Source organism: Choloepus didactylus, chromosome 1 (genome assembly GCF_015220235.1).
Source record: "Choloepus didactylus isolate mChoDid1 chromosome 1, mChoDid1.pri, whole genome shotgun sequence".
Lineage (NCBI taxonomy): Eukaryota > Metazoa > Chordata > Mammalia > Pilosa > Megalonychidae > Choloepus > Choloepus didactylus.
The window spans coordinates 83352415-83496593 of NC_051307.1; positions in this window are offsets into that span (position 1 = coordinate 83352415).

The window sequence follows — 144179 nt, forward strand, 5'->3', positions numbered from 1 at the left end:
CCGAGTCATATGGTAATTCTAAACTTAATTTTCTGAGGAACTGCCAACAAGCTTTCCACAGTGGCTGCACCATTTTACATTCCTACCATAAAAGAACTAATTTTCCTATTTCTGCACATCCTTCCCAACACTTGTTATTTTCTGATTTTTTTAAAAGTAGCCATTCTACTGAGTATGAAACAGTATCTTGTGGTTTCGATTTGCATTTGCTAATGGCTAATGATTTGGAGCCCATTTTCATGTGCTTTTTGGCTATTTTTATACCTTCTTTGGAGAAACATCTGTTCAAGTCTTTTCCCATTTTTAAAAATTGGGTTGTCTTTTTGTTGCTAAGTTGAAGCATTTGTTTACATATTCTAGATATTAAAACCTTATCACATATGTGAGTCCCAAATATTATCTCCCATTTGTAGGCTATATTTTTACTTTCATGATGCAGTCCTTTGATGCACAGTTTTTTTTTTTTTTATTATTTTGATGAGGTCCCATTTATTTATTTATTTGTTGCTCATATTTTTTAACTCAGTTTTGTTGAGATATATTCACATAGCATAAAATTATCTGTGGTAAAATCAACTGTTCACAGCACCATCATCTAGTTATGCATTCATCACTCCAATCTATTTTTAAACATTTTCCTGATACCAGAAAGAGTCAGAATAAGAATAAAAAATAAAAATAAAAAAGAGCAGCCAAATCATCCCCCCATCCCACTCTATTTTTCATTTAGTTTTTGTTCCCATTTATCTACTCATCCATCCATACACTAGATAAAGGGGGTGTGTTCCACAAGGTCTTCACAATCACACTGTCACCCCTTGTAATCTATATTGTTATACAATCGTCTTCAAGAGTCAAGGCTACTGGGTTGGAGTTTGGTAGTTTTGGGTATTTACTTCTAGCTATTCCAATACATTAAAACCTAAAAAGTGTTATCTATATAATGTGTAAGAATGTCCACCAGAGTGACCTCTCGACTCCATTTGAAATCTCTCAGCCACTGAAGCTTTATTTCAATTTCATTTCCCATCTCCCTTTTAGTCAAGAAGATATTCTCAATCCCAGGATGCTGGGTCCAGATTCATCCCCAGGAGTCATATCCTGCATTGCCAGGGAGATTTACACCCCTGGGAGTCAGGCACCATGCAGTGGGGAGGGCAGTGAGATCACCCGCCAAGGTGGCTTAGTTAGAGGGAGAGAGACACATCTGAGCAACAAAGAGGCACTCAGGGGGAGACTCTTAGGCACAATTATAAGGAGGTTTAGCCTCTCCTTTGCAGTAACAAGCTTCATAGGGGCAAGCCCCAAGACAGAGGGCGCAGCATGTCAATCTGTCAGTCCCCTGTGTTTGTGAGAACATCATCAACAATCCAGGTAAAGAAGTCCAACACCTCTGCATCTTCCCCCAGCTCCTTAGGGGGTCCCCAAATATATATTTTCATTCTCTGCCCAAATTACATTGGGATGTGCTGCTATTTCACTCTAACCTATATAGACCTACTGTATCTCACTTCCTATTCAAAGTTCCATGTAATTGTGGTGTTTGAACAAACTGACTGTAGAAGTTATATTGTTTAGAAAATATAGATCCTACACCAAATAAACATTTCTTCCCTTGGTCTCACATGGAAGTTGAAGTTTTAACACACAGTCAGTTTCAACCTTTACCCTTTGGCCCGATTTGCCCTTGTCTTAACCAGATTTGCTTCATTCATATCTCTAATTGAAGTCTGGGCTGTTTTCCAGCTTTTTTTTTTTTACCAGTTGCTGTATGCGTTAATACTGACATTCATATCTGCCAAGCTCTAGTTGTGAGTTTCCAGTTGTCACACAGATACCCAATGTTCCAGAGATCAGTCAGGTTATACACCAAGGGATCAACATCTCAGAGTTTGGAGACAGCCATTACAATTCAGGAATAGACGTGACTGCTGTAAGAGCTTACAGTCTAGGGACCATTACAACAATCATTTTCCTGTTAGGCTGTGCTCTAAGATTCAATTCTGGGTTTATAGATTGTAGTTAGTCCATATCGGTGGGGCATTAGACTCTTTGCCTTTTTTTCTGGCATACTTCACTCAGAATGCTGTCTACAGCATCCATTCACTTCCTTGCATGTTGTTGCTCATATTTTTGATGTGAAGTTGAAGAATCCATTGCCTAACACAAAGTCCTGAAGATACTTCCCTTTTTCCTTCTGGGAGTTTTATAGTTTTGGTTTTTATATTTAGGTCTTTGATATATTTTGAGTTTGTTTGTATATGCTATGTTAGAGGACCGCCTTCATTCTTTGGCATATGGATATCAAGTTTTCCCAGCGACATTTGCTGAAGAGACTATTCTTGCTCCTTTGAATGTACTTGGCATCCTTGTCAAAATTCAGTTGTTCATAGCTGTGAGAGTTCAATTCTGAATTCTCAGCTTGATTCAATTGCCCTATATGTCTGTCTTTGTGCCAGTATCATGCTCTTCTGATTACTGTAGCTTTTTAATAAGTTTTAAAATCCTCCAACTTTGTTCTTTTTAAATGGTTTTGGCTATTTGGGGCCCCTTAACCATCCATGTATATGTGACGATTGGCTTTTCCATTTCTACAAAAGGCTGTTGGAATTTTGATTGGAATTGCATTCAATCTGTAAATTGCTTTGGATAGAATTGACATCTTAATAGTTCATATTCCAATCCATGAACATGGCATGCTCTTCAATTTATTCAGGTCTTCTCTGATTTCTTTTAGATTTTACAGTTTTTCATGTATAAATCCTCTATATCCTTGGTCATATTTATTCCTAGATATTTCATTCTTTTGTTGCTATTGTAAATGGATTTTTTTTCTTGATTTCCTCTTTAGATTGTTTACTACTAGTGTATAGAAACACCACTGTTTTTTGTTTGTACATCCTGTACCTCATTACAGTGCTGAATCTGTTTATTTGTTCTAGTTGCTATATGTGGATAATTCAGGATTTCTTAGATAAGGGATCATGCAAATAGGGAAAGTTTTACCTCTTCCAGTTTGGATGACTTTCATTTCTTTCTCTTGCCCATTATTTTTGCCAGAAAGTCCAACAATGATGGAAAGACAATGGACATTCTAGTGGTCAACAGTGGTGACAGTGGACATTCTAGTCTTGTTTCTGATATTAGAGAGACAGCTTCCAGTCTTCCATCATTGAGTATAATGTTTGCTGTGGATTTTTCATTTATTCCTTTTTTCATGTGGAGGAATTCTTTCTATTACTAGTTTTCTGTGTCTTTTTATCAAGAAGGGGTCTTGGATTTTGCCAAATGCCTTTTCTGCAAAAATTGAGGTGTCCTTTTTTTTTCCCTTTGTTTTATTAATAATGTGGTGTATTACATTTGTTAACTGTTGAACTACCCTTGCATACCTGGAATAAATCTCATTTAGACAAAGTGTATTATTCTTTTAATATGCTGTTGGATTCAGTTTGCTAATATTTCATTGAGAATTTTTGCATCCATTTTCATAAGGGATATTTGTCTGTAATTTTCTTTTCTTGTGGCACCTTTTTCTGGCTTTGGTATTAGGGTGATGTTGGCCTCATAGAATGAGTTAAGGAGTGTTCCCCCTCTTCAATTTTTTTGGAAGAGTTTGAGCAGGTCTGGTGTTAATTCTTCTTGAAATGTTAGGTAAAATTCACCAGTGAAGCAATCTCAACTTGGGTTATTTATTTATTTATTTATTTTGGTGGGGAGAAAGTTTTTGATGACAGATTCAATGTCTTTGCTTGTTATTTATCTGTAGAGATCTTCTGTATCTTCCTGAGTCAGTGTAGGTTAGTTTGTGAATTTCTAGATATGTGTCCATTTCATCTACATTATCTAATTTATAGGTGTAAGTTGTTCATAGTATCCTATTATAATCCTTTCTATTTCTGTGGGGTCAGTAGTAATACCCACCCTTTTATTCCGATTTTAGTTATTTGTGTTTTCTGTCTTTCGTTCTTTTTCAGTCAGGCTAAAGTTTTGATGATTTTATCGATCTTTTCAAAGAACAACTTTTGATTTTGTTGATTTTCTCTAGTGCTTTTTTTTTTATTCTCTATTTTATTTATTCCCACTCTAATCTTTATTATGTCCTTCCTTCTGCTCATTTGGGGTTTTGTTTGCTCTTTATTTCTAGATCTTCCAGTTGTAAAGTTAGGTCTCTGATTGACATAGTTCTTTTCTTTTTCTTTTTTCTTTTTTTCTTTTGAAATAAATTCAAAGTTATAGGAACAGATGCAAAACAATACTAAACCCATGCAAAGAATTCCATCATACCCTGACCCCCCTCCCCTGATAGCTCAATCCACCAACTTTAACATGCTGCCACATCGCTATTTCTTTCCTTCCTTCCCTCCCTCCCTATCTATCATCCATCATCTATTGTTCCATCTTCTGAACATATGAGAGCTAGCCGCACACATCCTTGAACATACACTATAATTCATGTATACACTTCCCATGAACAAGAACATTCTTTTATGCAATCCCATTAAGTGCCACTACGAAGTACAAGAGATTCAACAATGATACAAAGCTTACATTCTATATTTCCTTTACCTTATGTCTCAACTGTGTCCCTTTGAGCCATCTGTCCTTTATCCTCCAATCCCATCCAAGTTCATCCTTGGCATTCAATCATCTATTTAGACTTTTTTTTCTTTTTCAGTTGTGGAAACATATATACCGCCTTAATCTTCCCATTCCACCCCCTCCCTAGCCTTCCATTAGTGGGATTAATCACATTTAGAATGTTGTAATGCTCTTTCCCACCATCCATTACTAGAAATTTCCCTTCACCTCAAACAGCAACTCCACCCTCATTTCTTAACTCCCCACTGTCCCTTCCCCCATTTCCCTTAACCCAAACTCTACATTTCATCTCTATGGTTATATTCTTTGATAATTTCTTTGTGTTTGCTATGGGGGTTAAAATTAACCTCTTATATCCATATCAATCTTGTTTTTTTTTATACCACCTTCACTTCAATAGTACACATAAACTATGTTCCTATATTCCTCCATTCTCCCACCTTTATATAGTTGTCTAAAATGACATATTTTACAGTGAGTTCAAAACCACTGATTTGTCATTAGAGTTTGTGTAATTTATATCATGTAGGAAGTATATAGTGGAGTTATAGTTCAAAAATTATTGACTTCTATTTGTATTCCATTGTGGTTGGAGAATGTGCTTTGAGTATATTCAATTTTTTTTTTTTTTAATTTCTTGAGGCTTGTTTTATGTGCCAGCTTATGGTCCCTTCTGGAGAAAGATCTGTGATCACTAGAGAAAAATGAGTGTCCTGGTGATTTGGGATGTAAGGTACTATACATGTCTGTTAAAATTCTCTATACCTCTTTCTCCTTTCCTTGTTTCTCTGTTGGTAGGGCTCCCTTTAGAATCTGAAGTAGAGCAGGTCTTTTATTGGCAAAGTCTCTCATCATTTGTTTGTCTGTGAAAAATTTAAGCTCTCCCTCGAATTTGAAGGAGAGTTTTGCTGGATAAAGTATTCTTGGTTGGAAATTTTTCTCTCTCAGAATTTTAAATATGTCATGCCACTGCCTTCTCGCCTCTGTGGTGGCCGCTGAGTAGTCACAACTTAGTCTTATGTTGTTTCCTTTGTATGTGGTGAATTGCTTTTCTCTTGCTGCTTTCAGAACTTGCTCCTTCTCTTCAGTATTTGAGAGTCTGATCAGAATATGTCTTGGAGTGGGTTTATTTGGATTTATTCTATTTGGGGTTCACTGGGCATTTATGCTTTGTGTATTTATATTGTGTAGAAGATTGGGGAAGTTTTCCCCAACAATTTCTTTGAATACTCTTTCTAGACCTTTACCCTTCTCTTCCCCTTCTGGGACACCAACGAGTCTTAAGTTTCAACGTTTTATTTTATCTATCATATCCCTGAGATCCATTTCGATTTTTTCCATTTTTTTCTCCATTCTTTCTTTTGTTCTTTCATTTTCTGTTCTGTGGACTTCTAGGACACTGAGACATTGTTCAACTTCCTCTAATCTTGTATTGTGAATATCCAGAGTCTTTTTAAATTGGCCAACAGTTTCCTTTATTTCCATGAGATCTTCTATTTTTTTATTTACTCTCGCAATGTCTTCTTTATGTTCTTCTAGGGTCTTCTTTACGTCGCTTATATCCTGGGCCATGGTCTTCTTGATGTCCTTTAAATCCTTTGCCATGTTTTCGTCCCACGATTGTAGTTCTTTGATTAATTTTGCTAAGTCTTGTGCTTCTTCCGATATTTTGATTTGGGAGTTTGGAGTTGGATTCTCCATATCGTCTGGTTTTATCATATGCATTAAGATTTTCTGTTGTTTTTGGCCTCTTGGCATTTGCTTTGCTTGATAGGGTTCTTTCAAGTTGTAAAAAAAAAAGATACCAATCTAATTTTTCAGAAACACAGTTTCTTGGCGTACACTTTAACTAACCAGCAGATGGCATCTGCAAGTCACCTATACACCTCCAGTCAGTTCTCCCCAATTCTGTCTCTGTGGTGTGTGGGGAAATGATTCTTGTGGGGTTCAGTTGGAGAACTCAGTTTGGGTGTGTTGCTGGAGCCATCACCCTGAATGTGGGGCGCATGTACAGGTGGCCAGAGAGGAAGGGCAGCTTTAATATTCAAATCCCCCAGGTTCCTGAAGATTCAAGGCCGCCACAAGAGTCTAAGTCTTCATTTCAGTTTTGCCCCAGATTTTCTGTAACTGACCCACATACCACTGGCATTGACATAGTGTCCCTGGGTTTTCCAAGTAGGCCTCCCTTCTCAGCTGTGATCTTCCAGGACCTCTGCTGAGGGAAGGCTGTGCATGTGTCTGCCTGATGCAAAGATTAGCCTATAATTCTTGACTGGTGTAAGTTCTGAATAAAAGGCAGGCAGCAAAGCTGGGCTCCACCCCTTTCCTCTTTAGAGAATATGGATGCCCTAGGGGGAGGCCAGTAGCATTTCAATGGTCTCTCTCTTCCTGTGCCACACCCTTGTCTGGGTCACAGAACTGGGAACTCAAAACGGCCGAGGCTTTCTCCACTGAGTTGAAAAAGGAACAGAGCTAGTTCGAAGAGACCCTCCAGCTTTCCAAGGTTAGTCGTCACCCAAAGCCTCTGTCTCCTTGTTGGGGATTTGCACCTTATAGTGAGCAGTTCACACTCACTAATTAAAACCCCAGTTGGAACTCAGCTGAGCTATATTCACTTGCTGGGAGAAAGCTTCTCTCTGGTACCACAAGGCTTTGTAGCTCGGGCCATGGGGGAGGGGTCTCCTGATTTGGATCCGCAGTTCTTACTTACAGATTTTGTGCTGTGATCTCAGGCATTCCTCCCAAATCAGGTTGGTGTATGATGATTGGACGTTCACGCCTGTCCTCCTGCAGTTATTGTGGATTGTATACTAGCTGTTTCTGTTTTTTTTTTTTTTAAGTTGTTCCAAGGGGACTACTCAGCTTCCACTCCTCTCTATGCCACCATCTTAGATCCACCTGTTGTTCTTTTTTAATGCAAGCATTTATATCTATAAATTTCCCTATCAGGATTACCTTTGCTGCATTTCATAAATTGTGGTATGGTGTGTTTTCATTTTCATTTGCCTCAAGATATTTTCTAATTTCCCTTGTGATTTTTCCTTCAATCCACTGGTTAAGTGTCACATATTAGTGAATTTCTCAATTCTCCCTCAGTTATTGATTTCTGGATTTGTTACATTGTGGTCAGAGAATTTTTGTTGCATGTTTTCAATATTTTTGAATTTACTGAGACTTGTTTTCTGATCTAACATATAGTGTATCCTGGAGAATGGTCCATGTGCATTAGAAGAATGTGTATTCTTCTGCTTTTGGGTGAAGTGTCTATATATTTAGGTCTAGTTGATTTATAAGATTGTTCAAGTCTCCTATTTCCTTATGGATTTGCATAGATGTTCTTTACATTATTAAAAATAGTTTATTGAAGTCTCCTACTATTAATGTAGAACCAACCATTTCTCCCTTCAAATCTGTCAATATTTGCTTCATAAATTTTGGGGCTCTAACATTAGGTGCTCACATATTTATAACTGATAGGTTTTCTTGTTTAATTGACCTCTTTATCAGTATATAGTGACCTTTTTTGTCCCTAATAACAGTTTTGTTCTTAAAGTCTATTTTATGTGATATTACTATAGCTCCCCTAGCTCTCTTTTGCTTACTATTTGCATGGTATATTTCTTTACATCCTTTCCCTTTCTACCTAATCATGTCTTTGAATTTAAGGTGAATCTCTTGTAAATAGCATATAACTGGACCATGCTTTTTTTTAATCCATTTGTGCTATTTGGTCTTTGTAAATCTTATACTTTTTGTCCTTCAATTTTTCTTCTACTGCCAATTGTTATATTTATTTGATATTTTGTAATGTACCATTCTGATGATTTCCTTCTCATTCCTTTCTGAATGTATTTTTTATATTTTTGTGATTATCACATGGCTTAAATTTAACATCTTAAAACTATAACAATAACTTTGATTTGACATCAACTTAACTGCAATAGCATACACGTAAACTGAATAATATATTTACTCATCTACAGCCTGAGCAATGTTGATGAGCTAATGTATACATGCTTAGAAAGTATCAGAATTTAACATGTACATATATCAAAGCCTTTCAGTGATAACCACTGCTACCAAATAAAACAAACATGCAACAACTGTCAGTCCTCAGCTTTTACCCATAATCCTACCTTCTTGCTCTTTTGAGATGCTAGACCCAAAGAGTTCTATTTTCTCAAAGAGGTGTCTCAAGCCACCATAAGAAGAATGACTCCCTCACAAAATCAACTCTTCCAGCATCCTCATTATCTCATACAATTACCATGCCCTGCCCCTCTTTCACACACACAACTCACAGAGCATCATTCTACCACAGAGATCCCTTTGGGGCAGGGTAAAGGGAAGGGGCTCTCATTCCCAAGTCAATACATGAATTGGGAAAAGTCTTCACTCAGTCATAGATGGGGCACTGTTTCCTCATCAAGGAATCTGTGAGCAGCAGTGTTCCTGGTGTCCCCAATGAGAATCAAGAACCTATCGACCCATCATGAGATAAAAGTTGGTTCAGCTCTCTAGGCTTCTGTTACTATAGTTCTGCTACAATGTCCATTAATTTGATCTCTTTGAATTGGCAAGGAAACCTAATCCAGATGCACATAAAACTTACCATCTCAGACAGATTTTCACAAGCAATATTCAGCCCAATTTTCTGGCTCATAGATCTACAATCTTGTTTGTTGTAAACTATGGAGAGGAGCTGTTGAAGATTTACATCAGTAGGGAAACTTGCCTGCCCCACACGCCTCCATTTCTAGAGTATCCTGAGTAGGTAAATGTAAACATTGGGCTAACGATGATTTCTTTATATCAAATAGGAAAATACTCAATAGATATGACTGACCTCCCCGACATAAGATTTTTTTCAGATTGAAAACAATGAGTCACCATCTTGAAGCTGTGAATCTCCCACTCCAGATTTACCCTAAATCCTTCAAATAAGTGTCAACTCCCTAAAGTTTAAGAGGATGACTGCCTTCAGAGAAGTGGAGGATCAAGGCATCACTCAAGTAATTGATGAAAACAACATACTTTTTCTTAAACAGAGGCTTTTTCAGAAAATATACTTTTTGGACTTAAACTCTCTGGATAATTTCTCCAATTCTCCTTTCTGTTATGTGTAGACCAAGACATCATGACTTGGCCAGGGACAATTGAGAAATTAATAACCAAAGCAAGGGTTTAAGAATTCCATAGTAATGATACAAATGAGACCAATCAAACTAGAAAATCAAAATGAAAACACACTAAACACTTCAAGATTTAATTAAAAGAAGTTCCAGGTTTAGACCGCACTGAGGCCATTTCACAGCAGCATGGCATACTGGAACCTGAAGAGGAGTCATTAGGGTGGAATGTGACCTTGGAGAGGAGGTAAGACTTTCTCATTGCCTCCTTTACTCTGTCTGCATTTCAGGACTGGCCTCTTCACATTTTAGGAAATGTGGGACAACATAAAAGAAACAAACAGGAAGTATTTGTTCAATGTAACCTTCACAAGAGACAGAATTTGTTCTTTTGTTTTTTCCAATAATGATATTGCGATGGATTTGAAACCTCTCACCATAAACCATTTGAAATTATTTTTCAAATTAATACACAAACTATGAACCATAAATTGGCTGCTGATCCTAGGAACCATTCCTATTGACTTTTAAGTCCAGTATATTGACTTTTATGTCCAGTTAAGGACAGTATATCAGTTGAAGATCACTTTTTTTTTCCCTTGCAACATACTGGTAAAAAAGAGGAAAAAAAAAAAAAAGGCTTGCGGGTTATATATGTTTAGAATGAATCATATTTCTTCTCTATAGCCTCTTTCATACAAATTGTATATCCTCCAAATGCTTTATAGACTTCTATAATATAGGAGAGTATAAAGAATAAATTACAAGCAAAAAGAGAGAAGACAAGCTTCCAATGCTATCTGAAGTTTATGTGGTGCCAATCTCAGAAGGCTCTACATGCTAGGCATTATTATCACACATCTTAGACTTTAGCCCATTTTATTATGTATTTAATTCTCAAGTTATCACTGTGTGACAGATCAATATTACCATCAATCACATTTTTATCACTGAGGGATCAGAGACAAACTTAAGTTTCTACAAGGTCATGCAGTAAGCACAATGGCTAAATTCTACCGCTCAAATCCCATAGGGGCTATTGGGACAGACCAGAATACAAGGACTGAGTCACTTTGGGGGGCAGGGCAAGGAGCAGGGTTGGGTTATTACAACACACAGTGTACCCACATTCCCAACAAATCAGCTTTTTTATTTGAAAACTTAGTACATAATGTGTAAAAACACGTACAGTTTCTGAAAAGAGGTATCTATTTACAAAATAGTTATGGGAAAATTTGGAATCGAATTCTATTAAGAACTACGTGTGTGTATTTGTATTAAAGTCAGCTTGAGTCCTGAACCACACCCGCTGCAAGCTTGCAGCCATCTGTAAGCTAGCAGCCCCTTTCTTTATTATCTTTGTAAATTTCTTCTCTACTTTTGCCTTAGCCCATTTAAGCCTTTTCCCTCTCATTACTGGTTGCTAATTCACTATCTTCTATTTCATAATATCCTTCAAAAGTTGAGGTTGAAATAGTCGTTCAATCCAATCTCCCTAAGAAAAAGCACAGTAATTTTAAAAAGAAGGCTAATAGAGTTCCCTCTCTTCCTCTACAAACTGCCTCACCCCACTTAGTTTGTGTTCTTTGGTGTGCCAGCTTTAAATGTGGTGGGCATGGAGAGCTCATGTGTCTTATTTCTGAGTCCCTTTGCTCTTGTCTTACCATCACAGACAAGCTGACATGTTGGGTAGGAGGGAGCTGCTTGAGCAGGAATGGGACACTGCAAGGAGCAGCCAGGATCTGCCTGAATAAGGCCAAAGCAGAATGCCTGTCACTGAACCCGGGAAAGCTTTCTCAGAAAACAAAGCTCCTCCCTAGGACAGATGCAGCTGTAAACTAAATCAAGAGCTACCATTTCAGGAACAGTGTCAGACCCTTTTCTTAACAATGGCACTGCAAGAGAAGTATTCGTTGATGAAGAATCTCAGTTTCATTTTGCCAAGTTTACACATTTACATAGAGAAGCCTCAATTTTCCTCACTCCACAATTTTTTCCAGGATTATGGACACAAGCAAACCCTTATCACTTACAGGCACACACATACACACACTTGTACACACCCACAGCATCCTAATAGGAACAGCAAAGATTTTGATGGGCTATGTGTGGCCAATATATAAGTAGATAAAATGCCTCAAAGAATTCTTTATACATTATTGAAGAGAAATACATTATTGCATATTTTCTTAGTGACATATTTCAGCTGCAAAGTAAAATGCCTTATGAAAACAGGATATTCAGTAGTGGTTGTAACTGCAAATGATCCACAGTGAAGAGGATGCTTCTTCCTGTTTCACCTCCAAGACACTAGCTTTGTTTATGTCATACCTCAAGGTAAAGAGCAAGATTGGGGTGGCTACAGAGAACCCCATTACCACTGTACTAGCTTGGAGGACCTAAGGATATAAGACACACTTCAGGAGAACAGTTCATTACCCAGGGCTGGGCTCCCTGTCTCTTTGTTCAGCTCCTCAGTTTGGAGAGTGAATTGGAAGAAAAGTCCCAAGCCAGGCAAGGATGCTGGTCCCCTTTGAGTGTCTCTCTGATGCTGAACAGAAACCAGGCTGTATGCTCTAGACAGAGGGAAGCCAGGTGGCGCTGACGGAGCAGAAGACATCTCAGGATAACAAGGACAGGACTTCCGGATTTGAAAACACAGAAAACAACACAGAAAAACTTCTTCCCTTTCTAGCTTTTCCTCTGCCATATCAGCTAGCACCAAATTATTAAAGCTGTGATTTTTTTTGACATCACAGTGGATTACAGAAAGACAACCTTGGCAACAAAGAAAGGCAATAGCAAAGGAATGAGTTTCCATAAACATTTGTTTATGAAGAGTACATGGAATATAGAAAAAATATACCTGCAGTCATTGTTTCCTTTTTGAAGTTTGTAACCTGTCATTCTAGGTTAAGTAACTGTCAAGAGAGCTCAGACTTGTTATATTTTAAATAGGAGCTGAAATTGGTGTTTCCCTATGGCAATTGGATGTTTCTAAATGTTATTATTTTTTTCTTTTTTATAAAAATTATACTTAAATGTACAAAAAAAGACAAAAATTTCAGATCACTATGTGTAAAGGGATCAAGAGGTGGAATGAAGTGAGGGTATGAATGGAGAAAGGTCAAGTTACCTTATATGATTATTCTTTATTTGCATCTATTATATATATATATATAATATAATATATATATATTAGTTCTCTGGAGGCTAATCTAGTTTGTTTTCAATTGTTTCTATTGACTTTAATTGGTTCCCAACAAATTGTTTCATTTAACTGATCTTAGAAAAGTTCATATTGTAATATAGTTACAATATTTAGGGGCACATCTGACAGCATCTTTTCTCTTTTCCTCTCAATTTCTGTCCTCTAAAAGAGTTTCTCTTCCAAGCTATTTCACTTTCCTTGGTTTGCTTTTTATTTTGTGGTTGTCTTCCCACATTCTTTGTCCTCCCCTCTATCCATTTCACTCTATATTTATAACAGTCCTGTTGACTTGTTCTTCTTTTGGTTGCAGCTGCAGCTTTTTCCAGTTTTCTCTACATTGCTGCTTGCTGCTGTCACAGAAAAACTCTTCCTTTCTTCTGTCTACATTTTTTTTTTTTTTTGCTTTCCACATTTATACTTCCCATTCCTGTATCTCCATCAACTTGTAGGTTTTTAGAAAAGTAAAAAGAACATGAAATTTCAAAGTTTCAAAGTCACAAGAAAAACAGAAAACTCAAGATTGCCTCAGCAGAGATCGTGCCTCCATTTCTACAGTTGAATTAAATGGGAGCTGTTGAAAAAGTGAAAGGATTTAAGGGAAGCCGTGCTGTCTTGTGTATCATTTAAATTAGAGAACTGAGATGTTGAATGAATTGTGCACTTGAGTAGTCATCTTAGATACATCTCTGATAAAGGAAAGTAGGTAATGTCCATTCTTTATGAAAAGAAGTATAGTAGCAAGTCCATCTCACACCAGTAGATAAACAAAATTCAAAGGAAGGGGGCAGGAATTTTCTCTTTTTGGCTTCATCTTCCAATTCTATCCAGCTAATTTATATATCCTAGAAAATCAGAGGATTACAAAATGCCTATTTGACTTTAACAAAAACCTTCTAAGCAGCCCCCAAAAGGGGACAATTTTACTTTTGTGCTATACACACACACACACACACACACACACACACACACACAGAGTCATACACATTGGATAATGTCCTGAGAGTGACACACTTCCTCATGAAAGCTGAAACACAATCAGATATTCAAATGAGAGTATATCCAGAGAGCTATCTCTCCTATGGAGTAAATATCTGAACAGTTTTCAGAATTTTTTCTGTAATTTTATTAAGATATATGATGCCCTGTAGACGTAGACACTATGGTGTGTGAAATCTATTGGCTTTTCCAGTCTGCACACGGTCAAGTAAGAGTTTTACCATTTGTTTTTACCTTATCTTATTTCAGCAATGCTTAAAGGAAAACATTTTTACATTCTACCTATATTCCCTGAACTACTTTGGTACATATGCTTAGTGTCTCTGCATGTGTGTCTGTGTGTGTGCGCATGCATGCATGTAGTTATACAGTTTGCCAAGCACAAAAATGCTGTTTCGATACTGGTGGCCCTAGAGAGGTTGATTGATTTAATTTTTCTGATTCCAATGCACTCTGCTATCAATAGGCTGAGATAGCCCAAAGATAATGCTGAACACAATATACAATCAGTGGAATGGCAGAGTTCTACAATAATGCCAATGCTTGCCATCCCCATCACTCCCATTGCTCCCTGGGGAGGATCTGGTGACTGCTAAACCAGAAATAGCAGGCATAATAATGTCCCAAACATAGGAACCCAGAGGACAGCCTTGTGGGCATAGTTTCTGCTGCTTCTTGTCATTTAGGGAACACATGGACTTTTACATCTATAGATCACTGCTAGAATAAAATACCAAATAAAGTACAAAACTCTAGGTTTCCCCCAACCTCCATTCTAAGCTTCACAATATGATCAGCTGCCCCCTCCTACCCTTCTCCCACTTCCCACAAAGCACAGAACTAACACCAGAAAAGAATTTTAGGTTATATTTCTTCACAATTGGATGGCCATTCTTCACTCTGATTTTGAGAAACTCACAAGCATTATCTTTGAGGAACAATTAACGTCTATTTCCAGTCCATTATCCCTTTTCAGGACAATGCAAAGTATTTCACAGGCATTTAAACAAGATATGGGCAACCATCAAATGCCAGTGGTCTGAGCTGCAGCTCTGGAACCAGGAACACTGGCCAAAATGTGACCATGTTTAAAATGTAAGAAGTTAAATCACATTCCTCCTAAGAATGGCCTCGACCAGGCAACACAAACTCACTGACACACCAGGCATCCTATCTGGGAAATTCATGGTTCACTTTCAAGATGAGAATTATAGTTTCTGTACAAAGTGTGGGAACCAGAAAGGCACTGAGCATCTGAGGTAGAAATACAAACAATTTAGCTATGCTGAATGTCACCTTCTGTTGTTGATCTTCACACATCTGTGCTTTTTTTCCTTTTTCCTAGTCTTCATTTAAATACGCTAGTGTCTGCTGAAGATGGGGAAAATCCAGTTGAAGTTCTCTTCCTCACTGCATTCAGTTTTTCACAGACCAGACATTTAGAATATGCTACACATACAGTTATCTCTCCTTCAGAAAGTCTACACCCAGTCAAACATGCATTGTGGTAGTGGTGGTTGGTTTTCATAATTGCAACATCAAATATTTCATTTTGAAAGAATATCTTATACACATCCCCATGGTTAACTGGAACCCAGAACACAAGTTCCACTGGGGAGAAAGTGAGGGATGGGATCCTCTAGGAAGGCTGAGAATGGTGACGTCCTTCTTCATTTGCTGTTTACTGTCCCACTCTAAGCCCTGACAATCTGAGACGGTTGTGCGATTCATCTCGGCTCTCTTCCCAGATGACAAACAAGTTGTAAATTGTATTCAATTCCACTCTTCCTTGTTTATCTGACTTGACAGTCCACTACCGCTCTCCTGTAGCTGGGAGCCCAGAGGGCATATATGACCTTTTTCAAGCTGTTCTCAGCTGTCATAAGTGTCTCTGTCCCTCTTTTATTTTTCTATCTGTTGCTTCTTTCACAGCTCCTGCTTCCTCTTTTCTTGATATCATCTTTCTCATTACATATCTCTCTCTGTCTCCCTCAAATCACCTACATCTTTCAATTTTGTTACCTTACACACAGCTACTGTTTTCCATCCTGTCTTTCTTCACTGCTATTTTATTGTCTATTTGTACTTTTCTTATTTGTTTTTAGTAGAAGGACTCTGTACTTGACCCAGGATGCTAATGCTTTCAGAGGATGTTGAGTGATGAAAAAGCATATTAAAAAAATAAATAGTTCTTATTTTTCTCTACTTCTCACTTGCTGCTCATCCTCAACACCTTCATCTCTATTTTATTCCCTTACCCCTTCTAACTATGTGTTCTCCTCTTATGCATGATTTTTCATACACTTTTCTGCATTTCAGATCTTTAAATATGCTTCAGTAGTCAGGATGTGACTGAACACTGACCTGTGATAATGCATAGAGCCAGAAATATTCTGCAAGTTCAGGCTTTTGAAAGAAACAATGGAACCATCTATTATGTTTTATATGTCCATTTGGGAAACTTAAGACATATGGAGGCTTGGCAGAAACATCATCAACTTTGGAGTGGTGCTCAATCATTCCCACAGAGCACATTCTTACAACCGGTCACCGTCTTCTAGAAAATGGGTACCGACGCCGGTTGAAAATAAATGGGAAGAGGAAAGCTTGAGGAAATGTTTCCAAATCTTCTGTGGAGGACTGAATTAATAAAAAATGCCAGATTATTGGGATAGTATTGTCTATTTTTGTGAAGCAATATGCCATTGAGCCATTACCTTTGCAGTATTCATTTTGTAACTAGAAGGGTTTATTTAAAGGAAGGAACTCTTTTCTGCTACTCAGGGTTTAAAGGCTCTGCTCTGTTTTGCGATTTTTTTTTCTCCTAATGCTGAGAGGAACAACTTTTTCAGACCTCATTTTGTTTTTTGTTTTTTGTTTTTTGTTTTAATTTTAAAATCTGACCTTTAGCTCAGAAAGATTCACTTAAACCAAAAGATAGAATTTCGGAGCTATGAAAAACAGGAGCAAATATTAAATCCAACTAACTCTCTGGCAATTAATGCAGGGAGCTACTTTGCACACCCTTCCTCTTTCCTCCCCCCACAACACACTTCTCACAGATGCCCTTCTCCTAAATCTGGAGAAAATTTGGAGGTTAGGAGTGAAAAATGAACAGAGCATACTTGCTTGGTAACTGTGGGCCTGTTGCCATAAATTGAGAAATAAGTAGTCCTCTCAGTTCTGGTTTCTCCATGATTTGTTATTTTCCTCTGAAGGTAACTTTGTATATTAAGTACCTGGATTTAATGAAACTCTAAAGAACTTTCTCCATCACATTAGATGGTCTGAAATATTCTTGACTAAACCGAGTCCCAAGTCTTTCTCCATTCACTAATAACTATTTAAAGATGGATTTATAGTCTGGGTATCTTGAAGACCTAGCTATTCTTGAAGTCCTTGTTATTATTCTTGATTAAAGTCATTGTACTGTTCATTAAATATTTAGCAAAATTATTATGAAGCAGAAATACTAGCCAGAGGCATTCATAAGTGGTCAAAACACAAAGAGATTTCTCCTTTGATTCAGGGTAAGAAAGTAAAAAGACAAGTTCCTCTGTGTCAGAACCCTGATGACCAACTGCTCTTGCTGATTCTTTATATGCTGACAACAGTTTCTTGTTGTTGTTTTTTGTCTCACTTCTTTTGGTCTCCCTATTTTTTTTTTTTTTTTCTCAGTCTTAAAAATGAGGCTCATTTTGTTGCTGGGTGATGAAGGAGAAAGAAATGTCCGTTTCACTGATCAAAAGCAAGGCATTGCTTTAGAGCAATGCTGGCTGAAAGCCTTGTGTCATCAGGCCCTCTGGCTTTATCCATCATCACAACAGTTTGTCTTTTGCAGCTTTGAGGTTGATGGCAGACAGGACAGATATTATTACCTGATGACAAAGAAGCACAGGGATGTACAACAAGCCCTGGATCCAGCACCTTAGTGTGTCAACACTCAAAGTAAATGCCTGGAGATTCATAGGTTATAAGTGTGTGACACACATGTATTTATTTATTCATTTATTTACAATTATTTTTAACTTTCCACAATCCCCATATTATCAAAATTGTCTCCTAATTGGTTTCTCTGCTTCTGCCCTAGCCCTTCTTCAGTCTTTTCTCAACTCAGCAGTGAGATGAACTTGTAAAAACTTAAATAATTTCCTCCTCTTCTCCTCCAAAGGCTCTTCAGTCCCCTTAGAGTAAAAGTGCATGTCTTTATAATGACCACACACAAGGTCCACAGCCATTTCTCTGACCCAGCTCCTTTTGCCACCCTCACTTGCTCCAATCCACCCCCAAAGACTACTCACTTTTCTCAATGACACCAAGTGAATTCCCACCTCAGGGCTTTTGCACCTGCTGTTCTCTCTATCTACTGCTCTTTTCCTGCACCTATCTCCATGATTTTTGCTCAGCACCTTTGGGTTTTTCCTCCTTTTCAGTGAGACTTTCCCTAGTCACCCTATCTAAAACTGCAACTCCTCCCCCAGCACTCCCTGGCTTTGTTCTTGCTTTATTCTTCTCCTTAGCACTTATCTACCATGCTGCAAATTTTACTTATTTAACTTGTGCATTTTTATATTCCTGACTAAACTGTACTCTCCATGAAGGCAGGGATTTTGTTTGTCTGTTTTTGTTGCTATAACTACAGTGCCTAGAAAAGTGTTTGGCATAAAGTAGAGCCTTAATCAATACATTTGAATGAATGAATTGGGAAAGGGAATTCAATGGTCAACAGACAGACATGGTTACTGCCCACAAGCATATCAGAGTCTATTGGGAGAGAACATTCTTATGCAAAGAGACAAATAAAGCAGTAATCTCAAACTCTGATAAGCACTATCAACAGTAAGCAAGGCATTGAGCTAGAACATAATAGGAGAGAGGATTTAGTTTAGATTCAGCAGTCATGAAAAGTCTTCCTGTAGGTGATGACATTTAAACTGGGCCTTGAAGGATGAGATAAACATGGGATGGATCTATATTGGGGATGAACGAGGAGGGCAACAGAGAGGGAATAGCAAGTGAAAAAAAAAAAAAACAAAAACCCCGGCGTGTTGGAAGAACTGAAAATACTTGTGAGGCTGGATCCGTGCTCTCTGCCTAACCATGGCAGACTTGCTCATATTTCTGGGACTTCTACTAAGATGTCAGACACTGTTCTGAAGGCTGTTCTCATTTTCTGTCATTACTTCTCCTGACAACCTTATGCGGTGGGTAGTGCCGTATTTTCCTTTGCAGAGTAGGAAATGGGGTGCACAGCTAGTAAGTGGCAGGATTGGGTTCCAGAGTCAGGCTCTGATTACTTCACCATTGCTGCCTTCCCACAGAGCCAGCATTCTACACTTAAATGGGTGCCTGGAGGAGCCAAAGCAATGTGTTTTCAAACACTGCACATTTACACAGGGAGGATGCAACGGTCAGGAAATACAATAACCTAAGTAAAAAGTCATGTAAACGTGTGGAAAAAAACTGAAGTTAGGCAAGCAGTGTATCTTCTTGATCTTGCAAAGAGGAAGATCAAGAGTATCACTTCTACAAGGTTAGAGAGACAAATAAGCCGAGTGCAAGAATGAAAACCGGCCTTCCCTTAGACCTCACAGGTTATCTGCCCTGGATCAATTGGCCGTGCTGTTCCATGGCCCCGCACACTTGTAGGCCAGTGCCCGCTCACTCCCCACACAGGGGCCCTGTGCACACAGCACACACACACACACACACACACACACACACACATCTTGTTCTCAGCCACCTACTTGAAATAACTGGTAATATAATCCAAAAGGAATGCTTTGTGTCTCTGAGAATCCTCAAAGAAGCTTTGAAAGACTTGAAGAGAAATGATCTTAACAAAAGGAACAGGGAAAAAAAAAAAGAAAAGAAACTTGAAAGTGAGCAGAAGTTCTGAAGTGTGTGGGGGTGGAAAAGCTTTTTCAGAGGGAACAGTGAAGAGATGATAGCTAACTCAAAGCAACCAAAATAGCTCATCGAGCAGAGGAGCCTGTGCCTTGGTGGTTCTGCAACATTGAGGAAACCGCTGGTTTCTGGCAAAGCAAAAGCTGTAGCTTACTTACTATGCTGCAGAGCTAGGTCTGGTTTCTGGACCTCACCGGCCTCCCTGCCGTGCATGAAGGACTAGGCCCAGAGAGCCGGGATTTCCAGGTCATATTCAGCTGCTCTTAGAAAACTGAGGGAGTGATTTCCTGGGCCTCCTGGCTGACCAGAGGTAGAAGAGCTATAAATTCCACCGTACAGCATGCTTTGCTGAGTTTTATGAGGATGGTGATCCTTGCCATCTTTGTGCAGTCCTGGGCAGCATGGTTCCCCAAAGTTGGCTTCACACAGCACCTGCGAGTTCAGGAGTTGTAGCAGCAGAAGCCCTGTCATTGGTTATGGCCTATGGTTTATGTAGGAGGCACTCATTTATATCATAGTGTTAATTGTTACCTGTAACAATAGCAAGCCAAAAAAGGCACAGGAAGAGAAAGGCCAGGTCTGTTCAATTAAAAAGGGGTAAATGGCTTGTCAGCACACAGCAGGGTGCTGTGAACACAAAGAGCAGGCAGAAGAAGTGACCTGTGGTGTTGAAGTTTATTTGTTTGAACAGCTGAGAATTATCTTATGACCTGTGTAACCTCCATAACAGGCGACCCTTTCTGTCTGAGTCCCAGAGCACCTGGTATGTGAGAATGTCAAATCTCATTCATGTGGAAAAGATAATTTTTTTCCCTCCCTGTACAGAAAAGAAAAAGCAATACAACTAGCTGTTCAATTGTAATCATTATCTGAGTGTGTTTGTAGGGAATGACTACTTCCTCATCTATGCCTCAGTTTCCACATCAGTGAGATATGGAAAATACTAATTTCTTCCCATTTCCCTTCATGGAGGGATGGAGGCTGTTTTTAGGGAAACCCATGCAGCAGCAAAACACACGCTACGAATGCCAGGTACAAAGCAACGTCAGGTAAAAATTTCTGCAGAGAGTAAAATACAGTCAAGAAAAATGGCACCAGATTAAAGAAATTCAGGGCTGTGGATTGTTTGATGAGAACTTGCTTTGCCAGGTGGCTGGAGGTAAGTATTGTAGGATTGTGTTTTCCAACTTTTCTGATAATTTTGCATGTTAGAAAAACTTCCTACCACCACGTAACACACATGCCTTCCCGATACTTAGCTCTGGAACCCTTGCACAAAGGGGCTTCTGTGGTCATTTAGGTTCCGCTGTGCAAGGCTTTGGTGCCAGCTTCTTCACCAGGGTAGGGGTTGGGGGGTTGATTTCTCAGGCACTGCTAGTGGACTTCTAGGTTAACCGAGCCAGGAGGCAAAATGGCAGAGAGAGAGATATAAGAGATGGGCAAACCCTCCATGGGGAGCCAACCTAATATGTGTCACTAGGGTAAGTTTGTGAGAGGACAGACCAGGGAAGATGAAACTGCAGGCACGGAAAGGTGTGAGGAGCTCTAAAGTGTGATCTTAGTTGAATTTCCGCCAGAGGTCTTGGTGACTCCGGGATACACACATCATGTGAAGGGCTCTGGGAGTGACGGCAACACTGTGCCGCCAGAGCAGGCATCTCCCTAGCCCCACCCACAGGGTTAACTGCAGGGGAGCATTGGTGGGGCCCATCACTTGGCCGGTAGGAACCATCCCACCCCAAAGAGAATGGAAACTGGCTTCCTCTCTGCACTCACTCTGGGATTAAAGCCATCTTTGTCTGGGTAGCCTTGCTCTAAAACCACTGGCTCCTCTCCTCACCTTTTCCTCTCTTGGATCAGGGGCAGCAGTTGGAGAAATGACAGAGTAATGCTTGTTAGGGATGGCACCGCAGGCATGTTCTGGGTCTGTGGTCTGACAGGCTGTCTGTGTATGTTCACTGTCTACCCAGAAGACATGCCTGATTACAAATAAAGTGTCAGAAAGAAACAAAAACACTTTCAATTTGGCTAAAGGTTTGGGAAATGGCAACTGAGAAACCCATCAAAATAAACACTGTCGATAATCACAGATTAAAAAAAAGACTGTGTAGAGAGATAAATAGGTAAAAGGCATGACAGTCATGGACATATGCCCCATTGCCCCCACTGGTGAAGCACTGTGTATACAGGGATCTGAGTGTCATTACTGGTATTTATGAATCCATCATATGTGCAGATTTTTACTTTGCAGATCAAATAAAATAAGGAAAGAGTGAGAGAGACATGCTGAGACTCCATGCTGCTCTGGAGAAAAACCCTCATTTGTATTCCTAAACCCTTTGCCACGAATTGCTGATGTCCCCAAACAAAAAGGAAGCTCAGGCGGTTTCTGTTCTGATAGATTAAAAAGCCCTTTAGTTTAACAGCAAAGCATCTGTCTACCTTGTTATACATCTGGCATCTAATAAGAATGCAGGATGCCAGTGGCAGAGGGGAATGAGGGAAGTGACACATATTGGGGTGGGATCCTAAGAGAAGTATTAAAAAAAATTGTTTTAGAGTTAACTAAGGAGGCAAATAATTTTATAAATAAAAAAGGGAGATAGAAAATGAGAATCAGGGAGGTAACTAAAAAGATAATGTCAGAAAAAGAAGCAAGGAAATACTGAAGGAAAAGAAATGTAAAAGTGAAAGGAAGTTGGATGATGAGGGGAGAAGAAAAAGAAAACCCAGCCGCAGATAGAGGGCAGCCGGGGAGAAGGAAAAAGTTTCTGAATTGAGAAGTCTGGAGTTGCTCAGTCTCAGGGCTGTGATGGTCTTTACAATGGACTGAGTGGCAGAGCTACTGTATGGAACAGCGATTCTCCAACTGATCACTTTATATTAGCAATCTTTGTATCTCTGATGCATCACTCCCAGAACCTCATAAAAGAGGTTGTTCTGTCAGAAGTTTGGTGACTAATTATTTCAGAAGAATAAGTTTAAATTGGGACAGTCCCTGTTGATACAAGAAGAAAAACACCCTAGCCACTAACAGTTATTTGTGGTACCCTGGGATAGAAAAATAATAAAATAAAATATGAAGGAGGAGGCTTGCTAGACTGCACTTCTGTTTCTGAGAGAGTGGAACTAAGTCATAGGTTTTTTAGGAATTATACAGAGGCTGGTGTGTCCAGCTAATATGAACTTGCCCAGCTGTCTCTGGCTCTTAAGCAGCTCATCTTTGACTCTGCACTGCCCAATTTCCCATCTAGACGAAAGTCTTTGGAGTGATAGACATACAGAGCGCCTGAGTAGCCTCTAAAAGTCTTGTGGAAGTGTGGACCAGACCTCAGTCTAGCTAGAGTGGCAGGGCAAGATTCTTTTTTGGTCCTGGCTCTTTTTCAGAGCAGAGGCCCTGCCTTCTCTCCCCACAAAAAATACCCGGCCTTGGGAGGAGGAGCTGGCTGCAGCCCAGTGGAGCAGATTATCCACCAATTCCAATTATCTGCACTAACGCTCCCCTTCATTGGTGAGGGTAATTAAGAGTTGAATGTATTTAGGAGGACGGGGCTATAAAGCCAGAACAATTTTACAGGTGTGGTACAGAAATGAAAAGATAGAAAAGGCAGTAGACTAGATCATGCTTTTTAAAAACAAAATATCCCACATAACTCTAGGAAGTTTGTTAGGTCCTGCGGGGAGGGTGAGTATTTCAAAGGAGCTATAAGAAGTGCTATTAGGTTTTAGGAGATTTTTACAGAGTTATTGAACTTTTCATATTTTAAGCTAGGATGAGGTTATTATCTCTGAATCCAATCCTTTTGTCTCCTTCTCTTTCCAAGTGTGTTCTGGGCTTCATCCTGCCGTGGTGCCTTTGCTCCCAGGAGCAATCTGGAATCCCAGTGGAAAGTGGCCGATCTAAATGTAGCTCTCCAAAGACAAAATTTTTATTCTGGGTATTGTGTGATGACCCAGATTTGCTATAATATAAAATAGAGAGAATGCATTTCTGTGGGTCTCATAATGTCTATTTCAAAGCTTCCTAACCTAATATCTACTTATAGTATAATTATTCTTAGGTCCCACCCCTCCCTTTACAATGAATAATGCGGTGGCATACGCATTTGGCTTTATCACACTAACCCTCAAAATAAGAAGCCACAAACTTTGTTGTTATTTAATTTTTAAAAAATGTATAAGTGGTATCTGATTTCAAAAATAATGAAAACGTTGGGTTTATAATCTTGAAATACCAGTAACTTCCATGATAAAAATAAATCTGAACAAACAAGTATGAGCTGATCTAAATTTCAACCCCAGATTTGCAGCAGGATAATTTGATGATAACAATGCTGGTGAGATGATGAAAGAAACCACAGGCATTTCTCCTCAGAGCTTTTGCACGTACTCTGGGTTCTTCTACACTGCTCTGTACGTGATTCCTTCTTTTCCTCTGGATCTTTGCTAAAACATTACCTCCTCAGGGAGGCGTTCCCTGATTTCCCCTGCCTAAAGAACATTATTCTCTATCTCAGCACTCTGTGCTTTATAGTACTTACCATGATTTCTAAATGCTTTATTTATTTTTGGTATAAATATGGACCTGTCTTCATGACTAGATTGTAAACTCTTGAAATCAGGGATCAGGTTTTTCATGATCACTCTTCCATTCCCAGTGCTAGCAATGAGCCTGGCCTGGCATATCATAGATGCACAACTAACATTTATTTGAATTAAAGCATGAATGAATGACACCTAGTGTGCCAGTTTGGATATATTATGTCGCTCAGAAAAAGCCATATTCTTTGATGCAGTCTTGTGTGGGCAGAGGTATTAGTGTTGATTAGGTTGGAACCTTTAGATTAGTTTGTTTCCATGGAGGTGTGACCTACCCAACTGTAAGTGATAACTCTGACTAGATAATTTCCATGGAGGTGTGGCCCCGCCCATCCAGCTTGGGCCTTGATTAGTTTACTAGAGGCCTATATAAGAGCTCAGACAGAAGGAGCTTGCTGCTGCAGCTGAGACAGACACTTTGAAGACAGTCATTGAAAGCTGATGCTTTGGGGAATGCCATTTTGAAATGCAACCTGGGAGCAAGCAGACACTAGCCACGTGCCTTCCCAGCTAACAGAGGTTTTCCGAACGTCAATGGCCTTTCTCCATTGAAGGTACCCTGTTGTTGATGCCTTACCTTGGACACTTTATGGCCTTAAGACTGTAACTGTGTAACCAAATAAACCCCCTTTATAAAAGCCAGTCCATCTCTGGTATTTTTCAAACAGCAGCATTAGCAAACCAGAACACCTGGATTATCATTCATCACTACATTATTCTGAATCCCATCAGTAATTAGATTTTACTGGGTTCTTATTAAATGAAAGAGAAAACTCTTAACTTCCATAAACACTTGAAACATTTTTTCCTTTACCACTACTGCTAACAATAGCTAAAGCTGTTGAGCAGTTACTACTTCCAGTACTACACCTTACATGCATTCCTTTATTTAATATTCACAGCTACCCTAAAGGAAGTACTTTTATTATCTGCACATTGTGTGTAAGGACACAAAAGGTGGGGGAGGCTAATGAATTTGCCCATACTGTTATTATTAAACGACAGATTGGAATTTTAACTCAAATTTATTTGAAGCCAAAGCTTGTTCTCTTAACCATTGCTACCTATATTAAATGTAAAAGTCAGTGTTATCACCTTCTCATTACATATATATATTACATATATATATATAACACATATTTACACTTTCTCCAGTTGTAAGTTATAATTTGATAGAAAAGGGCATCTTCTTTTTCATTTTTCCATTCTTTCCCTCTCTCTCTATTTATACAGACATGCACACACACCTTTATTCATTAATTCATATATGTATATTTGATTCCCATAGAACCTAGTACTGTAATCTGCTCTATAAATGTGGTCACACCAATAAATGGATCTGTAAGGAAGACCTACAGACCAGCACGTGACACAATGCCTGTTAACCATTAGGTGAGATCAAAAGCCATATCCTCAAATTTATCTTTTCATGCTGCTAACGGAAAGCATCAACACTGAATGTCAGAGTTGTATAAAAAAGACGTTTAATTCACTGAGACCTCCCAATGATATTTAGGTGTGTTTTTTTGTCAGGAAAGAGTGTCTGGAACCCTCAAAACAACAAAAAAAAATCATTCTGGAAACAATATTTATTATTCATTTATTTTTAAATTGAGTAAAGTTCATTGAATGCTGTCCCATTCACAGGTCCTGGTGGGAAAAAAAAAAACACACAGCAAGAAAACACATATTTCTTGGGCACCAGGCTTTCATTGGGCCTACTTATCAAGAGCCCTGCACCTCAAAATATTATTTTTTAGTAATGCTACTGGATCTTATGGCACATTACCTTGCAAATTCATCTGCTGAACTACATTAAATGTTCAACAGGTTAAATTATATTTTCCCACCTAGAGTAAGGAAATTGAAATATTTACCAGACATCTAACTCTCAGGAGGTTAATGAAAATGCCCATGTCCTGGATTTCCTCGTGCAGTGTCTCATGCAGAGCACGCAATAAACTGTACACTCTGAAGCAGTGGTAATGTTTGTTGAGTGGAATTTCTGTAAGTAGGGATTCATGTCAGAATAGTAGGATTTCCACTGCAGGCTTGTTTTAAGACAGAAAATATTTGCCCTGTCTAATCAACCAAAAGACTGTGGAATGGATTTTTTTTTTTTTTTTTATCCACACCTATTTCTCCTAGGAGACACATGGGCCATTTGGACATATCCATGCAAGTGAGATAAATGAAGATTTGACAAATTATGTATGGTGAAATGATACCAAATAGTCCATCAGAATAACATGGCCTATAAAATCTCCTTTGCACAGTAGTCTTTATCTTTGCCTAATTTATCATCTTTCACCTTGTATAGCACATAGTAGATGACCAGAAGACACAGTTAGAAGACACATAGCTATTCCAGTGCTCAAATAAACGGCTGATGCAGTCATTGTAATAATTGCTGCTATTCAGAAAATGGATTTTCAAACATTCAGCCCAAACATAATAGACATTTTAATAAAAAAACAAAATACATTATTTCAAAACCATTTGAAAATCAGAATGTGCATATGTGTGTGTGGGTGTGTACAATTTTAATTCTTAGAGAACGGTACTTAATTCTTACAAAAATGGCACTATTGCTTATGTAAAGGGAATAATGATGTGGTACATGAGCTAATTGTATGAGGATTATATTTAATATAAAGAGTGCTCTGGACACTTCAGAGCAAGAACTTAAAACTTCCTGGGAAGTTGTTTCTAAATAATAAAGTTTTTAAAAAAATGCAAAATTATTTATTTTGGGGAGGTATTGCAATAAACTAGAAGATAAAATCTTACCAGAGGTAGAAATGATTGTGTTTCAGAGCTTTCAGAATAGCATAAGTTAACAAATTTTAAAAAGGCATATATATAGGACTGCATGAGTTAATAAATATTGAAATGCAAACCCTGCACTCAAAAAGGTGTTACTTGTATTACTCAATTGTTTTCAACATATTTTTCTCACCTAACAGTTTTGTTTGTTTATTTGTGTTCTTAGTAGTGAGTCAGACCTCTCTCCATACTTCAGTGATCAGACCATTTACAACTGAAATATTTTTATGCATATGGATCATAAGAGGCAGTTGCTAAAGAAAAAAATGCATTCTTGGTAAAAAAAAAAATAAAGTAGTAGTTGCTGAAGAAATGCTGACAACTAATGCTTTCTTTGCTGCTAAACTGCATGAACTATATCATAGAACACTGCAAATACTGTGTGCTCATTCATTTGACATATATTTTAAAGCACCTCCTCTGGTCCAGGCTCCGTGCTCTATCTGGGGATTTCATTTTGCTAATGGTTGCTTCAATCAACACAGGCAAAAAAAAAAAACAAAAAAAAAAAACAGAACAAGTTAGAAAGAGGGCTCTGGAAGTAGAGTTAAAGTAAATTATTTGGTGACAAACATATTTCTAACTTCAGAAACTCTATCTTTCTTTTGAAATGTCCAAATCGAACGGTATATCGATTTTTGTAGCACGTCCTCCACTTTTCACTGATTGGTATCAGGGTTGTGAAGGCATCTGTTAAGAGAGCTCAAAATTCTCTCCAACATGTAAACAAAATCCTCAGTTTTAATCAAATTTAATTTATCCTGGCCTATACAGAATGGTCTATTGGCAACAGATCTGAAAGCATTTATTATAAAATTCCTCACCTTTCAGATCTTTTGAAAGCAAAGACTGTCAGAGGTGTTGTCTATATATTCTTTTAAGTCACCTCTGAGGAGTCAGCAGGGGCCTGGGGAATGAGATTTGCATTTCAGAGCTGGACTGACATCAGGTTACAGAGATATGATGAATTAAAATACATCTATATCTGAAGGACAATGAGATCCGGTGGCAGAGTCTGCTTCTTACGGTAAAAAGAGCAAGGATTTCAGGTATTCACATCTCAAGGTCCCATCTCAGAAGGCTCCCAGCAAGGAGGTAAAATGCTGCTTGCATACTAATGAATTCTCCTTGTCCAGGATCAGGCTGGACCATGCTCCAAACAAAAATATTGATGCCACTTAAGCAGAATTAAAAGTTTGCTTCTTCATCACATTCAGGGAGTGCTAAGGTAATGTGCAGTTTCGTTGACTATGCATGACTAGTAAACTTAATGCTATGAGGAAAAATTTTCAGCATTGCTTTTAGTCCAATTGTTGAAAAGTGAGATCTTGTGGCTTAGTGCACATTCCTAAGAACTTTCCCACTGAATTTGTACTAACAAAGATGTCTGTAGCCGTAGATAGGAAAAGGGCCAAATATTGTCAACAGGATTACATAGGAGGGATCAGTGGTAGGAATATTAAGTATTCGTGCAGGGAAAAGAATTTTGGAGTTAGTCCAAGAATGATGAGGTATGTCATAGTATCAGGGAAAAGTTAAGTTCTATGTATTAATTTTTGATGTAACCCAAGGCAAGACATGCATGCTCACTTTGGTCTCAGCTTTCTTATCTATTAAATTTGGATGATAATATATCAGCTCAACAGTTGCAATGAGAAGCAGTTTGCTAATGCATAATTATTTTTTATGGTGATGTTTCTTGTTAGCCACACACATTTTTATTAAGGTACTCAAAATAATTTTTCTCATTAATCACAAAGTAACCCTATAACCAAGTGATTACATGAGAGAAGGGTGTTCCCATAAGAACTCCCCTTGCTCTAGAAAGAGCTTGCTAACCAATCAGTTCTTGTGAAGTGCAGGCTGGGCAACCTTGCAGGCCTCCCCAACATCCCTGCAGCTCACAGCTACTACGCTGCCATGATAATCAGATTAACTGCTCCCTTAGTTGGAGCAGGAGAAGAAAATGCGAACTAGCCTGCTATCAAGGGGAACACAATAGTCTCATCTGTATAAAGCTTATAAAGGATTCAGTTACCTTTTAGGGTAACTAACAATTTATGGTATTGTGCCCCCACTTTTCCTCACAGACAGATTAATGTTGAAATACTAAGAACCCACCACAACATACACATATGCACATACATTGCTCACAACAATACAAATATGTGTGTGCCCACAAAGGTCCATTTAAATTTTTTTTTTTTTTTTGTCATAAGATTGGTATTTTTCTGTATTTTGATCTGTATCTGTCCTTTCATCTTCATTGGAATGTAAGTTTGACAAAGGCATTCACACAATCTGAATTTATCTGTTCCCCTCTATACAACCATTTTATTTCAAATATATATTTATTTGCAATTAACACACTCGACTGCTTATTACAGTTATTGCTATAAATGCCTGTCTACCTCTCTAAATTTTAGTTCCTTGAGTGCAGAGATTATGCTGCTTTCAATTATCCAAATCAAGAACCTAGTACCATATCTTACATATAATATGTACATAATAAATATTCATACACTTGAATTTTATAGTTTGAATCATTACATAATAATTGATTCTTTGCAGAGTGATCTGCACATACAATGAGAATCTAGTGAGTACTTTAACCTGACCAGACTTTCCAGTATCAAAGTGTGAGTGGCGATGCCGAGTCCACGGTGGTCAAATGTTTTGATAAGAATTTTTGCATAGGGAAGTCACTGCTCATTTTACCTTTCTGCCTAGTCACATATTCTTGCAAAGGCTGACCCTGAGTTCTCCCGGGCTTTCATTTAGACATAAAATAAAGTACTTTGTTAAAGTTTTTCTAGGATGATTTTCATATTTAAGATGGTGGTTGTGATGGTTAGATTCATGTGTCAACTTAGCCAGAAGATGGCATCCAGGTGTATGGTCAAGCAAGCACTGGCCTAATCCTTACTGCAAGGACATTCATGGCTGGTTAATAAACCAGAAGGCTGGTTTATTAAATCAGCAGTCAATCTACTGCACCTGTAACTGATTACATCAATGAAAGGGTGTGTCTTCTGCAATGAGAGACTCCAATCAACTGGATTTAATCCAATCAGTTGAAGACTTTTAAGGGAGAAAGATAGAGAACCTTCACTTCTTCTTTGACTAGCCAGCATCTCCTGAGGAGTTCATTGCACACCTTCATCAGAGTTGCCAGTTCGCTGCCTGCCCTATGTAATTTGAACTCGTGCATCCTGCCCTATGGAATTTGGACTTGTGCATCCCCACAGTCACGTGAGACACTTTCATAAAATCTTATCCCTACGGAGATCTTTTATTTGTTTTCTTTTCCTAGAGAACCCTAACTAATACAGGGGTATTGAGGCACATTCACTTTTTCAAGACACAGTAATTGACAAATTTTCCTAAGTAGACCAAGCCAACAAGCAAGGTCATACCCATGCAAATCTCCCTTGCTTTATCTCTTCCTCTCCTCAGGCCTGCTTCTACCCATGTACCACAGATGCCAGAACCAAGCAGAAGGAAGGAAAGGGCTGGCTAGTTACAGAGAAAATGATACACAATGAATGGAAAAAAAATTGCTGATTTCTACTGAGAAATATACGGTTATTACTGCTGTAATTAATATCAGAAAATGTGATTTGGCTACAGCTAAGTTCCAGGGTTCCCAATTAGTAAAAAATATTCCTGGAAAATGAGCAAGGTGAGACGTATGTTCTAATGGTCTGAGTATCTACCTTTCTCTGTGGGGCAGTCTTGCTAATGTACTAGACCATGTTTGCTTGTCTAGCTTGCTCCTGATCCTATATGGGGACTTCTGCCAACTGATAAACATAGACAACTAACTGAATGTTGAGCGAGGATGGGAATGATCTGCCTTACCAGTCCAGGGTCATTATGCCCCTGACTAAAGGGTCAGGTAGCTTTTATAAATAAAATTAAAAAACAAAAACAAAACAAAACAAAATGAAAACCTCATTTATGTCTTTTAAGAGTGAAGAGGTTAGAAGCTGTATCTCATGCTTCTTTTAAATTTCTAGCTAGACCTAATACAGTCCTTGGACCAATAGTTGAGAGTCACCCTGGTTGTACTGTATCACATTTTGTTTCTCTTCTTTGGTCAAGCTCTCCAATGCTATTTACACTGTAATGACTGGTGTTAAGTTTCAGTGGAGAATTTTAAATTTATTCAGTAAATGTCTCACACTGGGCTCCTTGATTGGTTCACACATGCACCTGTCTATGAATTACTATTTGTTTTGAGAGTAGAACTCATTCCATATATATATGGAAAAATAATGCTAGAACATAATACACATGTGTCCTATGAGGTTAGGAAAAGTTGCTTTTAAATGTGTGCTATTTGTTTCTACAAAACCAACTATCCCTTTATGTTCCCATCCACATCATAAAACATTCCTTCTTCAATAAGTGGAGCAACTCATTTTATATTCCACATTCAACACAACACTTATTGAGTACCATTGTGCCTGCCTTGTGCTAGTCATTCGGAATAAAAGAAGAAGAAAATGTTGTTGTTTTCAGAGAGCCCATATTTCATAAAACTTTACAGGTGTCAAGGTTGTATGGGTTGAATTGTATCCCCAAAAGATAAGTTCAAAGATAAGTTTACTCCTGGTCCTATGAATGTGACCTTATTTGGAAACAGGGTCCTTGAAGATGGGATTAGTTAAGATAAGGCCAAACTGGATTGGGGTGGGCCTTAATCCAATATGACTAGTCTTAGAAAAAGGGGAAATTTCTGTACAGACAACAGATACAGGGAAGATGCCATTTGTTGATGGAGGCAGAGATTGAAGTGCTGCATTTGCCAGCAAATCACCAGAAGCTAGGAAGAGGCAAAGAAGACACACCCCTACAGGTTTCAGAGGGAATCCAGCCCTGCCAACAACTTAATTTTGGACTTTCAGCCTCCAGAACTATATGACAATATACTTTTGTTGGTTTAGCCACCAAGTTTGTGCTACTTTTCTATGTTAGCACTAAGAAACTAAGACACAAAAGTTCCAAGTTACAACACAAGAATAGGATTTAAAGGAGGACAGGACCAGGAGAAAGGAAGGTCTGGCCATGTTCACATTCAGAGAGAAGCAGGGACAGTTTCAATCGATTCATTAAGAAAAAAGGTATCTTATACTTCTTTGAGGTATTGTAACATGTCCTTTTTTTTATTTTTTTCCTTTTGTCAAGCTCATCTGAAACCAGGGATGAATGCAAACTTCCCCTTCCAGTGGAACTGGCCTGCCATTGACCTACAAAGAGCTCAGGCTCCCCTTGGCTTTTCCAGGCTGTGGCAGAGGAACTTCTCAAGGCTGACAGCAATCACAAAGGCTCCTGCTGGGATATTTGATGGATGCCACTTAAGGCAAGCCCCAGCAGAACCTTTGGAGGCTTCCTGTGCGTGCTTGTGCAAGCTACTCCCCAGGGGTCCAGGATAAACAGAGGCTCGGGCTTGAAGTTCCAGGGGCTGAAAGGAAGTTTCATCTTTTGGGCCAGAACCTTTAGGTGAAAAGACATAGCCCTTCTGCTTTTCTAACATCCCCATGAAACTTAGTTAAGCTAACATTAGTTGGAAAAAGACAAATTTGCCATCTTATGCTGTGCTCTGTGGGTCTTTATGAGTACAATTGGATGGTGTCCTCAGTGTTTTCCCTGTTTTCAGTCTGTTCAAGAGAAAAGGAGACCAAAATCTGGAGCCTGGGGTTTGCAACCTGGCTGGACCAGGATGTCCTTACAGGTATTCAAGTACGAATAAATAGTCATACATTTGTATAATACTGAGAGATGAGAAAGCATTTTCTCCAAATAACAGCAAGGTCTGAAAACATAAAGGAAAAATGGAGAAGAATAATAGATTTGAATACATAAATATTTAAACTTCCATAAAAGTAAAATACAAATGATCAGGAAAAGTCATTGCATGAACAGAGTATTTAAAGAGAAATATACAATGCTAAAGCAAATTAATAGACAGAAATGATAATTAGGAGAAAGTTGAGGATGCTCACAAAATCATGGTGAGAGCTTTAAACTTCCATAGCCTGTGGAATTGGGCTCTGGGTCAAGTTTGAGGTAAATCTTCAAAGTTCATGGAAGGCCCAGTTAATATATAATAGTAACTTAGCTACATTCCCATTCTCTTTATCTCTTTCTGTGTTTACCTCTTCTTGTAGATCTCCAGAGCACACTGGTTTGCTTTCTCTCCTCTTGTTCCACTTTCTTGTCCCCCTTCCTTTTCCTCCTTCCCCTCCTTCATCTTCCTCTTCTTCCACCCTTCCCTTTTCTTTCTCTTCATCTCCCCTTCCTCCCCTCCTCCTTCTCCTCCTGCTCCTCCCCCTTCTGCACCTCCTCTTTCATTCTTCTTCAATATAGGGTGCATCTAATTTGGATAAAGGACCTATTATAAGATAATTCTATAACTAAAATCCATCAGCATCGTCCCAAACTTTTGCTGTGCAACATTTCCCACAAAAAATCAGTCACCTCACACTTCTCCCTGCATTTAGAACACACATTCATTTCCCAAAGACTTCCTTAACCGAAGAGTATGAAAGTTGGAGTTATACTTTTCTCATGTTACCATTAGCAAACCACTAACCCAGGGGACAGGAACAGGTCAGAAACCTCTTATAAAAGTCTGATGAATTGATAGCCAAGTAAAGACCCTATCTAAGTGTTATGTTTAATATCATATCTACAAATTAGATTCTCGCTGTCTGGTTGACAGTGGCCGAACAAAGTAGAAAAATAAAGTTAAAGATATTCTCTTTTCTAGCATTTTTATTAGGGAAAATCATTTAAAACATCTTAGAAAAATCAACTAAAGTTATTAGCTCATAAATTGGGGATAAAGTAACACAGAAGAGGAAAAGCAAAGTCTTAGATAATGGCTCTGGGCAGAAAAGGGGGATAAAATTGCAAATGAAAGATACTAAAGTAGAAGATTTGTAGGGAAAATGAGAAGGAATGAGTCCGGCTAAGTGGAAGAAACAAGGCATGATAGAGAAAGGGAAGACAGATAACATGGATGTTTGCTGGATGATTTCCCTGCCCCGGGGAATTTCTATGTGTGTAGATCCAGTGAAGTATTATTCAATCCAAGTTGGGATGTCTTTAAGGGAAATTTATATATGGAACTAATGCCTGGTATGTACATCTCTTGGTGACCAGAGGAGATATTGTAGAAGTTTCTCTGGGATGTCACAAACTGGAGCCGTGCATGTAAGCCTGATTTACACTGATATTCAGACAGAGCGAGCAGTAGAATTTTACTCATGCTCACTCACCTGTCTGGTGCATACTATAAGTGTCTTAGAGACCTTTTCTTTGATGACTTCATTGCCCATTTTTGGCTCAAGGACATAAGGTAAAAAAAAACAAAACAAGGAAGATGTGAGGTTTGTGTCACTTGATATAATTGTATCTGCTTGATTATCATATCAAGGTCTTATGGTCAGGATTCTATATGCCACTTTTGAATAATTAAATAGTATAATCTAACAACTAAGCTTTTTCTAGCTCTAGACATGACTACATAATATATATTTCTCCTTAGATAACATTCTCAAAAAATCAACATGCATGTAAGTGAGCATGTATCTTAGAATGCTTCTAAAAAATGGGATATCAACTTAAAATAAAAATAAAATAAATTTACTAGGACTGTTTATATGTATGACTCTGATAACCTACAGCTATCTTCTCTAAAGATAAATTGCTGTTTGCCTGGATTTGCATAGGAGCTGTGCTTAAATTCATACCTGCTACTCTGATGACCACTACCAAATCAATTTATCTTACAAGATTGGTATTTTATCAGAGAAAGAGACACAAAATTTCCTTATCATCTAATCAATCTCTAGAGGCAGCTTCCAGAATCTCTTGGCCAACTTTTCTCAGTAAACCAACGTTTCCTCTACCTGCACTGTACTCTGATCCTATCCCACTCGATAAAGGTGCCCCAGACTTCACCTGCTGCAAGGTAATTGTGCCCAGATAGGCATCACAGACCTTTGATTGCCTGTCTTATCAAGGAATAGTGATGGATCAACAAATGAAGTCAATTTTTAGACAGTAGTACTGGACATTCTTTCTTTGACTCTATGATTAATGTGTCCCTCCTTCAGTATACCTGTAAACAATCAGCAAAAAAGAAAGAGTCTCAGCATTTTTTTGTTTGTTTCTTTACCCTATTGTAGTGCTGCCATATATCCAGGTTACTTGAACTTGCACTCATTCGTTCATTCATTCATTCACTCATACATTAAGCAAATTGCTTTGCTCAAAAGCTAAAGAAGCAATCACAATGATTAAGGAGTTTTCACTGAAACAAGAGAAAATATTAGATGAAAATTATATGGAGAGCACAAAGTGCTACCCAAATTTAGAGGGAGAGAATATGGCATTTGAACTGAGAAATAATTTAGAAAACACTGTTTACAAGTACAAACTTTCATTATGGGTGCCTGATTTTGTTACCATAAGCCAAATATAGACCCAAAATGCAGGATGTGATCATTAGGAAACAGCTAGGCAAAACAGCACATCCCCGAGTTGTGTTCCATAGTAATTCCACAAGGTATGTCACCAGAAAGGATGACTTGGTCGTTAAATTTGAGAAATGCCACACAAGGCATCTTTTTCCTTGCCAGTCACAATGGCCATCAGTCTGTTAAATATTCTGAATTTTGCCACTGAAGCAAAACAAAACACATTTCACACATGCACTCATGCACAGCAAAAACAAAGAAACCATTTGCTTAATTTTAGTTGTTCCACCCCCCCCCCCTTTTTTTTTGAGAGAATGCATATTAGTACTACTCCTTGGGAATACCTTTATGTGTTTGTTTATTCATTAATTTACCTAACTATTTAATTATTGTCATTCCCACATAACAACTCTGATGGCGATTTTGTGTGTATGTTTGAAGGGTAGAATATGTCTTAAAATCTTGGAAGTGCAAGTTGGGATGTAGGTGGATAGGGTATTTGTTATTTAAATACTTCACCATAGGGTTTTTAACATTCCTTCCACTCAGGTCACAAACGAGTTCTGCCGAGCAGCAGCAAAGCACTATACCAAGGGGAGCTCTTCAATAGATATTTGATGGCTATGATCCTTTACAGTTGGTGTTTGTTTCATTACCTTTATTTCAATTATTTTTGTTACCTTTCTATGAAAGATATAAAGTTGTTTTTATATCTGTCACTTACACCAATTCATTTTTCTCCATCGGCCTGTTAAATATCAGTTTTTCTAAGGGCTCTGCCCCTGGCCCCCTCCTCATTTGCATCATTTCTGGGAAAGGTTCATCTACCTTCAAGGTTTCATCTAGCAGCACCATTATCTTGGTATTTTATCACGAACCCTGCACGCCAGTGACCAGGACCAGAGCAGTTCATAGAACCTGAACACATGTGTCTGTGCTTTCACTCAAGATTCTACATTGTCTGGAATTACACTGGCCCTCACTCATACGTGCCAAGGTCAACAGAGCTGTATCATGAAGTGCTTAAAAACATGGAGTCCAAACCAGCCTGGTTCAAACCCAGGCTCCATCCCTTAAACTTGAATAAATGTAGGCAAAGTGTTTGACTATCTGGGCTTCAGTTTCCCCATTCATAAAATAGAAATATTGATAATTTCAACCTCATAGGAGTGTTGTAATATTAAATGAGAAAATAATACTGTTTGAATAATATTTGGTACTTGATGAGAATTCAATAAAATTTAACATGGTTGAATTAAAAAAAAAAAATCTTCCAAAAAGGCTTCTCTGATAAATTCATTAGTACTGTTACTTCCTTGGCAATTCCCTAGAAGATTACTTGAAATTCTGCCATTCACCAACAACATTACATCTTCAACTCTTTGCAGCTTTCTGCAAATTTATGTCCTCTCTTCACTGCCATAAGCACCAGGTTGTGAACTTATAAAGACAGAGAATGTCTTGTTCATCATTTAGTTTTCCTACTGAAATAAACTGGACATTACTGACTTTCAATACATATGTGTGTTTATTTGGAAAAAAAAAAAAAAAGAGAGATCGACTGAGGCTGAGGTACAAGTAAAACATAAGTGAAACACAATGGAACACACAGAATAACAAGGCATATCTGGAAGAGAATTTTTTTTTCCTGAATCCAACCAGTGTTATCTACTTGGCTAACTTTTTTTTTTTTTTTAACAAATGCACAACACATTTAATATTGCAATGTGGACTTGGCCCTGTCATCTGGAAAGGCCTTAGCACAAGTAGTTTAATGAACTGTTAGGTGAGAAGCTGTCCCATCCCCTATTAAACAGTGTATTGTCCAAATGAGTTTAATTACCATGCAAATTACTATGAGCGCATATGCCCAAGTCCTAAAGCATATCAGATGGCAGGTCTAAAAAAAATTCAATAAGTGATGCCTCTCCTTGTAATAATGTTTTAATGTGATATGGAAAAAATATATATGACGAATACAACGAGAATGAAATGCTACAATTAGTAGTGAATTTGGCTAAATTAGTAGTGATTTAACAGGAGCTGGTGAAAATTCTAGTGGATTTATAAGATAGTTGATTTTCAGCAAATCATTTTCAAGAATGATTTAAAATCTGCTTGTCCTCCTTCCTCTAAAACCTGCGTGTAAATTACTAAATGTTCAAGTTCTGTTTTTACATTGCACGTAAGTCCAAGTCTCCATGAAAACTTAGAAAATGCTCCACCACTCACGTTCTGGGGACACTGTGGACTTGGAATGGATTTGGAAGTAAATAATCTATCTTCTAGGTCAACTTAATAGCTACATGATCTTGGACAAATCACTTAACATCTCAGAGTTAATTTATAATTAAGTTATAATCATAACTAATAATATTAGCCATGGAGTTGAGTGTGCACTAAACGATTTAAGTGTTTTCAAAGGTCATACAAACATGGGTATTATTAGCACGTAGATACATTTTCCCCCTAGAATCAGAAGACATATAATTTCAAATGTATTCCTGTTCTCAGCCTCATCATTACATGGAATTTGCCTCTGTCAAAAAATTTTAATCACATTTCAAGACCAATCTGAGTGTTACTGAGCTAATGACATCTCTCCCCACCCTTCACTGCATGTTTTTTTACACACATAGGCCTGGCACAAAGCAGTACACCTCATAGGTGCTAAATAAATATGTATGGGATGAAAGTGAAATTTCATTACTATATACTCGTTTGAACATCTTTCCAAATACTGACCAAATTACAATGTAATGGGATGTGACCATCTGTTATCTAGTAAAAAAAAATGACCTGATGAATTTATCTTTTACAAGGTATCTAATCTATTCAGGGCCAAGAATAAACTAGAAAACAAGTACATGAATTCAGACTAGATTTTTAAGATTTTTCAGCAATATCCTCACCAAAATGTGCCTAGAATAAGTCGTAAGTTCCTGACAACACCCCAATGTAAGCATACAAGTACAGCAGCTTTCAAAGTTTCTTGACTACAATCTTTAGCAAGAAATACATTAAATGATGAATCATTATTTATACACATAAATAAAGACCAAAAGAGTTTATCCTACTTGGTTCAGGGCACTCTGATATTTTCTATCCCATTCTATCTTGATGTGTTATGTTCTATTTTACTTAAATAAATAATGTTGTTCACAACCTGTTGATGGGTTGTGACCCATCGTTTGGAAAACACTGGGCTGCTGACCCAGCATTGTATAAGAGCATATCTGATAATCCATTTGCTTATTTGGAGAAGTGAGAAAATCAGACCTAGGTGCTTGTGAAATGCCTCCTTCAAGGCATGAATGAAAAGTTCATCAGTTAAATGGTACTTTGCAGATTAATTAATAAATCCAACATGTACTGTGAACTTCACTAAAGGGAGGGTATTGCTGTGCTTTGTTTTAATCATTGTATACAGAGACAAAAGAACTTTTACTATGCTGAATTTTCTTCTTTGCCTTTGCAATGACTGAGAAACAAGTACACACTGGTGAAAGAATATAAGCAAGATGGTTTCATAAGAACCCAATAATTTGATTCAGTGGATTATATTAGCCTAATGGGTGAAACTTAAAGGGAGGAAAATATTTCTTTAATTTGAAAGAACTTTTTTTCTTTAAAAACATCCAGCTGATGACTGTGCTGTCTTATGGCCCAGTGTGTTTCTTATAAGGCTGTGTTCAAGCAGTGCTGAAAAAGGTTTGCAATAGTTTTTATGGAGAAATCTCCAGCATTGGGTAAGGAGTAGACAAAATATTTAAACTCTTGCTGATTGTCGTTTTGTAGTAATTAGTCATATGTGACTGTTGAGCACTTGAAATGTGGCCAATGTGACTGAGGAATTGAATTTTTTTATTTTAAGTTTAATTCAAATTTAAATTTAAATAGCCACATGTGACTAATGGTTACCATATTAGACTGTGCAAAATAGAGGACAAAGTAAATATGAACATTTTTGATACATTATGTTATCATAATTTATAACACATCCCAAATTCTAAAAAAAGTGATCTAGGATCCATGAAAAGCTGAGCTGGTGTATTAAAAGGATTGCTATATTAAAAGTAGAACTGTTTGGAGACTAAGGACAAACTTACTGTGATCTCTGGGTTTTGATTTCTATACCTCTCTGATGACAAACAATAGGTTTCTTCAGCTTCTCCCAGGGGACTGTTGACCTCACTGACTCCTACTAGTGGTTTTCAAGGAGTCATGTTCAAAATTTCAGCTGATGCTTGTACATCAGGTTTTAGTTACTGCAAAGAAAATTCTGCTAGCTTGAAAATGGGATTGTTTATCTTTAACAATGCAAAAAAAATAAGGGGAAAAAAAACAGGGAATGGTTTTGTGAAGTGTGTATCATGAGGTATTTGTGTGATGAGACCTTTTAGGCTCATTTAATCTTAAAAACATTATGCACATAAAACCCTAAAAAAAAAAAAAAGATCTTAAATTTCTTTGTCAAAAGGAAAACACAGAAAAACAACTGCCTTTTTTTCCTCTTTTTATATTTTACAAATACACACTTCTACTTCCCCTCTCCTCCCATCCCCCAGTAACCTCTAACATACTTTATCAATATGAATTTTCTATTTTATCAATATGAATTTTCTATTTCTAGTCATCTAAGTGATATCATACAATATTTGTCCTTATGTGTCTTGTTTATTTCTCTAAGCATAGTGTGTTCAAGATTCTTCCATTTTGCAGCAAGTCTCATAACTTCATTCTTTCTTTATGACCACATAATATTCCATTTTATGTATGTATCACACTTTGTTTGAATATTCATTTATTTATGGACACTTGGGTTGTTTCCATCTTTTGGCTATTGTGAATAATGCTACTATAAGTATTGGTGTACCAATATCTGAGACCTTATTTTCACTTTCTTTGAGTATTTAACTTTTTGAGGAACAGCCATATTGCTTTTCACAATGGAACAACTGACCTCTTAATGATAATTTGGTTGTCTCTGATTATGAGACGCCCTTGATTATTTGACATTTCTAGTCACCTAAAAGGAGAACCCAACCTAGATATAATAAGCAATCTGTGATGTGCCTACAATAGAGATGAATGGGTGAGATAAACTATCAGCTTTAGAAATTAAGCCTGGGATATTTAAAAGGACAGTTACATTAAAGTAGAGTCAGTCAAACTGACTAAGGAATGGTTTTTTCCTTGATGTTCCAAGAGGGCACGAGAGCACCACGGAAGACCATAAAAAGGAGATTTTTGGAAATCTTTTCAGTAGGTAAACAAATCAAATTTGACTTTTTATCCCTGAACCCCATGCTTGTTCTGAATTCTGTTCTCTACTTCTCTTTTTTTCAGGTGAAGGTCAGATCAAAGGAGGATATGTTAGAGAGTCCCCAAAGTCAGGTTCTTTCCCAGTAACTTCCCTGGGAGATAAAATGTTTCCTCTGATTGCACATCCCTGAACTTTTGAGTAGTCATAGGAGAAATGATCACTTAACAAGTTTTACAGGGAAGAGTTTGAGATGATTTAAGAGAAATTCCAAGAACTTTGGATTTTCCAGATATCAGTGATACTGAGGGATAAGCTTTGCAGATTCCACTGAGAACTAGGAAATAAGGTTGACTTCTGAGAACTACACTAATTGAATGCAGAAATAGTGGGTGTGCACTGGTCATCTCTAGCAAGAAACCTGATGATTGTATTTATAAACATGTAAAAAACATGTTTGAGAATGCTGTATAGTTTCCATCAAGAAGAAAAAAGGAAAACAATGTAGCAGCTTGATTGAAATGTAATAAACTGGATTCCAAGCAATTATTGTGTATCTGTCCACAGAAAAGCTGAAGAAGGAGAAAAAGATTAGTTTGGGATGTAGAAAAGAAAAACCAAAGGACCAGAAATTGGTAGAGTATCTAACACTTCCTAAGAGATGATAGAACCTGTTCCAAGAACTTGTCCAATTTTTACTGCAGGGACATACAATGTAGCAAAGTGTTTAAAGCAGGGTCTGGAGCTAGATTACCTGGATTCTAATTCATACTATTTGTTTTACCTTGAGCAAGTTATTTTCATCTCTGTGCCTCAGTTTCATCCTCTGTAAATGGGTATAATAATAGAAACCACCACTTAGGATTGTTGTGAAAATAACTGAGTTAAGATATCTCAAGCATTTGGGACAGTACCTGGCCCATAGTTATCCCTCAATAAAAGTTTACAGTTACCACCTAGAAGACTGATTTATCTGACTTATATCAATATGCATCAGTATACATGTGACCCATACAAATCATTATCCTGTTTTAAGTCATCATGTGCCAAGCAGCTCTTTGTCCTACATGGATTAGTGACTGACTTCAGCGTTCTGATCCTTGTATCATTTAAATTTATAATTTGGCACTGTGGCTCATATTTCAGTCTTTAACTTTGAGTATTACTATTATTAGTAAGCCTTCTGAATCCAATCAACTCTGGACACTGATAAGAGTGACATTTAGGTCAACACGGCTAAGGGCTAGATCCAGTATCTTAATAAATTCACTAAATGAATAATGTTGACTGCAATATCTTTTGATAAAAAGCCATATCCCAAAGACCTCTATCTATCTTCTTTCAAACTCTAGTAATGTAATTGACAACCAAGATGTTAACAGATGCTCAGAAGTTTGGAATCCCACCCCCCCAAAAAAAGAAAAGAATAATATATCTTAGAGATATTTCGACATGCAGTTGCATTGCTCTTGAATAAGATATCAACCATTAAGATTTACCATATCTTTTCTACGACTTTAGCAGTGTCTGGAGACCAAGATCTGAATGGATGTACACAAAATAACACACAAAAGGGGTGATGATTTTTATCCAATCATACCAAATTCTTGTTTCAAATCTACACTTTGGTATGCTAAATTAGTCTTTACCTTTCATTGTTAAAGGGCCACAGTGCTGCATTTTCAGTAACCAATATTTCCTCTTATTCCTAAGGACAGAGAATTCAACAATATCTGGTGTGGTACTAGGAATTTGTGATACTGAATTTTTTGAGGGGAAGGAAAAAACAATGATGTATTTCTATGGCAGATTTAGATTTAAATAGTCGATTTGCTGCTTTCTGTTAAGCAAATGACTTTTGATACCCTATGTGTAAATTTGTGAAAATCACAGGGCCTCAAATGCAATTTCTTGGATTACCCAGGGCCTTGTGCTACTAGGCCATGCAAATATCTCCAAGCTGCAATTTTCTTAAGACTTTCTGGTACTGAGTTTATGTTGAGCAAGCTCTCTCAGGATTTTGGGCCCAGGACTATATTGCAGCCCCTAAGTATGGAGCACTCTGATTATGTTACCTCTGTTTATGTGGGAGTTTCTGTTTTTTAATAACTCAAGTCCAGTTATAAAGCAGCAGAATGTAGCCTGTGAAAAATGATAAGGCTGCAAAAGAGGAATTCAACAGAGACTCCACAAACTGAGGAGACAAAAGCAGCTGCCACTCTGCCAAGGAAGTGCAACTCGCCAACCTTCTGCCCAGCAGTGCCACACCAGTGCTCAAATATTAAATATTCACATTCAAGAACATCTGCCACAGCCTTAATGACAGAGCCAATGGGAACCTAATGAGTACCCCCTATACCTGCAGGGCTCTGCCAGACAGCTGTTTCCTTCTCCCTCCACCTCCTTTCTCAGTCCTCCCCCTCCTGTGTGCTCACTTCCCCATCTTCCCCATAGGATATAGCCTGACTCTAATACTGATCCTTAGCTTTTGTTAGGATTTCATTTATCTCCATTTACATGATACTGAAAGACAGCAGAGATTAAAAACATAATGTCTTTCGGATTGCTCAAGCTTCATAGTTAGCTATGCAAAAGGGTGAGTGTAAGACTGAGAAAGTCAATCATAAGAATCAATGATAGAAGAGATAAGGGGACAGGCAACTCTCAGACTAAGATATGGTAACTCACACAGTCACAGAGACCCTTTACAGTTTACCTATGTATGGAATTGCTTTGGTCAAAGCACTTTCTGATGGAAATAATAGCCTACCGGAAGAACTAAAAAAATAAAATTGAAAACCTCACCATCACCACTAATAACAACAAAAAACCGGTACTAGTTACTAATACTACTTCAAAAATCCTGAGAATTCTGAGCACATTAAAAAAGCACCATTTAAGTATGGTACATGATAGAAACAACCTTAATAACTGTGTGAGTTTTGCCAAATCATTTAATTTCTCTGTTTCCAGTTCCTCATTTGTTGAATGAGGATAATTATATGGACTTTGTGAGGTCATAAGAAATAAAATATGTATATTACATAAAGAGTATCACATAATACCTGGCACAGACCAAGTGCTTGATAAATGGTATGATTATTTTTTTCCCAAGGAAACCCCATTTTTCATGAATGCACTAACGCCATTGAGAGAACATTTATTCTTGCTACATATTTCATCAGCATAAATCATCCTTTTAGTGACAGAGGGGAAGTGTAATACCCCCTGGAAAAGGGGAAAAGCTTAAAGTAATAATCTCATTTGTTATGTAATCAAAAACTGCTGGCTGGACTTTTAAAAATACATAGCTAACAGAATGTAGAGTTTTTGTGACCAGTTATTTTAGTCAGTTCACAAACCAGAATTAAACATTATAGTTTAGTTTTCTGTAGAGACATATGTTCTATGATAAATAAAAGCCATGTAGCATGATAACATTCTGACAATACCAGTGGTTTGTGTGAAAAAGAAATAGACTCCCATCATTCTAGATCTTTGAGATGGTAGCTCTTAGCCACGTGTATCGAGTGAACACTTGAAATGTGTAATGTCATAAGTATAAAATACACACTGGATTTTTGAAGATTTAGCATGCAAAAATGAATGTAAAATAACTTATTACATGTTGAGATGATACATTTTGAATACATTGAGTTAAATGATATATATTATGAAAATTAAATTTACCACCCTGATAAAGATGGCAGAATGAGATACTTCAGGGCTCTGTTCCCCCACAGAAGTTTTGAAGAATAAGCAAGAACTGGAAGAAACAGCTTTCTCAAAACTCCAGAAAACAGTTAAAGGGCTGCAGTTTAGGGCAAGAGTGGAAACAAGGAAAAGGCTACGTAAAAGCAGTAGCATCTCATGGTGCCCTGGCTGGCCCTTCCCCCACCCCCCACCAGAGCAGCACAGAGTTGGCCATGCTCTCACTGTGGATCCCTGGTCCTGGTTCTGGAGGGAGCAGAGTAAACCTTGTGCATATATTAGGAGCAGGTATAGATGGCCTATCTGTCTGGTGGTAGGCTGAGAGACTTGTGCCTTTATATAGGTGGGCAGCTCATGGAACTTCCCTACAGAATGCTGTGGGAGAGCAGTCAAGTTGTGCTACTGGAGGAAAGGGATTGCTGGTTGGAGAACTAGAGTGCAGTGCCTGGGACTAACAGGAAACTATTTCCTAGGGAAGAGGAGCATTCAGAACTGTGAAAATGGGGAATTCCTAGGGCCACACACAGATATACCCAAGATAAGACACCTATGCAGAAAGGATCAGGGTCATGCTTTGGCCTGGAGCTATTGTCTAAATTCATTATATGAATTAGCCCCAAAGGACAGCAGTTGCAGAAGTCAATATGCAAAAACAGAGAAAGGTGTTTTCTTCTTCTTTTTAAAATGTTTTGTTAGCTCTTGGCAATCAAGGAAAGCTCTGCCTTTGCACTAGCTAGATAAAATCTTGAGGAACAGATGCTCCAGAGTCTAAATCCCAGTAATAAAATACTAAAATATCAAAATATCCTGGTTCGAACAAAAGGTTGCAAAACATACAAAGAAGCAGGAAGCAATGTCCTAGATGAAAAAAAAGACTAAATCATTAGAAATTATCAATGAGCAGGACCAGACCTGGGACATCCCAGAGCTAAAAGAGACATGGACAAAGAACTAAAGGAAATCAGGAAAACGATAGAAGAACACAAAGAGAATAACAACAGAGAGATGGAAATTATGAAGGGGAACCAAAGAGAGCCGAAGACCACAGAAACAGAAATTAAAAATTCCCTGGAAGGGTTCAACAGCAGATGGGAGCTGGCAGAAGAAAGAATCAGAGAACTTGAAGATATGACTATTTAAATCAAGAAAAGTGAACAGAGCCTGCAGAACCTGTAGGACACTATGAAGCATAACCATATATACATTTTGGGAGCCCCAGAAGGATAAGAAAGAGAGAAAGGCACAGAGAGAGTGTTCAAAGAATAATAGCTGAAAACCACCCAAATTTAACAAAATACACGAATATACGTATCCAAGATGCTCAATGAACTCCAAACAGGATAAATCCTAATAGGTCCACACTACAACATATTATAATCAAACATCAAACACTAAAGATAAAGAGAGAATTCTGAAAGTCTCAGTAGAGAAGCAACATGTCACATTCAAGGGAGCCTCAATAAGATTAAGTGCTGTTTTCTCATCAGAAACCAAGGGGTGGGGGGCAGGGAGAAGGCAGTGGGATCACATACTTCAAGTGCTGAAGGCAAAAAAAAACAACCAAGAATTCTATATCTGGCAAACTGTCTTTCAAAAATGAGGGAGAGATTAAAACATTACCAAATAAACAAAAGCTGGGGTAGTTCATAACCAGTTCTACAAGATATGCTAAAGAGAGTTCTTCAGGCTGAAAGGAACGGACAATAGATTAAAGCCACATGAAGAAATAAAGATCCCGGGTGAGGGGGATGACATGGGTAAATATAAATGCCAGTACTATAGTATTTTTGGTTTGTAACTCACTTTTTACTTCCTATATAATCTAAAAGGAAAATGGAAAAAAAAAATGTAATGAGAAATCAATGGTTTTGTACTCATAATGTATAAATGTAATTTGTGACAGGAACCACATAAAGGTAGGAGAATAGAGGGGGTATAGGAACATAGATTGTGCATACTACTGAAGTCAAGTTGGTATCAAAGAAAACGAGATTGTTATAGATTTAGAATGTTAAATTTAAGCCCCATGTAACTACAAAGAAAATATCAAAGAATACACAAGCTCATAGAGGCAGAAGAGAGTACAGGTTGCCAGGGGCAGGTGGACAGGGAGGTTAATAAACAATGGGTGTAGGGTGTCTGTTTGGGGAGATGGGAAAGTTTTAGTAATAGAAGGTGGTGAAGGTGCCACCACATTGCCGTGTGATTAATCCATCAAATTGTAAGCTTGGGAGTGGCTGAGATGGAAAAGTTTATGTTGTTCATATGTTCCCATATATATATATAAAAGAAAGAGCAATTAGAGAATCAATGGCACTTGAATGCAATACATGATCCTAGATGAGATCTAGCAAGGGAGGAGAAAAAGATCAAAGGGGCATTTTCTGGACATATGAAAAAATTGGAATACAAATTGTAAACTATATATCATTGTTAAATTCCTTAAACTAGATAACCAACCTAAGATGGTTACATGAATGAATCTCCTTGTTTTTAGGAAACATACATGGCAGTATTAAGTGTTCAAGGAGCATTATGTATACAACCTACACTCAAGTGTTCAGCAAATGGATGGATGGATGGATGGATAGAGAGAGAGAGAGAGAGAGAGAGAGAGAGAATGACATGGCAAATGTGGCAAATTATCAAAATCGCTGGGTCTGGTATCTAGAGGGGTAGGGGTATGTCAGAATTCTCTGTATGGGGCTTGTAACTGTCCTGTAAGTTTAAAATTATTTCAAAATAAAAAGTTAAAAAGTTAATCTCACCTATTTCTGTTTATTTTTTATTTATTTGGCTACTAGAAAATTTTAAATAATGTATTTGGCTCACATTGCATTTCTTTTGGACAGGGATGCCCTAGGATAATGGTTTTCAATGTTTCTTATATGCACACTTACATTGTGTTTACAAATGTCACCCAGCGAGCTTGATGAAATTTCAGATTCCTGAGCTCAAAGTGCTTCTGATTCCAAAAGTCAAGGAATTTGCATTTTCAATGAGAAACTGAATATTTCCAATGCAGATGGTCACTGGACCACACTCTGAGAAAACCTCCTATAGACTTATATGTCCTAAATTGAAACATGATGCTAAGAATGTAGGTATGACTTAGAGGGCAGTGTTTATAAAGAAGCTGATAGGAAGGTGAAAAAGGGAAGGGAAGGAGCAAGATGTTAGAAGATGCCCCTGGATCCGTCTTCAGGCTCTTTTCACTTATGAACAGTGAAGATAAGTCTGTCTTTTTTGCACATGTTCTAGCACAGGTGGGGAGAGGGCAATAAAAGTCTTTAATCTACACTCTGAGGACCTCTGGCCAATAAATCGTAAAATTTGAAGGTAAGGTTTCCAGGGCTACAGTGAACAGAAGTGATGACAGTGCTGTTTTCAGTGGTAATAAAATCCTTCTCAATAAACATTGTCATTTCTATTACTACTACAAATTGGCCAGTGATGAAATGAATATATGGTATGGACCACATTTGAAGAAATATGCTACATAGCTTTTGCTTCCCACTTCTTTCGTCGTAAACTTTAGCCATTGTCCAGGTAGAAATTATATTTAAGGCACCAGGTAACAGAATCACAATCATTAACTACTAGTTAAGGTAGAAAACTAGAGCTTCCCCAACCATGTCCAGCAGATAAAGCTCTTTGTTGTCTGCCACATGAAACAAACAGACAAACAAACAAAAAATGAAAAAAAAACTTTCAAAGAAAGAGACACTCTTAAGTGGGAAACAACTCAATTGACAAATCAAGCTCAGGTTCCACTGATGTCATACCCTGTTTTGGGCTTCGTTTACTATCAGTGCCCTTTATCTCCTTCCTACCAACATGGTGTCTTCGCTTCAGCTACTCATTCTTCACAGTTTGCTTTGCTATTATGCTATTGTGTCTTCGGCTGTCTTTCCTCTGTCCAGCTCACATTAGATGAAGAACTGATAAAGTCCTGCTGACTGGATAGTGACTATCCAGTCCCAACAGGGCATCCCTTTCAAGCTCACCTTTCAGCACAGTTGCTTTCCTGCATGGCAAAGCTATGGAATTGGCTGGGAGATTTTTAAAACCAGGCTCCATGTCCATTTTGCTGTACAAGCTGGCAGGGCAAGCACCTCACCCACTGAGGGCAACATACCCTCACAGTGAGACACAACTTTTACTACATGTAATTCTCAGTGATGAAAGCAGAATTTCTGGTCCAGAAATGGGCCTTATGGAAACACATGGTAGCATATTTTCAGGCCTAAATTCACAATTAAAGTTATTCTCCCAAATCTGTATAATCTGTAAAGAAATAATGCAATTGTTGAGTTGGATAGTATATTAAGGTCACTTAGTCCAATTTCACATGCAAAATAACATGATGTCACTCATCCTGAACTTAATAAGAATCATCTAAGTTTTAGATATTGTTCCTAGAATTTTCTTAGAATTAACCCATCCTTATTTTCACTATAGGCATTACTAGATCCCTCCCTCCTTTTACAGGTGATAGAACAGAGACACAGAGAAATTATGCAACTTGCCCAAGATCTCAAATTGAGTTTGTGAGTGTGTATTTGGACTCAGGCAAACTACTTACAACTCCTAAGGAAGACTATGATTTGAGATCATTGATCAATGTTTCCAGACCCCAAGGACACAGTGTTTAGGCCAGTTAAGAGTCAGACCCAAGGCTGTTTTAGAGACTACTGAGAAAGAGTCACTCTCTCCTTTCCACAAGAGTTTCCAGCAGGATAGGATATAACGTGGGGCTTGGCCACCATCCTGGAATGCAAAGTGCTGAGCTGGAGATGGAAATGTCCTGGGCTCTGATGATCCCCTATATTCAGCTGTGCCTGAAACCAAACCAATTTTTCCTCCTTTCTCTGGTATATGTGTGAGCCATTTTCTTCAAATCAGGGTGTGGTGTGTTTCCTGTCACTTGCAAATAAGTAAGTCTTTACTGAGTGAGTAATTAAGATGTTTTCTTAAAAAAATCTAAGCTGCTGATGCTGAGCCCAATATCTTGCACATTAGATATTCAATAAATGTCCATTTTCATCTTTCCTTAACAAAATTTCCAGGAGCAACAATTATGTGTTAAGTTTCTCTATTTCACATAGTGCCCAGAAAAGTAATGAAAGCATGAAAACAATTCAGTACATATTGACAGATTAAATTCCTGGTTGAGAGCTATATCCAGGAGAAATCAGACAGTAAGATTGTACCCACTCAGCTTTTCCACTTCTGGCTCTGAGTTAGAGGAGGAAAGTGCTCTCAGCATGGCTCACAGGGAGGTTCTCCCAACAGGATTCTATAGATTGGACTTGACATAGACATAACTTGCCAGACTCACCCCAGTGCCACCTGGTTAACCAAAGGGCCAGAAGGTATCTCCAGAAAAAAGACTTGAGGGAGCTAGGGAAGTAGAAAGTAGTTCACTGAAGTTCCTGGCATCTGCCTGAGGGCACAGCTGGAGATATTAATAATCATTTCTCTCATCAGGCTGCCAAAAATGAGTGCAGTGTGAGAGGAAAGAAAAACAAGTGTTTTGCTGCCTCTGTTTGAAGTAATCTTTTCTGACAACTGCTGATTTGGGTTTGTGATTCGATCCTCCATATGTCTAGCTCTATTGGTCAATTAAGTGCAGAGAGTGATTGGGGAAAGCAATGATGCTCAGCCTGTTTACAGGAGGAAGCATCATAAGACATTTGAACAAGCAAAGCAGCCCATGAGCTTGGCTAGCAAGGAGCCAAGTAAAGCAAGGGTGGTATCTGATACTGCCAGGAGGGTCAGGCAGGAGTCGAACACAGCTCACAGAGAACTAGCTGAGCAAGCTGGCAGTAAGAGTCTGCTTCCTATGAGGAATGAATGAGTTCTGGGGAATTATGAAGGGGTTCTAAGGTTTGTGAAAAATTAAAGTATCCCCTATCAACCAACCCAAATCTTATGGTTCCAGATTTTCCTGTTAATAATAAACCACTTTCAATCAAATGTCCTAAAATTAAAAACAGGAAATAAAGTGATATTTAACTTGGAAAGCATAATTTTTACATTTGAAAGATGGTCTAAATAGATTTAAGAAAAGGAACCAGAGAACACGTAAGTGAGGGGGTAAAAACATAGAAGAAATATAGCTCACATATTACTTTGCAGTAATAAAAACATTTAGGAACTGTATGTTCTAGTCCTACCTCTGCTAATGGTTTGTTGGTTATTTTGCAGCAAGATGTTTCTTTCTTCATTGCCACCTCTGCATTTTCAAGGAGGCTGATGGAGGCAGTGAAACACTTTGTAGTCTCACAAATACAAAATCAAACTTGACCTAACAGCTAAAGAGAATGCTTTGACTAGAGTGATAATCACCCAAGGTCTTTTGTGAGTTCAATACTGAATTACCTCATATGACTATTGGAAATAATACCTAATAAAATGATCACACACCATTTTAGAAAGGAAAGTTCCCCATATCAATGAATAATAATCATGATAGCAAGCAACAAGTTCATTTCAAAGTAACATTATGTCAAAAAGCAGGATATGGTCAGAAACTTAAATGTCATAAAATATTTATACTTCTGTTTTGCATTCTGAAAAGATCTGATTATGCATTAATTCCCAGTAGCTAATCTAAATCCCAAAAGAAAATAAAAGACTGATATTTGAAAAACAAATGATTATGATTTAATGCTTTGGCAGATCAAATACTGCAGTTGTTAAAAATTAATGGAAAAACAGGGGTTGGATCACAAACTAGTTAGGTATGCCCTTAATTGACAGTATAACTATCTAAAAGTCATACTGAATGGATTTATTTCACTCTGAAGGAAAGATTAAAAGGCTAGCAAATGTTCCTTTTAGGCTCTATCCTGTTCAACATAAGTATTGATAACTTGGGTAAAGGTACATATGGCAAGTTCATCAACTCATTTCCCAAAATTAAAGAACAAAAGTTAAGGCAATGCATTACAGAATCTGGATACAAAATGAATTCTAGTTCATTTTGAACCAAGCAAAGTAAAATCCAGCATGGACAAATCAAATTTATTCACCATGGTCTACCTCTTCACTGTAAGTATGGACTAATGAGTGCAATTGTACAGTATTGCATCTCAGTTAGTCTCTGTAATTGAATACATGCTTCATTTTTGAATTGACAATGTGTTGATGCTGTCTAACATATTTATACATTCTTAGGCTTAATATAGGTAATATTGTACAGTGTCTTGAACAAGGGCGGTCATAGATAATTCTATTCCATGATTATTATTGTATAGTTTGAATACATATTTTAACTCTGGTATCAGCAAATTTTAGGTCAAGAGAAAAGTACATAGTGAAGTGGAGTTGGAAAACTGTCAGTTGAGAAAGAATTGAAGGAAATGGATCAAGGAAGGGTGTGTCTGAAGGAAACAATGACAAAATAATTTGTTAACTATTTTAAAAGATTTTAATGAGAAAGGATTTAGACTTACTCTAAGTGGACCCAGAATTAAAACCAATGGGTAGAAATTTCAAGAACATAGACTTTGACCCAAATTAAGAGAACTTTGAATAAGTAGAATGACCTTCCTAATGAAATAGTGAGCTCTCTGACAGTTGAGGGTGCTCAAAACCCACCCTGTCAAAGGGATTCATGGGTCAATTAAGCATGTGAACTAAATGACTTCTGAGATCACTTCCAATTCTGAGACTCCTTGATTTTATCACAATAGAATTGACTAACTAAAGGAAACATGCTAAGCCTTGAGACACCTAAATTTAATGTGATGATGGGAAAACATAACAATAAAATTAAATGTAAATTTTGTGAATTGTATAAGGTAGAAGAGATAAAATCTAAGTATAAAACATAGTAATCTTGGGCTTAGACAACTAATAATCTACAAAAGAAGGCATACACCCTGACTACTAAAGAAAGAGTTTATATGCTGCAGTTGTAGAGTGGTGGCGGAGGACACAGGCTCTAGATCTAGCGTCTCTCACTCAAATCATGGCTCTGCCACTTGCTAGATGCATAACCTTGGCATGTCACTTAACTTCTCTTTGTCACAACTTCTTCCTCTGTAAAATGAAGGTAACAATGTACCTGTCTCATAGGATTATTATGAGAATTAAATGTTTGTATTTATGTATGTGTACACATATATATACACACACAGGCACATATATACATCTATACATAGGTACAGATATTTAAAGATTTTAAAACAGTTCAACATAGTAAGGGGACTATTGTGCCAGTTTGAAACTATTATGGACCCCAGAAGAGCCATGATCTTTTAATCCAATCTTGTTTTGGGTGGAGCCTTTTGATTGAGTGTTTCCATAGAGATGTGACCCACTCAACTGTGGGTGAGACCTTTCGATTAGATCATTTCCATGGAGTTGTGACCTCATTCACTCTGACAGCCCATGGAGAGAAGGAGCTCAGAGAAGCTCGGAGAGACATTTTGGAGAGAAGCTAAGTTATGTAATCCAGAGTTTGCCCCCAGGAGAAGCTAAGAGCTGACACAGACCCAGACACTTGGAGATGATAAGCTAAGAGATGAAGCCCAGCGTTTGCTCCAGAGAAACTAAGAGGAATCCCAGATGCTTGGAGAGAAATGCCCCAGGAGAACCAAGCAGAGAGCTTAGGGAAGCTAAGGAAGACATTTTGGAGAAAGCCATTTTGAAACACAATCCGGGAGGAAAGGACCAGTAGACACCAGCTGGCAGAGGTGTTCCAGATGCAGTGGCCTTTCTTCAGTGATGGTATCCTCTCATTGATCCCTTAGTTTGGACACTTTTATGGCCTTAGAACTCTAAATTTGTAACCTAATAAATCTCCTTTATAAAAGCCAATCTATACAAGGGGTGACAGTGTGATTGTGAAGACCTTGTGGATCACACCCCCTTTATCTAGTGTATGGATGAGTGGAGGAATGGGGATAAAAACTAAAGGACAAATGGGGTGGGATGGGGGGATGATTTGGGTGTTTTTTTTTCACTTTTATTTTTTATTCTTGTTCTGGTTCTTTCTGATGTAAGGAAAATGTTCAGAGATAGATTGTGGTGACGAACGCATAACTATGTTATCATACTGTGGACAGTGGATTGTATATCATGGATGATTGTATGGTGTGTGAATGTATTTCAATAAAACTGAATTTAATAAAAAAAAAAAGCCAATCTATTTCTGGTATTTTGCATAATGGCAGCTTTTGCAAAACGGAGCTATATAAATGTTAGCTATTCTAACAGCTATTTATAAAACAGGACTAGAGGTATTCAAGTGAAGGTGGATGTGCTGTCAAAATTCTTGTTCATAAACATACATACATACATACATACCTACATACATACACTAACAGAATTCAGAATTTTATTTCATTATTGTTTTTATTACTTGGGATAAGTTTTCCAGATTAGCTATTTGACATTAAGCACACTGAAGACATAACCTCTAATATTAGGATAACTATAATTTTTGCAAATACTGAAGCCTAAAAACTTGCAGTAAGATTTATCCATGCCTCTTTTTTCCCTTCCGCACCCTGATGTAGTGCTGTCAGTGAATGGCTAAAAGATGGAAAGGCATAAAGCAGCTCATCTAATTATTAAATTGTATAATTGACTCCTGCATAAATGAGAGTTGATTATATGTATAAATTACAGGTTATCTAAAAATGGATCTGTATTTTAAAAATAACATTCAAACTGGGTGATCTGATAAAATGAAAATAGACTATAAAAGTCAAAATATTTAAACAAACAAACAGCATCAACATTATGAAACACACATCAATTCATTATTCTTAGTCAATGTGCAGAAAGTAGAAGAATATCTTACATGTTATCTGAAATATGGGAATTCTAACTGAAATAGTTTCTTGATTCAGAAAAAAGATGTCCACTTTCATATATCTACTTGGCCTGTCCAGGTTGAACCAAATCAATGGCAAACAGGGGATGTGAGAAAAGACGACATATATGAATAAATTCTAAGGAAAGAAAATATTCCACATCTTTCTTTAGACAATAGATCAAATCTTTTCTTTTTCCTTTGACCTTTAGACAAACTAACTCTAAAACCAGATAAAACAAAGCAAAAGTCATTCAAGAATTTTTTCCATCTCTTCTTTTTCCTCACTGCCCTTAATGGAAATGCTAACAATACCACTTTTCTCAGAGATTTTACCTGTAGTGATTGACAGTGTAGCCTTAGATTGAAGTTCTGCTTTCAGTTATCTGGCTGAGTGACCTTGAGAAAATTACTTAACCCCTCTAGTCTTCAGTATTACCATCTATAAAATGGATATATTAGTGCACATCTCATTGGGTTTTGGGAAGGTTAAAGGTGCTCATAAAGCGCTCAGCCTAATCATACAGTTCGTCTAAATTCTGATTTTTTACCAAGTAGATTCGTCATTGGGAAGTTGTCCATTTTACAAAAACTTAGCCTAATCTTCCTCAGAAATACCTTCATAAACTGTAGTTTAGTAATATTTTCTCAGAGTTTACTGAGGGTAGATATGAGAAATTAGGAAATAATGCATGTTTCTGGATTTGCAATAAACACTGTTAAAGGCATCATCAATTATGCTACGTACCCTCTCTTCAGGATTGTGTAGAATAAATTCATTTTAGCATGTATCACCAGTAAAAATGTTTGTCTCTGTTTAAGAATTAGTATATTTTCTTTTATCAGTTAATGAAAACAAACTTCTCTCATGTTTTCACTGCCAGAAAGCTCAGAGTTAAATTTTACATTCATATTTGCTCCATCCTTCTTTGTTACATTATTTTTCTGTGATAAATACCCTATTGTATAAATAACATGTTAGTAAGTTGAATCAAATATTTTGCAATGGGATCCAGGAAGTAAATTAATTTTTAATTTATTATCCTATAGTACAAAATAATTAAAATAAATTCAAATATAATAAGCAAATGCAAAATACAATATAATACAAAATGCCTAAAATAAAAAATTGTTTTTATGTTAGATATATGTATATATTAAAACAATGAAATAATTTACCCCTAAAAATAATAAACAAAGGATAATGCTCACTGCTGGTGTAGGTATGGAAAGAAAGACATTCTAGAACACTGCCTGGGAATAGTGAAAACATTCCTTAAACAATTTGGCAATGACTTATAAGTATCCTTAAATAGGATAAACTAACTAAAAAAACTTTTTTTGTTTCTAAGATGTTTTATTTCTATTAATTTCTAAGAAAATAATGAGGGTAGAAAGCTTTCCACAAATATATTCACAACAGCATTATGTTTGCAAAAATATTTTATGGAAAAACAAAAGGAAATCATGAACTAACAAAATTCCTATAAACCCAATCTGTCCTATTTTTAAATGAATTATTTTGCATAAATGAGTAAAATTTAGTGGAAAAAGAAGGCAACAAAAATATTCTGTTCAAAATTATGTTAAAATACACAAACATACCGACATAATATTTTAAAAGTCCAGAAGGAAATACACAAAATGTTACCACTGCTTAAATCTCAGTGATAGAATTGCCAATGGTGCTTAATTTTTCCCTTGGGATGTTCTGAGTTTTCTGATTTTTACAATGAATATCACATTAATCAGAATAACTAAACAAAAAACATTGAAAAAAGATCTAATGGGCAGAGATTGGGGAAACAGATAAAGAATTTTCATATTATTTTAGTAAGGACATCTGGTAAAGTGGAATTTACTATTCCACTTTACCAGACCCTAACATCAGGATATTTTTGATGGTCTGAGTTCTGATAAAATATATGTTGGCCAAATCTCCCCCAATTGTGCAAAGCACCAAAAATTATGAAAGAAATTGGTAGTAAACTCCAAGATCTCAATTAACCATATTAATTGTACAAATTTCTATTTTGTTGGCACACATTATCCTAGGTTGTAATTGATTCTTGCAGTACTCTTCAAGGTAAGCACATTGTGTATTAATGCTTTTCCTTAATCACAGGGAAATGAAATGACACACTCAAGCCAACTCACAACTCTTACATGTAGAAACAAGACTCTAACTCAAGTGTTTAGATTTAAACCATGGAATAAATCATGGGTGAGGGGACTTGGGTTTTTGTTGCTTGTATGTTTGTTTGTTTCTCCTTAAACAACTCTCTCTCTCCTTCCCTAGCCAACTCACTGGCTCCATTCCCCTACTCTTCTCCCCCATCTCCCTTCCCCCCTTCATCCTTTCCTCTCTTGTTCTCTTTTTCTCCCCACAGAGCAGTATTACCTGGGTCTATGCAAAGCATTAAGAATAGTGCTTGGGATATAGTACACACACTGTAAGTATTTGTTAAATAAATAAAAGTGAGAACTTGCATATTGGCTTGTTGGAAATATCGCTCTGGATCTCCTTTCCCAAGAAGCTGTATTCATTTATACTTTGGAAGCTAACAATCCAGTCAAAACCTTTTTTGATTTAACGTTGTTTTCTCTAACAATTAGCCTCATGTAGATGTGATCAATGGGCAGTAGCTCTACTCTTAACAACAGAGCCCCAGGTGCCCCTCCATTCTGTTTCCTTCAGTCACGCTGTCCAAAGCTAAACAGAAGCCAGGTACTGACTGGTGGTGTAGGGCGTATAATCTGCAATCCCCTGTACTTTGATGCTGGAACCTCTGCAGCAGGGCTTCAGAATTGGCCCTGTCACTTTAAATATAATAGACAATAAATCATCCCTCTGAGACAGCCCCTAAGGAAAATGGGAAAAATAGAAATAGCATTTAAAAACCGTTTTCTATTACAGTGCTTCTAGGGAGCTTTTAAAATTGGAGCTCTTTTAAAGTGAATTTTGTGCTTTTGGGGGCTTTTAAAAATGCCTCTTCTAGAATTAACTTTGCAATTCTATGACCAACTCTTCCATTAGATCCTTTAACGTGGGGGTCTTCGTTAGGCTAGTATTACGGTATTCGCCTATCTTTTTTGCTGCTGTCCTAGGTATCCTATTACCAATCAACCTGTTTTCTCCTGCTTTGCTACATTATTTATCTCTCTCTCTTCCCTTTCCATCTTTGGTTTGGTTTGGTTTTTCTTTCCATCTTCCTTTTCATTTTTTCCTTCATCAAATCTCATTTTAATCACCTCTCCCCTGAGCTACTCTTTGGTCTGATTATCACACCTTAGACACAGATAATCCTAATTAGCCACAATGCACATGATCTAGAATTTTCCAGTTCATGGGGTGGAGCTACTTTCCTACTCCTGTAGCAGAATTTTATCTGTCTCAGCTGTCCTCCATTCAACCCTTTCTCATAAACATCCTCTTCTCTTGTTGTGTTCTTCCCAGTTTATAATAAGGTAAGAGAAGAACATTAGGATAACAAAGAAATTTTATTTACTTTAGTTAAGGGAAGAACCTTAATCAGATCACCAAAGGAAAAAATGGAAGCTGTAAACACAGAAAGCATAGAGTTACAGGAAGGTCAGGGTTTATATTAAAAATCGGTAAGGGAAAAATCACAGTTCAACTTTTGTGTAACCAGTAATTGGCTACAAACATTCAAGTTCATATGGTACTATATAGCCTGGTAAAGCAGTTATGGTTCAATAGCCTTTATTATTCTTACAAATTAAAAATCTATATTGAACAAAACACTCTTCATCTTAATATTGAAAAACATATACACTTTAGGTAAATAACAAGACAATAGCAACTGCTTCTTGACACTACACTGCATGTCTTCTTAGACCCCCTGCTCTGTGAAGGAAGGGGAAAGAAATGCAACTTGATATTGAGCTGGTATCTTTTGATAAATTGGAAAGGCAGAAGTATGAAGTAAAAAAGCAGTGAGAAAAGATTATTCTGACACCTTTTAGATTTATAGACTTCCCAGTCTCCCTAATAGCCATTCATCTCATCTGGCCTTCCAGAGTCACTCCAGCCACCCTCTGGGTAAGTGCTTATTACCAACAAGGTAGCAATCAAATTATTGTAGGGGAATTTACTGAGTGAGAAAAATAAAAGCTGCCTAAGTTAGTGCTTCTCATAGTGCTTTCTATGGAACATAAGTCTAATGAGAAGCTCTGAAAATATTCTCTAGACATAAGCATGGTCCATGCTGCACACCCTGTGTGCCAGTTTGGATAATTATGCCCCCAAAATGACATGTTTTTTGATGCAGTCTTGTGGGGGCAGATGTATTAGTGTTGATTAGGTTGGGATCCTTTGACTGAGAGATTCCATGGAGATGTGACTCAATCAACTGTGAGTGAGAGGTTTGATTGGATAATTTCCATGGAGGTGTTACCCCGCCCATTAAGAGTGGGTGTTAATTGGATCATTGGAGTTGTCTAAAAGAGTTCTCAAACAGAAGGACCAGAGAGCAACTGAGAGTGACATTTTGGAGAGGAGCTGCAGCAAAGAGAAACATTTTGAAGATGGCCATTGAAAGTAGACTTTTGCTACTCCAGAGTTTGCCTGGGAGAAGCTAAAAGAATACCCCCAGATGCCTAGAGAGAAATGTCCTGGGAAAAAGCCATTTTGAAACACAACCTGGGAGCAAAGGAAGAAGATGCCAGCCACATGCCTTCCCAGAAAGCAGAGGTGTTCCAGATACCATTGGCCGTTCTTCTGTGAAGGTACCCTATTATTGACACCTTAGCTTGGACACTTTTATGGCCTTAAGACTGTAACTTTGTAACCAGATAAATCCCCTTTGTAAAAGCCAATCAATTTCTGATGTTTTGCATAATGGCAGCATTAGCATACTAAAACACCATGTAACATCTCTGGAGATGTCAAGAGCATGCGTTAGCATTTACAAAGCCATCCAGAAGTGCTACAGTAAGGAACGTTGCTTAGGTTTGTTTAACCCAGCATTCCCCCCAAACTCATGGCATTCTGATTTCAAGTAAAACTGATTAAAATTCTTTGGGAAGCTTTGGAAAAGTGTAGACTAGGTATTTGCCTCAGGAGATCCAGCAGAACTGTTTTGAAGGTGGTGGTGATTGTTAAATCAAATGATCATGTGAAGAAAAGTAGTTAGGAAGGGATATTGCAGGTTTGTATTAATGATTTCCATCACTCGAGGAGAGAGAAATGCACCCGCAGGTCACAGACATTAAAAATGACCCACCAGTGGACAGCAAATTACATACTGGAGAACCAATGCTGGAGAAAAATCAGAGGGGTTGAGGTCATGTTTTATTTCACTTGTAGCACTTTTCAAATTCAGTCCTAACCAAACCTGATTAAAGTAAATCCCTTTTTTACAGCCTGTGGAGTCTATAAGATTATGGTGTTAATGGAAGTGCGATTCGATCCGTCAGTAATGGTGCATGTCGGGACCCTGGCGCCTCTGACAAGTCCATTTTTTAAGACGTATTTATTGTTTTTTTTCCTCCCTTCTGTTCTCTGCATTGTGGGGTTTAATTGAACAGTTTAAAGTGATTCTTCTTCAAGGCCCATTAATTGATTTTATTTGTGTATTCTCTAGGGGTCAAGGAAAAGCAAAGAAAAAAAAAAAAACAATAAAATTGCAACTCTGGTTTTCACTGTCATATTCTCCCTGGCAATTCATAGCTCTGATTTTTTCAATTTTTCTCTGCTTCAGTTTTTTGCCTTATGATTTTCACAAGGTGATATTTTATTTGTTTGTTTTGTTTTATGTCACTGATTTATTCAATTCTGAAAGTGGTTCACCAGTAAGAAAATAGTAAAATGTATCTGAATCTGAAAAGTATCTAAGAGTTCCTCATAATAAACTCAATTGGAGGGTGAAGATTTCAAGGAAACAGTCACAAAACCTTACATTCTGAAGACAAAACACGAAGGCATTTTCTTTCTGAAACAAAGTCTCTTGCAGTGCAATGTCATGAAATGTACACACGTATGCACATGGTATATTCAGATTTGCTTGTACAATCCGCCACTATACCTGAATGGCCTTAGATCTGTCAAATAAGAATGAAGATCCTATAGGATTGCAAAATAGTATGCCCAGAAGGTAGAAATTCTAGATTGAAATTGAGATTCTGCAGAGGACAAAGCTGTATATGTTTGTACATATCATAACATCAAACCTCAAGAGACTTTATCCTATGATATCATATGCATCACATGTATGTGTGTGTGTGTGCATATATATATATACACATACATACATACACACACATACATATACCATTTTTCAGTGCTTATTTACCATTTTTGAGGGCCTATTATATATCAGGGAGTAGCTAATTCTCAAAGTTATCCTATGAAGCAGGTATCTCTCTCATTCTTTAATCATAAAGGTCCAGAGATGCTAAGTTATCTCCCAAGGATAATGGAGAGGTGTGAAGATAAGTTCTTGTTTGCTCCAATGTTTCTTGTTGTCCACTATTTGGATATACCATTGCTTTGCAAGCTCAGTTTGTAATAGCTTTTATGTCATTAAAGATGGAAATATAACAAAGTCATTTAAAGATGAGTATAGATTCTTCACCACTGCATCTCAAGACTAGGCCCCAAATAAACATTAATTGAATAATTGAATGACACCTGTCCCCATAACTATCACATAGTTACTGCTTTGAGCTTCACTCTAAGAACAGCCCTTTGTGGGTGCTCTGTTAATAAGGTTGACATAAAGGCTAAGAAATGGACAGGGCAGGTAAACACCAAAGGCTGTCCAAACATGGAAGCCAAATGGCCTCAGCCTCCAGGCCATCTTATGTTTCTTCACAAGTCATATCATTCCCTCAACTCAATTCCTGTCCCTTACCCCAATTTCCTGAATGAAGGTCCCGAAGATTCCTCAACCTGGCATTTCATTGAAATTGAGATCAGATTTATCTTCAACATATACTAAGTAAGAATATGCTATCAGTTTCTGGTTCTCAATTATCTTTCCCTGAAAGTTTTATGAGAGAGATTTAGAGATTGAGATTGAAGGAAAATTTTGTGTGTATGTATATAGGGAGTGTGTAGCAGGGCTGGGGAAGGTGGGAGGGATGGAGAAAGGAGGAGTATGTAGGAGGGACTATTTTTTGCTTCTTTACTTTTGATCAATAGCTGATAGGAAAAAGTAGCAAATTTCAAGTTACTTCCAGCAGATCAACAGAACATCTCTAAGTCAAGGAACATATTTTGGAGAATGTGTCAGTAATTGGAAATCTCAGAAGGGCCATTTATGACTTACGCTCTGGTCATACAGTTCAGAGAAAGCACTATGCTGTCTCATCTTTACACACCTTTATGTCCTTTCTCTCTTCTTTCTGTCTAGGGCATCTGCCTCCCTAGAATCCCTTGACCTCCATTCCCCTTTGACAACTTTTTCTAGTTTTATGAGACTATTCAGTCATCATCTCAAAGACTGTGTCTATTTACCAACAGATGTTAGCAGGGAAATATTTCCATGGGTGAGTAAGGAAGTGGGGAGCTGAGGAGAGAAGTTGTCGCATTCTGAAACCAGGTGTAGCAAATAGGAATCGTTAGAAGGAGTGGTTACTAAATCCTCAAGAGGGAATGGCAGGGGGTGACCACTGCAAAAGGAAAGAAAGCAGGTTGACTCCTTGGGAATTACTGCCAAAAAAATGGGTACACGGTTGTTACCTAATCCTAATGAGAGGCTAAACTCTTATAGGGAAGGATATACACTTCTCCCGACTCAGACATATGCACCCTCCTCTTGGTCTCCAGAGTCTGAAAATACTTATATCAAAGTGTCACACTCTATCATAAGCTTTGGTTCGCATGGATCTCCCCTCAAAACAGAATCCACTCATGTTCATCGCTGTACCCTTAGCCCCACCCTCAGCACTTGGTACATAAGAGTTACTCCATAAATACTTTTTAGCACAGATAAAAGAATGAAAGAGAAGAAAATGTTATGTAAGAACCACAATAAAACTGTGATGATAATACAATTCTTGGAGCTAGTGGGGGCAATAAAAGGACACCAGGGCTAAGTGTCTGGTCCCGAATGAAGTCATGGAGGAATTATGACCTTATTTTAACCTTATTAAGGTTAAACAAGACTCTTGTTGACTGACCAGAAAAATAACTGTTTCTATGCAGAAATATATTTCAAATTCCAAAGGACAAACTTACAAAAGAAAGTTTTTAGAATGCAACCTGCACCGTCCTTGATGAAATATCCATCAGTATAGATAGTTAACAAATAGAAATAAATACCACAGAAATAAATATTCATCTCCTTGGTGTTGCTCTAAGGTTTCCCAGCCCACATACCTGGCTCTGTAGCCCTGCACTCCTGGAATTGCCTCAGTTACAACTGTTCCCTTTCTAAGGCAAACATGTTGTGAATATGTGTATGCATAATGGAGTGGTGGAAAGAGAGAGATGTGTCATCAAAAGACCATTTACAAACTGCACATATTTTACTTGGCAGGATGTGTATAATAAATCAATACACTTTTTTTCATTAGCATGTTAGATGAATGGAGAGTCTTCATCAGAATAATTAAAATTGTCAGGTGCCTGGAGTGTAAGGGACTCTTCCTGCGGTGGGGGGCAGAAGGGATCTAGAAAACTCTTGATACTGTTTGCAAATTAAGTTTGAATCATAGAAAACAGTTGTAAAGGGAGGTGATACCCTACTTTTCACAAACCATCTGTCCTTGCTTTATTTTCTTCTAGCTGTCTCCTGGGATATCAAAACACTAGTAGCATATAACCTCCCTTGAAGCAATCTAACCCTAAGAAAAGCACATGCAAGCACAAGAAAAAATACACAAGTAAACTCATTTTCACACCAAAAGTGGTGTTTAAGTGGTATTATCTTTGGTCTGATTTTATGATCAGTTTCCAAAGAAGCCTTCTTTCTTACTAAAAAGGTATACAGAATCCCTTCAACATAGGTTTCCACTGACAAAGGATTGTGGATAACAGATTGTTTTACCTGTACTTGCAGGTAATTTCAGTTAGCAGTCTTCCCTATCATATCTAGTCTCCCTAAATGGTAAAGTTTGCAGCAGATTGAGATCCTAGACTTTCCCCTTCAAATTCAGGGATTCCTCTTTTATGCTCATTACCATCTATCTAGATATTGCCTTAAGTCCTGGAAATCTGTGTGAAGGTCCACTTTGATCTGCTCAACTTGATCAGACTTTTCTACCTCCCAATTAAATAATTTCAACCCAATATTGACTTATCTAATCCATCAAAAACAAAGATGTATTTCACCAGTGCTTTCTGCCATATAAAAATACATCATTGTCTCCAAGCTAATGCATTATTTTCAAATCAGATTTTGAAATACATGCACAAATTCAACAAATTAAAACTTCCTTAATAATTGGAGTGCTGAGGTGTCTGTATCTCAACTTCACTCTGCCGCTCTAAGCAAAAAATCAGGCAGCATTGTTGCTAGCTAAATCAATATCAACTGTATTAATAAGAGAAAAATGAACCCATGTGCCTGAATTTTTTCCCTGGATCACTCTAAGTCCAAACCTCTTCTAGAATTTAGCTTTAGTATTGAATGACTGTCAGAGATATTGTGCTTTCGTCTCCAAAATAGCCACTGTCAAGCCAACATGTGTGGGACCAGATCAAAAGAAATTGCCCAACAGATTCACAGGGCTTGTCAAGTCTTGGAAGTGGTGGAAGTCAGATGATTATATTTGCATTGCATAATTGGTGGAGACTGTCACAACATTGCTGGAGCCAGCAGCTGCTCTCTGCTGAGAGCTAATTCCACCTGCTCAATTTAATATTATAATGAATTTAATCCTCTCCACATTCAACCAGAAGCCACAGAGTGCATTTATGGCTAAACCTGCATTTGCAGAGGGATGACAAGAGACCCCTCTGGTGGTAAGAATTAAATTAGAGAAGGGTGCTGATAGTGTTACTCAACCGTTTATTTTGGTTGATTTTTTTTTTTTCCTCTTTCAAGGAGCAGGCTTTATTATGGTCTGAATTTCCCCTTCTACCCCCAAGCAAGAACTGTTGGAGATCAGGAATGAACCTAAATATTATCTAGTGTAACCCAGCATAAGACTCTCTTCTACAGACTCCCTTAAGCTTTTGCCAAAATACACCCAGAAAGGGAGACATCTCTCTAACAGAAGGCAACTGATTGTGTTTAAGAGTAGCTCATTTTGTTAGAAAGTTCTGTGTCCTGAGGCAGGATGTACCTCTGTATAATTGCCACTCCTTTGTCCTGGATCTATTTTCTTGGTTCAGAACTAAATCAAATGTCTTACCAGTTAGCCTTTCAATTAGTTGAAGGCAGCCATCACCCCTCCATGCTCCTTTCTTATCTCCTTCCACGTAAGCCTTTCTGGATACTTTCAAATAATCCCATATGCAATTGTTCTGAGTACAGTCTATAGAATGTTTGGCATCCTTTGAATTCTTTTGACTAGGCCACTGTTTCTATTAAAATGAGATACAACTGAAGTCACTAATTCAGCTGTTATCTAGCAATGTTATGTACTTTAGGATTGTCATCTCTCCTGTTTTTGACACCACATTTTAGGATTCTCTCCATCAAGAAAGGATAATACAAACAGATCTTTAAGGCTTGTTATGGGATAGGCATATGGTGAGCTTCTGAGGGGACTATGACATTTGCCAATTATGACACAGGAGAATCGAGAGCTCCTAACTTTCCATTTTTTAGAACACATTTTAAAATGTTAAGAAATTTTTTTGATATTATATTTTATTTGTGTATTTTTGATATGTGATATCCATCTATCTATCTATCCATCTATCTATATCATTATCTATCCATCCATCCTTCCACACACAAACACACACACACACATCCATTTTTTTTTTCAAAATACTCAGAAATCCTAACACCACCGTTACCAACAATAATATTAATAAAACTATGGTGATGGTGTCCCTAGGAGTGAACTTGTTTCCATATTACACTAAAGATGGAGATTAACATAAATATCTATTAAATTTAAATATGCCACTTAATTAAGCCTGCAGTTTGAAGCTTAGGAGAAAATGGTCAGAAACTGTGAAGCCCCTGGACACTGGTATATGAGCTGAGTTGCAAAAACAGAAGAAAACAGTGTCCATTTTGGGTTTCTACTTGCTAGTATATGTTTTGTAAGCCAATATCTAACTTCAAAGGGCTTTCATACTTGCCTGATAGCTGCTAAAAACAGAACATAATTAAAAGCCCTTTTTCCTAAACACCATGCTTCCTTAAAATGTTAAGTGTATGATCCAGCCAACATGGAAATAAGATACAGGTACAGTGCATATTGATTTTCAACAGTTGTCCTGACATATATACATATCAAAAATACCTGGAGGCTGAGGCAGGGCAACGAAAACATTTGTCATATGCAAGAGAGTTTGAGAGCTAGCTTAGAGGCAGAATGAATAACAGAAACATTGGTTAATTCAGTTACAGGAAGAGGGGTGACAAATATTGTATCCAGTCATAGGACCTATTTTCTCCACTTCACTCTAAAAATAATCTCTTTAGAGAATTAGCCCTGATAAATCTGAGGAACTTCCTCAGAAATGTAGTATCAAGATGGATATCTTTCAAATTAATGATCCTAAAGAGAGAGGTCTATTTTTTTTTTTTTTTTTTTTGATGACTACTGCACGGACTCCTCTTAATCCCAAATTGTTGGCATTTAGCATTTAGCTGCCAGAAGGTACTGTCAAAAAAGACAGAACTCTTAATGTATGAAAAAGTTAATGAACTAACAAGGGAGCCATAATTATTCCACTAATCAAGGGAATGATGGAATGGTTTCCAAGGGGGAAGTGGATGTATCAAAATATTTCTGTTAGAAACTCAAAGCAATGAGTTTCAAAGAATAAACTTTAGAGGGTAAAGATGTAATGACTGATCAGTGCATGACTATAGATAACTTCAGGACAATTATATAATATTTTTTTCCTGAGTAGAGATGAAGCAAGAGGAAAAGGAAGATAAGAAAGAACAGTCTCTTCCACCAGATGAATGGTTTTTCCACCATATGGCATTGACTGATACAAAGATGAAGGCAGTGACCAGGAGGCCATTGTGTGGGCCTTTTGGAATGAAGCACGCATTCTTGACACCTGTCAAATTGCTCAAACAGTGAGTTGGCACATTTACAACAAAATTAGAATGACATAGCTTTCATTAGCCTCTACTCCTATTGAAGAAAATAGAGAAAGTAATTTACAAATTTGGGGGAGTGGTGGGACTTGATTTTAGACTCAGTAGAATTTTTGTCTATGTCAGTCTCCACACCCAGGATTCCGATTTATTTGGAGACTGTGAACCTGAAGTCATGGGTACCTATGTTCCAGGGTTTTCAGTGGAGAAATAAGATGAACTGTCAATTGACAGATTTTTTTTTATATAAAAATAAACGGTCTAGGATTTATGGGGCAAATAAATATTGTGCCAGAACAGCTGGCAAACATCAGTAAGAGCACAAACCGCTGGTATGTTATCTGCAAACTGCCACACACATACTGTGAGCTGCAACTCAATAAGTGGATGATTACAGAGGTTATGAGAAAAGTAGAAATAAATACAGTGAAGTTTAAAGAACACCTGGTATGAAAGATCCCTTGGTTTCCAACAGCGACCTTAGTTACATGGGAGGCAGTTTGAGTATGGTTAAAACAACAGGCACTGAAGAGAGATGGCCTGGGTTCGTAATTTCATAGACACCAATTAGGAGCTGTGGGATAGGAACAAGTCACTTAACCTCTCCAGGCTTGGTTTCCCTGTTTTTAAAAAAGGTTCGCAATGTTCCCTGCCTCATGGAGTTACGGAGATATATAAATCAGTTATTCCTCCTAAAGCACTAATCCCAGAGCCTAACACATGATATTTACTTAATAAATGCTAGATATTAATATCACCATTAATAGTGCCCATGGTTTGGTACATCCTAATTTATGATACCCTTAACTGTTTTCAACCCCCAAGCATTACCCATTTCCGTTGAAGGCAAAAAAGCCGCAGCTGCTTCAATTGGAGCCCACAGGGGATAGTTCAGAACATTTTTTTTTTATTTTTTTTATTTTTTAACACTATAAAGGGAAATATTTCTTTAAAAAAAAATGATCATTTTCATGGAAAAGTGTAAACATTGCCTGATTTCTAGGGACAAATGAAAATAAGTTAGTCTCGCACATGGTTTTGACTACTGTACACATAAAAAGGGACATTTGAGCTTATCCTTGTTTTATCTGGTTTCATGAACCTTTACACATGGTCCCATTAGAGTCATGCCTGGGCCTAGAATTATGTGAAAATTGCATTACCTATTTGAACATTTGGAAAAAGAGAAAAGGTTGTATTAAGGAAATGCAAGCTAAATCACTAACTTAACAAGTGCTCTTAAAAAAATGTACATATACTTAATATACATATTTATGAAATTAATAAAGCATATTGAGAAAACTGCATCTAGTGATCTAGGTTTAGCAAGCAGCTGGAAGCCCCAAGGGTTCAGGATCCATAACTGTATTGTTTACCACCAGTTCTTAGCACATGGCCTGGCACAAAATATGTGCTCAATAATAACTGATAAATCAATGACCCCTTCTCCTGCCCTGTGTATGTGTGTGAAATATTCAGATCACATTTATAAAGTTTACATTATCATATTTAGGATATGTTCCTCTAACAGCTATTTTTATTTTTATCAAAAACCTTATGCTAGACACTTTAAAGATACTATCCCTAATGTATTTTTACAAATGAAGAAATCAAAGCTCACATGGGTAAGGGCTGGCTGAATTCAAGGATACGCTGCTAGTAAGAGCTAGAAACAGATTTGAATGGACTCATTCCAGTCTCTGCCCATTATCTCATGATGATGCATCACTGTTAGTTTCCAATTCACCCCTCTTTCAGCTTTTCTGTTCCTGGATACATGATAAAAGGTAAGGCATACATGACAATCTCTTCTATATTTTCTTTATTCCTATGAGGACATTCGTTATACAACAGGGAGCATTAATTATTCCCTTTCCACACCCCATTGAATAAAGATTTATGCAAGTATGTAGCAAGAATAATTCTCCTTTCATGCAATAAGCTTATTACAGTCAATGATTCCAAGAAATATACTATTTCACATACATTTGGTTTTCCTATTTGCATAGCCATTCACTCAGGTGTTTTAGCTTTATCAAAATCATTAAACATTACCATTCACTGAATCCGTACCAACACCTACCCTGAAACCCCACAATTTTCAGCTGTAATGGGTCTTTGTTTTTATATCCTCTCATAAAATTGAGGAATATTATTAATAAATCAGTTTCTCTCTGTTGCAAGAAGACCAGTATTCTTTTGGTGTGCATAGGTAAAAATTCTTGGGTTTAAGATGTTAGTGAGGAGGGTTTTACCCACCCTTTTAATTAATAGAAAACATGGAATTCAGTGGTGCAGAAAACCCATCTGCAGTTTTGTCCAAAGGGGATTCTTTTAGGTGACTCTCTTCAACTGAGATCAGACAGTAAAATCTTCCTTTATTTTTAGTCATAGCAAAGGCCAAATTGAAGTCTGTACACTGAAAATAGTCACATAGTCAAAGTCATCACAATAAGAATAATAAAATCCAATGAAACCATTTTTTTTTTTTCTGGAAGAGTCTCTCACCTCAACTATTTGAAAATAGCAGAATTTCTCAATATCAGAAATAATGAATTAATGACCCCTTTCAAAGGATAAACTATGTATCCGAGAGTCTGGCTTAGTTTAACTAACACATATTTTTAAGAAAGGAGTTTTGTCATCAGTGAAAAGTTAAGCCCAGGAAGCATTAAATGAGATTAATAATAGCACAGATTATTATAACTTTCATATCTTGGTAGCTTATCATGTGCCAGGTTCTATGCTAGTGATTTGCATTTATTAACTCATACTATGATCCCAGAGGGCAAATACTATTTATACCCTCAGCTTCTGTTGTCGCAGATCAAGACAGATTAGTATTAAAAAGGTAAAGCAATTTGATTACGTTTTCAGAGTTGGTAAATGGTGAATGTAGACTGATACCCATATTAGTCAGACTCCCCAAAATGGCAAAGACCGATGGTTGGGGCAGATATTAAGTCTTAAACTAATCAGTCTAAAAAGTAAACAAGAAAAATAAGGATAAGGAGAAAATTTTTCAAAGAGCTAACCATATTCAATTGAAAGGAATATTCTTCATTCTACTTTTTTCTTATTTTTTTTTTAAAAATGGAGATGGCACCTGGTAATCTAGATTCATTTCCTTTTTAAATATTGTTAGTTGGAGAAATTTAAAGTTGGCAAACAAATACCATTCTCCCAACCGAATAACCATACACTAAAGTTAAAAGGAAAAAGGAATCTTCAAGGCCTCACTGTGTACTGGGCAGGTTGGAGCTGGGGTCATAAGAGCGACAATGTTAGACATCAGCGAGAAGAGGAGGGGAAGGCAGCCACGCGAAGAAAGGCCCGGATGTAGGAAAGATTGTGGTGAGGGGAAAAAATAAAATAAAATTAAAATGATTTGAAGAATTCACAGAAATACAAAATGCTGGGGCAGGCAGTGCTATTTTGTATGGTGTTATGGTGGGTTGACTGTTAACTTGGTTTTGAACATGTGAGTTTGTGGCGAGAGATTCACGTGAGAAAACGTCTGGCAAATGATATAAGGAAAACTGCTGGTTTCCTGATCAGATAAAAACTAAATTCTTCAAAGTAAGCAATATGGTCAGCCTGTGCAGGAATGAGGGGGAGTGGTTAATCTCTCAGCCTGATATCTGCCCCTGTGATTCACCTCTTCCTTGGGGATTTATCTTAAGGAAATATTGTCACAATTGCATTGGCTTGGGGTGGGGTATCCCCATTTTAACATTCTAGCCTGAGTCTGAATGCACATCCTTCTCTTAATTTTCCAATTCAGAGTTGGGACCAGGCTGATACATTTCCAAAAGTCTCAGAGTAACAAAAGGGAGATCAACATAATCCATATACAACATAATTAGATCAATGGCCTTTATTCTCTTTTGGGTAGCTCTGAGAATCAGATGAATTTCCCCACATATACATACAATTTTGCACTGCCATTGAGATACTCCTCAAGCATTCCTAGATTCCTCAAGTATAGGACCCAGAAGAAAGAAGGAAACTTGAGGGATGCAGGAAGGAACTCCTTTTTTGACTTATTTGTGGGCTATTTTCATCTGAAGATGGCTGACATAGGGTATATACATTCCCTACAGTGACATTTAACCTGACCCCCTTTCTGAAACAGGAGTTCAGTATTAATTTATGACTCCCAAGGGCCAATCATATAAAATACAACACAGTAAGTTTAAATTGATGTGCTGGTTTGAAAGTATTATGTCCCCAAAAATCTCATTATCTTTGATGCAATCTTATGTGGGCAGATATATTAGCATTGAATAGATTGTAATTCTTTGATTGAGTGTTTCCATGGAGATGTGACCCATCCAACTGTAGGTGATAACTCTGATTAGATAATTTCCATGGAGGTGTGGCCCCGCCCAATCAGCGTGGGCCTTGATTAGTTCACTGGACCCCTATAAAAGCTCAGACAGAAGCGAGCTTGCTATAGCCAAGAGGGACACTTTGAAGAATGCATAGAAGCTGAAAAGGGAACATCCCGGGAGAAAGCCATTTTGAAACCAGAGCTCTGGAGCAGACCCCAGCCACGTGCCTTCCCAGCTAACAGAGGTTTTCTGGACACCACTGCCCATCCTCCAGTGAAGGTACCCAATTGTTGATGCCTTATCTTGGACACTTTATGGCCTTAAGACTGTAACTTTGTAACCAAATAAACCCCCTTTATAAAAGCCAATCCATTTCTGGTGTTTTGCGAAAAGGCAGCATTAGCAAACCAGAACACTTGGGTACAAGAGATACACATGTGCAGCATCAGAGTGTACTTTCATTACAGGCATAAACTTAATAGAACTGGGCATGTTGAACCCCATCCCCCCATGGGCCATATCAACTCAAGATACATCCAAACTAAACATAAATCTATTTTCAGAACCCTGGCTAGTACTATACTTCTATATTGAAAGGTTTTTATTTCTTGAGGTTGCATCAATGAGGATTGTACTGCCAAACACATAGCACAAAGATTTCCTAAAATCCTTGTTTACTCTTGTCTCTTTCTCCAAACCCCAGACATATCATAGCATTTGTTAATATCTGTTGAAAACTTCAACCCCTGCTCCTTTTGTCTCTATTTCTCTTTTCATAATGTCCTGTCTCTTCATGCCTCTTGACACTCCTCCACCCAACATGCTCTCTCCTATACAGAAATATCTCTTTCTGAAAGACAGGCAGCTAGTAAAGCAGCACTCAAAGACTGGAGGAGATGCAGAGAGCCCTTTAGTACATGGAAACTATATATGTTTAGTTTTCAGCCATACTCTGAATACCTTGCAAAGTGCTCACACTTAATAACACCCAGTAAATATTTGTTGAATAAATGAATGAAGACATTCTGATTGAATTCAACTTAAAATTTAGGATTAGAAACATTAATTCGAATGGAGATTATGGAATATCGAAATTCTAAAGGACTATATACAATACAATGAATGAAGCCCTCTGAAAAATTTCTAACAGATTATAGTTAGAGAAAAATTATCAGAAGTTTGTATACAAAAAGAGATCAGAAGTCCCAGAAGTGGATCTCGTAGAGAGGAAGGAAAAGAGGTAATGAGGGATAAGCAATGGAAAGAAACAGAACAATATAATATCGTGAATCTAAGGGAGGAGAGAATTACAGGAAGGAATAATCAAGGTCAATAACATCCCTGAAGAGGACCAAATACCTTAATCTTCCATGTCAGTGCTTAATTTAATCAAAAAGGAAGAATTTCCTTTTGACCTTCTTAATCAAAGTTTCTTGATCTGGTATGCTTTGCAAAGAGGTTGGTAGCCTCACTAAATTAGTACTTGAAACTTCTAACTGATGAATGAAAAACAATGAAAAATAATCTGGCTTTTCTCATAGCCCCAAGGTCAAAATAGAATACTCCAATTTTGCTTCACATGCATATGTGACTCTAGGCTATTCGGGGAGTTTTTCATTTCCAGGTTAGCCTGGAAGAGTTGTTTTTCAGAAAGGAACAAATGAATTCTAGAATGTCCAAAATTATTCCAATTTTGAGTCTATATTTTAATACTATTATTTTGAATGAGTCTTATAAAGTTCTAGTATTCAATTTGTTGAGGACAAATCTCATTACTACTAATAATTAACCTACATTATGAACTAATCATCTGTGAAATTTCAATTAAACCTCCAGTTTCTAAAGTATAAGAACATTTTAACCAAACAAGGAAATTGTTTCATTATCTCCTTTCTTTAAATAATTAACTATATACCATTAAAAAGTGCCCTCTTATGTCTAAAGTGGTGTCCAAGTGAATAAATATACTAGACATTGCATTTAGCTTTATAATATTATATGGATAATGCTTCAACTAATGCAATATGGAAAGATGGGGATAAATGTGAATATACTGTGAGAAGAACTGAAGAGATGAAGTATATGTGTGTGTGTGTGTGTGTGTGTGTGTGTGGACAGGGGGAGGGTTGCCTGCGGGAAGTAGGAAAGAATTCAAGAAGCTCTCCTCTACCAGACTCCAACTAGGCTAAGAAGCAGAAATAAGTCCTTTTATTTCCCCTTCTCTTTCTTTATGTTTCACCATCTTTAGCCATACTGTCTTAGTTTGCTAGGCTGCTATGGCAAATACCATGAGTTGGCTAAAATAACCGGAATTTATTGGCACAGGGTTTTGAGGCTAATTGAAGTCTAACACTGAAGTGTCAGCAAGGCAATGATTTCTCCCTAAAGTCTGTAACATTCTGGTGCTGGGTGCCAGAGATCATTGGGGTTTCTTAGCTTATAACCCTGTCTGTCATCATATGGTGATGCCATCTCCTTTCTCCTCAAGGTTCTGTTGACTTATGGCTTCCAGCTCCTCCAGTGGCTTTATCTCGATACCTGATTTTCCTCTACTTATACAGGACTCCACATCTTACCTAAAAACAACATCTTTAAGAGTTCCCGTTTACAGTGGACTCAAGCCCATGGGAATGAGGATTAAGATTAAGAACATGTTCTAAATTGGCATGTGTAATTCAATCTACCATACACCCTGATCTAGTTTGCTAATGCTGCTGGAATGCAAAACACCAGAAATGGATTGGCTTTTATAAAGGTGGTTTATTTAGTTACACAGTTATAGTCTTAAGGCCATGAAGTGTCCAAGATAATGCATCAACAATTGGGTACCTTCACTGGAGGATGGCCAATGGCATCCAGAAAACCTCTGTTAGCTGGGAAGGCACATGGCTGGGGTCTGCTCCAAATTCTGGTTTCAAAATGGCTTTCTCCCAGGACATTCCTCTCTAGGCTGCAGCTCCTCTTCAAAATGTTATTCTCGGTTGCTCTTGGGGCTTTTGGCCTCTCTTAGCTTCTCCGGAGTAACAGTCTGCTTTCAATGGCCATCTTCATACTGTCTCTCATCTGCAGCTCCTCTCTCAGCTCCTGGGCATTCTTCAGAGTGTCCCTGTTGGTTGTAGCAAGCTTGCTCCTTCTGTCTGAGCTTATAGAGTGCTCTAGTAAACTAATCAAGTCCCACACTGAATGGGAGGGGCCACACCTCCATGGAACTACCCAATCACAGTCATAACCCACAGCTGGGTGGGTCACATCTCCATGGAAACACTCAAAGAATTACAATTTAATCAACACTGATATGTCTGCCCACACAAGATTACATCAAATATAATGATGTTTTGGGGGACATAACACATTCAAACTGGCATACACCCTTTTAAAATTACTGTATTTGTCAACCATATTACTTTCTTCAGAGGTGCCTAACCAGGGTGTTTTCAAATGAATGCTCACAATAGACTCCTAAGTCAAGTGATAGTTAAGACGAAGATCTTTTTTAGTCTTCTATTAAGGATGAGAAAAGGTGAAGAAAGTTATTATTGATTGAAGAAACCATAAAATATAAATTTTAGAGTTCTTTCATTCACTCCAGCTTTAAAAAAGTGTTCCTTAACCTTGGTCTTTACAAAAATTTCAGACTTCCAGTACAGAAGAGTATGGCTTGGCCTCTTCTTTGTGAAGTGAGTGTATGGTTGGTATGAGATTGCATTTAGCTTTAGACTGAGTAATCCAAGGGGTTAGCTCATCAGGCTGCACAGGAGTCAGCTTTGCTTTATTTCATTGCCCCTTTGATATATATCTAATCAAAGCCTGAATTCTTGCAAAATTCTGACTGGATGAGAGTGCGTAGATAGATCATTGCAATCTATAATTACTCAATAGCATAAAAACAACTTAAATAATACGTGAGTTATTAATAATAAGTCACTGGAATTATCTCCCTGAAAAATGTTATACTAGGTAGAAATACCATTTATGGAGCCTGAGTAGTCTTGGACAACTTTCATTAAAACTTCTGTCTTTCTTTTTCGAGTACTTAATTTTTTATCAGTTAGTAATTAGATAAGATGAATGAGAAAAGAGAGGGGCATCTCATCTATTCACTTTACCTCCATTCTTTGCCTCAAGTAGTCCTATGAAACACAGAAAACATTTAAACCATTTTGGATACACTGTTCCCCCAGGTTATAACTACTGGAAAAATCAGAGGCATTGACTGGTTTACTCATCAAGGTTTTGTCATTTGCTAAATGTCTGGTGAGGTTGAAATCTAGTTATCTCCAACTTTACACACATTTTTGGGAACACTTATCAATAAAATTAAACATCAGTGTTTTCCCAGATCACCTGATTTTAAGTACCTGATTCCTCAGCCACTGATTCAGAGATTTTGGTTGGAATTCATCCCCAGCTGGACCACAAAATCTGTATTTTACAAAAGTGGTCTAAAACTTCTTATGCTCAAGCAAGTTGGAAGGCATTCTAATGGGGATAAATGGATGAATATTTATAAAGAGCATCAGGTATTTGTCATGGATATCATGGTTTGGTGTTGAACATCCATTCAATGTTTTTTATAGAATATCTTCCTTTAATGCCGAAGTTGTAAAGCTAAAAACTACATTTCCCAGATTTCCTTTTAGCTAGCTCTTCAGATGCAATTTAGATTTAGCCAATTGGATAATTTCAGTTAGATTTGAAAAGTAAAAATTAGGACTTGGAAGCATTTGGTTGTTTAGCAGCATTGTTAGCAGAGATCCCATTGTCCATTCACTAGCTTTGTGGGTGTTCCGGTTTGCTAATGCTATTTTGAAAAATACCAGGAAATGGATTGGCTTTTATAAAGGGGGTTTATTTGGTTACAAAGCTACAGTCTTAAGGCCATAAGGTGTTCAAGGTAAGGTATCAACAATTGGGTATCTTCACTGGAGGATGGCCAATGGCATCCAGAAAACCTCTGTTAGCTGGGAAGGCATGTGGCTGGTGTCTGCTTGCTCCCAGGTTGCGTTTCAATATGGTGTTCTCCAAAGTGACAGCTTTCAATGGCCATCTTCAAAATGTCTCTCTAAGTTGCAGCACTAAGTTCCTTCTGTTTGTCAGCTTTTTATATGGCTCCAGTGATTTAATTAAGACCCACCCTGAATGGGTGAAGTAACACCTTCATGAAAATTATCCAATCAAAGTTCTTGCCTACAGTTGATTGAGTCACATCTCCATGGAAACAAAGGATTCCAACCTAATCAACACTAATAAGTCTGGCCCCACAAGATTGCATCAAAGAATATGGATTTTTCTGGGGGACAAAATATATACAAACCAGCACAGTGGGTGTTGAGAAGGAGGGTGAGGAACATCCTCTTCTTGTATCAGAAGTACCCTGGTTCTGGACCAGGTAGCAGCAGTGGAGACCTTTTAGATATAGCAGCTTTTGGAGGTAGCACATAGAAGAGGCACCACCTTCCCTGATGTGATGGTTTTATTATGTCTTTGGGTCTTCTTCCTAATCCAGTCTAGAACCTATTTCTTCAACCCACCCACCCATGGAATTTGTAAGGCTTCGTTATCTTTTGTTAAACTCCTTTCCACTTAAGCAAACTAGAATGAATTTTGTTCTCTGCAACTGAATTTGAATCAAGAGGATAAAGGTTAAAAAAAATTCCTATATTAAGGTTAAAATTACTAATCCATTCTTTTTAGTTTTTCTTCTTCTGTTTTTAGCATCTTGCCCTTTGGTGGAGGAGTGACCTTTTCTATTCAGAAACTGGTTGACAAACTCAGGGAATCAATTTGGAACACTGTCACCTGAAATTAGGTGAAGCTGTGACCTGGCTAAACTGGTAATCTGGTCATTTAATCAACGGACAAAGTTCTCAGTGTATATGGACTTCAGTTTTTACCCCTAATTTTAATCTCTATTTATTTTTTTATATTTTATTTATTATTTATTTTTTTGTTAATCTTTATTTTTGAAGAACTTTATTTAAAGTCAAAAATGAGAGTTAAAAAGAATGTTGCAGAAGAATATTTAATGAGTTGGAAAAATGTTCTTGATACATTGTTCCCTATAAAAACCAGGCTACAAAACAATATATGCAGAAGGATTCTATTTTTATTTAAAAATATATCATTAAAAATGTATACATATTTATCAAAAGAGATGGGAGATACACTAAAAATACTAACAGTGTCATCTTTACGTGGTGGGGTTATAAGTAGTTTTGCTTTTTTTCACATTTTTTTATTGTGAAATATAACATTTACAGAACAGTGATAACTTTCAAAGTATGACTCAACAAGTAGTTAGAGAACAAATTTCAAAGAATATTATGGATTACAGTTCCATAATAGTTTTGATTAGCCCATTTTGCCCTAGTAATAATGCTTTGCCCCCATACAAAAATACTGCTCATGAAAAGTGATCAAATGCCTTAAATTGTCTTTCATGCAGTAGTCACAGATGTGTTTAATCTATTCCATACTGGTTATGAAATATCAAATGGAAGCAACCTGAGCATTAGTACCAGGGCAATGTTGAATGATAATATCCAGAAAGAGACAAGGCACTAAAAAATGGGGGATCCATTATCATTTCAGACCTAAGTGGGAAGAATCTTTCCAAAAGGTTAAAGAATTCCCTTCTAGTATCAGAACTTGAATCTAAAATGAATTTATTACAGAGAACAGAAAAGTCTTGGGCTCCACAGATTAGAGCAACTGTGCAGAAGTTTTATACAGTTTTCTGCAAAAATGAATTTATACTGTTCAATACTAAAGACTATGATTTGAAAACCTGAGTAATAAAAGGCTTAAACTTTGTTATAGTCTTGGAGGAAGGCACAGCATCATAGTACAGGAATGGGATGTTTGGGCATCTGTACTTGGATGCTGTCATAGAATGTGCAAATTATTATCCAGATCAACAAGACAAAACTACCCTGTCCCAACCGACTTTCTTAACTATTATTTGTTTCTGTGAAAGAGAGAAAACTGGACAGTGTCAGATGAAGGCCTTTCTTCCTTTGCTGTCATGTACAAAGTTTTAGAGTAAATAATGCATCAAATTCTTGTAACATCATTCTTGACAATTTCTTTACATATTTTCATAGGGCTCCAAGATGAGAATCTTAGTATTCTTAACAAAAGAATAACTAGAACAATTAGTCCTATGTATTACAAGTACATTCATTCAAGTACATTCATGCTTCTCAGGATTCTTTGTGATCCATGCAAGTTTATTTTGAGGCAATTGGCCAAGAGGCAATAGAGGGATACTAACAATGGGAATTAACATAAAAAGGGATTGAAATATTAAGCACAAACTTATAAATTTCACATTCTTTCTAACTGAGATAGTCAGGTATAGGTCAGCTACATATAGTAGAGTTTGCCCTAGAAATTAAAAAACAATCAAATAATATAGACAGAAAAGGGTTGAGAAGAAGTAGAGCAATATTTCATTCTACCTTTTGTTAGGGTCTGACAATTTGTTGGAAAAATGATAGATTTTGGGTAAGAAATCTAGGAAGATTTCAAAACTTTGAGGGACTATGATTTTGTATTTGTATATATATATATATATTTTTGGCATTTTTACATGAGGAAGACCAGTTTCTGAAGGAAACTTTCTGAGACCTTAAAGATACCTCTTCTTAGGGTTTCTTTTGCTTAGAAATCCCCTTAGCTTCTTGAGAGTTGGAAGGCTTAGGTAGAACTCAGAAGAGAATTTTTCCCTTTTCCATGTAGGTTATATTGTAAAGGTTATGAGGGTACAAAGGGGACACAGATCCAAGGCATTATCTTACCTAGAAAAAAAAATAGTACACCTAATTGAAGTTTCTCTCAAACAGTATTTGTCAAAAACTTGAATGGGGCTTAATAGGCACACAAGAGTGAAAAGTCCCAACAAATCTAGCTTCCCAGCTGTAGGTCCATAGAATCTGTCACCAAAGACCACTGTATACCAAGTGACTTTCTCCTTCTGGTCTCTAACGATGTTTCCAGAATGTGGTCCAACCCACCATATGATGCTGTGCATCTTTCCCGCTTAATAATAACCTTTTGGTAACAACTACAGTTTCAACTGTGTTGGATCAAGTGAGTGCCAAAAACACAGGGCAGGGCATCTATCTGTAAAGCCAGATTTTAGAATATACAACTCACACTTTCAGAGAAATAGTCTATCACTTTACTTCAACAACTGAAATTAATGAAATTATAAATAATTCAAGATACAAATCTAGAAGAAGGAGAGCTCTACCTTCAGAAAACTTAAAACAATAACTACAAATTACTAGAGACCTTCTAGAGTAGCAGTAATAATAAAATAGCATTAAAGACAACAACAATTACATTACTATGCTTCAGGGTCTGCTCTGCTGCCTGCTCTCATAGCATGTTGGTCTTTTTGTGAAACAGCACAGAACACCTAACCCATTTCACTCACATATAAAAGATTTGCTATTTTCAGATTATCCATTCATGTTGTTCCTTCAAAGTTCATGCTAATCTTCTTGATTCTCCTTGATATTTTCTTTATGTGCTTATTTCATCTTAACTATTTTTACCTACAGAAATTGACTTAGAAAAATATATTTCTTTCTTTCACACTGTTGTCCTTATGGTCAGGTCAACATCATTTTCATTTCGATAGTTTTCCAGACTACGCATCTCATCGGACAGTGATGGGATGGAACATCTTCATTATCTTTCCCTGTCTCATTTTATTTTATATTTAAACCTTGCTTTACGTTATTTTCCCTCTGTTTGTTATGTTCTGTAGCGTTCATAATTGTCTCTTAGTAACTTTCTTGAATATTACCCTCACATTTTGCCCTCTCTTTAGCCCCTATGTCACTGCTTGAGAGGGAAGTTTTGTTAAGCTTTTACTTGAGAATTCCTGCATCTTTCCTCAAATTGACATACCTCTCAATCTCCTATACTCACTCATTTCCTTTATGCTTTTCTGCTTCAACCCTTCCCTTCCCGTCATTTCATTCCTTTCTTGTACTACTAAGCTCAGCCCACCTTCAGTGCCAATGAGCTCTCCATGACCTTCAAATGAAACTTTTCCAGAGGTGACAGCTGCCTCAGTCCCGAGCAGTCTGGGGAAAGCAGAGGTAGGCGGTACTGGTGCTACCTGTGAAGGCGGCAGGTCAATCAAGTGCTTCTCCAAACAGGGAGAGAGAGAGTTGAGACTGATTTTGGTAGGAACCGGGATGAAAAAACAGTGAGAATGCACTATGAAAACCACCGTCAGCTCACAAGAAGAGAGGCATCAGACGGGGAGAACAGGGATAGACTAGACAAGATGGAGAATGGCTGCCATACCTGTGTCATCTGAGGATTCAGATCAGGAGCAAATAAAGAGAAAGTGAATGGCACAAGTGCCTGGGTTCACTATCAAATGTAGATTTAGGCTGCAGAAAATGAGTGAAGGGGAAGAATGGCATGGGTGAAGATAGCGTTTTGAAGATAGCGTTTTTACAGTGGTAAAAATAGTTAAGATGAAATAAGCACATGAAGAAAATATCAAGGAGAATCAAGAAGATTAGCATGAACTTTGAAGGAACAAAACTTTGAAGGGTGTGCTGGCCACTATTATTAGCATTTTCTATACCTCATTTCATTTAATCCTCAGAGCATCCTGCAAGGCAGATGATATTACTAGCTGCTTTTTACACAAGGGAACTCTCTGTTTAACAAGGTTAAATAACTACCATTAGGAAGCTATAACTGGTTGAGATAGGAATTGAACCTGGTCAGTCTGAATCTATAGCCCATACTTTTAGTTACTACCATACTATACTTAACAGAGGTGATCAACCTGGATCATCTGAGAAAGAATTAAAGGAGATAAGGAAGAACAGAACCTGAGCAGAGGAAACAGTAGGAGGGGCAGTTAGGTTTGTTTCTATGGCTTTTTGATAATCATTGAGTATCTGATTGAGCACAAGGTCAACCTCAACTAACTACAGAAAAACACTGTGAGAGAAATAATATTCCTTCAATGAGTTATGGAGAAGCAAAAAATAATATTCCTTCAATAAGCTATGGAGAAGCGATAACCCAACTGATAATGTAATGAAATGTTTATTTCCCCCTTTTCTCCTCACATATCACTGGTCAAAAAAAAAAAAAAAAAAGGCTTGATTGTGATTTTATTACTTTCTTAAAGGAGTTATTGTATTTTTGTAGCCTTTAATTACTTCATTAAGATGATTATGAAACTCTGCATATATGATTTTTAATTACACTTTCTAGTCATAAAAGAGAAGGAAAATCTGGAAATAGTTCAGATAGAAATTATATCCGAACAGATTACCCAGCTTGGGTCTTCAGCTGCTTGTGTGCTTAGCATTATCTCTAAGGACTATAGTGTAACTGCGAATATGCCACCACATTTCCAAAACTACCTTTAGTGAGAACAGTCCTCTTCCCTTCCTTCCTCTTTCATTTACAAAGAAAATAATGTGGTGTATTTAGTATAGGATATTTAGAAAAGACATGTCTTGTCCTCACACCAAATTGGCAAGCAGACTAAGCAGCGAGAGAATAAATAGCATCTTTTTTTTCAAGTGTTGTACGTCTGATGTGTTTTCTTCTTAATCTCTCAAATTTGCTCTCTTGCTTCATTGGCAAATAAACTGCCCAAGTGGGGAATAGGATTAACCAGAAGGAGAATTGATGGGTCTTCTTTAATTATCATCATCAAAAAAAAAAAAAAATAAGTACACACAGTTCTGGAAAGATTCCTTTCTAAATCATTCTAACCACAATCAGTTAACCCTTAAGCTTCTGGCGCAATGGCATTCATTTACTCATTCAACAAATATTAATTGCATGAGGTAATATAAGAATAAGCAGATAAATATAATGTAGCTTTTGTGCTAGAGGACATTGGGGTCTGGTTGGAAAAAAAAAAGAGAATATAAAGGAAATGAAATATCAGTTGGAATGAATGAAAGAAAATTACCAGAAAGTGCTATGAGTTTGGAACATAGTATGATAAGGTATGATGATATGTCATGGGAGCAAATGTAAGGATTCTTGGGGGATTTTGTTATTTGATCAGGGCTTCAAAAAGAGGGTTGAATTTGGGCACATGATTATGTCCAGGGGTAGAGAATACTGTGAGTAAAGGCACTAAGGCAAGAAAGCCTTGAGCACATTTGAGGAACAGCGGGCAATTTAGTTTGGCCAGCAAATCCAGTTTGCAAGGGATAATAAAGGCACATAAGATGGCAAGGCCTGACAGGTGAGATCATGGCATATATTGGACCTGGAACTGAAGAAATATTATCTGCTCTCTAACTTCGGCAACCCAAATCTAAGTTAATTCACATTACAGTGAAAATGAAAACCTCTGAAAGCTTGATTGCTTCTACTGCCTTGCTAAGAAGACTTAATTAGTTTAAAAACTTATCCATAAATTTTTATTTTACACGAATATTTTCTAATGATGGTAATAGTGGTTGTAGAAAGTATCTTTGAGCTTGGCTTTTACTTCTTTGCATGCAGACCATTTAGCTATTTAATTTTACAGTCTGCCTCAGTGCCTTCTTGTATTACTAGTAGGATGAATGAGTCAGAGATAATAAAACAGACAGGAGTGGTAAGATGTCATGTAGGAATGTGGCTGTCTTTATGGAGCCTAGGTCAGAGCTAATCCAAAGTGTAACCTCCAGTCACTCAAGAGGTCAGAATAACCTAGCCCAGAATCAAAGTTATTGTTGGATGGCTGAAGTTTAATACTTAGAATCATAGGGATTTGAACTAGAAGGGGCCTTAAAGATAATCCATATTCTTCATTGGCTCTTATCTCTTTAAGGCTCTATAATGTAATAAAGGGGATTTATTTATAATATTTCAAAAGGCTAGTAGAAACCAAGCATTTATCTTTATAGGGTCCTACAGAGTCACCAAATAAGAGTCATCTTACTGAATATTTTTAACATATATTCACTAAAAACTCCCTTGATGAATAAAGTGAGAAAATAAATTATTGCTTAACATTATAATTTGATAAACCAAACATTTCCAAATAAAATCCATGGTAATAAATAATAAAAGAAGTCCTTGTGTTGAATATGCCAGAATTGTACTTAGTCCAACTGCTTCATTACACAAATGGAGAAGCTTAGATCTAAGGAAAACAGACACCTAACCAAGATCATAAAACTAATTAGTGACTAAAGTGGGACCAGAATCCACATCCTATAACTGCCAAATCAATGCTCCTTCTACAAGGGTACTCCACCAGGTGGGCGCCCAAGAATATAATCCCAGAGAAGTGGATAGGAAAGATTTGGTCCATAGACCACAGGTTGTAAAATTCAACACTAATAACACTAGAAGATATCAACTAATTCTCTTTGAGTCTTAGAGAATTCCACTCATCAAAAACGCATGATAAAAAAAGGCCAGATAATGTTATCAACATGGCAACATAAACAGCAACTGAAAAATTCTATCCAGAGATTCAACAACAACAACAAAAGGACAATTCTGAATTGTTTGAAACTCTGGAGGAGGATATAGACTGGAGAAGGACCCTGCAAATGGTGAATTGAAGAAAGAAAATAAATATCAGAAATGGAAATGTTCTCATATAGATTGTGATGGTGAATGCATAACTATGTGATTATATGGAGAACCATTGATTGGGGAACCATTGATTGTTTACTTAGAAGGGAATATATAGTATATGAATAAAACTGTTTCAACATTAAAGAGAGGGATACGAGTGCTGGAGAAAATGTGGAGAGAGGGATGTACCTAATCACTGTTGGTGGGGAAGTAGAATGGTGCAGCCCAACTGGAAGGCAGTGTGCTTATTCCACAGGAAGCTAAGTATGGGGTTGCTATATGGTCCTGCAGCTCTGTTATTGGGTATATACTTGGAAGAACTTAAAAGAGGGACATTTGCACAGTGGGGATTATGGTGTCAGTATTCACAATTTGCAGTGGATGGAGGTGGCCTAAGGGTACATAGATGGAAAGAAATGGCAAATTGTGGTATAGGCATACAATGGAATATTGAGCAGCTACAAGAAGAAATGAAGTTGTGAGGTGAATGGACATTGAGGACAGTGTGTTGAGTGAAATAAACTAGAAATGAAAAGAAAAGCATTATAGTGCCTCACTGATGCAGGCTAACTATAATGTGCAAACTGTGAGAATTGAATCTGAGAGCATAGGATATCAGCGGAAGGCTTGTAGTAAAGGTTCCTAGATTGTAAGCTCTTACAGCAGTCATGTCTATTCCTGAGTTGTAATAGTTGTTTCTAAATTTTGAGATGCTGAACTATTTGTGTACAACCTGGTTGGGCCCTGTAACTTTGGGTGTCTGTGTGACACCTGAGACTCAGAGCCAGAGTTTGGCAGTTATGAATGTCAGCATTACCCCATACAGAAAATGTTAAAGAGGCTGAAAAAGAGATAAGACTTCAAGTAGAGATACAATGAAATGGACTTCTTTGGACTAAGGTGAATCAGACTAAAGAGAAAAGGATAATATTGACAGTGTTTTAAAACTTCAACTTCTATGTGAGACCAAAGGAAGTTTAGTGCTAAATCTATATTTTCTGTGGTGCACTATATAATTGAATTTGTATGGTCAGTATATTCAAACACCATAATTACATGGGACTTTGAATGGGGAGTGAGATCTGGTTGGTTTGTACAGGTAGTGTGAAGCCCCAATACATCCCAGAGTAATATGAGCAGAGAATAAAAATGTATTTGCAAAGCCTGCTTTAGGGACTGGAAAATGTGGAAATATTAAACTTCCCCACTTGAGGAATTCCTGATATTCTCACAAGTATTGGTAGCTACCACTGTAGTAAGCCAATCCCTTGATCTTGGGGCTTGCCCTTACGAAGCTTGTTATTGCAAAGGAGAGGCTAAGCCTACTTATAATTGTGCCTAAGAGTCACCCCCAGAGAACTTCTTTCATTGCTCAGATGTAGCCTCTCTTCCTAAGTCAACAGTGCAGATGAATTCACTGCCCTCCACCCTATGTGGGATGTGACTCCCAGGGATGAGCCTGGCCCTGGCATTGTGGGATTCAGAAAACCTCGGACCAAAAGGGGAAGAGAAATGAAATAAAGTTTCAGTGACTGAGAGATTTCAAATGGATTCAAGAGGTTATTCTGGAGAGTTTTCAGTGTATTGGAATAACCAGAAGGAAATACCTGAAACTGTTGAACAGCAACCCAGTAGCCTTGATTCTTGAAGATGATTGTATAACTATATAGATTACACTGTGTGACCATGTGATTGTGAAAACCTTGTGGATCACACTACCTTTATCCATTGTATGGACAGATAAGTAGAAAAATGGGGACAAAAATTAAATGAATAATGGGGGGGATGAGGGATGGAATTTTTGGGTGTTTTTTTTTTTTACTTTAATTTTTTTATTTTTTTGGAGTAATGAACATGTTCAAAAATTGTGGTGATGAATGCACAACTCTATGATGGTATTGTGAACAACTGATTGTACACTTTGTATGGTATGTGTATATAGTTCAATAAAAAAATGAAAAAAGATAGAAAAGAATGATGTTAAAAAATGTAAAATAATGAAGTAATATATTTGATTTATTGTTGCTATGAAACTGTATCCAAAGTGCTTGACATGTCTGAAGAGTATCATTTATGTACATGTAGTATCTTTGTTAATGTATTATTTGCTCTTCCAAGATACCAGTGAACGATACTTGGGAAGCGATCCTCCCCATTTTGTAAATTTTAGAGCTGAGACCCAAGGAGGTCATGTGTTTCCCCCAAACCGTGTTAGCAGTGAGGCTGAGACTAAGCCATACAACTCCTGAACTTCATTCCCAATCTATATTCTAATTTCTTAGAAATTGATTTGGTCTATCAGCTTGACTGTAAGCTGCTTCTAGAAAAGGCAGGGAGCAGTTAAAAGGGGGGAGAAGGCAGATGTAAGACAAGACCAAGCATAAAAAATATGTAAGGATTTTCAGCATGTTGTATTTTCCTTCACTTTGGTATCTTCCCTCCATCAGCTTGAATAATAGAGCTACCTGAGATACACTTGCGAATTCCCGGAGGAGTTGTGATCTTGCTCATTAGCGGCTAAAGGTGTTGGAAAACATAATGTACCATATCAATTCTGATGAGTAGAGCAATGTATATTGCAGTTAGTGCAGGTTCCATTGGCACTAATGATAGAGGCCTGTGCTCTTTACTCTTATTGTCATTGTGATCTGGAAGTCATTAAGGAGAGTCTAGTTCAGGTCAATAGGTGGCCATGAATTCTACCTCCTGTCAATTCCAATAAAAGTTTCAGATAGGGAACACACTACTTATAATTTCTGGAGTGATAATATAGATTTTTCCCTTCTTATTTTCTAGGCCTTTTATACCTTCCTTTAATCCTTCTGCATCATCTTAAATATCCGTGTGTGCAACAGCTGGGCCTGCCTGTTAAGGGAGGCTGAGGAACAGTTTGTACCTGAATTATCAAACAGCTATAGGAATTATATAACTGTCATTGATAATTATATTTACTTTCATATATGTATGCACTGATATGAATTTATAACTATTTCAAAATTGACCAAGCAGCTATGAAAATGGATGATACAAAGAAGTATTGTGTTAGAAGGTAAGAATATTATTTTGATGCTATTTTCAAAAACTTAATATGAATATGGACTCTTTAAAAAATAAAAGGCATTTAGTAATTCAAGCATATTTTAAAATGACATAATGAGGAATGGAAAAATCAGAAAATGTTAATGAATTATATTTTTTTTCAAAGAGGTTTGCCAGTTTGAATGTATTGTGCCCTTCAGAATGCCATTATCTTTGATGCAATCTTGTATAGGCAGACTTATTAGTGTTGATTAGATTGTAATTCTTTGATGGAGTGTTTCCATGGAGATGTGACCCACCCAACTATAGCTGATAACTCTGATTAGATAATTTCCATGGAGGTGTGGTCCTGCCCACTCAGCGTGGGCCCTGATTAGTTCACTGGAGTCCTGTAAAAGCTCAGACAGAAGGAGTGAATGCACAGGAGCTGAAAGACTAGCTGCAGCTGAAAGACACATTTAGAAGATGGCCACTGGAAGCTGACACTGACATTTTGGAGAACACCATTTTGAAATGCAACCTTGGGAGCAAGCAGAGGCCAGCCACGTGACTTCCCAGCTAACAGAGGATTTTGGACACCATCAGCCATCCTTCAGTGAAGGTACCCTGTGTTGAAGCCTTACCTTGGACATTTTATGGCCTTAAGACTGTAACTTTGTAAACAAATACACCCCCTTTATAAAAACCAATCCATCTCTGGTATTTTGCATTCCGGCAGCATTAGCAAATTGAAACAGAGGCATAGGGCAGATTTTGGGTGGAAATAAGACTATTGATTTTTCAAATAGATTTGAAGAGGTAAGAATCTACAGTTTGTTGTTAGAAGTAAGAATCAATTCCAAATATAGAATTTTCTCCTGTCAGAAGCTCATAAAGGAGGATAAACAATCCCAACCTCAATATATTTTCATAAGAATGTTTTAAAAATACTAAATAGTAGGTTGTATGTATTTGGGTCACTCAGTGGGTTTTGAAATTCACAACGAATACTATAGAGGTACATTTTTGCTCTTAAGCACAATGTCTGAGTAAATAAATTTTCACCAACCTGAGAATGTGGTACCTCTTACTGTGGTGAATGTTCAGGGGTTCAGAATTTGTAAGTGTAGATAACAACCCATATGAATCACCAATGCTACATTTCTAATAAAATGTATTAATTAAAACTGCATATTTAAAAAAAACCACACAAGTGTCTATTAACAAGGAAGGGACATATTAAGTGAGAACAAGTTATTATGTGCCCTAGATTCTAGATAAAAGCTGCTACCCTTGCCACTAAACACATCTCATAGACTGAAGGAAATACTGACTTTTGTTTCTCACTTAAGACATGAAACTTTCCCCAAACAATTAAGGGCTAACAATCAGAGTAATGATATTATTTATTTCAACTCTACTCTCATATTTCTCCTCTTTAACTGCTGTTCAAAAGAGGAAAAGTTAAGCTTTCTTGACCTACCTGATTTTTCTTTAATGTGATTTCTCTTCTTGGCAAAAGCATCAAGTGCCCCAAAACAGCCCAACTAGGATACTTGCACTGGTAATACTTTATTGACTTTAATAATTGTCTGCTCTGCTTGATTGCAAAACCCAACTAAAACCAAGGATGTAAAAATGATTTCTTTGGTATCCTAATAAACAAGTTGAAGCAAAATGAGTTGGACAAATACTCAAAAACAGGGTTGCTGGAAGCTAGTAATAAGGTGTACCATGATGAATAACTTGAGTTGATATATGCAACAATGCTCCAGCAATGGAGGATATTAAGGACTTGGGATTGGAGTCAGATGGTCTATGTTCAGTCCTATTTCCACTACTTATAAATTATGTGACCCTGATCAAATAACATCACTTCTCTAACTTTCAATAACCATACCTATAAAGTAGGAGTGATGGTAGGATGCAGCTCATAGGATTGTTTAGAAAATTAAATGATATATATATATATATATAACATAAAATACATCAGTAAATTATTTGGCACAGTGCTTGAGATTGAGCAAGCATTCCCTAAATATATATTATCAGAAATGCTCATTAATTTGCATAGAGGTCAAATATTCTAAAGAAGTGAGCAGGAAAGAAATGTTCAAATTAGTTTATAACTTAAGGTTCTAGAAATGTTAAAGCCATTTTGATAGGTGTTTCAAGGTTTTAAGTTAATATATATGCAAAGCCAGTTCAGATTTACACATACACAAACACACACACACTGACACACACATAAGATTAACCATAATGTTTACAGATAAGAATATCAGACTATGCAGACTGTTCCATTATTCTCGCAACCCCTGGACAATTTCCCTTGAAAATACTATATTTACTGTGCCAGATAGTGACACAGCCTCTCTTGCATACGTAAGTGCCAAGACCGATGTATTCAGCAAATGCTGGGCATGGCTTAGTACCCAAGAACTTTGCCTTCCAACAAATGATCCTAATGTGGTCCGCAAACTGAAGGGCTGATGCTAAACATCTGTAGCACTTTCTATAAAAATATTAAGAACTCATGCCCTGAAACTTATTGCATGAACTCATAACATTTTGCATTTGACTGTAATTCCCACTACTTGGAAATATATTAAAACTTTTTGTGGGTAGCCATCTGAAATGTCCACATGCCAGTATGCTTTGGGGAGTTTAACTTAGCCAAGAAAGAGCAAAACAAATAAGAAGAATATTTTGTGATGCCTGTAAATAGCTGAAAATAGATCTAAGCAACTGATTGGAACAGGGACAACGACAGAAAAGTAGCATTTTGGATAACATTGTCTACATATATGGAGATAGTCTGAGTCAAAGAGTAGTCACTTGGTGTAGGGAGGCAATTTGTAGAGAGTATCGGCAGAGTCATTCACGAAAACAAATCCCCTCTTCCCAGCCTTCCCCGGCTCCCCACCACCAAATGATAAAGCAGATCTTCCTGACCTGCATTTTATGACAGATCTCAAGGATTCTGCCATCTTACTTTCTTTTTTGGGGGGTGGGGGGTGGGGAGGGAGTTGGAGGATGTGACAGTAGTTTCTGCAAAGCATATCTTTGTTCCTTTGGAGAAATAACTCAAGTTCTTGAATAAAAGCAAATGTCTCCCATCCTGCTATAAAGTAAATACTGACGTAAGACAAAAAGGCAGTATCTGGAGACTCTAAATGCCTCATACTTTGATTAAAAATGCTTTTGTCAATTACAGATTGATTTTGTAGCTCATTATAGTGATCGATGTTGGGGCTGGCGGAGGTGGTATTTTACCACTTGGCCTGAGGGTGTACTCTGTTAGGAGATGGTAAAATTACAATTATTTTACAGCACTCGTGCATGTGCCTACACTGATCTATGGGTGCTATTGGGGTAATTTGAAAGAACAGTATCATGTGGAATGGCCACACACATAAAAATAGTACAACAGCCTCTCTAGATGGGAAACATTTTAAACAACTATTTCCCAACAACCTACTAAGATTCTTGCCACATGATAAGTAATATTGAGCCACATCAGCTGGATTTTTAAGTAAACTGGAATATGCAAGGATATGCTAATGTCTTCATGTGTACAACTGTGAATATTAAAATAAATGGATATTTCTATATAAAATAATGTAGGCACATACATCCTCACATATAAATACAAATGCACTTTTTTCCCTCCCTTAATCACTGGAGGTTGTTAGAACCTGTGGGGGTAATCAGAGGACGGAGATAAAAGCTTCAGGGAGAAGAAATCAATATTTAGTAGTGGCTGAAAACAAAAAGTTCATCTCACTTTGCATTGCATTCATATCATGCTCTGAAGTGACCTGTATTTGAGAATTTCTCACTTGTAGCTCTGAAGTCACTCTGAGGTTTCTTACTCTGATACCCCTCGTTTGTTTGCAGGACATTCTCTAATGGGAGCCTATGAACAACTAAATTTCTGCTACATGGCCATAGCAGTAATATCCATCAGATACTTAATGTCCACGTCTTAAATGTATTATACCTTCCCTGCTACATAATGACAGTGACTTGGCCTTCATTTAAAAATTTAAGAAAATTGGTACTCAGTATAAGGAAAGACTTATCAGCAGATTTGGGGATAGGAAAAGCAAAAATATGATCATTTCAAATTGAGGATTAGAGGCCTGGCTACACTATGACTATAGCAACATTGGCCATACATCTACACAATTGCTTTTTGTAATAGTCCACCATGAACACACACCTATTTATGGCCTGCACTCTGGTGATAGATCTTTTTTTGTGCTAGTTGTTTGGAATCCCAACATTGTGAAATGGAACTGTGGTGACAAAAAAATAATACTTCATATAATGAAATGTCAAGAAATTTAAGTTAAAGTAAGGTAACATAACATAGGTTCAAGACATAAAATCTGATCTATGTTTATAATCCAAGTGGAAATGGACAGTGGAATATCATTAGAATATCTGGATCATTTTAGAAACTGATTAGGTTTGGCATCAAGGATCATGCTGAAATGCCATTTTTCTTATTTATTTTATTATATAGGTGGTGAAGAATAGAAGGAGAAGGTCCTTATAAATTCTAGAAGAGATATGAACTTGGTACAGAATGCTTTAAAAAAACAGACAATATACCATCAAAAACCAACTTGGAGACATCCAGGATATTTAAAAAAACAGAATTAGTTACTTAAAATTAACTAAAATTCTAATCTTTAATGAAATCAGCTTTTAGCTGGATTATTTTTGTACCAAAGGGCCAGAATTGGAGTAGAAATGAAACTATACAAGTAGTCTTCATGCTAAACAATCCTGGGACAAGTCTTACTGATGAGATAACATTTGAAAGAAGAAATAACATTGTCAGCAATAAAAAGTGCTTAGAGCAACAATGATGGTGGCCATCTTAACGGTTCTAGACCTCTGGCTTCAAGGGTTGCAAGGTGGCTACCCCACGGGTAAAGATGATTCTAGGTATTACAAACAGGCAAGAAGCAAATATCATTTAGAATAAAACAGATGAATAGTCATCCTAGGATTATACTTATGGAAGGGGAAGTGTGTTTTACTCAAACTCATAGGATACCAAAGGCAGTGGTCATATCCACTCTTTCTGCAGAGAAGGAAAGAAACATGGGTGTAGACACTGGCAACACTGGGCAGGATTTGCCCTTCCATCTACCGTGACATTGCCAGACCATTTTATGACCTCATTGGTCCCCTGCCCTCTGATAATATTCCTGTTGCAATTCCACCATACTTTTACCCTCCTCTCTCCAAGGATTCAGCTTCCAGATGACTGAAAGCAGGTGCTCTTGAATATATCAATAGAAGTTCTGAGAGGGTAACAGTAAAGACCCAGACTGTCTTAAACCTCAGATTTGGTGACAGGTAAGTCTCTAAAAACTCTGGTGTGTGCCCTTGTAGCAAGAACACCAAGAAGACTATATCATATGGGCAAGTGTGAATGGACTTCTTTCTTCTCTCATGCTTATAACATCCAAAGATAATCCAAGATACCATTTTGAATTCATGTTCCTAGTACCCAGGGAACCTTCTGTTTCCTTTATGATAACACTTATCATGATGTATTTATTTTCTGTTTACTGGTCTCTTTCCCCTTTACTCTTCTGTGAGCTCTTTGAAATGAGTCTATCTTTGGTTCTGTACCTGTAACACCTTGTACATTACCTGGTCCATGGAAAGTACTCAATAAATGATAAATGCATGATTTCCTATATATTTGAATAGCAGTTCCCAATTTTCTTGGTACCTAAATACCCACATAACCAATAACACCAGGAATTTAAAATATTTTATTTAAAGCATATGTGTATATATTTAATTTTATATTGTCAAGACATGTTCAGAAAGTTCCTAATTTAAAGAAAATGTAGGAATAGATAGGAAGACATGAATAATGTCACTGATGATAACGATAGAATATGAAAATAGCAGCTGAAATTACATATACTGGTACATGGAAGTACAGATACAATTTGAAGAAAACAAAGTTTATAATGGAAAATACCAATTCTAAAACTCTATAATTCCCACATTATATATGAATCTAAGATAATTGCTCCAGTTTTATGCCTCACAAAGCTGAGCCTGTCAGAAAACCTCCTTAGCCTGCTACTCATGCACAGTGAAGAGTCTCTCTAACTAGTAATAGCTGTACAAGTAATGAAAAGACTCAGATCATAGTCGAATACACCTGTGCATTTACTCTATTTCAGAAGCTCAAACATTTTCTCACCCACCCCATACCTGCCCTAAAGCCTGATTCTGAAGACAAGTTGACAGCACATACAAAGGAGTTAATAGCAATTCTCTATCCAATCCAATGCCTACTTGTTGGTATCACTGAAGTATTTGTTGATGTAAAGTCAGGCTTTAGGACAATCTGACCTCATTTGACAGAAATGCTTGTTTATAGGTCCCTGATGCAGTGTCTACATTACCCAAATTAATATATTAATGAATTAGTGACAGAATATGCAATTCCATGGAAATATATTAGGGATTCTATTAAATGACCTCAAAAAAAGTGACAAGCTAGAAGGAAATTCCTGAAACTGTTGAACTGCAATCCAGTACCCTTGATTCTTGAAGATAAGTGTGTAACTATATAGCTCATATGGTGTGACCATGTGATTGTGAAAACCTTGTGGCTCACACTCCCTTTATCCAGTGTATGGATAGATGAGTACAAAAATGGGAACAAAAACTAAATGAATAATGGGGGGATGGGATGTTTTTGGTGTTCTTTTTTCTTTTATTTTTATGCTTATTTTATTTTTTATTACTTTTTTTGGAGTAATGAAAATATTCAAAAATTGATTGTGGTGATAAATGCACACAACTATATGATGAAACTGTGCACAACTGACCTTACACTTTGGATGATTGTATGGTATGTTGACTATATCTCAATAAAATTGCAGGAAAAAAGTGATAAAGAGGTTCACAAATTCAGCTAAATTAAATGTACAAATATATTAACATACTGGGATTTACAATTTGTTTTCTCTTTAACATTTGGGTCTAATTCTAAAATACTACTAATTCAGAAGGAAAATGGAAAATAAGACTAACCATAGCTGAAAATGGTCAAATAGCTACAAGCCAGCATGTGCTCAATGAATGTTTATGTAGACTGTAGACTATAGCACTTAAGAATGGGGTTCGGAATCAAATTGCTTGCTTTCACCACTTAGGACAATTTATGAAAATTATCGTTTTTTTTAACCCAGTGTTCTCTTCTCTAAAATAGGGAAAGATATCACCTTTCTCACCTTCATACATGGTGCCTCAGGAATGTCACCCTTATCAGTGGTATGTCAAGGACAGCTTGGTGGGAGAAGTCGGCCCCAGGTGCAGGCAAAAGAGAATGCATTATTTGTAAAGAACTTAAAACAATAATAAAATCAACTAAAAGTGGGCCTACTTTTTGTTATTGCCATGCACTGGCGATTCTAAACAAAGCCAGTGATAAAATATTACTTTCTTCAAGGGGAGAAAGTCCCAACCTTCCTCCCTTACTATAGCACAAGCCTTATGGTTACTATCAGTGATAACTGAATCAATAAACTTGCTAAGAATAATAAGGCATTACATAGAGGGAATACATATCCTTTGTAATCTGTCATATTAGCAAAATTTGAGAATAAAACCATAGACATTTGAGAGAACCTAAGATGGCTGCTAGGAGAGACAGGGCAAAAAAACACCTCCATGAAAAATACTAGATAAAAGCCAGAAAGTGACCCAGAACACCAGTTCCAGCAATGCACCAGCTGGACAAGGTCTGCTAAATCCGCAGGGGACATGCATTTGGTGAAACCGGGAGTCTGAGTTCTGAAACGAGTGAGTGAGCTGGCTGAAAGTCTGATGGCTGAGCTGCAGTGTGGGGAAACTGTGGGTTGGTGTTTGGTGATGGATTAGTTCTTTAAAAAACACAAACAAACCCGGGAGCAGCTGCAGATATGGCGGCAAGAACCACGCAGTGAAGTGCGGCAGGAATGGGCTGTGCCAATGCTTCAATATCTGGCATGGAAGATAGCCCTTCCCACACCCACTGCTAACTGTCTCAGAGCCAGGAGGGCAGAGGGGAGCCAAAGGAGAAAGAAACCATGCCCTTTGCAGCCATCTTTCCAGCAGGCTGGGGATGCTCCTGCCCAGGGCCAGAGCCACAGCCCAGAGCCATGCAAGGGTCCCAGTGTGACGGGGAGTGTTTCCCACAGCACCGCACACATGCCACAATATCAGCCATGGACAGGGCACCCACAGCTAATTGTCCCGGAGCTGGGAAGGCGGAGCTGTGCAAAAAGGGGGAAATTAACACGCCCCATTCAGCCATCTTTACAGCAGGCTGGGAACGCCCCTGCACAGCCTGGCAGCCCAGGGCTTCCCTGAAGGTCCAATGCACACTTGTGATGTTGCACAGCCTTCCCTCAGCAGAGGTCCTGGAAGAGCACGGCTGAGAAGGGGGACCCACTCAGAAAGCCCAGGGACCTTATGCCAATACCAAGGACTTGTGGATCAGCAGCAGAGACAATCTGTGGCAAGACTGAAATGAAGGTTTGGACTCTTGCAACAGCCTTAAACCTCCGGGAACACCTGGGAGGTTTGATTATTAAAGCTGCCCTGCCTCTCTAACCACTCAGACACATGCCCCATATTCAGGGTGGACAGCACCAACAACACAACCAAACTTAGTGCACCAATTGAACCCCACAAGAATCAGACCCCCACACACCACAAAGACAAAGTTGTGTAAAACTGAATTGAGGCAAATAGGTGACTCGCGGATGCCATCTGCTGGTTAGTTAAAGTGTACGCCACCAAGCTGTAGAACTGACAAATTAGAGATTGGTGTTTTTCATATCCTGAAAGAACCCTATCAATTAAAGCAAATGCCAAGAGGCCAAAAACAACAGAAAATTTTAAAGCATATGATAAAACCAGATGATATGGAGAACCCAAAGCCCAAACACCCAAATCAAAAGATCAGAAGAGACACAGTACTTGGAGCAATTAATCAAAGAACCAAAGATAAACAACAAGAGCATGACACAGGATATAAAGGACATGAAGAAGAGCATGGCACAGGATATAAAGGACATAAAGAAGTTCCTAGAAGAGCATAAAGAAATTGCAAGAGTAAATTAAAAAATAGATGATCTTATGGAAATAAAAGAAACTGTTAACCAAATTAAAAAGATTCTGGGTACTCATAGTACAAGACTAGAGGAAGCTGAACAATGACTCAGAGTCCTTGAGAACCACAGAATGGAAAATGAAAGAACAAAGGAAAGAATGGGGAAAAAATAAAAAAAAATCAAAATGGATCTCAGGGATATGATAGATAAAACAAAACATCCAAATTTAAGACTCATTGGTGTCCCAGAAGGGGAAGAGAAGGGTAAAGGTCTAGAAAGAGTATTCAAAGAAATTGTTGAGGAAAACTTCCCAAACCTTCCACACAATATAAATACGCAAAGCATAAATGCCCAGCGAACTCCAAATAGAATAAATCCAAATAAACCCATTCCAAGACATATTCTGATCAGACTGTCAAACACTGAAGAGAAGGAGCAAGTTCTGAAAGCAGCAAGAGAAAAGCAATTCACCACATACAAAGGAAATAACATAAGACTATGTAGTGACTACTCAGTGGCCACCATGGAGGCGAGAAGGCAGTGGCGTGACATATTTAAAATTCTGGGAAAAATTTCCAACCAAGAATACTTTATCCAGCAAAACTCTCCTTCAGATTTGAGGGAGAGCTTAAATTTTTCACAGACAAACAAATGCTGAGAGATTTTGCTAATAAAAGACCTGCTCTACTTCAGATACTAAAGAGAGCCCTACTGACAGAGAAACAAAGAAAGGAGAGAGAGATATAGAGAAATTTAACAGACATATATAGAACATTACATCCCAAATCACCAGGACACAGATTCTTCTCTAGTGATCACAGTTCTTTCTCCAGAATAGACCATATGCTGGGACATAAAACAAGCCACAGTAAATTTAAAAAAATTGAATTTATTCAAAGCACATTCTCTGACCACAATGGAATACAAATAGAAGTCAATAGCCACCAGAGACTTAGAAAATTCACAAACACCTAGAGGGTAAAAATGAGGGGGAGATGAAACCACTCCTGTATAATCAAAAGCTGAGGGACTTCATCACTAGTAGATCAGTCCCATAAGAAATAGTAAAGGGAATTGTGCAGGCTGAAAGGAAGGCACACTAAACAGTTGACTGAAACCACATGAAGAAATCAAGATTTCCCGTAAAGATCACATGGTAAATATAAATACCAATACTACTGTATTTTTGATTTGTAACTCCACTATTTACTTCCTACAGAATCTAAAATACATAAACTGTAATGATAAATCAGTGGTTTTGGACTCTATGTACAATATGTAATTTTTGACAAGAACTACATAAAAGTGGGGGAATGGAGGAGTATAGGAACATAGTTTATGGGTCCTATTGAAGTTAAGTTGGTATCAAAGAAAAACAAGATTGTTATAGATTTAAAATGTTAAATTTAAGCCCCATGGTAAACACAAAGAAAGTATCAGAGAATATGACCATAGAGATGAAAAGTAGAGTATGGGTTATTAGAAGTAGGGGAAGGGGCAATAGGGAGTTAAGAAATGAGTGTAGGGTTTCTGTTTGGGGTGAAGGGAAATTTCTAGTAATGGATGGTGGGAAGGTGATGGCATTGCAACATTCTAAATGTGATTAATCCCACTAATGAAATGCTAGGGAGGGGTTGGAATGGGAAGATTTAGGCTGTATTTATGTTTCCACAATTGAAAAAAAAAAAAAGTCTCGATAGATAATGACAATTAAATGCCAAGGATGATCCTGGATGGGATCTGAGGTTGGAGGAGAGGAGGCTCAAAGGGACACAGTAGGGACATAAGAAAAAAAAAAGGAAATACAGAATGTAAGCTTTGTATCAATGTTGAATTTCTTGAACTTCTTAGCTGCGCTTAATGGGATTGCATAAAAGAATGTTCTTGTTCATGGGAAATGTATATGTGAATTATATTGTTTGTTCAAGGATGTGTGCAGCTTGCGCTTGTATGTTCAGAAGACAGAGCAATAGATGATGGAAGATAGATAGGGCAGGAGGCAGGGAGGGAGAGAAAGAAAGAAATGGTGGTGTGACAGGATGTTAAAGTTGGTGGGTCAGGGTATTGGGGGAGGGGGGTTGGGGTATGCTGGAGTTCTGTGTATGGGGTTTGTACTGTTTTTGCAACTGTTCCAGTAAGTTTGAATTTATTTCAAAATAAAATTAAAAAAAAAAACAACAACAAAAAAACATAGACATTTGTAGAAACATTAAATATTTTCTTTAGGTGCACTACTAATCTCATTTAAGAAACATAATAACTTCCCTATCAGTTATTTTTCACTAATCCCCAGAATATTTTGCACAGATCTTTGGCTTTAGTTCTCTCTCTGCTAACTCTTGTTGCAAATATTTGCTTCCTGGTTTATTGAAATATCAGGCGGACAGATACAGTAATGTTACATTTGTGAATTATTTTCAACTGCTAAGAATAAAGGTCCAGTGTACATAGAATGCATTTTAAGTTACTAATAGCAAAGGCAAAATAAAGATTACATATTTTCTCAATGGAAATTTTGACAGAAATAAAGACATCTCCATTTACTCAGTGTAACTGTCTCTTCTCCCATCATTGCTCTGTTAATGTTTCTCAAGATCACTTACTTTTTACTGGCATTTTTTTTAAGTTGATGAGATCATTAAATTCATCAGGTATCCAAATACTGTTGATGTTTATCAAAACCCCTATTCTGCCTTTGAACTGGAAATAGAGGAGGAAAAGGACTCACTTTTAAAGAAATTAAACTAATAAAGCAAAATAGGTTCAATTTTATTTTAAGGACCCATTAACCAGAGCATGAGAGTTAAAATGGAAATTTCAGAGAAGTAAACATGTGAAACCCACACCGTTCTTCACACATAAGCACTGAGACATTAGTCCAGCAATCAACCCACCCAGAATACGTGTCAAAAACGTTCTGATAAAGAATGCTTACAAGGCCTACTTTCTGTTCTAAAGATTGGGGTCTCAATGAAACCTTATTTCATGTGAAACCCTCATTTAAGTGATTGAGATAATGCTTTCTTTTATTGATGATAAATTTTAATTCATTTTATCCATTAAGCAACTACAATTCTGGGGGATAACACAAAATGCTTTATACCAAATGATCTGATTCATGACATTTTTATTCCCTTTAAATTAGAGCAACACAAAGTCTTTTAAATGTGAATATTATTCTTGGTGTCTTGAAGCACTGCTAGCTGCTTCCTAAATCTTCCAAATTTGCTTCATTTAAATATTTTGGCCAATTACATGAGTTAATGATGATGAATGAAATCAGGATTAAATTTTTAATAAGGTGGATTGGCTCTAGATAAAGGCAGAGCCCAGCTATCTATGTGCTGGGATCTGAGTTGGCTGAAAAGGTCCCTGTTTTTTTAAAGAAAATCTTCCTAATAGACATTAAGGTACCTAAAACTTTATTTGAAGTTACTTCTTTAAACCCCTGGCTTCATAAAATCACATTAAAATACTCATTGGGGAGATGTAATGAGGTAACCTCAGTAACAGTTATGTTACGTGTTACTTGATTAATTTCTCATGTAATTGGTAAATCAAAAGACGTTGGAAACACAGGGTAATGCTTGTGTCATAAGTGGGGGTTTCCACAGGAGCACCCAGAGATAACAAACACCTGGAGCCAAGGATGGGGGATGCGTAGTAATAGAAGATCAGTCCTAAAAGAGGCTGAGCCTACTTCAAAATCCTTTCCAGGACTGGCCTAGATAATAAAATAACAAGTAAGAAATAATTTCATAAACAATGATTGATTTCTCCCTTGGTTTCTTCACATATACTTGGGTTTTTTTTTTTCCAATATCAGTAACACAATTGACCCAAATAGGATGAAGATTCACTTGGAAAAAAACTCTTAAGCACTGTTAGAATCTTGCACAAGACCTAATTGTAGACCTTTATAAATGTAAGATACTCTGTTTGTTGATGTCTCGTGTATCTTAAGTACATCTGTTTGTTTCTTTTAGGATAATGATTAAAATTTAATACAAAAATGTAATGGCAAAAAACAAATCACAACATGGATACATTTGAAAGTTGTGGGGACTTTGTTTTTTCCAATAAAAAATAAGGTATCTTTGTACATTTACCAGATTTCAGGTATAGAGCTAGAATAATGATTCTGATATAGGTTTGATTGCTTCCAAATGACTGCCATTGAACTAAAATATAATAATTTTATGTTATGTATTTATTTGTTGATACTATGACTTCATGAAAAACAGACAAAACCAACCAACCAACCAACAAAAGCACTACCATAGAACGGAAAGTATCTCAAAGCTTGTAGTGACCATAAACTCTGGGTTTTGGCATGTAGTGGTTAGAGGTGGAGGGTTTGGGGTGGTGGTTTGGTTGTTTTTGGCTGATTTCTTACTTGAGAAACACATGATGAACCTTGGTTAAAGACCCTGTGGCTAGAGAATGGAGCAAATCTGTTTGAAAGTAGCCTGTCTGAAATAGCAGCTTTCTGAATTAGCATAGTTGACAGTGGATAATCTGTAGAAAATCACCTCTTTGATCACCTGTTGCCTGTTGAGGACTTAACGGAAACCTGGAGGTTTGCCAAGAGCAAATAGCAAATAGGCTTTCTCTGAGCCCACTTATTCCTAATAAACTTAGCTAGGCTTTTCTTCAAAGGTGCTCTCAGAGATGACACATGGGTGCAGATATATGCACGAGATGTTAGCAATGTGGCTATTGTTTTCTCCACCGTCCTTACTCTAGTTCTAAATAAAGACTTTGGTCTTTGAACCCTCCAACCCAGCTTTTTCTCTAAGTACGGAGCACTCATAAATGTGGTCAGGTAAAAGAATAATTTATGATGCTCGGGATTCAAAACAAATACCAGACCAAGGCTGGAATTAGGTCAAAACCAACTTTGATGTATAATAGGTCGTAGTCATTTGAGATATGATTGTAAATCATAAGTCTATGAATATATAACTGCTTTAATTTTATTTATTCAGGCATTTTTTTTCTTTTAGAATCATTGAAAAATCTCAATTATTCAAAAATAATGAGGCAATATTTATTAAATCTGATAATTGCATTTTTCTTACATGAATGTTTTATTTTTTATTTTTTATTTTTTATCTTCACTTTATTGAGATATATTCACATACCATGCAGTCATACACAACAAATCGTACTTTCGATTGTTTACAGTACCATTACATAGTTGTACATTCATCATCTAAATCAATCCCTGACACCTTCATTAGCACACACACAAAAATAACAAGAAGAATAATTAGAGTGAAAAAGAGTAATTGAAGTAAAAAAGAAAACTGGGTACCTTTGTCTGTTTGTTTCCTTCCCCTATTTTTCTACTCATCCATCCATAAACTAGACAAAGTGGAGTATGGTCCTTATGGCTTTCCCAATCCCATTGTCACCCCTCATAAGCTACATTTTTATACACCTGTCTTCGAGATTCAGGGGTTCTGGGTTGTAGTTTGATAGTTTCAGGTATCCACCACCAGCTACCCCAATTCTTTGGAACCTAAAAAGGGTTGTCTAAAGTGTGCGTAAGAGTGCCCACCAGAGTGACCTCTCGGCTCCTTTTGGAATCTCTCTGCCACTGAAGCTTATTTCATTTCCTTTCACATCCCCCTTTTGGTCAAGAAGATGTTCTCCGTCCCACGATGCCGGGTCTACATTCCTCCCTGGGAGTCATATTCCATGTTGCCAGGGAGATTCACTTCCCTGGGTGTCCGATCCCACGTAGGGGGGAGGGCAGTGATTTCACCTTTCAAGTTGGCTTAGCCAGAGAGAGAGGGCCACATCTGAGCAACAAAGAGGCATTCGGGAGGAGGCTCTTAGGCACAACCATAGGGAGGCCTAGCCTCTCGTTTGCAGCAACCGTCTTCCCAAGGGTAAAACTTATGGTAGAGGGCTCAACCCATCAAACCACCAGTCCCCTATGTCTGTGGTCATGTTAGCAACCATGGAGGTGGGGTAGGCGAATACCCCTGCATTCTCCACAGGCTCCTCAAGGGGGCACTACATCTTTTTTTTTTCCTTGTTTTTCTTTTTTTTTTTTAACTTTCCCTTCTTTTTTAAATCAACTGTATGAAAACAAAGTTAAAAAGAAAACAAACATACAATAAAAGAACATTTCAAAGAGACCATAACAAGGGAGTAAGAAAAAGACAACTAACCAAAGATAACTGCTTAATTTCCAACATGTTCCTACTTTACCCCAAGAAAGTTACATAATATAGCAACATTTCTGTGAACTTGTTCCTACTATATCCATCAGAAATTAACAGACCATAGTCATTCCTGGGCATCCCCAGAACGTTAAATAGCTTATCTGTTCTTCTTGGATTATTGTTCCCCCTTCCTTAATTGCTCTCTACTGCTAGTTCCCCTACATTCTACATTATAAACCATTTGTTTTACATTTTTAAAAGTTCACATTAGTGGTAGCATATAATATTTCTCTTTTTGTGCCTGGCTTATTTCACTCAGCATTATGTCTTCAAGGTTCATCCATGTTGTCATATGTTTCACGAGATCGTTCCTTCTTACTGCCGCGTAGTATTCCATCGTGTGTATATACCACATTTTATTTATCCACTCATCTGTTGAAGGGCATTTGGGTTGTTTCCATCTCTTGGCAATTGTGAATAATGCTGCTATGAACATTGGCGTGCAGATATCTGTTCGTGTCACTACTTTCCGACCTTCCGGGTATATACCGAGAAGTGCAATCGCTGGATCGAATGGTAGCTCTATATCTAGTTTTCTAAGGAACTGCCAGACTGACTTCCAGAGTGGCTGAACCACTATACAGTCCCACCAACAATGAATAAGAGCTCCAATTTCTCCACATCCCCTCCAGCATTTGTAGTTTCCTGTTTGTTTAATGGCAGCCATTCTAACCGGTGTTAGATGGTATCTCATTGTGGTCTTAATTTGCATCTCTCTAATAGCTAGTGAAGCTGAACATTTTTTCATGTGTTTCTTGGCCATTTGTATTTCCTCTTCAGAGAACTGTCTTTTCATATCTTTTGCCCATTTTATAATTGGGCTGTCTGTACTATTGTCATTGAGTTGTAGGATTTCTTTATATATGCAAGATATCAGTCTTTTGTCAGATACATGGTTTCCAAAAATTTTTTCCCATTGAGTTGGCTGCCTCTTTACCTTTTTGAGAAATTCCTTTGAGGTGCAGAAACTTCTAAGCTTGAGGAGTTCCCATTTATCTATTTTCTCTTTTGTTGCTTGTGCTTTGGGTGTAAAGTCTAGGAAGTGGCCGCCTAATACAAGGTCTTGAAGATGTTTTCCTACATTATCTTCTAGGAGTTTTATGGTACTTTCTTTTATATTGAGATCTTTGGTCCATTTTGAGTTAATTTTTGTGTAGGGGGTGAGGTAGGGGTCCTCTTTCATTCTTTTGGATATGGATATCCAACTCTCCCAGCCCCATTTGTTGAAAAGACCATTATGACTCAGTTCAGTGACTTTGGGGGCCTTATCAAAGATCAGTCGGCCATAGATCTGAGGGTCTATCTCCGAATTCTCAATTCGATTCCATTGATCTATATGTCTATCTTTGTGCCAGTACCATGCTGTTTTGGCAACTGTGGCTTTATAATAAACTTCAAAGTCAGGGAGTGTAAGCCCTCCCACTTCATTTTTCTTTTTTAGAGTGTCTTTAGCAATTCGAGGCATCTTCCCTTTCCAAATAAATTTGATAACTAGCTTTTCCAAGTCTGCAAAGTAGGTTGTTGGAATTTTGATTGGGATTGCATTGAATCTGTAGATGAGTTTGGGTAGAATTGACATCTTAATGACATTTAGCCTTCCTATCCAAGAACATGGGATATTTTTCCATCTTTTAAGGTCCCCTTCTATTTCTTTTAGTAGAGTTATGTAGTTTTCTTTGTATAGGTCTTTTACATCTTTGGTTAAGTTTATTCCTAGGTACTTGATTTTTTTAGTTGCTATTGAAAATGGTATCTTTTTCTTGAGTGTCACTTCCGTTTGTTCATTTCTAGCATATAGAAACATTACTGACTTATGTGCATTAATCTTGTATCCCGCTACTTTGCTAAATTTGTTTATTAGCTCTAGTAGGTGTATCGTTGATTTCTCAGGGTTTTCTAGATATAAGATCATATCATCTGCAAACAATGACAGTTTTACTTCTTCTTTTCCAATTTGGATGCCTTTTATTTCTTTGTCTTGCCGGATTGCCCTGGCTAGCACTTCCAGCACAATGTTGAATAACAGTGGTGACAGCGGGCATCCTTGTCTTGTTCCTGATCCTAGAGGGAAGGCTTTCAGTCTCTCACCATTGAGTACTATGCTAGCTGTGGGTTTTTCATATATGCTCTTTATGATGTTGAGGAAGTTTCCTTCAATTCCTACCTTTTGAAGTGTTTTTATCAAAAAGGGATGTTGGATTTTGTCAAATGCTTTTTCAGCATCTATTGAGATGATCAATTGATTTTTCCCTTTTGACTTGTTAATGTGCTGTAATACATTGATTGTTTTTCTTATGTTGAACCATCCTTGCATGCCGGGAATGAACCCCACTTGGTCATGGTGCATGATTTTTTTAATGTGTCTTTGGATTCGATTTGCAAGTATTTTGTTGAGGATTTTTGCATCTATATTCATTAGGGAGATTGGCCGGTAGTTTTCCTTTTTTGTAGCATCTTTGCCTGGTTTTGGTATTAAATTGATGTTAGCTGCATAAAATGAGTTAGGTAGTGTTCCATTTTTTTCAATGTTTTGAAAGAGTTTGAGTAAGATTGGTGTCAGTTCTTTCTGGAAAGTTTGGTAGAATTCCCCTGTGAAGTCATCTGGCCCTGGGCATTTATTTGTGGGAAGATTTTTGATGACTGATTGGATCTCTTTGCTTGTGATGGGTTGGTTGAGGTCTTCTATTTCTTCTCTGGTCAGTCTATGTTGTTCATATGTTTCCAGGAAATTGTCCATTTCATCTACATTATCCAGTTTGTTGCCATACAGTTGTTCATAATATCCTCTTCTAATTTTTTTAATTTCTTCAGGATCTGCAGTTATGTCACCTTTTTCATTCATTATTTTGTTTATATGGGTCTTCTCTCTTTTTGATTTTGTCAGTCTAGCTAGGGGCTTGTCAATCTTGTTGATCTTCTCAAAGAACCAACTTTTGGTGATATTTATCCTCTCTATTGTTTTTTTGTTCTCTATGTCATTTATTTCTGCTTTAATCCTTGTTATTTCTTTTCTTGTACTTGGTTTAGGATTGGTTTGCTGTTCATTTTCTAGCTTCTTCAGTTGATCCATTAGTTCTTTGATTTTGGCTCTTTCTTCCTTTTTAATATATGCGTTTAGTGCTATAAATTTCCCCCTTAGCACTGCTTTTGCTGCATCCCATAGGTTTTGGAATGTTGTGTTCTCATTTTCATTCGTCTCTATATATTTAGCAATTTCTCTTGCTATTTCTTCTTTAACCCACTGATTGTTTAGGAGTGTGTTGTTTAACCTCCAGGTATTTGTGAATTTTCTAAGTCTCTGATGGTTATTGACTTCTAATTGTATTCCATTGTGGTCAGAGAATGTGCTTTGAATAATTTCAATCTTTTTAAATTTATTGAGGCTTGTTTTATGTCCCAGCATATGATCTATTCTGGAGAAAGTTCCGTGAGCACTAAAAAAGTATGTGTATCCTGGTGATTTGGGATGTAATGTCCTGAATATGTCTGTTAAATCTAATTCATTTATCAGATTGTTTAGGTTTTCAATTTCCTTATTGGTCTTCTGTCTGGTTGATCTATCTATAGGAGAGAGTGATGTGTTGAAGTCTCCCACAATTATTGTGGAAACATCAATTGCTTCCTTTAGTTTTGCCAGTGTTTCTCTCATGTATTTTGTGGCACCTTGATTGGGTGCATAGACATTTACGATTGTTATTTCTTCTTGCTGAATTGCCCCTTTTATTAGTATGTAGTGGCCTTCTTTGTCTCTCAAAACATCCCTGCATTTGAAGCCTATTTTATCTGAGATTAATATTGCTACACCTGCTTTCTTTTGGCTGTAGCTTGCATGAAATATTTTTTTCCATCCTTTCACTTTCAGTTTCTTTGTGTCCCTGTGTCTAAGATGAGTCTCTTGTATGCAACATATTGATGGTTCATTTTTTTTGATCCATTCTGCGAATCTATATCTTTTAATTGGGGAGTTTAATCCATTTACATTCAATGTTATAACCGTGAAGGCATTTCTTGAATCAGCTATCTTATCCTTTGGTTTGTTTGTTATATTTTTCCCCTCTGTCTATTAATATCCTTTATTGTACCCATACCGAATCTCTTTAGTACTGAACCTTTCTCCAAGTCTCTCTGTCCTTTCTTTGTTTCTCTGTCTGTAGGGCTCCCTTTAGTATCTCCAGTAGGGCAGGTCTCTTGTTAGCAAATTCTCTCAGCATTTGTTTGTCTGTGAAAAATTTAAGCTCTCCCTCAAATTTGAAGGAGAGCTTTGCTGGATAAAGTATTCTTGGCTGGAAATTTTTCTCACTCAGAATTTTAAATATATCGTGCCACTGCCTTCTCGCCTCCATGGTGGCTGCTGAGTAGTCACTACTTAGTCTGATGATGTTTCCTTTGTATGTGGTGAATTGCTTTTCTCTTGCTGCTTTCAGAACTTGCTCCTTCTCTTCTGTGTTTGACAGTGTGATCAGTATATGTCTCGGAGTGGGTTTATTTGGATTTATTCTATTTGGGGTTCGCTGAGCATTTATGATTTGTGTATTTATGTTGTTTAGAAGATTTGGGAAGTTTTCCCCAACAATTTCTTTGAATACTCTTCCTAGACCTTTACCCTTTGCTTCCCCTTCTGGGACACCAATGAGTCTTATATTCGGACGTTTCATATTATCTATCATATCCCTGAGGTCCATTTCGATTTTTTCAATTTTATTCCCCATTCTTTCTTTTATGCTTTCATTTTCCATTCTGTCATCTTCCAGGTTACTGATTCGTTGTTCAACTTCCTCTAGTCTTGTACTATGAGTGTCCAGAATCTTTTTAATTTGGTCCACAGTTTCTTTAATTTCCATAAGATCATCCATTTTTTTATTTAGTCTTGCAATGTCTTCTTTATGCTCTTCTAGGGTCTTCTTGATTTCCTTTGTCTCCCGTACTATGGTCTCATTGTTCATCTTTAGTTCTTTGAGTAGCTGCTCTAGGTGCTGTGTCTCTTCTGATCTTTTGATTTGGGTGCTTGGGCTTGGGTTATCCATATCGTCTGGTTTTTTCATATGCTTTATAATTTTCTGTTGTTTTTGGCCTCGTGGCATTTGCTGAACTTGATAGGGTTCTTTTAGGATTTGTAGACCAATTGAAGTCCTTATCTCTAATTTATCAGATCTACAGCTTTGTGGAGTACACTTTCTCTAACTAACCAGCAGGTGGCGTTCACGAGCCACCTGTTCTCCACAAGCCAGTTCTCCCCTGCTTAGCCTTTTCGGTGAGTGGGGGAGTGAGTCTTGTGGGGTCCAATTGGCGTACCAAGCTTGCGTGTGTAGTTGTTGTTGCCTGCCCTGTATATGGGGCGTGTTTCTGGGCAGTCAGGGAGGGGGGGTGGCCCTAACAATCAAATCTCCCTGGTGATCCTAGAGTTTTAAAGCTGCTGCAATAGTCTAATCCTTCAGTTCAGTCCTGCCACAGTTTGTCTCTGCCACTGACCCACAAGTCCTTGGTATTGGAGTATGGCTCCTGAGACTTGCAAGTGGGCCCCTCTTCCAGGCTGTGCACCCCGGGTCCTCTGTTGAGGGATGACTGTGCTATGTCACAGGTGAGTGCCGTCCTCCCAGGGCAGTTCTGGGCTGCTGGGCTGTGTAGGGAGGCTCCCAGTCTGCTGAAATGATGGCTGAATGGGGCTTTGTTAATTCACACTGCTCCACCTTCCCAACTCTGGGACAATCAGCTGAGGTTGCAGGGAAGGCTAATGTCCACGCCCAGTTTTGTGGTGTGTGCCTGTTATTTGAAGCACTTCCATCACACTGGGTTGTCTGGGGCAGCTCTGGGCTATGGGGCTGGCGATGGGCAGGAGTGTTTCCTGTCCACCAGGATGATGGCTGTGAGCGGACACCCCCCTTTTCTTGGGAAGTTGTGATGTTTAGTGAATTTTCTCAGCCACTGGATTATTACCTTTTGTCTCAGAGCTCTCTTAGTTCTGCTCTTGACTTGACCTGCCCAAATTGCAAGTCTTTGAAGCTTTGTGTATTGGGCTTCTTAGAGTAATTGTTTTAGAAAAAGAAAAAAGGATTAAAAAAAAAGAAAGGGCCCTCCTCACAGATCTAATGGGTTATTGAAATGCTAAGAGACAAAGCAACCAGGGCCATTAAGGAAAGGTCCACAGCGCAGAGAGATCAGCTTTTCTTCGGGATTTGCATATGCGCCTCTGGGCCTGAGCTCTGCCCTTCCCCTTTCTATGTTCACCAGAACTCCAAAAATCCTCCGCTTTTATTTTGGAGTTTTTCGTGTTGTTTTTTTTCTATGCCTGTCTCCTCTCTGCTGGGCTGGCTGCTCTCAGATTCTCTGGTGTCTGGTCTCAGTCTATCTATGGTTGGAGTTTGGATCAGTAGAATGAGTTTCCGATAAGGGCTGCCACTGCAGTTCTCCCTTCTCCTTCCCGGAGCTGACAGCCCGTCCTCCCATGGGACTGAGCCTGGCAGGGAGGGGTGCGGGTCCCCTGGCAGCAAAAACTTACAGCTTTCGCTGATCTCAGCAGTTCCACGTTTTCATGAGTGTTGTATGAAGTATGCCCAAAGTCAGATTGCTCTGTGGTGTCCAGTCCATGCAGTTCCTGGCTTTCTACCTACTTTCCTGGAGGAGTAACTAAAACATACAGCTTACCAGTCTGCCATCTTGCCCCACTTCCACATGAATATGTTTTAATAGAAAAGATGCACATTTGAGGAATATAATCTCATTTCATAAGAGAGAGGTCAAAATAATCAAGGTTTAATGGCAAGGGACAATTAGAGTATATTTCTATTTTTGCTTCACAATGTGTATTATTTATAAACTATTTTCTCTAATAAGTCTGAAGGCACACAAAGAAACGGCATTTAATAGTTAAATTCTATATGGCATTTTTCTGATCCTAAATGGCATTTGAACAAAGTTCTGAGAGGGCTGTTTTAGTCTATACAATCAGAAATCTTTCTGTTTGTACTAAAATTATATCATAAACCTTTTCATTAAAGCAGCACATCATATATTAAAGTGCAGAGATCACTACTGCACAACTTGATGCATTTTCAGTAACTTCCCACACTTGTGTAATCAGCCCCAGATCCAGAAATAGAACATTACCAGGACCCCAGAAGCTCCCCTTATGCTTTTTGCTAGTCACTATCCCTCTCTCTTTATTTCTATTGGCATAGATTAATTTTGTATTTTTTGCCCTTAAAATAAAGAGAATCTGTTGTTTGCTTAATGTTATCTTGTGGGGCTTATTCATATTATTGCATATAATTATAGATTTTTAAAATTCTCATTACTACATAGTATTCTATTGTGTGAAGATAACCCAATTTACCTTTCCATTCTATCAATGATGGTCATTGGGTATATTCCAGGTCTTGGCTATTATAAATAGTTCTGCTCAGTAAAATTATATTTTAAATTTAAATTTCTGGCAAAAAGAGCTCTAGAATTATATATATGTATACACACACACACACATATATATATGTATGTGAATATGTATGTATGTGTGTATGGTGTGTTTGTAAGGAAATTGAGACCCCTCTATAACTAAATATAATAAAGATGTATATATGTTTCAAAAAATTAAAATCTTATTTTTATTTGAACACAAGAGGATTAGGAATAAAGCATAAACGCAACCTTTCCAAGGAAACCACATAGAAAAAACAGAAAGATTCAAATTCAATACCACTTAAGGGCCTTTAATTAATATCTGTCAACACTGAAATCAGTTTTAAATGTGATAAGCCATATCAAGTTCTCTTTGCTAAATAAATGAGCAATGACATGGATATTAGTGGAATTGACAAATATTAATTGATAATTAAGTTGTTGATGATAATGAAAAAAAAGTTAAGAATGATGAGTTTGGCCTCAGGAGGGGAAGCCCATCAAAATTAGTTAATGTCTAAATTAGATATGTACTTAAAAAGAAGAGCAGTTCAGTTTTGTAAGGGCTCAATAATTCAAACTAATGACTACCAAATTGTTTCCAAATCAGAAACCCTGTTTGAATTTGGTTTATTGTATAGGAAAGACTCATTTATAAACCAGAATTAACTTTTCATATTATGAATATGCTAAAATCCTTTAAAAATGTGATCTTGAATAGATCATAAAAGGTCCCCTGATAATCATATTTGCAGCATTAAGTTTCTAAATGCATTTTCTAAAATGCTTTGGCCACAAATTTCAAATTAGCACTCGTAATTAATGAAAGGTGAGAGACTTTTGCTAGACTCTTTATATTTTCTCTAGATATTTATGATATTTTGGACATTTTGTGAAAGGAAATGCCTTTGACCACACAGAAACACCACATCTGAAGTGTGTAGGCACAACTTAAAATTCTGTGGCTATTTCTGAAGCATCTCCAACCATTTCCCACTCTTCACCTTGCCCCACCTTGTACATATCCTGCTGCTTTAATTGCCTTTGATATTTCCTGCATTTCTTCTGTACCGTATCTCCATAAAATCCTCCTTCCCCTATTTTATTTTCACAGAGAAGATGAAAAATGAGTCTCTGCCAGTAATCATCCACCTCACAACTATTAGAGCAGAATCAAGAGTCTAAAGTGTTTCCAAGAGCTGAGTGTCTTTATTATCAGAAACACACAACTGGTACTATAAATTCAGCAAATGCAGAGAGTTTGTATTGATTCAATTTTGTATTGAGGTTTCACGGCAATGGCATTGCCTCTCAAGAGACAGCAACAAAATGTCCAATAGCATTTAGCTAATGAAGAACTTAGTCATATGTGGCACCTTTGTCAATGACATTAGTAAGGCTTCTGTACTCATTTAAGCACAGCAGTACAGGGGAAAATATAAGTAGTTGGATGCCAGGGTTACTAGACTTCAAGTAGGTAGTAAAATATGAGTTTATCCATGGGGCAGCTAAGGACCTGAAGGGTTTGCAGTGAGATGTAGATATTTCTCTAGGGGAAACATTGGGTGAGGTAAACAATCATACTTCAAACAATATGGGAATTTAGCATGTATAAAATATCATGGACATTCAAAGAAAGGTCAACACCATTCTTAACATGCTTATGGTGTAGTGAGATTTATATTTTGGTGTGAACTTAATTCATACCAAAAATATAAATGATCATAAATGCATAACATTAGGGAAACGATTTTTAATTCTCAAAGCACGGCACCCTTGAATTTGAATCTTGTGGTATGATGATTTCTGATGAAGCTAATTTGTGCATTTTAATCATGACATTTACTGGAAGTGCTTATTAAGAAAAGAGGGAAAGGAAACTCAAGTGTCTTTTGTAGAAGTGTGTCCAGAACAGAATTATATTGGCAGCAACAATCAGTTAATGAAGGAAGAAGAATGGCCATTAAGATTTTCAACTTGAAACAGTAGTATTTCAGAATAACAGGAGGCTTTAAAGAAATCTGAGCAATAAAAATGGTCCTGGAATAGCTACAAAGGGAAGTTTTTGTTTTTTGTTTAGTTTTCTTTTCCTGAAGCTCAGTTTATATGAATGGCTTTGGTTTGGAGGTAGGGAAAAAAAAAAGATAACATCATCACACCTCTTCCCACATTTAAAATATTTCTAGAAGAGAAACAATTACTCTTTAGAATGCCTTCAGCTCAGCTTGAAGCTGCCACTAATGGCATGGCAAACAGAATCTGCAGAAGGCCTGTGTGCTATTGAACCTGGGACTTTGGTAACCTCCTGCTTCCAATTACAGGAACAGGCTGAACCACAGCCAGGTAAGCCTGAATCAGGAATTAGGAAAAAGGGGGGGGGGGAGTGAAAGGGGAGCAAAGTAAAAGTAATAGGCATTTGGTGCTGAAAGAGTTGCCTGGTGGCTGAGGGGACCCGAGAGATTTGGTCAATGGGTCTGTATGCACTACCCTCCTGGCTGTAGTTCAAGCTCACAGATTCTAAAATGGACTGAATTTATGGCCTGGGAATCATGTCCAGTTTCTACCTGTGTCCCCAACTCCATCCTCCCATTTTCTCTGTTAACTTCCTCTATCACAACTCTTTCCCTCTTGCATTTTCAGTCTCTCCAGTTCTGCCAGCTACCTTCATTCTGCCTGTAGATTATACCTATTGTAAAAGACACACAAAAAAGAAAAATTAATAATAATCCCTTAACTCACACTTGACTAAACTCTCCCACAAGCAGTAGTCTAGGGTACTAGAAAACGGCTAAGATCTCGGGTGTCTGGGCTAATTACAGGTTTTGAGGGGTGGGGTAGAGGGAAGCACGGTGGGTGGACCTGACATACAGGCCGAACCACAAACAGACAGTAAGGCATAACAAAAGAAAAAGAGGACAGAATGAAGTAGAGATAAAATGTGCTGGAACTTAGGTTAGGAAGCAAAGCTTAGAATCCCAAAATTGTTGGCATTTATGCATAGAAACCTTTTTTTTTAATGAAGATGCTTGTGATCCAGCTCATTTGATATATGCTGAAAGAGCCATCTCATTTCTGCCATTTCCTTCACCATGAAACTTGAGGAAAACAATTTATAGATAATTCTTTCTGTTTCCAGTCATGCTCGAACCCTCACAAACTGATTTCTCTTCACTTCTCCTTTGACATTGCACTCTTCCAAGTCAAGAGTAACTCTATAGGAGCAAATTCAGTGATCTTTTCTTAGTCTTCATGCCTCCTAACAGTCTATGCAGCATTTAATTATGTTGAGCCTGTGTTGAATCTTCAGATCTTCTCACAAAATCCTGTAACTACCTTGGTTTTCCTTCTACATCTCTGATCACTCATTTTTGTTCTTCACTTAAAAGAAAAAAAAAGCAGAGCACACATTTATGAGTTTGTGTTAGAACTTAAGATGATTAATTCATATTCCAGATGAAAATGGCAGTTTATCATCTTTCCACTTAACTCCTGTGGTCCTTATTTCTCTGAACATGGACTCTTATCTGACCTAATGGTTTTCCAACCCTTTCCTTAGTATTTGCAATTCTAGAGTTGAGCAAAAAGTCATTTATTCATTTATTCACAAAATATTTATTATGTTCTTAAACTGTGTCAGTAAAAAATGCCTGGCAATGCATAGCTGTTTGGGATATATCCATGAGCAAAACAAAGATCCCAGCCACCTGGAGACCATATTCTAGCAGGTAAAAATAGACAAACATAATAAATGATAAATGTCACGAGAGAGAGAGAGAGAGAGAGAGAGAGAGAGAGAGAGAGAGAGAGAGAGAGAGAAAGGAAGAAGAAGGAGGAGGAGGAGGGGCAGGAAAGAGAGGGAGAAAATAGAGCAGAGTAAGGAGACTAAGTAATATGGGGCAAAGGGAGAAAGACTATAGTATAAGGTATGCCAGGGTAGGCTTCAATGTGAAGCTGGAATTTGAACAAAGACTTGAGGGAAGAGTCAAGCCGATGTTGAAGAAGATAATTCCAGCCAGAGGGAACTGTTAGACAAAGGCTCTAAGAGGGAGCCTGGCATGTTTAAGGACTGGCAGGGAGTCCAAGGAGGCTGGAAAGAAGGAAGGGGGAGAGTAGCAGGGGAGGACTTCAGAGAGTTAGCAATTGATCCATGGTCAGATCACGTGAGGCTCTTGGGTTACAGCTAGGACTCTGGCTTTTTATTCTCAGGAGAATGGGGAGCCATTGCTTGGTTTTGCATAACAGGGATGCCATGATCTGGCATCTTGAATTCAATCAATCTGACTACTGTGTTGAAAATAGACTGTAGGTGGCCAAGAGTAAAAGCATGAAACCTATTAGGAAACCCCTGCAGTATTAAACAAAAGTGTTGTTAGTAGCTCAGATAAAGGTGATAGCAAAAGTGGGGAGAGGCTATCAAAATCTGGATGTACTTTGAAGGCAGAGCCTCAAGCTATGCTGGTATCTGTCATATGTGAGGTATGAGAAAAAGAGAGGAGTCAGATCATTCTGAGATTTCTGGCTTATTCAACTTGAGGGATGAATTTACCATCAACTAATTTGAAGAGATATAGGGAAGAAATTTGGGGAGGCAAGATCAGGAGTATTTTGTTTTGTTTTTAGGAATTCCATTTATGATATTTTTGTTTAGCAAACATATCATCAGAAATATTAGGTAGCCACTATAATATATGAATCTAGAGTTAATAGAGAAGTCTAGGTTGGGGATTGAAATTTGGGATTCATTGGAAGTTAGAGGGACACATGAGAAAGAGCAAATGTCAACTCAGCAAAATCTTAGAAAAGTAATTTAAAATATAGAACCAATCAATATTTATTAAGTACCTACGATGTTAGGCTCTGTACTAGTCACCTTCAAATATTTTATCTCACAGAATCCTCACACAAACCCCAGTAAGAAATTTTACACAAAGAAAGAGATGATGAGGAAACTGAGGCTGAAGAGCTAGACTAATTTTTCCAAGGCAATACAAAGCTGGCATGTTTTATAGCTAGAATTCAAACCAGTGTTTGTTCCTTCTCCCCATTTTTTATCACTCTGGGGGTAACTATATGTACTAATCCATAGACGCTCTCATAAATCCTGGATATGTGCCTCTCAGATACTTGTGTCATAGGAAGGGGACTAAAATTTACTGGAAGGCAACTTTAGACCCTGTAGCTGATACGCCATTATCTGGCATCTGCTTTCCAGTGGGCCTGAGTGTGCGCTGCCTAGGTGTGAGCTCCTCCCGCCCTCTGGTGTGAATATCCCCTCTGCTCCCCAAGTGCTGGGAAGTGCCTTGTGGGATGTGTACATTCAGGCCTACTTCGTTGTGACATCACCTCTGAGTCTTTGGTCCCTCAGCATTGCTGCCAATGGCTCCTCACTGGCCTCTTCTCTTGAGCTTCAAATGTTCTTTTTTTATAAAGTATTATTTTTCTGTTTTAAGTTTCTTTGAACTGAAAAGGAAGGAGCAGTCATTAAAAGAAGCAGATAAAATCTGAAATGATGAAGACAGGGCAGGGGGTGGTAGAGAAGAGAAGCACTGGGTAGCTTGACCTTAGTCTCAGGGAAAAGGTAGGCAATGCCTGTGTGACCAGGAGGTCACAGTTCTGAAAGGGAAATCTGCCATTTTGGTTTCTTTTGATGCTTCCTTTTTCTTCTGTACTGGGATTATTTGTGATTGGGGATTTAGAATATGAATTTTGGACTCTCCCATGAGGTCTTTCAATTTATTGTGTCTGACTATGAGATACACCTACCTTCTCTTCTGAACATTTAGAAATCTCAAATCTACCTTTAGTCTATTTCCTATCTGTTACCCACCTCCTCCTCATTCTTAATTCCCTATAAATCCAACCCACTGAGCCTGGTATAATTTCCAAATTGTTTTCTTTATGTGCCTCTTTTCCCACTAGCTTCTATGGTCTTCAAGGGCAGGGCCCTGCCTTACTCCTCCGTACCCCTCAGTATCTAGCCCTGTACTGCGTGCTCAGTGGGTGCTTCAATCAGACCTGCTGACTTGTGACATTTTGACAACTTCTGCAGTGGTTGACAAGGCCATGCATTTCCAGCCCTCTGACTCACCTGGTCAGCAGATATCTGAGACTCTGGGATACAATCGAACACAGGGGTACCCTGGGCAGCTATGAGCAGAAACAGCAGCCTATCTAGGCTCACTGCCACTGCCTTTTCCTGAAGCTCTAAGGAAGGGTGTACCTCTCCCCGACCAGGATTCTTGTTTCAGGACCTTCCTGGCCACTGTGCTTAGACCCACAGTCTTTTCTCCATAATGTCCACATTTGCCTGGCATTAGGAAGAACTATCATTCGCCAAATGCCTACTTTGTATTACACCTTTTCCTGGTGTTCTATATCCATTTTTTTTTAGTTCATTGCCATGACAAATGCTTCTGTGTGGATGAGGCTCAGAGAGGTTGTCATTTCCCAAGATCCCATAGGGAACAAATGATAGATTGAGAAATGGAATCCAGGCCATCAACTTTAGGCACTCCCTTGGTTATCTAAGCTGACATAAAATTAAAAAAAAAAAAAAAAAAAAAAACAAAAAACAGACTCCAATTTGTTATGCATTCTAGTTTTATGACATGCTCTCCTTAACTGGCTTCATTGATCACACATTTTTTAAACTTTCCTTCTATATCTTTTAAACTCCTGTTTGACATCATATTCCCCATCTCTTTCTCCATCTGTCCCTCAAATAGTTGGATCTACCAGAGTTCTGGGGGCGCTTTTCTCTTTTTGCCTTTTAAGGGCTTCCTTTGTAATGCCATTTGCTACCAAAATGGCAGTTTCTACTTATATGCTGATAATTTCAAAATTTGTGATTATCTTTCTCCTGAATTCTACACCTTCTTACTTTACCTCTAATTCAGCTGTTTCACAAACATCTATGTATATCCGGAGCTAAATTAAATGTCTTTCTTCTCAGAATATCCCCTCCTCCCATTCTAGATTTCTGTCAAAGACCTCTTCATCTATCGAGTCATGCAAGCCAGGAAATCTTGCAGAAGTCTTTTTAACCTGCCTCTCTCTTATTCACCGATCCATCATTCACCCAATCCTCCAGTCCTCTTCATGCTACTTCCAAAATGTCTCTTAAATTTCTTTCTCCCATCTTCACCCCCTCTGCCATTCCCTCAGTTTAGATTCCCATCACCTCAACAAATTAGTTTCTCGATTTTCAATCTCTTCCTTTATCTAGTCCATTCTCCATATGCCAAGAGAGTTGTGTTTGTAAAAACAATCAAATTGTGGCATGGCCTGTCTTAAAAGATTCATTGGCTGTGATCGGAGAGGACACAGACAAGAATAATCAAAATGTAGCTGCTCTCTACCTTCCCCCTGTCCTGCTAATCCTTCACCACACAGAGAAGGCACAGAAGATTATCGACCAGTCCACGAACAATCCCTGCAACCTCTCTCTGTGCCTTCTACCCTGTGTTCTTTTTGTCTGAACCACCTGCCTCCTACTCTTCACCCTTGGAAAAATCTTAGTCATTTTTAAAAGCCCAGCTCCGATTTCATTTCTGTGAAGGTTTCCCTGACCCCTCCGAGTAGAATTAGTTACTCTCTTCCTTTTCCTTCTATAATATATTCTCATACAATCATTACAGCCTACATCGCATTGTACGAGAATTAATTTTCGAGAGGTCTGATTCTCTAGCTAGATTGCTAGCTTCTTGAAGGCAACAGCTGCATGTCATTCATCTCCAAAGCTCATATACTCAGCACAGTGATGGGCATATAATAGACCCTCAGAAAAATGTTTGCTGAATTAAACTTAATTTAAATGGTACATAATAGGAAAAATAATATTTCATATATAGATTTGACGAAACTCACTTTACAGACAACTGTTTAGATCCATATCTATTGCATAAATGAGATGCTTCAACAATTACAGAGCAAAAGGAAATAATTAGGTCTGCCATCCACACAAACTTATGTTCTATACTTTTAAAATTATTTCAAAAGAGAGGTATTTTGCACAAAACCATTTGTAGTGAGCAGGATGTTGCTTTCCCTCCAGTAAGCGTGAGAGTAAAAAAAAAAAAAAAAATACTAAGCCTCAAAAGTATTAGTAATTTGTTCTTATGGAGGGATGTAGCTGGCAATCTCTGCAGCAATGTTAGGTGGGCTACAGACATCCTGACATATTCTATAACCTATAAGACATGCTTGTCCCCAGGATGTCATTTATGATGTCCAGCTATAGTGGGTCGCTTAGAAATCTATAACGGAGACTGGCTTAGAGGTTTGCATGGAATATCTCACTAAGTGACTAATGATCTACAAAGCCCTGATGTTTGCCACAGCTCCCTTCCCCTGGGATCATGGATTATTATACTTGTCTGTCTTCGGCCTCAATGAAAGAACTCTGGCCAGGCAGGTGAGAGACTTTGAAATATGACTCCCTTTTAAACAGTGTCTTTCTAATAATGGCTATCAAATCATTAAAAAATGAGATAGTTTGTATATAAAATCCTAAATCAATGCTATACAAAATACGTAGATGACTAGATAGATAATTTTTATTTACAATTTTGCCTTATATTTAATCTTGGTTTTCAAAGTGGCTAAGCTTGTATCTTCATTCTATTATCCCAGTTCAAACTGTGTCCTCTGTTTTTTGCCTCATATCTGTCATTAGGCTTTAGGGCTAGCAAGAGTGATCAGATCTCCTGAAACCTAACTAAGGGCTCCCTGCAAAGACCCCAGGACTGCAGAATTTCACTATGATACCAGATTTCTTCAATTATATCACATTAACCTTTATCAAATTCTGGTCAGAGGGAGAGAAGAACAAAATGCTCCCTTTCAAGGTCATGGGTAGGGACTGCAGAAAATCCAGGAATAGAACCCAGATCTCTGTGCTTCCAATCTAGTGCTTTCACATAAACTTTGAACAATGAAATAAGGGGACTGACTGTAAAGACATATGTCAAGGCCAATGGGAGATGAAACATCGACGCAGAGGTACTGTGAAGGGAATCAGAGGAGAGCTGAAAATAGAAAGAGTTGATGAGGAAAGCAATAAAAGCAAGGCAGTCTCAGGTGGCGTTAGTGGGAAAGAGCAATCCTGCGGGTCCCTCCACCAGTGATACGTGAATATCGGAAAAGGTGATTAAAGGAGGGACGTTTCAGGGGTGCAAAGAACCCAAACAGAAGAGGTAATTGATTTTAAATTCTGAAGTGAATTTCAAATCAGGGTGGGTTTTTTGCTTTGTTTTGTTTTGTTTTTCAGCACAGAGGGACTCTGATGGAATCAATGTCTTGGCTTATAGCCCAGCTAGGAGTTTACAAGGCCCTGAGAAAACCCGCCTGCCTCTGCCCAGGCCTTTGAGGGTCCCACAGGCTCAGCAGCTGACAGGAGCGAGCGGCGGCTGGAATATGAAGAGGGGTGCCACGGCTGTCAGCACTGGCCCAGTTAGGGGGTCTTGTGCTCATTCACTGTCTCAGCTTAAGGGCCGTTGTAGGGATGGCAATTCGCAGTGTGAATTTCAATAGGATCTTGAAATCGCTCAGAGATTTTCTCTTTTCCAAGAAAATTTCCCACTGCCAAACACTTGTAGATTGACAGTTCTGCAGATATCACTCTGATAGAGTGACGCCTTTCTTATTCCCTCCTTACTGCCTAGTGTATCTGGGTTCTTGTTTCCTAAAGGTTTGGAATATGTATATGGATATGGATATGTAATGTATATGTACATGTATATAATATTTTATTTGAGGGATCTTTCTTTTCTAACTGGCATCAACCTTAAATTAAAAAGAATTGGACTCTGGCACAGTATAGAAATATTGTTTTTTTAGGTCTCTCAAAGTAGGATGTACTAAAGAAGGCATCAAGCTTCTATGCCTTGTGTTGCCATAGCAATAAGTTGAGGCCCAGTTCAGAGAATGGGGATCAGGACAGAATAAGAGACCACTTAAAAGTGCCTTCCTCAACCATAAAACCTCTAAGCAAATTAGATTCCCACTGTCTCTGTGGTTTTAAAATGTAGAACAGATAGAAGGTAGGAGGGTGGGCAAATCTGAGTGTAGGCCCTTGCACTGAACAAAGCAGAGAGTTAATTACAAATGGGCACACTAAAGTTCATGCTAAGTTTTAGAAATCCATTGTGTATTTTACATTCACAACACATCTCAGATTGGACCAGCCACATTTCAAATGCTCAGTGGGCACACGTGGTGAGTGTGTACTGTATTGGGTAGTCTAGGTCTACAGTGTAAGGACATGTAGAGGAAAAGGAAGGATGGATTTTACTTCCTCACTAAAAAGTTTCCCCATCCTATCATTGAATCATGACCTGCCTTCTGTCAACTTTATATATGGATGGCCTACTTCAAGTCATGGCAGAAGATATCTGATCATTTCATTAGCAGTTCTTCTTCATCCAAGTTTGTTTCTTTAAACTTAAGTCTATGCAGTGCAAACCTAGCATGTTAAGTCTATATATATATTAACTATATATATATATTCAATCATTTTTTCATAAAACCTGGATTATTGGCTTTTTTGCTGTTTTTGCTTGCATAATCAGATAATTTGTTTCTCCTCTAAATCTTCTCTGGAACAAGGTAGAGCATAAATAAATAATAGTTTTATTTTTATATCTCATTTCCCCCTACAGTCATAGCCTTAAAATTCTATCCATCCAGTGAAATATTTCATCCGAATGTGAATGCCTTGTTTTATTAGAGGGAATTTTTAAGCCAAAAATACCTTACAACCTTTTGTTATTGATTCATATATTAATAATATGAAAAGTTCTAAACAGAATATTTGAATCAGTGGATAAAAAATGCTTAAAGCACTAGATTCAGGCTCACAGTCTCACTACCCCAGGAATAAGAGGGAGGGAGGCACTTTGTCTTCTGTGCCAATGTTTGTTTTTGCTTGTTTGTTTGTTTTTAATGACCAATCCCATATTTTTCTACTGTCTTACATTTCAACACCTCTACACAACCAGCTAAGCTGATAAACGCACATCTGTTTATGTGTTAATAGGAACAGAACAGACTTAAAAAGCCCATTTTGGGACTCTGTTTTTCTAGGCCTTAGGTGCCAACAGATATTTTAACAGTGTTTGTTTGCTTGTTGCAGAATAATTTCTTTCACTTCTGTGGTCTAATAGAAAAGTGATACTAAATGAGGACTTCGGATCAAGAAGAAGGATAGGTCATATTGAGATAAATCAGAAATGGGATCATTTGGGACAGTCTTGTGGGTACTGTATGTGTGTGTGTCTGTTACGGTTGTTTCATTAAATCTCCACCAGAGGTCAAATGTCAGTAATTTCATATGGGATGCACACAAACTCCAAATTACAACCTTTAGTTCAGTTGCTAAGGCATGGATGGTGTATTTGTTTTATTTTTCTTTAACTCATAAGGAGAAAACTGAATAAAAGGGAATACTTTCCAATGAAGCATGGATAACACCCAGTTTGTAAAAGAATTCTTACAAGCACCATGCATGGAAGTAGTTAATTTGGAATATGGCTCTATATTTTCCCATGTAAATAATTTTATAAGAGCATGACTGATAATAATGGTTTGTATCCATTGGGCTCTAACATATGATTGACATATTATCTTATTCTCATAACAAAATCCAAGAAAAGTAGTATTATTTCCATGTTATAGATGAGAAAAGTTAAGGTCAATTGACTTAACTCAAGGCCACATGACCAAGAGTTATCAGAGTCAGGATTTGAACTGAGGTCTGAGTCATATCCAGGTCTGTGTTCTGTCTGCCAAACCAGAGGCTTCCTTGGGGTTGCACGTCTACCTGCAGAATGCGATTTAACCCCCTAATGTGGCATCAACAAGTTATATTATTAGTGGTAACATCCACTCTAAAGTGAGTTGTATTCTATTTATTCTACATAAAATCCATTCTTGGCTCTAGTTTCAGCCATAGAAACACAGCTTCCCTTACTGCAATCCTGGCTACACTTGAGTAACAGAGAAGAACAGGGAAAGGGGAAGGGAAGAAAGGGCATGTGGGGGGAAGAGAGCAAATGTGGAATTCCAGTAGAACCAAAAATGAAAGGACATCATCGGCTGTGATAAAAAGGAACCAGGCTACCAGGGCTGCAGCTTTATGAAATAAGAGACTGCTCTAATTTAAAAGATCCTTGTAGATAAATTAGCAATTAGTGTGTTAGAAACTGTTTCTATAACTGACTGTAGAAAGGGACCGAATAACTTGTCCTAAGCTTGAACTCAATATACTTGTTCATTCTGGTTATTCCCCTGTTTCAATAAAAATTGAAATTCAGCTCTACCAAGTGTTAGCTATCCCGCTCAACCTGCTGCCTTCATAGAATCCTTTTTCTTAGGCCTGGGAAGGACTAGGAATCCTCTAGTTGAATAGTCATCAATCTTGCTGGAGAAAAATTTTCCAAATTATGCAGCCCTCCCCAGAATTATACAGTGATTCTGTTCTTTGGGAAGACTACCAGAAATGGATCACAGAGATGCAGGTTCGGAGCAGCAGGGTGCTACATAACTTGGAAGACTTCTCAGATGATTAGTATGCAAGATCTCTTAAACCACTCAACCCGCTTCTCTTATCTTGAAAACACACAGCTAGACATCCCCAACAGTGACGGACAGCCTGGACTCTAGACCTAGATTACCTAAGTTCAAATGACCCAGATCTGCTATTTACCAATTGTGTGACCATAGACAAGTAACTAACCCCCTCTGCGTCTCAGTTTTCTCAATTGTAAATATGAATAATAGTATACATCCAGAAAGTTAACTGAGAGGTTACGTAATTAACATATATCAAACACTTGGAACAGTGCCTGTCACATAGTAAGTTTGCTAACAATATTATTATTATTATTATCAATTATCTTACACAGTGGGAAATTGAGGACTGCATAAGGTCAAATAAGTTACTTTTATTAACTAGGAAAAAGAGCCCAGAATAGAATGCAGATTACTTAGTTGAGAACCTAGTGCTCTCTTCATGTCACCCAGTTGCTCTGCAAAGTGAACTTCTTAAGTGTGTTTCTCACCTTTTTAGATTGTTTCTGTCTCCTCAATCTTACACACTTAACAAGATCTTAAACACAAATATTGCAGAGAAACAGATATTGAACTGATTTAAGAATGTTTTCACCCCACAGAACAATCAAGAACATCAGAAGACAGAGAAAGAGACACTATCTTCCAGGACAGAAACTAGCATCTTTTGCCTTTCTACCCATCAGCTTTTCAAGGCATAACAACTGCAAACGTGGGAGCTCATCCATTGGATTCATATAAGCAGTCATTTATTTATCTGCACAAAGGCAGAATATAGCAGGGGGAATTTGGGAGGAGTGAAATGAGGATTGTCAGACTAATAGTGACAAATGGGAGGCAATTGTTTTCCAAAAGCTTGGAGCCAAGGGGTCTTCCCTTTTCCCTTCCCTGAATCCCCACTGCTCCCACCCAGCTTGCACACAGAGAAGGTGCTTAGCAGAGGAAAGCCCCGTGAATAAGCCATGACAGCCGTACATTCAGAAACTGATGTCATTTCCCTAAATACTGTATGTAAAATGGTAATTATCTGCCAAGCAATGACAGCTGGCACTTAGCATAGAGACACACAGAGACAGAAAAAGAGAGAGAAAATAAAGGGTCCCTGCGTAATTTACCAAAGGCCTGAAAGAAAGAAAGAAACATAATCAGAAAAATAAAATGATTACCAGTCTGTGATGGGGTGAAAATTGCTTTGGACATTTTTTCTTCAGAGAATACAAGATTGAATTGGAAGAACGGAGCTTTGGCTCCATGATACACACTGGAAAAGAGGAGGTTGTATTAAGGTCACATTAGAAAGAAGAAATACACCAAGTCTGTGACAAAACATCATGCAGGCCTTGTGTATACCCCGCCTCCCAAACAGGGAAAAGTCACCCCATCACTGCTGGAAGCTAGACCTAAGATTACTTGGGCATCACAAGGGAATAAAACTGGGAAAAGGTAAGACAAGGTACAAAGTTACAAAATTCCTCTAAGAAATATAGAACGCTCCATTTCCTTACTGCCTCTAAAGTATAAAGTTAGCCTTCTTTGTATTTAACGACTTTGTTGCCAACATCTATCCAGGAAGAGACCAGGCTAAAGAAATTGACAGCTACGGAGATGTACAAATGTTTCAGAAATTTCAGAAAGTTTCCTTTTGTTTAGTCCTGGTCTCTTTTAGCAAATATTATGGAACCATCTAGAACCATTCACACCTCTATTTGCGACCTTTTGGAGTGTAGCTCTTCAACCCTTCTACAGAAAACACTGCCAATCACTCACCACCTGGTTTTCCTTCCCCATTTCTAGGAAGTTAATAGAAGTCCTGTTAAGTTGCTAGGAACGGGAATCCTGTAAACAAAAAAAGCAACTATTGTGTCTAAGCGTTCCACAAATGGCTTACAATACAGTAGAGCTAGAACCCAGGTCTTTTCATCTCCATCCTGTGATCTTTTCAAGGCACTGTTTCCATCCAGATACTCAGCAGGTCAGGTAACTCCTCCCAAATTATCATGAACATATCAAGAAAACACAGCAAGAGTGTTTATTATCTAAATATGGGTATGTTCTCTAACACCCTGGAACATGGTTTCATCTTTTCCAGATATGTGTTTCAATGTTTATAAAAACAAAGGAAACATCAGCTCGGTAATCTAGTTCCGACATTCCACGCTAACAGCGTCACCATCAGTATGGTGGAATGACCCAGATTCAAATCCAGCCATTGTTTACGTATGTAATAGTGGTCAGGTTATTTAGTTTCATTGAATTCTGTTTCCTCATTTGTAAAACAGGAAATGGGTGATACCTCCCTCACAGGGCCATTAAGAGAATTAAATAAGATACCTGAAGAAACATGTTATAAACTCTTAAAGTGGTTTAAAGAAGTTGAAAGTAAAATAGGAAGGCAACATTCTTTAATGATACAACCTTCTCTCACATCCCACATTGTAACAGATGAGTGTTGTAGAAGGTCCTATCACGTTTTGTCAGACTTCTTCAGGAAAGTTATATTTTGCCTGGGTGTATCCAATTCATTATATTTTTACAAGCTTTTTATTCTGACCTAGCATGAAAATTAAATACATCAAGAATATTTAAGGAGCTAGTAATTAATGGATGAATTTGGGTATCCCTCTTATGTGCTCCCAAACACTTACTATACTATTTATTTGTTCATGTATTAGAGAAGTCATAGGATTACAGAAAAATAATGTAAAAAATGCAGTGTTCCCATATACCTCACCCCCCTATTATTAACACTTGCATTAGATAGCGCACTATTTTTATTGCTTACTATCTGGTTCCTTTACTACATTGTAAGCACTTAGGAGGTAAAGGACTTAATTTTGTTCACCCCTATATTTCCAGCATCTTTTAGTCTGACTGACTTTTTTTTAAAATTCAATTTTATTGAGATATATTCACAGACCATACAATCATCCATGGTGTACAAGCAACTGTTCACAGTAACATCATATAGCTGTGCATTCATCACCCCAATCTATTTTTGAACATTTTCCTTATACCAGAAAGAATAAAAATAAGAATAAAAGATAAAAGTTAAACAGAACACTCAAACCACCCCCCCCATCCCACCCCATTTTTCATTTAATTTTTGTCCCCATTTTTTACTCATCCATCCATACACTGGATAAAGGGAGTGCAATCCACAAGGTTTTCACAATCGCAGTCACCCCTTGTAAGCTACATAGTTATACAATTGTCTTCAAGAATCAAGGCTACTGGTTTGCAGTTTGATAGTGTCTGTTATTTACTTCTAGCTATTCCAATACACTAAAACCTAAAAAGGGATATCTAAATAGCACATAAGAATGCCCACCAGAGTGCTGACTTTTGATTAATGAATAAATAGTTGAATATTGAAGTCACGTTCCATTTTACTCTGGCCAAAACAATTTTAAATGAGGAAGACAAAAAAAAAAAAAAAAAAAAAGAAGAAGAAGAAAGAAAAAAGAAAACAAATGACTATTACAAATAAAAATATTGAAGCTCTTGGAAGTTTATTTACTATAGGTCCTATAGGTCTATTAATTTATGTAATCCCTCCATGTCTAGCAGAACCCAATGATTGTAAAGTAATTTACAGATATCAACTTTCTAGACTGTGAAAGCTTTTGAAATTATGAGGAAGAGACAGTTGTGCTGAAATTGTGTTATAAAGCTGTCACATTTTAAAATATAGTTATAGATTTCAGAATGTAAATGGTTGTCATCGGAATAAAATTACAAATTTCATGAGCTCCAAGAAATTCAGTTTACTTAACACTGAATCAATGACTTTGCAGCCAAAGTGAGCTAAGGCACTTCAGATTCTGATAGAATATGCCCATTAAATCCATGGAGAGGAATTTCAAAGTGCCATGCATGTTTGCCAGGGAGTGACGCAACAGGATATTTTGAAGAATGTTTATAGTAGTGCAGTTTTTCTCAAATTTAGTCATATGTATTTTTTTCAAAATGTTCACCACAGCTATACACCATCTGCACTATTATTTAAATAAAATTGTCTTTTAAATGCATGCATTTTTACTTAACTGTATTTATTTTAAGTGCAAAATTATATTACTATTATACATGGAAGATAAGTATCACTTGTTATAAACAGACAAAAAAGAAAATACTCCAAAAGCAAAATCAATATTATCTCTGCCTATATTCTGTTCGTAGCTCTAAGTTCTATGCTGCACCTGTTTTGTTTTGCTTTGTTTTGTTTTGTTTAAGAGGAAATTAACAGGTGTCTATAGAGGTATGAAAGTCTTATTAGAACCAAACTAAGATTCTTCTTGATAAAGTCAGAATGGTTGAAAGAGTGAAAAATAAAATAACTTTCTTTCCATTGGTTCAGTAATATTTGATGCCATGCTCTGTCATGTACCTTCTCAAATTATTTCACATACCAATTTGAGAAAAACTGGAGTAACACATTAAGGGTTTGGAATTTTATATGTTCAAATATATGTGCACTTACATTTACTCATTATGTCAAATGTATAGAATTTAAACTAAAGAGACAGATTTCTTATAGCTAAGAACAAAATCAGGGTAATGACTGGTATAGAAAGAGTTTAGATGAGGATAGTCATATCAGAGCCAGAAGAGTCTTAGAGTCTGCCCATTTTAAAGATGGGAAAACTGAGGCTCTAAAGGGTTAAGTGTCGTGTCTATGGTCCTAGAGCTAGGTGGCCCAAGCAGAACTAGAAACCTAGTGTTCTCCCTGTGGGCCCAGCTGACTTCATTCACCAAGATGATTCTCTTTTATCCATTTGTTTTATAATGGAAGCAGTTAGTTTCATATGATTTTATACCTTATTATATATGCAAAGATAGGGATTTTCTTTAAAAATTACAACGTATTGATAGCAAAAATTCAAACGTACTTGTGAAATTTTAAAACATTGTATTGTAATGAGGATCATAGTAATAGCTTAATAAGGCAGTGCTAACTTATTATCCTTGACAAGACAAAAATATAGGTCCTAAATTATTTTTTTTAAGGATTCTTCTGATTGTCCCAAGGAATAGCTGATAATGTGGAGGCAAATAAATAGCAGCTTTTTAACCACCCCTCAGGATGACATTTTTAAAAAGCATTATATATCATCTGACTTACTGTACTAATATTATTTCCCAGCTTTTTAAAAATTTATTGACACTTTACTCAGCTTCTTTACTGTATACATATCTTTGATGGTTTTTTTTTTTTTTCTCAGTTTGAATTGTTTTCATTTTGAAACTGTTTAGTTTCCATGCTTTCAGTTTTTATAAGACTCTTTTGTTCATTTCTCCTTTTTCCTTTCCTCTCTTCTTCTTTGTCAACACCATCAGAGGTCATTGCTTTAAGAACATTTACCAGGGCTTTCCATTTCCTTCCTAATGTCTAATGTACTTTTGAGACAATGAGAGAGAAGTGCTGGCATTCTGACTGGGACTTCACAACTGTTCAATGTGTGCAACTGACACCAGAGCTGTGACCTCCAATGCCTATTGCACTGAGGAGGCAAATAAGGACTTTTAAGGTCTCTTACAGGAAAAAAAAAAAAAAGAAGTTGTAACTGTTTATAAAGCAATTTGCTGATACAGAGTACTATGGAAATGATAAATGAGAGTAATGACTGTTGACAATGGGAACTGGCCTCAATTATCCCTTCATTCCTGGCTATTGCCTATGCAAACACTGTTTAGCCAACATTATTTTTTTTCAGATCCAATGAACCTAAAACAGTATAAAAGGAATAGCCTATTTCTAGGAGTTTCTCAACTAACTGATGACTTTCCATGTCTAGTTAGTTAATTGGTTTATATCCATCCCTTTTTAATAAATTGGCTTTGTTTTTATATTTTTTCTGTTTTATTTTACTTTACATTTGAACAAGGTTTATTATATAACCAAATAATATAGTTATATAATAGCCATATTATATCCACTCTCTGCATTATTATTAAAATAAAATTGCCTTTTAAATACATACATTTTTACTTAACTGTAAAATATTTATTATATAATCATAAATGAAATTGTGTCCTCTCTCATGGCAGCACAATCTACACAATTTAGTCTCTCATCCTAGAGATAACAGTCCTGGTTCAACTGCAAACTATACATAAAAAGAAAATATTATTTAAAACATTATGCCCATTAGGCCAGTCATCAGTCCAATCATTCTTATAGTTTATATCCACACTACAAGTTTTTGTTGAATATAAGGCACTGTACTATCTTATGCCAAAAGAGGGAAAATGGTTTACATTTGAAAAACAATTCTAATCTAAGAGCTTTTGCTATTTGCCTTGTGATTTGAGAGCTTTACTTAGCAAATTTGTTTCTCTATTCCCTCATTTTTCAACTTCAGAGAACACTTAACTCTAATCCTTTATATGGAATTGATATGGAAATATATCATACATGCAGATATATGGTAATATTTCTACCATCGTTATTGTTCTGGGTGAAAATCAACATTATACAATGTCCCAAATTATATGTATTTTTCATCAAGTGCTTACCAAAGTACAGGGCTAAGAAAATGTACCATTACCTGTATAAAATGGCTAGAGATTATTCCAACAAGCTCCTATCATGTTTAAATCAAAGTACTGATTCAATGGTCCCATTATTGATGTCAAACATGAATTACAGAGTGGGATCATGCTTTCTGTATAAGTCATTTTATGCTTTGACCAAAAAATAACATTTACTCTCATACTGAATAGGAATAAGACACTGTAGGGGACCAATAAAAATAATTATTCCTTGCAAGGAGGTAAAACTTACAATAGATACATAACACCGGGTATAGGAGCATTTAGGCTGGACCTAAAATCAAATTAAAACCTTAGCATGTATAAATTCCAGTAAAATTCACAATTTTGTTCAGTAGAAATCACACTAAATTTCAGACTTTTAAAAAATCATAGTCAATAGATATATTATTCAGGTATTTAATAAAATATCTGCTATATGCACTCATTTAGAGCTTGGGTAGCTCACATACACATCATTCTCTTTATTAGCAAGTATTCATTATTTATTGCATATTAGTTGTCAGTTGCCGTATTAGATAGAAAATACGCCTATATCCACGACTAACCATAGAATACCACCTCTTATGCCAGGCATTATCTGAGCACCTTGGTGGTTTTGTTTTTTTGTTTCTCTGTTAGTTTGTTCATACTGTAGTTTTCTATTCAGAGTAAATAATGTAAGAATAAGAAATGTTTGTGTATGGACTGGAGAATGAAATAAAAATTAAGGTATTTTCAAGTATTTTCTTTCTTTCTAAGTTTTATAATCCTCTCCAAGGATTAATGACCAGGAAGCTACCAAGGCATCAGATATTTTATAGGATTGATACAAAAATATTTTATACCTGCAGCTAAGTTTGAAGGTTTCTAGTGAGAATTTCTTCTTACTGCAGAAGAAATTGTGTCATTTACATTAACTGTACATTTATAAATGATGTGCCATCAGGAGAAACTTATGGAACTAAGGACCCGAATTGGAACTTTAAGAATATCAGGATGGGGAGGTTGAATTATTTATTGAATCCAGGTAAAGTGAGTCACCTCCACTCAAATAAGCTGGAAGCTCTACAATGGCAAGGCACTCAGCACATGATGTTGCCACTGAAAGACAAAGATCATGCTCTTACAGAGCTTACAGTCTTAAGTAAGAGGCAAGCAATAAAGAGGTAAACCAATCGATAAATACTTTACTTATTAATTGAAAAGTTCTATAATATGCTAGAGATGAACAGAAATGACATATTTAAAGAGAGAGAAAATATCTCTTTGAGAAGGTCATCTTTAATTTTAATCTTGCATGATAAAAAGGAGACAACATGCAAAGGCCAGGAGAGAGCATCCCAGGCAAATATTAAAAAGCACATGGAAAGCTTGTTTGATAACTGAAAGGAAACCCATGTGTATGGACCCTGGACACCAAAGAGGAGACTGATTTTAAATGATTGGATTTAAAGGGATTAGATCATGCAGGGATTTTTAGGCTATGATAAAGAGCTTGTATAGCTTTAGAAGGAAATGGGAAGCCTTCGAAGGGCTCTGGATGCTTTGCAAAAGATTGACTAGTTAGATGAAATAGAACCAGGGCAACCAGCAAACAGTTTACTGCAAATAGTCCAGGCAGAAGGTGATCAGTTTTCCACCTGGCTTTTGATCCTTTTCTTTCCTTATTCCGCACCTCATCCCACCTCCTTTAAAGGGTCTTCCCTTGCCTTGAATGCATAGCCCCAGCCCCTCAAAAAACTTATCAGACTTATAGGTATTTAAATATATCTTTTGGGCTCAGCAGAGTTATGTCAGCAGAGTGTTCATGGCCAGGATACCACTGGTAGAGGCCATAGTGAGGAGCAGAAAACACCCGATATGAACAACACAGGAGGCTGAGGGCCACTGACACAGCCCGATTGGAGTACGAGAAAGACAAAGTCCAAACACCAATTTCAGAGATCAGACGTTTTTGGTATCAAATCTTATAAAACTTACAATCTGAAACATGCGTTGTTCGCTGTTCTCGCTTGCAGGGCTAATTAAAGGAAAGGTTTGAATATTAAGGTCCATGCCTTAAGTGAATGTGTATAAACATGAGGAGGAAAGAAAAAAAAACAATAAAATAAATAAACAAACAAATACATTGATAAATAAATAAATGATTCTGAAACACCCCACATACATCCTATGTGTCATCGGTATGTCTAACTACTACTTCATTGTTGGCCAACATTCGATGACCTGCCTTCTGGATGGTTCTAGGTTTTAACCATTTCAAATATGTTCCACTCCATGGACAACAAAACTCCTATTCAACCAAGAAGCAACAGAACTGAGACTGGAAAGGAAGGGTAGAGTCAGATTATAGAGTGTCCAAAAATTTATATGGGAGACAGAGAACCACTACTGAGGTATGTGCTGGGGGCTAGGAAGTGCCACTCAAAATATTGTTAAAGGAAAGCAAACAGAGACAACAATTGTTCACTAGATACCTAATCTATGCCAGGCACTGTACATATATATTCACATTTATTCTTGAGAACTATCTTTAAAATGCAGGTACTATCTTCCTTTTACAGGAAAACGTTATCACAGATACCACACATTAGGTTTTGGCTTAACAACTGGAATTTATTGGCTCATAGTTTTGAGGTTAGAAGGGTTCAAATTCAAGATATCAACAAAGCATGCTTTTTCCGAGACTGTATTGTCCTGGTGCTGGCTGCTGGCAATCCTTCGGGTTCCTCGGTTTGTCTCTCTACCTCTCCTGGCATGGCAATGTCCTCTCCTTTTGTCTGCTCTTCTGTTATCACTGATTTCTGACTTCCTCCTGTATGGCCTTTCCCAACTTCTGGCTTCCAGTGTCTTCTCCTTATAAGGCCTCCAGTAATATGGATTCATATGGTTGGGCCACAACTTAACTAGAAATAACATCTTTAAGAGGTCCTGTTTACAAATGGGTTCACACCCAGAGCAATCCAGATTAAGGTTGAAAACTTGTCCCTTTTGGGGTACATAATTCAATCTACCACAACAACCGAATCTCAAATTCATTAAATACTGTCTAAGTTCATAGTGAATGAGGTGGTTATTTAGTTCTTGTCAATCCTAAGTATAACTAATACTAAAACAAAAGGATTGATTGTCTTACATTTGGAAGCCAATTGCCTGCCCCTAATGAGTACTTTACTTACATTAGTTTCCTGAAGCCTTGCCATCCAGGAAGTTACAAAAATGCAGCAAGTATTGTCATTAAGTCTTTGACTCAGAAAACACACTCATGTAGGTTAATACCACTACAGCTTTATATCACTTTTGATAACACAAAGAGACCAAATCTAGTGAAAATACAGGTATGAAGAAGAATCAATGAATAGAATAATAGAAGGAAAAAACAAAGACTTTTACCAACTAAATTAAGAAAAAATATCCAAGAAAGAAAAACTTTTCTTAAAGTTGATTGATTTTGGTTATATCTATAATTATGCCAGTGGAGGCATAACCTATAAGCATATTAATAGAGCTGTAATTAGTATAAAATAAGAACTCGGGTTCAAAATAAGCTGAGTCACTACCTTTCCACTGTGTCAAGATGACAAAAGAACAATTCCAAGTGTGATACTTTAGAATTATTTAATGACAATGTTTTCATAATCACCAAAGGTACTTTGTTTCTATGTTAAACTACTCTTTACTCACAAATTTGTCCTCAATAATTAAACTAAGTTTTCTCTACTCATCCCAAGTAGAGAGAGCCCAATTTATTCAACTCTGAGGGATTGCTAGGAATAGATTCCTACTACCTGTAAGTAGTTAACTCTCTTTCTCTTGTTACTTTTCCTCCAGTCTGAATAAGCCCAGCTCCTTAATGTTTCCTTATAGATCTCATTTTTCAACCCGTTTAGCATTTTTCTTGCTCTCTTCTGAACTCGTTCAAATTTATCTATGATTTTCTTTCAACTGGGGAACAAATACTGAACACAGTTATTCAATTGAGTCCTAAAGCTTGCTGGTAGAGCAAAATAATTCTCTCATTACATCTATGCTTTCCCTACTAATATACTCAAAGCGGTATCTGAGATTTTATATAGCACCACCATATTCTTGACTTATACTCAATTTATCATTCATTATGGTGTACATCTCCTTCCCCGTGGAACAATTGTTTGTGTAGTTTACATTTGTTTTTATTTAATCCAATTTTATTGATTTCAGCCCCACATTCTATTTATCAAGAAGATTGTTTGCCTTAAGAATGTCCAATTTGCCACCAATAGCATATGATCCACCAAATTCTTAGCTGTGTAAATGATTATCACACTTTTTGCTTTATCTCCTTCAGTGTCAGAGTACATAGATGAATGTTTTGTTTTGTTTTGTTTTGTTTGACTATCAAGTTATGTTAATGTTTAAAATATTTCCCCTTACTGCTTACATTACTAACCTCAAAAGCTATGATTTATTGAGTGCTGACTATATTGCAAAAATTGTCATTATATTTAATCCTTACAGAACTATTCTTGAGGTTTGGTTAATTCAATTACACAGCGGGGGAAAAGAGTCTGAGGGTCATATATGTCCAGTAATTTTCTCTAGTACATAACTAGGAAGGAAAAGAGCTAGGACTGAACTTAGTCTGTTTGATCTTACAATCAAGCTTTGTCCAGTGCACCAGGAAATAATGCAGTTCAATTCATGCTCATGAGTTTGTTGTACCAACAGACAACTTACTGATTCTGCTATTATTATAAAGGAGTCAATGAAGATCAAGGCAGTGTCTTCACCCCAAGGACTCTTCTTTTAGAAGGATGGTGCTATGAATGATGAGGCCATTGCTCTTGGGTACAAAGATGATATCAGCAACAAAATTACTGTTCAGTATTTGAAATCCCTGGTATTAGAAAGCCTACTGAATAGAGTTGATTGCAGGGTATTCTCCCACCCCTTTTTCAAAATTAAAAATGCATCCCAACTAAGGCAATATGATAATTAACTTGACTTCTACTTGTTTCCTTATTTCAAAGTAATTGAATCCAAATACTATCCATCCAAATCACTGGCCTAAGTCAATGGTTACTAAATGAGGTGCTAAAGCATGTATATTTTAAAAGATCCTAAGGGATGCTGTAGATTTTAGTATACTAGAATTAAGAAAGCACAATACCTTGTTTAATTAAGGCTTTATGAGCTGACTGTGAGACTTGCCTACATCAACAACTTAGCCATGGTCTTTTCAAGCCAAAGTGCATATATGTGCACATATGTTAAAAAATTAACAGGTGAATGTAGAGTTGAATTGCTTCAGGGAATGGGTACCTGGGCATGTTATACAAAATGGGCTTGCTCATAAGGTTAAGATGAATATGTATGTTTCTTAGAAAAGAATATGCAGAATAAATTGTAAAGGACAAGAATAAATGGTGGATGATGATAATAGAATTTCATTAATACTGAGAAGTTTAGTTAGTTAAAAATAATTAGCAAGACTAAATGAACTTGCTGTTCTAGGACAGTTGCCTAGCAATGGGTTTTACTTAGTATCAGTATATATTTCATCCTTATCTTGAATGCATGGTGGGTGAAAGAGAATATGTTAAAAAGATTTGGTTTTCAATAGACAGATGAGAAAGTGATATACTAAATATAGCTACTTTCTATTAGACCAATTCAGAATATATTGAGTTCCGAATTCAGATTTTGTTAAAAATATACAGCACTTTGCTGGTGAAATATAAAGACCCTCCTTAGCTATTGATCATTGCCAAGGTACTTGAGATGAAGGAGGATGCCAAAGAGTGAAATAGCCAGCTGTAAGGTTATATCTGAGAAGAGGGCTGCTTGGCTGGGACCCATGCCATGTCCTTCCAGGGACTGAGTGTAGGCTATGGGCACATGCATCCTTTATGTCACAGGAAGGTGTTATTCCCTAAAGCCTTGGAATCAGTTTACATATTAAATGAAATACTGCAAAGACATAACAGGAGTTTGGGGGGGGCGGGTTATAGTTTCTCTCATATTTATTTTCTGAACACCCCTGCCCCTGATTCCTTTCTGACTACATGAGGTTTGCTATAATTAAGAATAAATGAAATTTAAAAAAAAACCCTCAAAGCAGATATTGTAAGTGTCTTAGTATTGATGATTTTAACTTATACTAAACATATTACAACAGGTTCCCAATAGGTAGACTAAGAGATTCTTTTTGGGTTAAAAAAAAAAAAGTTGTTCTTCATTTAAAAATGTTTGGTAGCACTGAGACTTGATTTTAATTGTATGTTACTGCTTGCATGATCATTTCCTGAGCTTTATCCTTTTTTACCATTTTCATAACTTGACTTTCTCTCAGCTTCATCTGCCAGGATTTTTGTTTGTTTGTTTGTTTTACTTGCTTATTCTCTTTTTTTAGTAGAGTGTAAGAGAAAGTATATTAAGGGCCTAGAGTTGTTAGAAATATCTTCTTAAGCCTTAAAAAAGAAATTGATTAACCCATGAAAGAGCCATTACAAATGCCAAAAGAGTTCATTAGACATCATGTATGTAATTGTTTTGAGAGGACTTGAGAAAAGAGACTGTTAAATGAAGGAAGAAAGAGTAACCAGAGTTAGATTGAATACTGGAAAAGATGGAGGTCAAGAATTGCTACATTCAGGTAGCTTAGATTAGAGTTGCAGGGTCATGAGAATTTAGAGGAGGCAGATGAAAGATAGGGTCAGCCTTGCCATCATTTAAGGCCCATTTAGACAATAGTCTTAAGATGTTTCTCTCCTCCCTGTTATTATATTTATAAATTGTGTTTACAAACATGTTCAGCCTTCAAAAATGTAATTTTTTTTCAACTGAAAAACTGAGACTAATAATTGGCTATGTTTTGTATACAATATATAGATACACATGAAAACAAGAAATGTGGTTGTTTGTATTGCAGAAATGCCTAATGGAAACAACTTTTTAAGGACCATGAAGACAAAGTATCTAGTAAACTAAAAACAGCCAGAAAGGAAAAGAAACAAACAAGAAAAACAAAACAAACAAACAAACAATAAAAAAACCTCACTTATTTAGTTTTGGGTTTTATGGGGGAAAACCAAATCATATCAAACTAAATAAACAAACCAAAAAACACTTTACAATTTACAAACCATAATTAAAATTACAAGAATACATTATTTGGGATATTTTCAAATACAAATATTTTCTCATAAAATTTATTCAACAGCAAATTGGTATTACTATGTGTTTGTTTGCTAAAGCTAACAAAATGCAGTGCACCAGAAATGGGTTTGCTTTTACCAAGGGGATTTATTAACTTACAAGTTAATAACAGGTGATGCTTTTTCCCCCAAAGACTAGTTCTGGTGACCCTCAGCTCCTCTGTCAAAAGGCCAGGAACATGGCAATGCCTGATGGTCTCTCTTCTCTGCTGGGTTTCATTGCTTCCGAATCCAGTGGCTTCCTCTCTGTTCCTGAGGTTCTCTCTGTTTTCTGCATGTCCCTGTCTTCTGTCTTTCTTAGCTTCCTTGGCTTTTCTCTCTGAGCTTCTCTGGCTTTTTTTTCTGTGTTTCTCTCTCCGTTTATCCTTTATAAAGGACTCCAGTAAGAGAATTAAGCAAACCTCAACTGAAATGCCCCAATCAAAAGGTCCCAACCACAATAGGTCTACACCCACAGTAATGGATTAAAAGAGCATGATCTTTTCTTGAGTACATATAGCTTCAAACCATCACACTATGTTATTTGGTTTTCACTTAGATTGTCAAGGGTGTAAAGAATTTGGAGAGTATTTTCTGTTTCCTAACTTTGACTGCAAAACATTAAATGACCACTTTCATTTTGCTGACAAGAAAAAATCTACAGCATGGTTTTATAAATTGCTTCAAGGCAAAGATAATTATATAATTTTCTTATCAGAGTCAATGCTAATAATTTATTATTAAAATTACTTTTAATTTGAATACTAGTGAAGGCATCCCAGACAAAGAGTATTATGAAATATTCAGAAGGAGATTCTAACATCACAAAATGTGGAAAATCACTGTTCCCTTCCTGATTTTTTTTTTTTTTTTTTTTAGCTAAAGAGAAAACAGATTCAATAGATCATTTGCTACCTTATATTCAGCTTCTTTGTTTCTAATTTAAAGACTTATTTTCTAGTTGGGAAACTGTACATTTTATTAACGAGAACACTGAAAAAGTGTCTTTCATTATTAGTCATCTGCTATATGAAATGTTGGGATGATGCAAACTTTGTTCTAATTTTGTAGCCAACTGTATACCCTGCTTACACCTTGGTATGTTGACTGAATATAGGAAACCATGCCATGCTAGAAAATTAATATACATCCAATTAATTAAAGATCAGGCCTGACTACCTCACACCCCCAAAAGTTTTGTTTCAAAGACCAGATAAATTATTTTTGTTAGAAAGGAATTCCAATAGACAAAAACAGAACAATTAGAATACCAGAATGTCATCAAATTGGCACTTAGCAAAACAAATAATTTAATTGGGAATATTCAATAGTGTACAGATTATCAAATAGAAGTCACTTAAGGAAGCCTCTATTATAAAATGGGTTCAACCTAAACAGATTTGATTGCACCTATATTTGAGAGGTTTTATTAGCAAGGGCCAACTTCCATAATTTCTGTTAGATATCATAATACAGTTAAGCAGAATCAGTTTCAGAAGGATATTCTTTAAAATGACCCTTTATACAAGTGCAATTAACTCCCACAATGGAAAATGAATATTTAATTTAAAAATACTAAAAGAAATACTTACAGAAATAAATCCATAACCTTATTTCTCAAGAATTTAAATCATTTTAGTTAACCATAACTCTGAGACTATTTCATATGGAGCCCAGACATAAGTGAAGTTTTTCATTAATATTTACCCATTACTTAACAGGTTTTCATTTATACTGTAAGCTCTTTCAGGATAGAGGCCGAATTCCTTTGCAGTTCCTTCCCTAAATCTCCTTCCCAGAACATTATGAATAATGTTGAGTACTTGTTGAATTGACTCTAACAATGTCTGGAAGCACACTGTCTTCCCTTTATAACAGGAGAACTAGTTTTTCTAAATAAAATAAAAAAAAAAGAGAGAGAGTGCATACTTAAAAACAGCAATGTCATGATGACTTCTGCCATTATTTCAGTATATCCTAACTGTATTTTTTTTATGTAGCACAGCTGTCTTCCAAGATCACCATGAATATCCATTTGTGAAGAAATATATTTTTTCCTTACAAAAAGAATTTGTAAGTCCTGAGGAAAGAGGAAATGCACTCTAGTCTTTGGCAATTTGTTCCACTGTTATTTGTAGTCTGTAGTTAGTTTGTACTTGTTATTGTAACTTCATACTGGGGATCAGCAAGGGGGTACTCTTCTTTGTAAGAATTTGTTCAGTAAAAATAGCCAACTGCATATCTATAGTTGTCAAAACAAATCATTGGCAAGGAATAGCAAAGCATGAAACACCCTAGTAAATATGGAAATAATCAAAACCAGGCAAGGAACACCTGCATTTTTAGACCTAAATAGAAATTTGCTTCCTTGTCAGGTAAAGTGATAAAGAAGCCCTATTGCTTTATGGGTGTCTTGCTACTACTTGGGACTGGAATTTGATAGTAGGCACATTTCACCTCTATAATCATGTCTTATATCCAGCCAGGCCTTTCCATGAAATAAGCCACAAAAATTGGGCACTTTTCTCAAGACAATAACAGTAGCTGTGTTTCCCACAAAATCAGAACATTTTTAATTGTTCTGGTAAAAAGCCTAAGTGATATTGGGTTTGCTCTGAAAATAAAGTGCTCCTCCAGTGGAAGAAGTAGTTGTCCTTGTGCATGCAAAACAGACACTCTGTCCAATGTCCTTGGAACTGAGATGTGACCACTTTGAAGAAAATAATTCAATTAAAAAATGGACTCTGATGACAAGGACCATATTTATTCATCTGGTGCAAATATTGACAGTGATAGAACTCTAATCTTTATTAAACAAAGAAAGAGATGTAGGGAAGAAATCAGATGCATTATTAAGCATTACATAAGTGCCTCAGAAGTATTATAAAAGTTCTTAGAAGATGGATGTTTGACGTCTGGAGTCATACTTGATCCTTCCTTCTCCTTCACACTCCAAACCTCATCCAGCACAAGGGTGTAAGTAGCCTTTGAATCTGGCAACTTCTCTCCATCTCCGCTGCCAACACCTCAGTCCAAGCTACTACTTTCTGTTGTCTACAATGACCTTCTATTTGGTCTCCTTTTATCCACTCTGGCACCATAGAATTTATTTTGTACACTAAATCAGAGAGGTATTTTCAATAACAAACAAATCCTTTATCCCTCACCCCACCACTGTATCTTTAAAACATTCAATGGCTCCCCATTACTTTAAGGCAAGTATTGTATTCTCAGGTGGAGCCTAGAATGCCCTGCATAATCGGTCTCTGCTTCTCTCTTCATTCTTATCTCAGACCACATGTACCACTGGCTCTCATCATGCCAGGCATGCTGGACCTATTTCTGGTGCTGAAATGTGCCCCATGTTCTTTTTTCCTGCTCAGAATATGTTCCACCCACTTGCTTGCACTAGTCAAGCCCTGTTCATTAGGATTTCAGCAGCTAACTCATTTCCTTAGAGAAACCTTTCCTGATCCCTGACTAAGTTATGTACTTTGTTCATAAAGTGCCACCCTTCAAAACACTTAACTCCATCTGAAATTTATGAATTCATTAGTGTGATTATTTGATTAACATCTATTTTCCTCTTAGACTATAATTTTCATGATGGAATGGATGGTGTCTCATTTTGCTCTTTTATCCCTGGAACCTAGCAGAAAGCCTGGCACCTAGTTTTCACTCTTAGGGAAACATTTGTCAAATGAATGAGCCTATGGGTTCCTTTTGTAGAAGTGAGGATGGGTAGCAAGCTTGCCAGCGATTCTTGCCTTTGTGTCCAGTACCAACATTTTGAAGACAGTTTGCTGGGTTTCTGTGTATGATTAGGAGACATTGATTTTTATGACACTAAATATAATAGGCCTTTTTATTGATCTAATTTGACTATACTGAAATCTGTTTTGTTTTGTTTTGTTTATTTTATTTTGCTCACTAACACCTTTTCAAAACCAGTGGGCTAACCAGCTAAACTCATGATTACAGCCAATCACTATTGTCTTGAGAAAGATGCTGATATTTCTGAAGAGCTTCCAACCATTTGCTGGTGATATAAGGATTCTTACATTCATGTAACACTTATAATTCCAAAAGCCTTTACCTCCTTTTATGTCCTTTATTTAAAAACAACCAATGAGGAGGATGAGTGATATAATCCCTATTTGACTGTGGAGACAAGGTACATAATACTCAGAAGGCAGCTTTTCATGTGAGGTTTTGTTTGTTTGTTTTCGTGCTGTTTTTTCCTTTAACCTTTTTTTTTCTCCCTACCAAGCAATCCAACAGTAAAGTCACTGAGGCAAAGGAAAGTTGGCTTACGGTATTGCCACTTTGACTTCAAGGGATTTGAAGAAGTTGAAGAATAAGGCAGCAGTCAGCAAAGGTGTCTGCTTTTTTCAGGAGCTTAGGAAAATTACTTTTAAAGAGCTGACTTGGTGTTTAATGAAATGAGGGCAAATTGTAGTACTGCAAGTTAAAGTTCTGTGTAAGAGGCTCAAGGAAATAGAAGTCAATATGGACCTGATGTAACGAGAGGACTTCAGTCCTTGAGTCCAAGTATTGAAAACTCACTCTGCCATAGAACTGAGCTCTAATTATCTTTTTAAGAAGAGTCTTATCAGTAGAACTATTAACCTTGTCTTCAGGGGCCCTATATTTTACCAATGTATGTGTACTTGCTATCCTCCATGTAGTTAAAATGATTAAAAATGTGAGTTCTGGCATTATAAGGTAAAGGTACCGAATCCCCCTGTATCTGTTACTGTTTTTAGCTTGAATTATGCTTCTGCTTCTTCATCTGTAAAACAGGGATTCTAAGCATCTTTTCAGGGCAAGAGTCAGGCAAGAGTCTAACGCCTACTTGACTGGGGTGGGAGAGAAAGGGGGTGTGGTGTCTCTTTACAAAAAAAAAAAAAAAACAGACATATAAAATGACCATATGCATACAGCTCAAAACCCTCTCTGAACCTTGGAAGAAGGTGATGCAAGTGAGGACCTTGAACTTAAGCTTCAAATGCTTCGCCTCTATATTCTTCTTCAGTTTTTGTTTTTGTTGTTTGTTCATGTTGTTTTGTCTTTTAATGAGGATTGACTGAACTAAACAATGTAGCACATAATGGCACACAATATATGCTCAATAAGTATTACTCTTCCTCTTCATTATTATTACTTTTATATTACTATTACTTTTAATTGAGCTCAGAAGAGTCTCAGAATAAATCATTTCCATTTTCAATTCCCTTAGATTTTAATTTTATTCTTCTGAGACTAAATGCTAGAGAGGAAAAATGTGAAAGAGTGATACATGTTCTGGAATTTGTTCATTCGTTCATAGTTTACCGAACAAAATATAGCAAGCAGCTTCTATGGGCCAGGCATGGATTGCGGAGTGAAACAGTTAGGGGAAGGACAAATGGGAAAATGGGAAAAATAATTAATAATGTATGACAACAAATGTGTGCAAATGCTATGGGGTATTAAGTGGGGGCTACAAAAGAGATGAATGGGAGAGAGATTAATTGGAGAGGAATACCTGGCTGGCAGTGGTACTCATTAAGTGGAAATGTGAATGTTATGGAGCACCCTATAAAAAGGAGTCAGGAAAAGCATTCCAGACAGAGGGAACATCCTGTTTGAAGACTCTACTGGAATGAATATGCTTATTCTAGGAACCCAGTCTCTGTGAATAGGCCACATGGTAGAAGGACGATGTGAGGGCAGTTGCCGATTGATCCTCGCTGCTTCAGAGAGATAAGTTCTTTACAACAAACAAAAAGACAACCCAAATTTTGATGGAATTGAGCATGGGAAGCTCAGACTTGGGCTACTTGGAAAAATAGCTTCCTCTTTTTAACTGTGAGCTCTTGGATTAGATCTGTCTTAATCTATTGGTCCTACTGGTTTATTGAAGCAAGCTTGAGCAAGGAGGCTTAAACTAAGTCGTAGGCTCAGAGTATGTCCCCGAGAAGCACGTTATAAAGATCAGATGGCATCCACCTAAGGAAAGCTGCTTAAATATAGCATAATGGGTACTATGAAGGGATTCAAAAGAGTTGGCCTCTATTGACAACAAAGAGTAGGGCACAGAAAAAATGTTTTAAAGTTACACAGCCAAAGAATAAGCTCAAGTATTCTAATTTAGAAGAGTGAAGAATTGGTGGGTATCATTAAAAGATTTTGAGAGAAGATGTGCTTAGGAAGAGATGAGGGATATGTCTTGCTAGCAGGAAAGGGAAAGGTGGGGTGTAGAAGACACCTATTTTTTTAAACTTCCAACATTATCCTTTCAGCCTTTGGCATATGAATGAAGAAGCCTTTCCCAGTCTCAGAACAGTACATTTTACAGTCTGTACTCTTTCTTACATAGGGAGTTTCCTCGATCATTGTATAGGAGGAGATCCTCAAACAATTTGATGCCCATCTCATGGTCTAAACCAAAGTGGGAAAGTGATAATCTGCCAAAGGCCCAACTAAAGTTTCAGGAAATAACAAAACCTTTTGGCATAAAACTTAGCATCACCGATGTGATCCTCAGACTGTCTTCACAACAAGGAAAATACTTGTGAATGTTTGTTCTCTGATGTACGGAGCTAATTTTAATTACCATCTTAAATTTGTTATAGTAGCAATTCACACTTAACCCGTGCTCAGTCCTGAAAGCATTCATGTTGATTCTCCTCTCCCTTCCCAGAAGCTAACTTCTTCTGATGTAAAGAGTAAAGTTGCTAAGTCTTTTTGCCAAGAGGTTAGTGTGCAGTCAATTAACATTTGTTAAATAAATAAAAATAAAAATATATGGGACCTGGAGGAAATCCAGTCCTTGAGATGTCTCTATTAATTGTCTTAGGGCAATCTTGGGAAGTCCTTTGTTTATCAGTGTCCATCATAATTCTAATGATTCATTAAGATGTCAAACATATTTTGGTGCCACATGGAAGATGCAGTTCTTCCCTGTTTACTCTTGCATTAGATCAACCCTAAGATTCACCTAGGAGATTCTAACTGTCCACAAAAAAGCCCTTGCTTTTTCTTGTTATCTTTGCTTTCTTCCTAGGTTCAACATCCTTTCCAGTTGCTAAAGGGTCTCAGTAAGTTTGAGAAATGGATGGGATGCTCATTCAATCAAGAATCACATGAACATTTTCTCAATTTCTACCACGCCTTCAGTTAGAGGACCATTAGAGCTCCAAGTCTTTCTCTGACTGTACATGCTCTTAAACTTTATAAATGTGTGATCCAAGAGGGTTTCATGCTTTGTTAACTGTCAGCTAGGCTTGAAAAAGGACGTTGAGGCTAATCTCAGTAATGGCGTGTTCTGCTTCTAAAGATCAAAGCTGCTATTTTGCTAAACACAACTTTCACCTTCAATTAGGGAAATCAAATCCTACTCTGCCTGCATCCTTACTTAAAATGAGACCTGGATCCATGTCTTTTCCTGACATCTCTTACTTACATATTATACGGACTCCATATGTACTGAATTAAACTACATTCCTATTAATCATTTTTCCTAGGTGAGAGCATCAGTGGAGCAAACACACATATCTCAGCATGAGCTGTTTTGACCATGAAAACATGGCCACCTACACAAACCGTTTCATTCTCAATGAGCCATAACATCTGTGATGAGTAAATAAACACAAAAATAGTGGCTCAGAAACAAGCACTGCAAACAGTTGTGTTTGCATTGCCTACAAGCCCCATAGGCCCTGTAGAGTTTATTCTGAACATGTAGCAGGTCTTATACTAGGATGAGGCTTAGTCATTTAGCTGTTTAGTGCAGATTGGACAACAAATCGCATCTTCACAAGTCATGAATGCTTTTGTAGGCATTTCAGGTCCTGACATTTTCATGTGTGTTGTTTGACTGCTGGGCAAGTAGGTGCTTTTGTTTGTTTGTTTATTTTTATTTTGTTTTGTTTTGTTTAAGCTAAAGCAAAAAAGGACAGATTCCAATAGATGTTTCACATTCTTTTTCTGGAAATTTTTATTTCATAAACATTATTTCCTGAATGTTTTCCCTCCCTGTGGTCATCTCCTACCACTTATCTGATTATGACTCAAAAGGAAGTATAAATGTGTCTTGATTTACACTGCTTCAGCATTCCAATTCCAATCTGAATACATCTATTTTACCAAATAGAATGTTATGTAGACCTCTTGTCCTCCCTCCTGTTTGTTGGGGCAGAGATTTACACTGTAATCCCCCAGCACATTTGAATTAGAGATATGAGTTGTCCTGATGACAACCTTCTACAGGATGAAATTATATAGGTAAAAACTTGGTCCAGCAAATCTTCCTCTCCTTTCACTCTAGGATTCACTTTCCTTGATGTGAAAAAATAGTATTTATGATGCTCTTGTTGTTTAGCAACTTTATTTTATTTATGTTAAATATACATCTAATAAATCCTACTGCACTTTCACAAGTTATAAGTA